General features: G+C 34.7%; 12 protein-coding genes across 19 annotated transcripts in view; 9 read left to right on the top strand and 3 right to left on the bottom strand.

Annotated features, from left to right (window-relative positions):
* Nucleotides 1-14,766, top strand: part of LOC116343355 (kinesin-like protein CG14535) — a 53,258-nt gene extending 38,492 nt beyond the window's left edge. For all 4 annotated transcript variants that reach the window (XM_031771372.1, XM_031771373.1, XM_031771375.1 and 1 more), the window contains exons 3-11: nucleotides 3,990-4,158; nucleotides 5,714-6,020; nucleotides 6,190-6,393; nucleotides 9,954-10,369; nucleotides 10,453-10,567; nucleotides 10,673-10,894; nucleotides 10,998-12,024; nucleotides 12,162-12,272; nucleotides 12,462-14,766. In XM_031771372.1, coding sequence (XP_031627232.1) covers nucleotides 3,990-4,158; nucleotides 5,714-6,020; nucleotides 6,190-6,393; nucleotides 9,954-10,369; nucleotides 10,453-10,567; nucleotides 10,673-10,894; nucleotides 10,998-12,024; nucleotides 12,162-12,272; nucleotides 12,462-13,254 — 3,364 coding nt within the window. In that variant the 3' untranslated portion in view covers nucleotides 13,255-14,766. The remainder of the gene's footprint in view (nucleotides 1-3,989; nucleotides 4,159-5,713; nucleotides 6,021-6,189; nucleotides 6,394-9,953; nucleotides 10,370-10,452; nucleotides 10,568-10,672; nucleotides 10,895-10,997; nucleotides 12,025-12,161; nucleotides 12,273-12,461) is intronic.
* A 28,728-nt stretch (nucleotides 14,767-43,494) lies between these two features.
* Nucleotides 43,495-44,552, bottom strand: LOC116343460 (odorant receptor 67d-like). The gene is made up of 5 exons (XM_031771510.1): nucleotides 44,194-44,552; nucleotides 43,996-44,095; nucleotides 43,848-43,937; nucleotides 43,609-43,764; nucleotides 43,495-43,548 (listed from the first exon to the last, which is right to left on the bottom strand). Exons 1-5 carry the CDS (start codon nucleotides 44,550-44,552, stop codon nucleotides 43,495-43,497), a joined length of 759 nt encoding a protein of 252 aa, XP_031627370.1.
* A 7,310-nt stretch (nucleotides 44,553-51,862) lies between these two features.
* On the top strand, nucleotides 51,863-54,027 carry LOC116343398. Its single transcript, XM_031771420.1, has 6 exons — nucleotides 51,863-51,998; nucleotides 52,063-52,730; nucleotides 52,805-52,885; nucleotides 52,950-53,455; nucleotides 53,524-53,685; nucleotides 53,741-54,027. The coding sequence occupies exons 1-6, from the start codon at nucleotides 51,948-51,950 to the stop codon at nucleotides 53,887-53,889; spliced, it is 1,617 nt and encodes a 538-aa protein (XP_031627280.1). The 5' UTR covers nucleotides 51,863-51,947; the 3' UTR covers nucleotides 53,890-54,027.
* A 1,676-nt stretch (nucleotides 54,028-55,703) lies between these two features.
* Nucleotides 55,704-59,936, top strand: LOC116343437. Its single transcript, XM_031771481.1, has 7 exons — nucleotides 55,704-55,839; nucleotides 55,908-55,966; nucleotides 56,032-56,282; nucleotides 57,892-58,282; nucleotides 58,350-58,981; nucleotides 59,046-59,164; nucleotides 59,751-59,936. The coding sequence occupies exons 1-7, from the start codon at nucleotides 55,789-55,791 to the stop codon at nucleotides 59,811-59,813; spliced, it is 1,566 nt and encodes a 521-aa protein (XP_031627341.1). The 5' UTR covers nucleotides 55,704-55,788; the 3' UTR covers nucleotides 59,814-59,936.
* A 273-nt stretch (nucleotides 59,937-60,209) lies between these two features.
* On the top strand, nucleotides 60,210-62,202 carry LOC116343261. 2 transcript variants are annotated; one of them, XM_031771236.1, is made up of 5 exons: nucleotides 60,210-60,326; nucleotides 60,385-60,443; nucleotides 60,527-61,129; nucleotides 61,189-61,464; nucleotides 61,531-62,202. In XM_031771236.1, exons 1-5 carry the CDS (start codon nucleotides 60,276-60,278, stop codon nucleotides 62,108-62,110), a joined length of 1,569 nt encoding a protein of 522 aa, XP_031627096.1. In that variant the 5' UTR covers nucleotides 60,210-60,275; the 3' UTR covers nucleotides 62,111-62,202. The 2 variants fall into 2 exon arrangements, with proteins under 2 accessions (XP_031627096.1, XP_031627095.1); XM_031771235.1 differs by having other exon boundaries at nucleotides 61,186-61,464.
* Nucleotides 62,203-65,601: 3,399 nt separating this feature from the next.
* LOC116343222 (laminin subunit alpha-1) lies at nucleotides 65,602-96,258 on the top strand. The gene is made up of 33 exons (XM_031771164.1): nucleotides 65,602-66,302; nucleotides 70,544-70,902; nucleotides 76,009-76,251; nucleotides 76,316-76,582; nucleotides 76,659-76,784; nucleotides 76,858-76,968; nucleotides 77,042-77,142; nucleotides 77,205-77,391; nucleotides 77,460-77,600; nucleotides 77,677-77,874; nucleotides 77,947-78,512; nucleotides 78,590-78,835; nucleotides 78,900-79,010; nucleotides 79,072-79,252; nucleotides 79,343-79,520; nucleotides 87,384-87,674; nucleotides 87,858-88,511; nucleotides 88,612-88,829; nucleotides 88,894-89,069; nucleotides 89,165-89,423; nucleotides 89,491-89,881; nucleotides 89,943-90,160; nucleotides 90,218-91,032; nucleotides 91,093-91,289; nucleotides 91,356-91,652; nucleotides 91,725-91,891; nucleotides 92,643-93,401; nucleotides 93,473-93,906; nucleotides 93,997-94,651; nucleotides 94,755-94,913; nucleotides 95,002-95,461; nucleotides 95,542-95,675; nucleotides 95,741-96,258. Exons 1-33 carry the CDS (start codon nucleotides 65,960-65,962, stop codon nucleotides 96,113-96,115), a joined length of 10,017 nt encoding a protein of 3,338 aa, XP_031627024.1. The 5' UTR covers nucleotides 65,602-65,959; the 3' UTR covers nucleotides 96,116-96,258.
* A 3,008-nt stretch (nucleotides 96,259-99,266) lies between these two features.
* LOC116343329 (protein C10) lies at nucleotides 99,267-100,052 on the top strand. Its single transcript, XM_031771328.1, has one exon. It carries the CDS (start codon nucleotides 99,348-99,350, stop codon nucleotides 99,696-99,698), a length of 351 nt encoding a protein of 116 aa, XP_031627188.1. The 5' UTR covers nucleotides 99,267-99,347; the 3' UTR covers nucleotides 99,699-100,052.
* Nucleotides 100,053-100,555: 503 nt separating this feature from the next.
* LOC116343359 (FAS-associated factor 2) lies at nucleotides 100,556-102,850 on the top strand. 2 transcript variants are annotated; one of them, XM_031771380.1, is made up of 6 exons: nucleotides 100,556-100,759; nucleotides 100,934-101,345; nucleotides 101,419-101,875; nucleotides 101,976-102,147; nucleotides 102,221-102,364; nucleotides 102,431-102,850. In XM_031771380.1, the coding sequence occupies exons 2-6, from the start codon at nucleotides 100,955-100,957 to the stop codon at nucleotides 102,593-102,595; spliced, it is 1,329 nt and encodes a 442-aa protein (XP_031627240.1). In that variant the 5' UTR covers nucleotides 100,556-100,759; nucleotides 100,934-100,954; the 3' UTR covers nucleotides 102,596-102,850. The 2 variants fall into 2 exon arrangements, with proteins under 2 accessions (XP_031627240.1, XP_031627239.1); XM_031771379.1 differs by having other exon boundaries at nucleotides 100,557-100,759; nucleotides 101,416-101,875.
* A 373-nt stretch (nucleotides 102,851-103,223) lies between these two features.
* Nucleotides 103,224-104,551, bottom strand: LOC116343360. The gene is made up of 4 exons (XM_031771381.1): nucleotides 104,396-104,551; nucleotides 104,147-104,314; nucleotides 103,911-104,078; nucleotides 103,224-103,503 (listed from the first exon to the last, which is right to left on the bottom strand). Exons 1-4 carry the CDS (start codon nucleotides 104,468-104,470, stop codon nucleotides 103,324-103,326), a joined length of 591 nt encoding a protein of 196 aa, XP_031627241.1. The 5' UTR covers nucleotides 104,471-104,551; the 3' UTR covers nucleotides 103,224-103,323.
* A 518-nt stretch (nucleotides 104,552-105,069) lies between these two features.
* LOC116343420 (probable chitinase 2) lies at nucleotides 105,070-107,861 on the top strand. Of its 2 annotated transcripts, none has more exons than XM_031771451.1 (5): nucleotides 105,070-105,142; nucleotides 106,265-106,381; nucleotides 106,576-106,661; nucleotides 106,723-106,853; nucleotides 107,081-107,861. In XM_031771451.1, the coding sequence occupies exons 2-5, from the start codon at nucleotides 106,288-106,290 to the stop codon at nucleotides 107,220-107,222; spliced, it is 453 nt and encodes a 150-aa protein (XP_031627311.1). In that variant the 5' UTR covers nucleotides 105,070-105,142; nucleotides 106,265-106,287; the 3' UTR covers nucleotides 107,223-107,861. The 2 variants fall into 2 exon arrangements, with proteins under 2 accessions (XP_031627311.1, XP_031627310.1); XM_031771450.1 differs by lacking the exon at nucleotides 105,070-105,142 and adding an exon at nucleotides 105,860-105,941.
* Nucleotides 107,862-108,112: 251 nt separating this feature from the next.
* LOC116343309 (dihydrolipoyllysine-residue acetyltransferase component of pyruvate dehydrogenase complex, mitochondrial) lies at nucleotides 108,113-111,558 on the bottom strand. Its single transcript, XM_031771300.1, has 7 exons — nucleotides 111,239-111,558; nucleotides 110,163-110,347; nucleotides 109,737-109,919; nucleotides 109,252-109,670; nucleotides 109,035-109,183; nucleotides 108,771-108,970; nucleotides 108,113-108,674 (listed from the first exon to the last, which is right to left on the bottom strand). Exons 1-7 carry the CDS (start codon nucleotides 111,358-111,360, stop codon nucleotides 108,442-108,444), a joined length of 1,491 nt encoding a protein of 496 aa, XP_031627160.1. The 5' UTR covers nucleotides 111,361-111,558; the 3' UTR covers nucleotides 108,113-108,441.
* Nucleotides 111,559-121,896: 10,338 nt separating this feature from the next.
* On the top strand, nucleotides 121,897-131,803 carry LOC116343169 (protein drumstick). 2 transcript variants are annotated; one of them, XM_031771089.1, is made up of 3 exons: nucleotides 121,897-122,536; nucleotides 128,008-128,527; nucleotides 131,132-131,803. In XM_031771089.1, the coding sequence occupies exons 2-3, from the start codon at nucleotides 128,319-128,321 to the stop codon at nucleotides 131,151-131,153; spliced, it is 231 nt and encodes a 76-aa protein (XP_031626949.1). In that variant the 5' UTR covers nucleotides 121,897-122,536; nucleotides 128,008-128,318; the 3' UTR covers nucleotides 131,154-131,803. The 2 variants fall into 2 exon arrangements, with proteins under 2 accessions (XP_031626949.1, XP_031626948.1); XM_031771088.1 differs by having other exon boundaries at nucleotides 121,926-122,536; nucleotides 130,070-131,803.
* The last annotated feature ends 12,376 nt before the right edge of the window (nucleotides 131,804-144,179 follow it).

Below are 144,179 nucleotides of genomic sequence, written 5' to 3'. Positions count from 1 at the left end.
ATAAATCATGGATAAACCAATTCATTTCTCGTTTCATAAAAAATATCGTTATGGCAGTCACTTGACAATCGAACGATTTTATATCGTTTAAATCCCTTTAAGTCTGAATTCCTTTATAAGCACATTATTAAAAAAGATACAAAGCTTCAAATGGAGGGAGCACATTTGAAACGGAAAAAGAGAAAACGAGATATCCACGGTACAAGTATAAGCAGATCAAGCGAGAACGAAAGATGTGCAGCCAATCTATATATATATGAGATGGATCTCGTTCTCGCACATTTCAAGAGATGTGTGCACCATTTATCTTAAGTGGCATTTTTATACGTGTACGTGGGGCCAGGTGCTGTAGTAGTGTTACGCACACACACACACCCATGATATTCTTACATTTCATAATACGTAATAATGGGAATGCTCTTCGGCAATCTATAAAGCGTGAAATGATGACGAAAAATAGAAAACGAAATACAAAAAGAAACAATAAAAACGACAATGGATAAAAAAAAACACGCAGCGAACTGCCACAAACCGATAGAAAACTAACTCCAACTTTGGCAACAGAAAACGAGTACGTGAATTGCTTGTGTTCGGTGGTTCATAGTTGATTATATATGTGGTGCGGGCGGTGTAGCCCGAAGCTGAGCAAAAACACGACTTTTCTGAACTATTCATCGCAAACACACTCACACAATCCGAAGAATGTGTACGACTGAAACTACATGAAAAGTTCACGAAGACGACACGGAGTGAGATAGAGAAAGATTTGAAGTAAGAATGAAAGAGAAATTATACGACAAGGACATAATGTTCAAGTTCGTAAAATCATGGGGGAGGATGCGTCGCAAACAATGAATTTTGCTCACGTTTAGTTTCTTGATGGATGGAAATTTCGATGCAGACAAAAGCCGAAATAAAGACCAAAGAAAAATATTGCAAAATGGCAGGAGCGAGCAGGAGCCAAAGAGAAATAAGCACGGAAGCATATAGAAAATATATCGAAAAGAAGAAACGAAAATATTTTTTTCTACACAAACACACATGCATACGCCTCGCACGACTTGCCGAACGACACATCAAATTGGATATATAAAATATTAAGAGACCGAGAGATATTCCAATGAAATTTTTACATTGCCACTGAGAGTTAAGCCGATATACGAACTTCCTCCTATACGAGTTGATTATGTGTGACATATCTCTCATTGTCTGGGCACAATTTTACTATTGCTTTTTTGGTTGGCTTTGAGTCTATGCGTTTTTACGCTGAACATTCGTTCGCGAACGAATATTTCCTTCTCGCTTGCTCTCCGTGCTTTCTCGTGTTTCCCATATTCGAATTGGCAGACATTGTTTTAATTTTAAATGCTTTCGGAGTTTTGTTCGTGTACAGTGTTTCGAGACTGCGGTATTTCACATGAATCCTCTGACACAAAACGTAAAACCCCGAATTAAAGATCGTGCATTGAGAAAGCCGGCTTTTTGTTTATTCAGTACTTTGACAGTGACACGTTCCGAATGGTTGAAACACACAAAATTAAATATTCATTATCTTTTCACTCACTTTGGCTATTCCCGTTAATTAAAAACGTTATTCACCCAAATATGAATTGGCATATGCAGACAACACCAGCCATTCCATTCGCTCTATTTTTATCTACAATACCGAATCACATTTCAACGTGATTTCCGTGCACTTTGTATTTGCATGTATTTTTAGCCGATGATAAATGACATCGCACTGGAACGAATTTCTTTCTATATCAAAGAATAATCATGGACATATTTCGATGATAAAAATAATCAAGATATTACCTATTTCAAAAATGAGAGGAAGATTTTTTTATTATTATTTTCACCAAGATGAAGTAGATTGCTCGAGTCCAATCGCCAGACACTCAAATGCCAAACGCATCATTGTTACAAATTTCGATTTGCTCTTTTTACGTCATCCTTCCGTCGTTATACCCATTGTTATTGGAGCGGAGTGGAGAAAAAAAATGTTCCGCATTAATTATACATCTCATTTAGGATCATTCTTATCTGTGTAGACGAAGATGGTTACGCATCTCGACATTCATTTTCTGCATTGTCAAACGGAAAAGACGAAGAATAATATCAATAATTGAGATCTTTCCAGTCAAATGGGCACGAAATTCAACCGAAAAAAGGTTTCTTTCATGCCATTTCGTTGCCGATTTTTCCCTCTATATCAACGAGAACAATTATAAAATCATTTTTCAACTGAAAAGAGAGATGAAAAAAACTGAAGTCCCAATGCTCGAAATCTTGTGCAAAGTGTGCCGCTCAAAATCTCTCAAGTGCAGCACAAGAAAATGTGATTATCGAAAAATCAAGATTCATCGCAATAGAAGAGATTCCACTCCATTTTCGTCTGTTGTTCAAAATAATTTGTGGAAATTGAAGTTGAAATTTTTGGCTCCGAAGGCAAACACGATAAATAATTCAACACAATTTATTTTAGGTTTTTGGTTTTATTTGTGAGAAAACTGTTGTGTTTTTGTTTGCCATTCGGATTTGTCAATTGGGTTGATATCACTGAATTTTGCAGACATACACACACAAAAAATGGACTTAAAAAAAGGCACAGGGCATATGTCACAAGTCAAATTAAGTCAATTCGCTCATGCCTGAAAGAGAAGTGAAAAAGCTCCTTTACTGGATTTTCCGACTTCATAAATACGTAATGCAAGGTCTAGAAATTAGAAGTAGGTCAAGCTATTGGCTTCTATCAATTGAACATGAATCGAAGAGGCGAACGTAATGGCAAAGTATAATCTATATACCAGCGATGGTATAACGTCGATGTGGTGCTAGCGCTTATGTATTTTTCATTTTCCTTATTGAAATATCCGATTCGGAAATAGAGAGTAAATTGATCAGAGTGGTCAGTGCTTTGGAGTGGTCATATGCGATTACACAGTGATGCTCTGCCATTAGCTTTCGTTGTGAATTTCACAGTTAAAGACGTGGAGCAAAAGTATTTTCACCAATTTGTTTCCGTTAAATTATTATCAATTATCATCATGTTCAATTATGTCTGAATGGTTTGGGCATTCTTTGTTACTGTTGTTTGCCTCCATTAATATTCTTGTGATGGTTTTCCGAATGTCGACAATCATTAGCATGAAAGGGATACAAACGAATAAACAAGAGAGTTGTTTGGTTCGAACGAACAAGCCGACAACACGGAATATACATTCGAATTTTTCACAATCGTGCAAATAAACTTTTTTGTTCCTGTTACGCTGAAAAAAAAACATAACAACTTTTTTTTAACGAGCACAAAGCATTTCACAAAAATTTGCATTCCGTTGCTTGTGCGGCATTCCATCAATGTCAAAAAAATGACATGAAACAAAAAAAATGCTCAAAAGTATTCTTTGAATTCCATGGGGAAACGGTTGTTGTAAATACAAACACATTTGTTGTATGTGCATGCACACTCACACTCTAGCTCTCTCTCTCTCTCTCTTTCCTTTCTCTTGTTTTCGCTTTTTTCGGCAGCATTAAAATGAAACTTTGAAACAATGGATATATTTTACCCCGCACACGTATACTTGCTCCCATATTCCATACGGTTTGTTGCAAAACGTATTGAAGTTAAAAATCGATTTTATTATGAGGATTTGTTGCGCCGTGAAAAACAACGCAAAAAATAGTCAACGCCGACCCTATTCAACCGATTATATTTTAAAGTAAAATGTGATTAATAATGCTTTTAAAAAAAATTTCATAAATTTTATAATTAACAAATGACGAGAGCAGAGATCCCTGTGTGAAAATGATTTGTGTGCTTGAGTTTGTTTGTTTTTTTTATATACCAGATCTATGCGGTGCTATTATTTCAAACGCAAAATCACATAAAATTATCATAACATTCATTTTCATTCTATTGAAATAGAAAACAATATGCATATTAATTAAACTAATTGTATGGTATTTTATGACACTTTTTTATTTTGAAGAGCTGCTCAACGAATGGCCAACAATAATGCGCCAGTTAGATCGCGAGTTCCAGACATACCAAATGCGGAGCGTGGCGGATTTTGTGGAGCACTCCAGCGAATTCAACCTTCAATGCCAGCTGTTCTGGCGAGACGGCTGGCAAATAAAGAGAACTATGGACTGGGAAAGGTGAGTGTTTGTTATTTTCGTACGTTTCCGTGTTTCGTGCATGTTTGACGTTATTTTATGAAAAATTTCGCACAATCATTATACAAAATACATTTTATGTACATGAATAAGCCCGTATGAGTACTCGAGTGAATTTTCATCAATGTTACATGCTATGTGCGTAAACAATATAAAAAATTAACACGAAAATTTATACAAACTATCAAATTAAATTATCGTTGCACCAATTTGCCAAAGCCCATGCAATTTATATCACACAAACACACACACACACACACACAGTCATACGTGGATGAACGGTTGGTCAGTTTCATGTTCACTTGAGGCGCCGAAATGGAAAAGAGCAACTTCTGTCACAATAATTTTATGTATTCGCTTGCCATCGAATCTATCAGCAAAACGACACAACAATGCACAACATATAAAACATTATATCCAACACAAAAAGTTTAATGCACACACAATGCTCAAAATCACACAACAGAAACATAAACTCAAAGTGACATAGTAGTATCATGGCAGTGGGGCACACAAGCCACTATGCAATGCACCATTGATAGCATAGAACATAACAACAAATACCATCGAAAAAATTGGCTACACATTTCCCAATAATAAACAACAATAGCAGACATTTGTTAATGCGAAATAACCGGACAACTAACAAATATTGACATTTATTTTGTCGATGTAACATACAACTATTCGATGCATTTATGCGGTTTATTTCTCATCCTTTCTCAAGTCTCAACCCAATACGGTTTTGTCTCTTGGTCGTTTTTTTTTGTTTCACTTTCAATGGGATCTTCGTTTCCGTTTATTTTGTGTGTTTGTGCTGTCCACTTTGTTTACAGTTCAATGAATCGAATGTTGCTTTATCGAAAAAGGAGAGAAAGATCCATGAATGAAGTAAACAAGTTGAAACGAACTTTTGCTTATTATTCGATTACTTTGAGTATGGCCAAAGAAAATGTGAAAAGAAAAGCGAAATAAAGTTTCCTGTTAACAAAACAATATAGCTTTTTCTTCAAATTAAATAAGCTTGCATTGCTTTCACATCAAATAATAATAATATTGCATTACCTTAACTTAATCAATAAAATTCACTTGAACAATCTTTGATTTATTATCAATTTCCAAGACGGAGTAAAAATTATCAACAAATTTTTTGATTAAAATTTGCCTCACTCCTTTCGAATGTACATATAAATCAATTAATTTTATCTAATGATGGAAAAAGTATATTTTTTTTCACACGACATCAATTTATAACATGCCAGCTCTCGCGTGCTCAGTCTGGTCGCCGACCGTTCACAGGGGACACACATATATAACATATACATTTTTATTAATTATATTTTGTAAATAATTTGCAGCTAATTTATTAATTTACTGTGATTACTTGCATGCATCACATTCGCCGTCGTCGTCGTCGTTATCGTCGCCTCTCCATCAATATTATTAGCAAATTTTGACACTTTGTCGAAAAATTTCGAAGAAAAAGGCACAAAATTAATTGATATATTCTCTGTGTCTCCCATTTTCCGTTGAATAGGTTAAAGTTATGCTTCGCATATCGGAGTCAGCTTTGACGGAAGATTCGCAAAAGCCTCATTACTTGTCTATTGACAAGAAGAAGCGACAAATTACATTAACCGATCCAACAACATCGGCACCAAGTTCGCAAGCATCACAAGAACGAGGCCCCAAAGTTGCCGCACCGAAAATCTTCGCATTCGATAATTTGTTTACCGACGAAGATGCTCAAAGTGATGTCACATCATCGGCTCTATCCGAAGTCATACCCGCTGTGCTTGAAGGCAACGACGGTTGCTTGCTCACGCTTGGCTATGCCGAATCAGGTATGTGGAAAATTAATATTTTTACACACCATCATTAATCAAAATGCGATGCAATGTTCATTTATATTTTTCGGTTGACAGACTCAAAAATCATCATATCACATGACATCGTAAAATATTGTCAGAGCATAAAGTTTATTCATTATTTTCTATTCTCTTATTTTTTCAGGTCAATCGAAAACAATGTTTGGATCACTGGCATCGGCAAAGGAACTGGGTGCAATACCATGTGCGATATCATGGTTGTACAAAGGAATTAATGAACGTCGACAAAAAACTGGCGCACGATTCTCAGTTCGGGTAAGCGCATTGGGTGTAAGTGCATCGAAGCCGGGCTCATCATCAAAAGATCTTCTCAGTGCACATGCAACAGGTAAATAAATGAGTACAATCATAAGCACTTTATTCATAATGATTTCTTCGCTTGCTGTCTCACTCACTTTCGTACACACACACACACCATATGGATGGTGGTTCCGTTATTCATATATTATTCTCAATCGCTCAAGATTTCGCTCTCTCTCCGTTTCTTTCCTTGGGTGCGATGACTGTTAAATGGAACGGTATGCCATCATTCCGCATAGTTGAAAAAGTACAATACCATACATGAAACACATATTTCACATTCAATACGACCATTTTTATCCGGTTAAATAAAAAGCACTTGAGTAACACAGTGAGTAGTTGAATGTAAATAGACGTAGATGAGTCACGATGGGAATTATGCCGTGCGGTATTTCAACGTTTTTTTCTTTCATTCATAAACTATTATGATGAATGCATTGTTCGAAGCAAAACATCCTCTTAATAGCGGCATGACACACAAATAAAGTACACGACTAATGGCTTTGGTCGACCCAATTTCTTTCGATTTTACTTTCAATCCATAATTTTCATTTTCAAACGACCAATATATTTTCCGTTACAAATATGTAGCAGACTTTTTGCTCTTGCTGGAATTAGGACGTTTTTGTTCGAAATGAATGTAATATTTATCCATCAGTGTAGGACCTTTAAGGGTTGTACCGTCTTTACATTTCGTCAGTTAAGTTTGTTTTAAGGAAATTCGTCTATTAAATTTATGGAAGCGCTGTGTCTCTCGCTTTAATTTTTCAAATGGATTCTAAATCGGGACATTGCAAACATTAACTTTGATGGGCCATAAGTTGATGGTGTGTATTTTTTTAAAATTTAATCGCTACAAATTGTAATTAGTTTATCCTTTTTCCGCGAGGCCACTTGGAAAATACAAATATACGGAGCGGCTATTAAAATGATGCAATAAAGCAAATGACTGCAAAGCAAACTGGATTCGAAGAAATTTTATGCATGCCGCGTGTAAAAAATGTTCTCACTTGAGTAATACAACGAATAGACATCACACGATGGATCACTTGGTATTGTAATTGAAAAACTCAAACAATAGAATTTAAATGTTTTCAAACACTTCGTAATGAATGCGGAATGAAGCGAAGACAGTTCTTTTTTTTGCCTCCGTTTGTCAAGAAATTTCAATAGATAAGAGTGCAAATTACTTCACATTGTTCGTTTCATTGGGCTCCAGAAGACGAAACAGAACAGAGAACTAGAGAAGAGAGAGAGGAAAGGGGGAGGGAAAGAAGGAGATATAGAGCAAGTGAGCTAGCAAGCCCACTTGTGCGGCAAATGAACAATTCGTTAAATTGCTCTCGATGAGATTTGGCCATTCCATCTTTCCGCATTCCAATGGAGTAATAAGATTTATTCTAAATTGTTTGCTAATGATAATGATAGTCTAGACATGAGTCGTAACCGACCAAAAAAGATTGAGCCGCATTCAATTTCAAATTGTGGAGATTGTACAGCGCTTTCCATTGTTTTGCCTTGTATGTACGTTTGTAAATGATGATTTTTTTTTATTCATCATTTCGGCGTAGAATCTCAATTGACAAATATTCGAAGCGTTGAGTAGTGAAGTGTTTGCTGCGTATACATAGGAGTTAAATAAACGGTAGTTCACAGCACAAACAACGACAACAAATCTGAAATGACAAAGCGGAACCCTCACTCGATATTTATAACGGCTTGGTTTTAATTAATTTTCACAATTACTGTAATGGGAAGGGAGTGGCGACGAATGGAATGTATGCATTTGATTCACTGAAATCAGTCAGCAAAGAGTGAAAAATAGTGGCAGAAACAGCAGCAATGTTTATATTTATGCGTAAAGCAATTCAATGTTTGCAACATCATTTCATCGTCACTACCGTAGTCGAATCGACTGTCTTTTCGAACGGAATCCCTTTTCATATGACAATTATTATTAGGAAATTGATTGCTGCCTGTAGCATATACGAAACAAGTGACATGCTCCGACGAATGACTTCAATGGAAGGAATGTGTCGCAAACTAGTCAGGAAAATTGATTACCGAGCACGAGAAAAACCATAAATTTTAAACGGTAAAATTGATTTGTCTCAGTTGTTGATATAATTTACTGATTTTCCACACACAAACAGTCGTTTGACGTGTGTACACTTGTGCCTGCGAAGCAGTTGGTAATTTTTTTCTTCTTTCATTGTCCCTCTAATAATAGCAAACCATCTTTCACATTCCTTAAAATTCGAATCGACTCAATTGTGAGTTGCTCTTTTTTTTCTCTTGTCGGGGCCCAAACGAGCATATTATGAAATCATCATTGATATGAAGGTGGTTCGGCCACTCATTTCCAACAAGCATAAACATTTTTATTCTTCTTTTTTTTCTATTCTTTTCCCGTCGTTTTTTATGTTTATAATACATTTAGAAAATCGAAAAAAAGGGGGATCAATTTCCTGACCCTTCTGATTCGATGACACCCGAATATATGTATTATAAGAAAAGAAATCGGCAGCAAAATACAAACATACACAATAAAAAGCGGAAAAAGAAGAAGGAAAATCGTAAATCCAAACGTAAATGCGTAACATAAATCTTGCAGGCTTTGATTTTATTTAACTTGCATTTTTTTCTCGTCTTCTTTCTAAATAAAGTGGCTCGGGGTGTTATTTGTGTGTTTGAGTTCCGTGTATATTTTGTGTGCAAACAATGAAAATGGTATGGGTTGGTGATTGCAAGTGCGACAAAATTAATGCTACTGTCGTTTTATGGTACGCTGCTGCTTCTTTAAGTATTGCCGCATTTACGTATATATATGTGTGTGTATTTTATTTTTATGTATATGTGCACACCACATTTTATACATTTGCACATTCCATAGGTATTTTTACGGCTGCTGCTAATGCTTTCTCGCTGAATACCGATTTTTCGACACAATGATTTCTCATGGCGGAAAAGTCTTTCATTCGCAATGGAAAGCGAAAAAAAAACAGCAACAAAAATATGCTGCCATGGATCGAATGCCAAAGAAATATTGATGTTTCTATTTTTTATTGAGGATAGATAAGTGGAAAATAGCTGAAAATGGAATTGTAAATATTTGCTTTGTCTGATACAGCTTTATTGATCCTTTCGATATTCCTGGATGTTCCGTGTGCCGAATATATTTGTCGCTTGATGCTGCAAATTGATGTCGTCACAAACATACACTTTTTTCCCACTCACTTACTCACTCTCTTAACTCAGTCGCTCGCTAAAAAATCTCCCCTTCGTATTAATACATCGAAAATCGTCGAGCTAAAGAAAATGTGTCTGCACATGTGAAAACAACATTTTCATTTGGATCTTATGCAAATCGATTTGCATTCGTTCTGTAACACAGAGAGAGAGATGAAAAAGCAAGCCAATGAAAATGCGACAAAATAAATGTCTGGCACTTATTTACCGAGTAAATTGTGTGTTAGTGAAGCTCTAAGCAAATGTGAGAATTGAACTATTTTCTACACGGCTTTGACTTAACGTTTTTTCCCATATTTTTTTCTCTTTCGTCTTTTTTTACTTTCGTCATCAACACAGATTCGGATGATTCGCCGAGCGTGTATTTGCGTGACGATTTTTTAGGTGGTCCAACTGAATTGAGAGCACCAACAGCCGAACGAGCTGCATTATTTTTAGATTCAGCACTAGCATCACGTCTTCCGGGCAATTCGGAAGCGGCAATCATTTTTACGTTGCACGTATATCAGTATAGTTTAGCCGGAAAAGGTGGTGTTGCTGGCGGTCGAAGTCGTTTGCATCTTATTAATTTGGGCGGTTGTGCTAATCGCTCCGGTGGATTTCCTTTGTCCGGCATTGGTACCACTTTGTTTGCCATTCTTGGTGGTCAAAAGCATACACCAAACCAAAATCATCCGCTGACACCTCTACTCAAAGACTGTTTAGCTCCAATTACTTGTCACGTTACGATTTTGGCACATATCATATGTTCACAGGTAAGGCGGTTTGAATTTCAAAGAGAAGTCAGATGACGAACTTAAATGGGATTTTATTTGTTCATTCCCCTCGCTCAATTCAGACACATGCAGATGTTCTCACTACAGTACAAGTTGCATCACGAATACATAGAATGCGACGACGAAAACATCGATTGCCTTTGTCAACGCAAAAAGCATTAGGCTTTGATATTACAGGTAACACAAAAAAAAATTGACTCGCATAAGCAATGACAAAAAAAATCTATATATGAAAAGACGATGATTGTAACAAATTCAATTGAATACAAAAAAAAATTATAGGAAACTTTTCAAGTTCGGATGGTCCAGATCCTTCGAGCTCCGACCTATCGGCCGATACGGTAATTTATTTGGGGCCAAGCGATGATGCCACCGACGGTGAACATCCACCAGTTTACATCCCATCTATGAACTCTGGCGATAACCGATGTTCAATGAACAAAGCGTTAAAGGGATCGAGTGCTGAAAAACCCAGTAAACTACCGCTGAAAAAAACCACAAAACGTAAAACAATCAATTTCATTTTATTACCTTTTTTTGTGTTGGTTAAATGGTTTTATTTCCCCCGTTTCGGAATGAATAACACATTTTCTTTCATTTGATATAGCACAAAGTCCGGTACCGAACCAACGAACTGATAGCCTTAAGCGTAGATTAGCAACAAATTCAAGTCCGATATCATGCGAAAAACCAACCAGCGATCAAATGCCATCGTATCAATACAATCCATCGATACCATCGCAATCTCAATCCGTTTCATTGCCAAATTCACCAAAAATCATCGCGTCACAGGTAAGACATACACCAGCGCACATATCATCACCGAAGGGTTCACCGTTACGACGACCGAGCAACAGTAATCACGGAAGTCCAAAGCGGCAAGTGGGGGTCGAAGAGCAATGGATCGATGGTCCGAGATTGTCTAAATTTAAAGTGGCCGAAGCACGACACTTGATGCGCGAAATAAATCACGTTAAAAAGTGTGAAACATGGATTGATGGTCCGAAAATGTCGCCCAGCAAATCGATAGCCGTAGGTGGTGCAGTGCCAGCGTCATGTTCGGCACAACAAACATACGGATATATGGACACACACAAAAAAATCATGATTCGACAATGGGTGGAGAATCAAACAAATCAAGTGTTTAACGCAAGCAATTCAAGTCCAAAGATAAACGCTCACTCGCGAATATTGCCAATGCCGGTCAATGCCAAATGTACATCAGACGATGAAGAAATTTGTATAGAAACAACATTGAATGAAATTACCGAAAGTTTATGCGGCGGCAGCAGCAGAGGACCCAATCGTACGATGGATATTTCGATTCGAATGAGCGGGACCAAATCAGCTCAAGAAGTTGAAACCGAACACTTTGATGTTCGATCCATGCAATCGGCCATATCGTCACATCGACAACACGATTCACAAGAAGACGAAGACCAAGATAGCGGCCCATCCGAAGTCCCGCCTGCGCTTCCATTGATTGAACCACTTAGCTCACGGGAAATATCACACGATAGCATACATTTGATGTGCTCACGGCATGTCTCACGCGAAAATTTGGGATTAAATATTCAAACAATTGACTGCGGTCTACAAGTCACAGAAGAGGAAATTGCCAGAGAAATGGGACGGTATGTATTTATTCGCTTTTATGTTCATATTTTTTGTGTGTTCACTTCAATTTGCTGACGATGAAGTGCTGTTCAATTGATTGTAACAAAATAAATGCATCCTATATTTTATATTTGTTTCATTTTTTCCACGTCAGTGATCATCCATTGAGCGCATTGAGTCATGCAAATATGTCAGTTATATCCAGTTTTCGTGCGGGCGGTTTTGGAGATGCATTCAGCGATTGCGTGATTGGTGAACATACGAGGTAATTTTTTTACAATAAAAATAAATTTCCATAATCCGGATGATATACAACAGAGTATTTTCAATTCGTTATATTTGTTCAATCATGTTAACGACTGAGTAGAACGATAATTTCAGCATAAAAACATTATCGATTTGAATTCACTTATATATTTGTTGATTTTTTTTTTTTCATTTTTTTTTTCGAAAGGAACCAATTTGATCAATTAGCACAGCTGCGAGATTTGTACACGTCACAATTGGCAATGGCAGAAGTAACGCCAAATTATAAAATAAATCATGCTGGAAGTGTGTATAGCGAGCCAGCGTTTAGACTCATGTCAGGATCAGGCAGTGTATGTAGTGAGCCGGTATATCGAGCGCCCAGCCCAAGATGTCGTGATTGTCGTCAATCGATGACACTATCACGAACGCCCAGTCAAAGTTCATTGCCAAGTTTAAATGGTTTAATGCAAATCGGTGGACTGGATCAATATGCATCGTTACGCCACCCCGACGGTGCTTCTGATCCGAATATAAGACAAAAAACCGAACAAATCTTAACGGTCGATAGTAAAATAGCTGAGATTTTAAATGAACCAACGATAGTCGAGTTGATCGATCACAAAGTGATAAGTACGCATTCAATTACGCCAATTGTATCACAAACGCAAGTTCCACAATTGCCTCCATTAAGTCTATCAACGCCCGAAGCTTATGACAGTGGTCATGATTCATCCACTCCGCGAACTTCAAAACATTCAGGCATATCACGACGAGCCGAAAGCGGTTATCATAGTGTGGCAACGTGTTCGGCAGCAACAGCTCGTGATGGTGACGATTCTAGTTTTGGATCTGGTCCTCATGATGGTCCACATCTTTCACATGCTCAAAAGATAACGCTTAAAAAGCGAAATCGTCAAGAGAAATCATTGTGCAATTGGCTGAAAAATCCATTCACATGCACACAACCGGACACCGAAGGTGAGATCAGCGACTTCTAGTCGAAATATTCGCTTGAGTTATCATTTTTTTTCGTTTAAAATCTAAAGATAAAATACATAGTTAAGAACGTGCCGATGGTTCGTTTATATGTTAAACGTTAAATTCGTTGAATGTCTTCTTTGTTAAAATCAAATCGTTGATTTGTGTTTGCATTGGCTTATTTAATAATAGCAGTTAAACCAATTTTTTTTTCTTTTCAATTTTTTTTTTATTGTTACGTCGCCTTTGATTATGATTATTATTATTGAAGTAAAAGAAATCCGTTAAGAAGATTTGATAAAAAAAAATTCAACGAAACACACCTGAAACGATGATGTCTTCGACAAATGATTTACTAATTGTATTGAGTAGCTTACTAAGACTGACATGACTTTTTCCGCAATGTTTTTTTGCACATTGAATGATCGATTTTTAATGAACCCACTGTCATCTGATGATTTATTGCAGATGACGATTCATTTAAAATCGATCCATCGACATCAACGAACCAATTTTGAAGGGTAAACGAATTATACTACCATCTAAATCCAATTGGATTCTTTTTTAAAGTCATACAATGGAACTGGCTAGCCGCCATTTATTGGAATTTTTTCCATACCGCTACGTGGATTAGCCAGTGCTATTGTATGATTTATCCATATAAGACAAAGAGGGATTGTGTATAAATGCAACATTTTTTCAAAATCCTAAAAGAATTTGGTCTCTCTTGAGACATTAACAAAATTATATTGGAATTTTACACCTTTTTTTGTGCGTGGCGAATTAGGTCATTTTATGTCATTCTTATGACTAGGTAAATTAGTAAATCTATAGCTATTTATCCAGATTCCATGTAAAATATCGGTGAAATGAATACCTTTGAATGAAAATCATGTCTTCGGAACACAATATGTCTTCAAAAATTCGACGGCATTTTATCGCAACAACAAACTCTACATGTATTATATGAAAATCAGTCGTAAATATTTTCACTTGGCATTTATAATCCGAACTGTTTTTAAACCATACATTTTTCCAAAGCAAAGAAGGAATGCTGGAATATTTCGCGAAAATCCTTCTTCCCGAACAAACTCTTAAAATTTTCTTTGAAAAATTCCTGATTTCTCAGGAGAACTTTCGTTCGGGAAAACTATTTTCGGGAAATGTTCCGGCATTCACAGAGAAGCAAAGCTGCTTCAAAATGTATGAAGAAATGCAAAGCTTCTCGAGAAAAAATGCATAAGATACAGCGAAGCACTTCATTATCATTCAATTTTCACACAAAAAAAAATTAAGTTCACAAAACCTTTCAGAATTTACAGTTCTTACAGCAAAGTATTTCGTCTTTGTTTTCAAAGATGTTTCATTTTCATTAAAAATGCTTCAAAGTAATTCAGTTTAAGCGGCTTTTGCATGAAAATACGCTTCAATGTACTCAATGTGAATAAATGCGTAAATGTCGTCCAATTGCCACCAGCAAACTTGTGTTAAGTAAATAAGCAAAAAAATGACCGTCGTACTAGTGCCAAGCATTGATGAATAAAAAAAGCTTCACTGTCATTGAAGATGAAAATAAATATACATACTTATCAAGAGAAACATTAAGAAATCCGATACACATAACATAAATTCAATAGCCAACATAAAAATATACATATTTTATAATAAAATAAGTGAAACGGATTGTAATTTATAGTTAAAATATGTGAAGAAATCGACCGAAGAGCAGAAGTAATTAAGATAACGTAGAACCGTAATACAATAGAACATGTTACATGTCTGTGGCAATAATTATAAGTGGAAGTGGAATAGTTTCTGGCGAATTTTATAGATTGTACATTGAGATTCGTCTGCTAATGGATCATTTTCTTTACTTCGATGAATTGAAGATGATTCAAGAATATACCTCCGATTTGTATAACTGAATTTGAAATGTAATTTATCGAGTGCAATGCACTCTCGTCTCGACACCTATTTGATACAGTATGCATGAGTCTCCATGGCATTTCATTTACACAAAACAAATAAGATTATTATTTTCAACTGAAAATCCATTATGAATGAACGATGACGAATCTGACAAGTTATTTGTATAGCTTATATCATCCCAAACAGTTTTTGTCTCGAAATTTGAAGAAAGTAAATAGGATTAACAAACATGGACAATCTCATGAGAAAAATGCTCGGTTCGACCGCATGTCGGTTGTTCCGGCTGAGAAAACATGCAACCATGACTAGTCGTATTTTTTAGTTTTGAATGTAAGCAAGCAAGCATAAGAAACTGCAATCGAGTATATCATTGTAGCATTTGTATCATTATTATTGAGAACAAACCACATTTGGAATCAACATAACATGGATAATCCTATTGTAACATAAAATAAAATAAAATTATGAAAATAAATAAATTTTTTAAGGAAAATACCATCGAATCGTTTCATTTGCAATCATGTGGCACGAATTCGAGTCTCGCTCACAACTTGGCAAATCGTTTTGTGGGCACTGGTTGATATAACCCAAGTGTCGGAAATTGAAACCATGTCATTTAATCGTTACGATGATTGTATCAACAAATATAAACGCGGCAAACATTGGTTGAAAGCAAACGGAAACAGTGCGGCATCGATTTCATATTCATATAACGGTAATGGTAAGTATTACAAAACAAAAGTTAACTCAAATCAAAAACCATATATACCCACACAAGACCATCTTACAATCGATTCTTGAATGCAACGCTGCTAATAAAATGTTCGCATAAATGTTAAAAGTGAACAAGAAAATGGCCGGAGATGAAATAAAAACATGTATTCACCATTAAATCTAGCATTAAATTCAATTACAATTTCATGTTAGAACATTGTCCCAAACTACCTTCGGTACGTAAACGTTTCAGCGAAAAATTGATAACATACGTATATCGTACTGGAACATACGTACATGAAAATGGAAGCGAAAAATAAAAGCGGCACACAGAGTCATGTAGCGTTTTAACAAAGAGAGCAGGAAAACTATTAGCACGGTTCACCAATAAATTATTGCAGTAAAGTTGCGTGTAACTTTTGGGCTAATATGCGTGTTTGGAAATGTTTCGTGTGCCACTTTTTTGTTATACTCACTATTCAACGTCAATACGAAACGCATATATGCAGCAATTGATTCTCTGCGCTGCCGCCAAACATAAAGATCTAATAGAAAATGTTTTGCTAACACGAAACCATTTCTGATAAAGACGGGGTTTTTACAGTTCTTCCGTTACGTAATTACAACACTTTTTCCTATGTTTTTCACTTAAGTTATAGTTTTTATTTGCAGACCACATTTTATAAGTACTCATTTCAAATGAAAACAAAAAAAAACAATGAAAAACATTCTTTAAAATTTCCCATAATGGCGGTTTCGATTGTGAGTTAGATAAAAATTAATGTGCCACACGACTAAAGTAATCAAGTTTTTAAAGGAGATTTCCTCTGTTTATTCTTTCCGTGCAGAGACGACTGCGAGAGCCCGAGAGTTATTATCAAACTTAAATGAACGGCAAAGTTTAGTGGTTAACAGTTCAAAGGACACAATCATTGGTTTTCATATTAAGTGCAGCCACGACTGGCGACAAGTGTCATCGGTTTCGTGTTTTATGCCGTTGCCGCCCCCTTTTCCATGCGAACATTCAAACCAAACATACAATTTGGAATAGATATGATTCAAGATCAAAATGTGGAACGAAATTAAATGACACACGGCATCTTGAAATGGTTTGAATCCATAAATTGTTAACGCCAATTAAACACTTTAAAATTGCGCTCAATTTGCGCATACCGAATATTCTAGTGAAATACGAGCAGCTCATACTGCGTCCATAAAACAGAATAATTTGATTTAAAAAATTAACTTTCACGTCTTTCTTTCGTCGGTTCTAGATGTTCTAGTGTACAGCAAACACGCGTCTTGCAAAACAGAAATATCACGATGACGCATTCATTCGGTTGAGACAGGAAAAAAAGTTTCCCTTGAATTCGTTCTCATAAAATCTACTCGAAACATTTAACGAAATAGAAAAACTTGCTTTTTGCTCTTTTTAATGCCATTTTCTTCAGCATCATAAGTTTTCGTTCGCATTGTTGAGTTGTTGTTTTGCCGCTATTTTTTTCGCTATCTTCGCTCTCCCTGTGCCACCGCCGCCGAATATCATTCGGCATTTTTTTTCGGTATCATCGTTCTTTAATTTAAGTTGAAACTTTTAAGTGAACTTGTTTCCCTATTTTCAAATTTATCGCATTTTCAAATGCGGCAGTTGTTTTTTTTCGGTTACTTATTCAGTACTATACAGAGACGGAAGGAATCGCATCATAAAAAATGTGCGTGTTAATCTCGTGCATAAACACAGGTAAACTCCAAGATAAATAGTCTGGGATAACTGTGATTTACATAAAATGTATTTGTGACTAGAGCGACTTCACTTTCATTTGAATCGATAAATTCGACGAAAAACCATATTGAGCGCACATTGAGTAGCGGTGAAACGTTCATTGACGATGAAATTACGATGCATAAACTGAAACTTCGTTGAAGTTTAAGAGTAATTTAATCATACAGCCTATAATCATTTAAACGTAACTAAGTATCCCTGTGGGGTATTTGAACACAATATTCGTTAATTTATTCGGGACTCTCTTCACCTTTTCCACTCCGTATCTACCAGCTCATTAAGTTTTATAATAATGATTTTGTAAATAATCTGGTTGCATCTCTTTTTTCTCTCTCCATAAAGGTGAACATGGATCGATTATGTCGAGAGGGTGGCAAACTTTGACGCGGCTAAACGTTTCGGGTTTTCAGTGTCATTTAATACACTGAATGTGATTTTTGATTATGATTTCCGACACTCATGGCCAAGATTCTTTTTTCGATAAAAGAAAACGAAACAAATGCGAGATATCTTCTCACGCAAAAGCTTCTAATATGTCACCGGATGCTTGTCTCTCATTTTTGGACGTGGATCAGATAAAAAGAAATTTTCTTCCGGCAAATATAAAGGATAAGAATGCACAGTAATTAAGATGACATCCAGACCTTTCTGCATGTTTCAGCCAATACAATGTAACATTTACATATTTGTCACATGCTAAAGGTTGCCATTTTCGAGGCGGTATAATTGAGACAACCATATGTGGCAATGGTGACATTTAGTCTATGATGAGTCATAATTAATTCTGAAAAATAATTAAAACGTACCAAACGGTCAACGAGGGGCATGTTTGCCATTATTATGGTTTTATTCAGTTTTTTTTCTCTTTTGTTACTTTTGTCAGCGATGACTTCATATGCAAACAAACATTTAATACATTAAATTCTCCGACTTTTTGCCGTAATGAAAACAAAAACCTTATTTAAATAAATAATTTAACAGTTGAAATGAGCTTTATTCAACTTAATTTACCGAAGAAAAAATGAAACGGTTTGGTAACAATTCGAGTATTTGCCAAGAAAGCCCACTCGAAATGATGTGGCAGTTAATAAAACGTCAAACTGATTATTTAAAATTTAAAATAAAAAACAAGAAGAAACAGTGAAAACACTTGTAAGTACACTTGAGGTGCTTGTTGAAAAACAACAAACTCGGTGGAAAACTTTTGCTCCGGCGAAGTTGTTGTTTATATTTCCGGAGAGTTTATGATGTAAAGCATAATTTTGCCCTCATCGAAATGCATGTTATTATGCTTCAAAATTCATGAGATGATAAAAATATCAAAATAAACACTTAACGAAGAATATTGTAATAATTTACAATAATCGACTTAAGCACGTTCAAACAACCGGTGGTAACAGAGAACAGGGGCGGTAGAGATGCATTTGCCTATCCACAAAAAAATAATAATAAATGTCGCATCTATCCACACAATGTGGATTCCACACAAAGTATGTGTGTGTTTTTCACAAGCCACATCTTCATTACTGTAGCAAAAACACAAAGTGCAAAGAGCATAGGCCAAAATCAAATATTTTTTTCACTCTCTCTCTCCATTCATCGAAGTTATTTTACCGAGAGTTCGATGTACATCGGCAGTTCCGAATCAACTTGGGTGCTACCATAAATTATTTATTCATAGATAAATTTTCGCACAAACATTTTACCCCCAAAATGTAAACAGTTTCGTTTATCTTTTAATATAAATTTAATATTTTCCGTTCTTATGTTTTATGTTTGGTGTGTATATGTATGCTGTACAAAGATTGTAATTTATGTAAATTTGTGTGGGACACACTGCTATCTTGTGTGTATGGAATTTATGGGCGAATCTCTGTGTGTGCATCGCATAGCAGGCATACGACTCTTTGTGTCTGTTTGTTGCTTTTCCATTCTCATTCCATCGGCTTGGTACAGCAGCCAGCATTCGAAGGGGGATCGTTTTAGAAAGATTCCATAGATTATGAATTCGACATTAACCGCATGTGAAAGACTATAGCAGGCAGATCCAACAGCTCAGAAAACTACAACAATCTAATAATTGTTTCTGAGGGCGTTTGTGATTTTTGTATGGTGAGCACACAGAATGCCATCGTACTTGTAGTCTCATTAAATGGTGTTTAAATAGACGGAAGGACTTTTGAATGCATGCTGTATCTGATGCAGATACACACATTTCGATACTTAAAACAGATTATGTTTACCTATGACACACACACAAACACACAAAATGAAGGGTCGACCGAAAATGCTTTGATTCTTTAAGCGAATTCCTTAAAACTTGCACATATACCTCAAATCACATTGCTCTCTGCCACAAAATTCATACGATTTGTTGGTATTGTAAAACTTTCACCTCACAATATAACAGTTGCCGTACATCTCATCGTTGTCGTTCATTTATATAAAAAAAGAATCACATCAAAAAGAAAAATCACAGGAGCAAAACATAAAAACGAAAAGATTGCCAAAGAAATATAACTCATATCGCATTTTTTCGGCTGAAATTGTTGCGACTTTTGAATTTTTGCCGTTGTCACACAGTGAAGACATAAAAAATAGACACACATACGTTCGGTTGTTATCTGTTGTATATGACAGCTTTTCATATGTTTTAATAATTTCGTTTGCATAGATTCAAGTTTTATTCTTATGGAAAAGAATATCGAAAGAGAGGGAGGGAGAGAGAGAGAGTGCAAGAAGAGATATGGAACTTATTGTGCATGTCTTCTTCCTCTCGTTTAATATCCCTTGCGGTGACGTCTTAATAGGATAAATTGCTTTAGACACCCTTAACAACTTTGAATGCGTGCTTAGTATTTTTCATTGTCACTTAGAATTCATGGAATAAAATGAAAAAAAAAAACGTAACGAAGCGAAGAAGAAGAAGAATGGGTGCATGTCGAAAATCAGGATGAATGAATTGTACACACATCGATATAATATGTGTACGTTGTTGAATCTACACATTGTTGTAACTTTAAGGCAGTTTATCATCGGCAAATGGGAATGAGTGAAGCACTCTCACTAAAACTTTTCAGTATATGAGACCGATGTGAAATCGTTTGTTTTAACCCACCACCAGCGCGCATACACACACAAACTCACATCTAAACACACGCACATATAATGCTCGTTAGTCAAAACTTCACTTGTGGCGCTTGCACCTGTGTTTTTCGAAACCGCATGGCGTGAAAGAAGCAACGACCGCACGAACGAAAAAGAGACTCAAACAACAAGGAAGATTTGAAAGCATTAACCGTGTGCGTGCGTCTCTATCATATTTTTGGATTTATTTATTAGATGGTTTCGCTAATGATTGCCGTGATGATAATATTGATCATTTGCTAATACGTGCGTTGGCTTGTTCCATTGTATTTATTCTTTGTCATAATATCAAAGCATTAATCATTTCCAATATGCTTTGGCATACACCAATAAACGAAACGCAAAAGAAAAATGTAGCGAAAAATGGTAATACATGAATGGTATACAAATTTCATATTCCGAGATAAACAACAATAATAATAATTTCTTTTATAAATGAATTCAGTAAGTAAATATGAACGACAATGTCGAAGACAAATGAACCCATGACACTGAACCGCACTGAACGCAAGAGAAGCGAGACGACAACGTTGCAACTGCTCCTGCACTCAACTTTATATGCTCTTCAATATTCCCATGTTTCACTTTGCCAGACACAAGTAAGACCTTTTGAGTCGGACCACTTTAATCCCAGTGAACTGAATTATTACATAAAATATTCAACATCATAAAATAATAATTTCTGGATCAACTTCGATTCGAAGGTGAAAATTAATTATACTCATTGGAATTGTTTTTGCTAGGTTTTGCTGCAGTGCAGAATGAAGAGCGTGCACACACACACAAAGTGTCTGGCCACTTGTATCTTGTCCGAAATAAATAAACGAAATGAATACGCAATGATAAAAATAAAAGAAGAAATGAACCCTGAAATGAAATAAGTTTTTATTGTTTTGATATGCAAATGGAAATCTTCATTTCGATAGAACTTGTGTATTTCTCACTGGTCTTTTGCACTTTTATGGATTTTGAACGGGCTATTTAATTTAAGGCACCCCGAAAAATACCAAAGCAATTCTCGAAACGTAATGAATGGAATATGAAAATATTCCAAGTGAAAAGAGAAGAAGAATAAAAAAGAACCAGCAGCAATATACACACAACACGGTGTATAGTAAAAATTATTTATTGCATGTGGGAGTCTATTTTAAGAAATGAATGTTGTGCTTTTTCCCTTGGTTTGACCGAACAAGAGAGGTTTTTGTATTGTTGTTTTCAGCGTGTTTTGTGTTGAATGGCTGCCAAAAAGAGAGCGAAACAAGAAACAAAAAAAATGTACATTTTATTCCACACATATACACAAGCACAATGCAATGGACTTTGGCATGAAAAGCGTGTATCAAAAACGTTTTGAGTGGTGCGGCCTTTGAGTGTGTCGAGCTTAAACATGTAATGTTATTCACGTTATTCATTATTTTTGTTCAAGTGTTTTCCATTCAACTAATTACAAAACAAAGCGAAATGTTACCGGATTTTTTTGTTGTTTTTTCTGGTATAAATTCATTCATACCATCGCTTTCATCCAAAATACTGACATGTGAACAATGTGCCATCGGCTGCACACAGAAACAATATATACTTTTTTCTGTTATTTTGTACACATATTGTTCGGTTTAACTGGCAAGCCAGTCTTTTGACATTCCAATATGCGAACGGTTTTTGATATTTTTCGCTTATTATTGTTGTTTGTCAGGTCCTTTATTTCAATCCAGTTATTTGTTCTTTCGGTCGGTATTGTTGCGGTCCTTTTTTTTCTCATCACCTCTTTCCCTTGTTCTCTCTCTCTCTTTTCGGTCTGCAATTCATTTTTTCGTTTGATTCGTTATTTGTGAATGGTCGTTTCAATGCTGTCATTTCATGTTTTATTACAGATAAAATATTACATCTCACATTGACTAATAACATGCCATTGCGATGCAGGTGCCTCTCTCCCTTTAGCAACCAGCCGGTGTATATTTGTATGAGATTGGAGACTTTTTTTTGCGAATCTCGCTAATGAGCGCCATCTGATTTTAGTGTGAATTAGATGCAAAAACTGAATTTAATTCTGTAGCATTGAAATGAAAAAGTGAAAAAACAACAACAATAGCACGGCCACACAGAGCTGTACATCTATGCGTGCTGATGCATACATACACATATACGCTTTCTTCATTCTTTCATTCCATTGCTATACGTATCTCACTGGTCAACAGATCTATGTAGCCATGTTACTGTTGTTGTTTTTTTTCTCTTTTTCGATTCAATTCATTGTAATTGAGTTCAACTATGGAATACAAGATGGCACAGATGAGGGGAATTCGCATTTTGTCTCTTCATAGGCTTAGCCGGTTGTTAGCAACTGCACAAAATCGACCACAAAATTGAACGAAAAAACACACACATTCACGTTAAAATGATCATACCGACGTCGCACAGAGAAATGAAAGATATAGAGACACGAAACAGGAGCATCAACACCATCAGCACCAGCGGTGGCCGTGGCATTGGCAAATATAGAGTCAAATTTTTATGGTATAGCTACCAAAGAGGGGTTTAAAAAATTGAAAAACCCACAACCAAGCACAACAATATAAATTTACAAAACGTGTTGGGAATATGGTATTGTAACCGTGCTGCCATTTCCTCTTCATATTTTGCTACATCTATTCGACTCATTTTGACTTGAGTACGTGTGTTTTTTTTTTTCGGGTTACGCAATTCCACTTGCTCTCTATTTTACAATATTAATACTTGCTGCGTGAACAACACCAAACGTATGATGCTCAAACACTCACGTGCATTACAAATTCAAAAAATTTCATTTTATTTTATTGTTTTTTTTTTTCTTCTTTGCTGCGGTCGGATTTTTCACTTTTCCCACTAAACCGAATGCGAAATGTCGATTTACTTCAATCGACAGAGCTTCAGAGCATCCAATATTGGTTTATTGAATTATGCAAAATGATATACAAACGAGTGCCAGCATTGCAATAAATTTTGAATAATTGCTCCAATTTCACATTCTTCTCATGAAAGCGAAACGTCAAACGATGATTAAACTGATGAGGTATTTCAAGTGAAATAGAAATGCTAGACATTCCATTGGCGAAGTGCTTTGCTAAATTGATGCATGCCAACACGCAACAATCATATATAACTCGAACCCTCGATGAAAGCTTCAAGTCACCCGAACGACGACCATAAGGTCAACAGAATCTTCTTTTAAGAACTATAGTTCATTCCACATCAAACCTAATTAAAACAAACGTGCTTTATGAAGCACATATCTGACATGGCCCGACGATGGAAGACCATGGCACGATTTCAATGAACACTCTATTTGAATTGATTAACAGTGGACATTTGAAATGCCGAGCTCCTCTGAGCTGGCTGCAAATGCTTTTAGTTTTGAATTCGTTTATGACGCTTGAACAATTTTCAATATTGATTCCTTCCATACCGACCAAACTAAAAATAAATAAAAAAAAACAAAACAAAACAACATGAGCATAAAATTCTCTTATTATAACTATTTTTTTTGCTAAGGGCGCCATCACGATCAATCAACTTTATTTACATGTTGTTTTATCGAACCAATAAATAAAGTATGTTTATTATTGCACCCAAACGAGGAAAAAACTATGCGATATGATATGCCAATCATAAAACATATCACAAAGTCCCCGTTATAATGGGTTGAAATGGTTTCATAATGAATGAAAATGGTAGCAAACATATTCCACATGCTAGAAAGCGGCTGAATTCTATTTTAAATTTATGTAACTCTCATGACCCGCCAAATGCAATAAAAAATACGATTTTAGTGGTTTTATCACCGCCATAATCTTCAAATAAATTGATAATTAACTACCATTTTTACGATTACATGCTCTAAACACGAACTACAACACCGAAAAACGTAAAACTTTATTAATGAACGAAACATGAATACAATATGAATCACTATATAAACAAAAAATAAAATAAAAATGCCAAAAAACGTCGAACAAAAGGTGCGAGATTTACTACATTTCTTGGCATAAAATGACACTCGCTGCGCAAGTTAAATTCTACTTACGCCAAGCATAGTGTGCCCAACATTTTCACAGAAAATGAAATAATAAACAAGTTATTGTTTTTCAATCATTTTTGGCATGTTTTTTTTATCTATCTTATTGTCAGCCGAGAAATTTAATTCAATCAGTTTTGCTATTAACGTATTTTCATAAAATTGAAAAGTTCCAAAAATTATACCAAAATTATTTTCATTTAGTGAAAAAGGATAAAATAGAAAGAAAACTCATATTGTGATGAACATCCAAGGAAGGTGCCCAGAGCGAAATATCACATTAGAAATATATTTGGGGTGGCAAATTTGCATCTTTCCTAGGGCGGCACCGTTCAAGGTTTTACAATTACAAAAAAAATAATATCTATCTAAACAGTTATTGAACATCAATGTGTCAAGAAAAATTTCTGGTGTAAAATTGGGAAAGTTAAAAGTTATTTCAAGAAACATATTTGCTAAATCAACAATTTTAATCGTTTATAATCGTACCAAACTCAAAGTTCGAGCTATTACTCTATAATATCTATGCGTTGTATTTACTTGCAACCACTCATGCCTGTCTACCAACAGCCCATACGTTCGAAAAATACTGTTGGTAACACATTGCATATTCTTCCTAGCTCCAAAAAAACTTTACGCAACACCAAGTAGATTTGTGCATTTTCATGAATATTTGATTGATCAAAAGCCTTCGTAAAATTGCAAACGGCGGCAAAATCATTTTGATTGTCATTGTGACAAGAAGATCTGGCACTGTTTCTGTAAAATGACATTTAGTGAATTTGATTTGTTAAATCATGGAAAAACAAAATCAATTTACCATTCACCGCATTCAAAGTCATCTATAGCGAGGGGTTCTATTTTGAATGATGTTGAATAATTTTGTGCTGTGTTGGTTTCGATGAAAAATTCATTAATTTTAACCCTCACTTCATTAAAAACCGGCCGTATGCGACTATTTGCCAGAGAAAATGTGAATTATAACTTTGGGCAATATTTGATTGATAACTTGAGCACAAAATGCAAACAAATAATCCGAGAGATTTAACTTCAATTAAAAGTTAATACGACATCATACACTCTCTCAGTGTATGAGTAAAAAGTCAAATGTTGTCTGTTTAATCTCTCTTACCAACTTGATTTATGTGCAAGCATTGGAATCGGACGCACCTAGTTTTTGCCCGAAATGCGAAATAGATACTTTCGGTCGTAATAATTTAATATGATTTTTATGAAAGACGAGGGGAATGCGTGTGTGTTTGTGCAAGGATTTTGATACTACTGTGCGTAAATTGTAGTACATGAGTGCGTATTTCAAGTGGAATTTCATTGAGAAGGGTTGGTTAGCCTACAAAGACTTTGATGCAACCAATGTGTCCCGTTATTTTAGATCGGCTATAATAAAGACACACGCACAATGCCAAACACTGTATGATGTGGAAGAAATTCATTTAAGCAAAACATATCGCCCATTCATTTTCCATATCATACGTATACGACATAGATTTATTTCCCAACAATATAAAACGATAGCAGCGTATTTTATATTATAAATGGAGAGACAGAAAAATTGAAAGAAGGAAAGAAAAAAAAAATTGAAATTTTAATCAAGATACAGCAGCTCATCTTCAAACATATTAATTCCCGCAGGATACTGTCATGAAGTCGATTTCAACCAAAGAAAATTCGCATTTCTTCATGGATTTCGTATCGTTTTCGCAAACGGCATGCGATGAAAATCAAATGTATTTATATATGTATAGATTTTTAAGACCGGCATCGATATGCAGAAATTGATTCAATCGAGAGAGCACAAGGGAATGCTAATTTTATATTCATGAAAATCTGCCATTTTAGAATATTAAATAAAAATCAATTCATTGCCAACCGGATCGAAATGCGTATGTGAAGAACATTATATATATCTTCAACCGAAATAGAAATCATTCCATTTGAAAATTCTCGATGCTTACAAAATTCACTCACATCCATTGATTAGGAGTTTATCCATTCAATCGAAATGTTCTTTTTTTCGTCTCATATTTTTTTTATCCATTAAACTTTCAGTGTTGAACAGTGTAATTCGAAAACGACAATAGAGTTAGTTTCAAAAGTCAAGAAGTTCATTGACTTGACACCGTTTGAATTGAAATGTATTCCTTTATTCTCGTTCAAATGCGCACAAAGCCAGTAATCAGATAATGAAAACGATGAGAAATTTTGTGATTAAAAACAAGAACAATCGCATATAATTCATCTTTTGCACTTTGTTCGGATGTTTAGTTTTTAGGACAATTCGTAATTTAATTTTTCTTTCGCTTTCGTTCTCTTCGTGGAAACAAAGGAAAAAAAAGTGAAAAGAAGGAAATCCTCTTGTTTTATGTTCCATTAAAAACAGCAACTCAACACATGAATGCATTGCGCATAGTGTGTAATTGCAACTGACTATATATGTGAAGAGAGTGTTAAATAGACTTTCCATGGAAACGCAAAAACCGAATGAAGATAAAAGCATCAACGAAAATGAAAGAGTAAATGAAAAACCGCAGACATTGAATATGTGCATGTGTGTGTGTGTGTGTGCATTTGCGTTTGTGGAATTGCGGTAACAATAAAACACAATACGTAAAATTGTATCAAAGAGAGAAAGTCTTATGTGTATGTGTTTTTTTAATTATTTCCATCATTCTCACCGTCTTTTGAGTATTATAAATTATTGTAACTCATTCACACTGCTTTAAAATAAAAAATGAGTGAAGTGAAAGGCGATTCGACCAAATGTATGTGAATGTGATGACATCAAAGGATTCGGTGCATATGAATGAATATGCTCTTTTCTGTCGCACACAAGCTTTTGCTCCCTTTGAAATCCAATTGAATCGGATAAAATCTCTAATCTGTGTCAACTTACTTGAGCAAACAAACGAAAACAATGTCAACTACATACGAGTTGTAAATCAGTGTTTCTTAACACCAATAAACACTGTGAATTATTTGAAAATCCCATATTTGCCCCAATTCCTATTGAAAATTCACTGCTTATAAAAATTGCTGCGATCCCTCGTTTCAGCAATGCAGTGGCTGTAAGAACATTTTCAATGGAAAAAATCCATCAGATTTCGTATTTTATACATCACACCACAAAGAGAAAGCATGTGCTTTTTTTATATTGCAGCTAAATATACATATATGCAACAAGGGAAGCCCCTATACATCACCCATACGCTCACAATTCATGGTAAAGTAGTGATTCTATCCGGAAAATCGTATAAAATCACAATGAAAACTTTTCCAATTTTTATCCGAGAATCGAATAATCACATGAATGATTTGCGTCTTTTCATTCCTTTTTTCACTTGCATTGAATTGCTTGACAGCGCCCTTCCATCGTCACTTCTCTTTTAAAAAAAGAGACTAGAATATGTGCAATAGTGAGACAAATGCGTGACAGCGACAAAAAACGGGATCAGGCACCAATATGCATGTATGCTTTCCATGCGTGTGCTCATATTGGAAACAAATTTGCAATCTGATGTGCTCTTATTATGCGGTCATAAACATTTTACGATGGCAACGATTTGTAATAGACTAAATAGAGCGTTGAGTTGGGTTGCTCTTTTTGGTTGCTCAACTGGTATCATGACGGTTTCAGAGCTGGTTTCAAACGAAAGTGAATGCGGTTGAACAGTGACTGTCCCCATCTCGTTGAAATTTGATGAGATTCGATTCGATGTTATCAGAAATAAATCTCATTTCCAGAAAACATCCCGAATCACATTGTTACTGATGCGCTCACAGACTAATAACAAAAATGTTATCCATCTTTATTTCATTTTTTTTTTAGCCGCTTTCTATTTTGTAACAAAAACTATATATGCTGAACCACTCTGCCAACAAGCAATGCAAACAATTCAAATATAATAGACTTATGAAGCAGAAAAGAAAGAGAGAAAAAAAGGGGTACATAACTCATATATTGCTTTTAAACTCCTATTTATTTTGCATTTGACCCACATTACAGATTATCATAATCGCCGATATATTGGATGCATAAAAACATGGGAAAACAATTTTCATCGAATAATCGGCGAGACGATGGATACACTATGACGCAAACATATTACACAGAATGAACACACAGGAACAAAAAAGTATCCAATGAGATTGAATACGAGCTCAAACATAGTAAATTTTGTTTGAGCATATTTGTGCTGTGTTTACTTTCGGGCAAAATGACGGTTTATTGTACAAAACAACATCAACCTGCATACAATGAATCATTTCAGTCATTTGATTTGATCCTCTGAATGGGTTGTATCGCTTCAAATCCCTTTCACAATCAACTTTTTACATGTCACTGCCCATTCTGCCACTCTCTTTCTCCCCCCGCACATCGCACATAATCTCCGTTCCGTTTTCGCAACCGAATTGCCATCTGCCTTGCGACGGATTCATAAAAATTTATTTTGAGCATTTGATTCGAATGGAAAATGGTCTTTAAATTTTTGCACTTTTGTATTTGTGTGTATCAAAACAGTGTTAAAATGCAATGATTCTAAAGTTATCAAACATTTTACTATCATAATTTGAATTTGTGGTAACTTTATACGGCAGTGTTAAAATGCATTGTCTCGCAATATTCAAACTGAATGCTTATTGAATGCCATAAAAATGGTAGTTTAATTTTTGTTTGGAATTTTATTGTTTTCTTTCGAATTTAATTAAATTTTTGTCATGAGTTGAGGTGATATTTATTTTTTGCTGCAAAAATTGCAATTGAAACGTTTTCATATCAACTTGGCGAATAAAATTAAAGTTTTCGTTTGAGTTATTACGTTCTCTCGTTCACCGTGTTTTTGCTATTTGAGTTTGTCTTTCGGCAAAAATGGAAAAGTTTTTCATGGTTGCGTGATTTAAAATGGCATACGTCGTGTTAGTTTGCTGTTTGCAACACTATCATTGTTATGCAAATATTTTGAAATTGTCGTGGTTGATGTTTGTTAGATTTTAAATAAGAAAAATGCCTCCGTTTTTTTTGTGCGTCCAACACAATGAAAGTTGGTAAAGTTCATGAAATGCAATATGATAACGGCGATACAGTGGTGGAATGTTCACAAATGGAATTAAGTGATTATTATGTGACTAATGTCCATTTACGGGTTTTTTGAGACCGATAAATTTTCACATAATTTTGGATTTGGCTAGATCTGGCTAATCTAATTGTAAGCGCATGGTAAGAATATCCGATGTATCATTGAGTTGGTGAAATATAATTGCCTTGTGCGGAGAGATAATGGGGTGAACCCATATAGAGAGAGAGAGAAGAGAGAAAGTGGTGTGAGGCAGTGAGCGTGAGTGAGTGAGGGAAGCTAAGAGTCATTGCATATAGATAATGGCCATTTACACTTTGTCAATACGATAACATGGGGATTGCAACTGTGATTTATATGCGTCAAAATAAATATGTGCGCTGGTGTATCGCATCACGCTATGAGAATGGCACACACACACATACACGAGTCGTCCACACTTTCTTTAACGGCACTGAATGCGGTCAGCATATGCAAAATGCATGTTCAACTTCAAATTATACAGATTCGATACCAATATCTGACGAAAAGGGGTACATTTAACAAAGTTACGCACAGTTCCGATTTGCTGGTGAATTTATCACTATCACAACTTACTAAATGTGATTGATTAATTCAGATTATCCGTACCGAGCATACAAATGGACGCGTTGTCGTCCATTGGACGTGCCATTCAAAGTGCACAGTGGGTGAACGAACGTGTTGTGCGTGCTGTGTCACGTCTTCAACGAACCGAACATTATCCCTCAACACACACCATTGCGATACACGAAATTTCCTGATCGATTTTTTCAAATTTATTATGTTAATCGGATCCGATCGATGACCATTTTTTCTTTAAATTCCCAAACAGTTAATTCAAAATGTGTCGAAATGTGCAAATAAATGCAGCGTCATTTTGCAAGTGAATTGAGTGGATTTTGGGAGCAAATCGAATATCAAACTGTTTGCATTATTACATGAAGTCAACATAAACAATGCTTTATTCTCCGTTGTCCCGGTTCACATTGGGTGTGACTGCTTTTGGTCGAACGATTTATTTGATTTTTATTTATGACCATAACGTGAGTTAAAGCATTGCTCAAGGAAATGTGAATGAAAAGTGTCATTCAAAACGAAAATGAATAAAACAGTAGCCAAAATGGGCGAATCAACGAGCAAATTTTATCTCTTTACATGCAATAAAATCATTGTATATGAACGAAATGGATTTTGAATGGGTGATTTGAACAAAAGGATCATGCTGTGACAATGTTTTTAAAAATCGAAACGCTTACATTTCAACGATCACGCTCAAACCATCCGATTGCGTGGCTGATAGCGGATTTTTATGAACCGTGAAAATTATAATTAACTAGACAGTCCCACAGACGATTCAGCATACTTTTAATCAGACGTCTGTTTTTGGGTTCTTTTTTATCCTTAATTGTTTATCACAGCGGGACTGCCAACTGAACACACTCACATGTGACATGACACACATAAGCGACTTTTATTTTGAAATATTGCCATTGGAATAGACTACAGAAGCATACAAATTAGATAAGAAATGAATAATAAGCATTTACATTGTACACGCATTCAATTTAATTTGTAATGTACTATATTGGGTCAGTTGAAATAGTTGAATTTGTGCTTGTAAAAAAAAGGTTTTTGAACTCAAGAGATTATTGTGTACAGAAATCATGAAGACTAGAATGAAGAAAGATCGATTTTGTTGCCTAATGACTTTTTTAAGTATGGGACACATTGTTTTTTCAAATAGAGAATTCAAGTACGCTTCCGTCCATTCAAGTACGTTTGCAGGGAAAACGTTTTGAATATACAGCAAATAATCTGACTCTTTTTTCTTTTGTTTTCCTCATCTCACCCTCTTTCTTCCTGCCACTCTCTTTAACTCGCTCTCTCTTTCTCTCTTCTCCTTTTTGCCACTTTGGTAACGTTTGTTTGGGTTTTTGTGATTATTATGAATATTTTCACTGTCGGATTAATCCTACTTCCATGATACAAAACACGCATATTATTCCATATCCCATATTATTTTTGGAGCGCCTTTTGCCGCGCCAAATAAAACCAAATTAGGCTCATTTCAGAATAAAGGCGACTTGCCTCTGTTTAGTTTTCAACGATGTGTGGATTAAAAAATAGTTCAATTCTAATGGCATGGTTGGCATTCTTCATCATTCTAATTGCCATTTAGTGTGCCAAAAAACCATAATATATCCAATTTATTGACTTATCTCCATATTAATATCAATTTTCGTTCCATAAAAATATTTGTTTTTCATCTTTAATGTTAACACAATCGAATAAAACAAAATAAATTATTTGTGGAACAAGCAAAATAATCCGTTGGAGAGCGAGAGAGAAAATCGTATATAAAAATACGCATTTTATTAAATATGCTTATTTTGCATGCGGAGCCAAAACAAAATGAATTTCATGAAAATGAACCGAACTTTCCGAAATTATATGAAAACATTTATATTGACGAGGAAAAAAAAACTACTGTGACGAAGAAATTGCGATGTGAGTTATGGCGGCAAATAACGAAAAGGGACTTTGCGTTCACTATGACATGTTTATTATATTCGTAAAACTTTCAAACTAGCATAAATTCTCGCAAAACAATCACCTCTCCGGCAGAAATGTTTGAACTTGAGTTATATTGAATTGTAACGAACACTCATTTCGGGGCAAAATCTAGAACAAACTATTCGGAAATTATGACAAAATGAAGGGCAATTGAAACCACAAAACACTTTCAATTTTAAAGGAATCATGTGTTTTATTTTAAATGACGAAAGTCAAAGCAAAAACTATTACATCAAAAGCAGTTTTTATTTTAATATAAAGTTAATTTAAAATAACATTTTTTCTTTTAAATAAATTTCAAACGTGGCAAATCAACAATACACCAAAAATCCAATGAAAAAAAGAAGTTCCACGCAAATCGTTTGATTCATTTTGAAGAGTAATGTTTGTTATTCACGGTTTCCGTAAAGATATATGATTGCCTTTCTCCCCTCTAACTGTCGATTTGATTTATGGCAATAAACCTTAAATTGGCAACTTACTTATAGTGTGAACATGAAAACAAAAGTTTTAAAATATTCACAATGTTTGGTTTTTTTCCGTCTTGTATGTGTACAAAATCTACGTTAGCTAGTCTTGTTAAAAAAACGCAGATTTGAAACTTTTCATTGGATTTGGTGTGTGTATGCTTACCACGCAAAGACATTTCGAATAAGATATATCAGAGGATATCAGAGTCGAACGGATCCGGCAACCGTTCGCCTTTCTCTTTTGTTTATTTCGGTATTAGCATTAGAGCGATTCAAATCTTTTCGTACATTGTTAAATCAGCTCCTTCCACACGAATCGTATACTGTGTGTGTGTGTTTTTTCTTCTTTTGTTGGAAACATTTAACAGAAGCGAAAATCTTTACGCTTTTTTGCTTTAGCGAAACGGGAGAAAAAAAAATATATATATGGTTGTTTTTGAACAAAGTTTCGAAATCAAATGCGCAGTGAATATCGCCCAATGGTTGATCTCTCACACATTTGCTTGCACGCTCATTCGCACTCGCCGAACTGATTCGTAACGCGTAAATCTTACGTTCATCGTAAACGTAACCGTCAGCCCGATTTTGGCTTTTTATGCCATCCACCCACAATCCTATTATATAATGTGCAAATACGAAGTTAACGCGGATTTAGTTAAATCTGTTCTTTCAACCACATTCTTCTTTCTCTCATCGCCGGTTGCCGATTTGCCGTTATTTTTTCCATTTAGTTATTCGATTGTTTCATGCCATCGAAGGAAATAAGTTTGGGCACAACATTTTACGACATACTTAAATTCGAAAAGTGCGAAGCGATTTCTTTTCAACATTTAAGTTGAGTCACGATTCGCTTGCGTCCTTTCTCTCACGCAAAATAGGGATTTTCATTTGAAGACGAACAAAAAAAAACAAGCACGAAGAAAATCTCATTTTCTCTATCAAAATCTCATTCATTAATTTGCTATTTCGATTTCGAATTGAAACATTGTTTCATTCGATGGAAATGTTTAATTTAAACAGGTAACTTTTATTCATTCGTTCGATTTGCCAAAATTCGAATGTTGTAAATCTCTATGCGACTATCTTTCCGTGAAACGAGGAAGAAAATTCACGCTTAACTTTTTACCGTGCGTTTTACTCATATATGCGCCGTTTTAAGCAAAACTAACGTTAAAAGTTTCTCAAAAAAAAAAAAAAATCTCGTCGAAAATGGCATCGTTCCAAAAAAAAGATCGGAAACAAAGTTGAAACTTTAAAGCGAAACCTGAGATTGAGTGATACAAAAAGTGTTTCATGGAGGAATTCTATTGCAGCTCAAACAATTCAAAAGTGTTCACTTTCCCGCATGGAACATCCCTCGAGTGCAAATAAACAATGAACACCCTTAAAAATCAAGTGAAACAAACCGTTTATGATAATCATTTAATAGTTTGATGGCGGTTGTTACTGTTATCAGAAAAATTTATTTATTTATTTGGTTAATTTTTTGTGTCTCTTTCTCTCTTTTTTTTTGCCCGTCGTTCGTGGTTGGTCGTCAGTTTTTCTCACTCCAGCATTTCATACATGTGTCCCAGTGTGTATTATTGTTTGAAGTATTCATGTTGCCGTTGAACGTAAGAGGTGATGAACGTATAATTTTCACATTCGTTGTTGTTTTCGTCGTCGTCTTTGTCGCCATTATTGCTTTGCTTTACTGCCAAAACATTTCGCATAATGTGAATAAACTGCAACAAGATGTATTCAAGACGTGAACACACACCGTTTTTGCCTATTGTACCGAGGGGGAGTCTGTACGCGCAGCATAAACACTTGCACAGGAAAAAAAAGGGAAATAATGTGCTTTCAGTGATTTAGTCGTAAAATTTGATTGCTCCTTTTCCCAGCTGTCGCCTGTAGCGTTTATAGCCGCATTAAAGTGAACCGCGTGTATCTTCATGATATTTTGCTTACTATCTTCAAATGTGTGTCACACACACTTTTCATATACGACCAACGATGAATAAAAGTTCCGACTTGCTATTTGGATGCAACATTTGATATCAATGAAAAGGAATTTATGGAGATTCATTATAGAATATCCCTTCAAAATACTTGAATTAAAGTGGATTTCATAAAGAAGTAGTTGTTTTCAACAAATAACCACTTGCACTTTGAATTTCTTTTACCTTTTTCCAGTATTGTAATGTTCACAAATGTATTTTTTTACTGATTAAATTGTATATAGCTCTGGAAATTGCAGACTGGAATATCGTAAAATGGCTTATCTTTAAACTTTGTTGAAGTTCGATGAAAGTCTACCAATTCAGAAAAATTGAACAGTCCTCCAAAGGAATATTATGCCATAAATCAGAACAGAATTTTGCTGATTAAAAATGAGCCAATTCGAACGATTCTCAATATTTTTCGATGAGAACTGGGAATTTCCTGGTTGGAAATACTATTTTTTAAAACATGTTTTATGATATTCAAATGTTTTAAAAATCATTCTTTAGCAAGATAAATAACTGAATTATGGCCAAAACCTATAAAAACGGTTTTCTGCTTATTAAGTTCTGTATGTTGGCAGAAATCCAGGATATGCCAAAGCATGGCAGTAGTGACAGTTGGGCAGCGCAGCATTGAATAATGGCACAAATTTATACCAGCAACCAATTGGGTTGCTATAGTTCATCTGGCAACCGATGCGAGCGCTTCGGTCGTTTCTTGTCACTGCCTTTGGGATATGCAACATTCAAATTGAATAAAATTGTAAAACTTGCACAAACATAACTAATGTACTACATTTTAGTTTATTAAGTAATTTGACACGACAATTTGAGAGAAAAATTGCATGAAATCTGGTTCTTACTTCAAAGGAACAAAACTTTTTAATGCACTAAAGTAATATAATACTGCCAGTGTAAATTGTTTAATATAAAATTCATCAACCAAATCACAATTTGTCATTTAATATTTATAATGATATAATGTATTCAAAGGGGACGTTTACTTGTATCCATGCATTCATACGAAACAATAAGATACTTCCAGTAATATGAGCCAGGTGAACTTAACTACTCAACCAAAGTGGTTGTATTCTAAGTCCGGCCTAAGCGGAGGTCGAGTATTTTGTTACCATGGTCAACATGATACAATATATGTTGAGTCAACATTGTTGACGAATCCTTAATAATACACTAAACAGAACCATGAAATGTTATTCAATAAAAACTTTGTTATTTTCACATTTCAAGATGACAGCCAACTATTTTTGCAAAGATAAATTCAACACGACTTAGTGTGCCCGAGAAATGTGTCGTCCAAATGCAACTAAACCAATCTCTTGGAGTCTTAGATATTTTGTGGTCGAAATGTTTATTATAAATTGAATAAAAAAACTTTACATTTAAAAAGAATTTGCGTAAAATGTTCAAAGAAAAGATTCGGTCAGATGGTATAGCTTGAAAGTTGTTTAAATTTATTTGCGCCAAAGATTTATTATTTGAAAATAAAAAAAAAATTGAATGATAAATGTATTCTAGTCTTGAATGTAAGAAAATACTTAGAAATGGCATGGCATTGTTGTCCCATATGAAAAAAGTATAAAACGATTGCCATTGTAATAAAGTACACACATATTTTATTGTGTTTACCATAAAATTTGGGATAGAATATACTTTGATAGTCAATACACGTACACATAAATGGCGATTTTCATGCAACATTGTATATATAGTGTGTGCGTGTGTGTGTGTGTGTGTGTGTGAGCGCGTCCGTCGAGCGCTGTTCACAGAGTTGCCATGATGGATTGACGTGTCCGTGTGGTTGCGAGGGAGTTGGCGATAAGATGCTTGCATTCAAAAAAAATCACACAAAAGCCAGTCAGTGAATTTCACTTAGATTTTATTGTTTCGACATGAGATGCAACAGAATACCCTCATAAAATGTTTTACGATTGTTTTAACAAGCTTTGCTTTAACAATTTCGGCCCGTTCCCACTGTTTAACAGTTGTTCATACGAGAGCATTTTTATGCGATAAATTGAATGGAATTTTTGGCATTCTCTTAAATGCCACATCATGAGAGAGGGGGGGGAGTGGGGGAAAAAAAGAAAAACAACAACAACAACATCCGAATAGTCGAAGCATTTCGGTGAGGTGTATCATGGTTTGGGTCAAAACAAACTTGAGTATATTTGAGTCGACAGTGCATGTTTCACATGCCAGCCGAAGATGCAGTGGAATGCATTTCGCTTCTTCACAGAAACATTCGGTTAGTTAATCATTTAAATAAAGCAAAAGTTTATAATTAAATCACAAATATCGTAAACATATGTTCGAATGGTATTACCGACTCGCCAAAAAAGAGAAAGCTATAGAGAGAGGATGAGAAAGAGTGCGATTTTACCAAAGTGGCTCAACACATTTGCCATGCGAAGAGTGAACAATATAAACTGCAGTTTCGGAATCTTCTACGCCATTGCGAAAATTACTGAATTAGTTCAATTTCGGATATTTAGCCTCAACCATTCTCGTACTTAATATCTGCATAATTTTCTTTAGTCAGCGAGAATACGATTGTAAAATCGGATTTGCCAGTAAGTATGCATACGAGAACAATTTGAAGTTGTGTTGTCTGCCGAGTCACACAATTTAAACTATATGTGCCGCCTTTTTGTGCTGCCTAATTCATTCGCTCTCCGTCTATCTCTCACACGCTATCTCTCTCTCAATTCGAAAAACCACACCACTGGCGTACTTATCCGTATATTGTATTAATGAACATACATGTATGAAATGTTTCGGTGTTGCCAAATCCATTGAAAACTTATTTTAATGGAGTCTCGGGCTTGGTAGAAAAACTTTTGTCGGTTTCGAGCCGTACGCAGCCGTAAATAATTAAAGAATGAAAAGTTAAGAATTTATGGTGAAATTTTCGTACGATTTAAGTTTTCGTACGTGATGCAACTGCCATTGTTAAAATTTGTCGTGCCGTGTGATTGAGATTCACTTTGGGAATGTTCCTGCTTCAAAACCAGAACAGAGCACATTTTTGGCCTGACAATCAAAAACAATAAACAATATTTTAAACAATCAACATATTATTTACTCGGCTTATGAGCCTATGCACAGACATTTTGCATGGGTTTTTGTGTTAAGGCAATTGTGCCACTTCACAAACTTTAATCGGAAAACATTCTTATTATTTTGCCGTAAAAATAATAAACTATAATTACTTTTTACAATCTTGATTATTTAACTTAAGACATTTGAGTGACAGTACCGCCCCCTCCCTATATTTCTTTATTTGCTTTTACTGAATGCACTTTTCGAAACTAAAAAGTAGCACAGTTTTGGATCGAGGAAATAGAAGCAACGCCATCAAAAATTTAAAAGAAAAATTGATTCAAACTTTTCAGTTCTGTTCGAATATGTTTGTTATTTCAAAACAATTGATGGATTGAACACTCTTATATTTGCAGCAATCGCATTATATCGAAATACCTTCTGTTCAGTGCAGTTATTCGCATTTGGAATCATTTTTTCGAGTGAAATGTTTAAAAATTTACGAAAAGGGTCACATGGACAGCTGTGTGAAGAGAAGCGGCACGGCACATCTAAGTGCATTTTCTTATAGTTGCATAAAAAACGCCAAGAAGTTGAATCTATTTGTGCAAAGCGAAAAAAATCCTAAAAGGAAACAGAATCCAACAAAGTTTATTTAAAAATTAAATTTATTTTTGTCCATTGCATTTTTGACAAATAAACTTTTTTTTCGCCGGCGCTAGATACATAAAATTGTTGAAAAGAGCAAGTATAAAGCTGAAAATTCATCATTACACATTTACAAAGAATCATCGCAACTGGTCATTTTCACATGCCCCACACTTGGATTGCTTGGATTGTAGCTGTGCGGCGCGCATAAGCAGAAAAACAACGAAAATTAATTTAATTCTTCTCTGTGTTTTATGGATTTGTGTGTTTTGAAATGTGTGTGCTCCGCAACAACTTAATGGATTCGAAATAATACTTGTGAAATGCACGGAGCATTGTATCATTGCACAGATTAGTGTTGTTCATTCCCCTTGTTGAGCCAAGTTTTTACCGATGCTGTTCTCAATCTTTTTAACAAAAAAAAAATGAAATGGGCTTTGAAAGATGAGACAAAAAATTTGTTGCAAAAGTTTAAAATGTTTTTGTTTGGCTTGAGTTTGTGAAAGCAAACTTTAAAACATTCGAATGGAGAAATTGCGTCGGCCGAGTAAAAAAACGGCAACGGAAAATTGACAGCCGTTTTTTAACAATTCATCAAAAAAGACTTGCAGCTGTTTTTGCTTTTAACTGAATGATATACACTTTTTTTAGTTTCTTTCATCACATGAAAAACGGCTTGCTTTAAAAAAGAATTAATGTATTTGGTCGGTTTATTCCATTTTTTTACTTCTCAAAAGTTTGTTGAAGTTGCATCTTTTGTTTGTTTTTAAAACATCCGAAATAACATTTTCAGATTTGACACTACTCTATGCTTTTTTATGATGCCGTTGAATTGAGCTGCATTCACCATTAATTAAAATGTAATAAAATTGCAAGAATTACATGTAGAATTGTAATTGTAAACAGTCGTGCAATTACCACACAGAAACGGGAACTCGGCAACGTCCAGAATCAGCCGCATGTCATGTAATTAAGTTTATATCATTTCTTTAGTTTCTACGACATCTTATTACGTACAGATATTAAGCCCACGTGCTTACGGCTTCTTTTGTTTTGTTTTCCTTTTTTTCTGCAATTTTTCTGTATTACACATAGCCGTATGTTCCATTTTATATTTAAAGTTCAATTTCACGCTTGTCCGACTCTGAACAAGAAATACGCTTTATAAAAAAAAAGAAATGTGCACACAGTAGTGCAATGGTTTTTGCTCGAGATTTTTGTTTTTCTTGTCAAGAAAAAAACGGCGTGCGTGTAATCTATACATTGTGTGTATGGGAAGAGACAAGCTTATTTTCAGCGAAAGCGATGTCGACTAACTTTTGTTGACATTTGGCGTTAGTATTATTCGAAATGAACCTGGTCGAATGACTGAAATCCTTAATTTTATGCCAGTTTACGTTTTGCCGTGTCGCCTCAACATTTTCTTAAATCAGTCAACGGTGCTCTGGTTTTTTCCCTCCCTCCATTTCTGTTCTTCATTTCTGAATATTGTAAGTGAGTGTATCTTTGCAAAACCATCCCCATTTTTCTGTATTTGTCTCTCGATAATTGCAGTGCACGAAATAAGCATCATCATCACACAGTTTTTGTTGTTGGTGAATGGTTCTTTGCGATGTTTTGTATTTTGCTCTTTTTTTATTTGGCCGCTTTATAGCATGTCTTCAAGCAATTTATATAAATACTTGATACATGAAGATAAAATTATGTAATAAAATTTGTCGCTGTAGCACTGTGGCACTTTGGATCTTGTTTTCGATATGCAGCATCTGCTGTTGATGCTGCTACCGATGCTCTGAAGCCATTGTTGTATGTGTAAAAGCGTATCTGTATCGGCATGTTGTTCACATTGCTTCGAATTGTTGCGATATCAACGATTTTCATATCTCTTTCATTTTATCTAACAGCTACTTTTCGGAAATGTACACGTGCGATAAGTCCACTTTTAGTGTATAGCTACCAAATTGTATTTGTTCCGGAAGCATTTGTGATCCGCATTCAAATAGATGTATCTCTCTGGCCCTTGTATGTGTATTTGTACATTTTTGCTTATGCCTGTTTGATTCTGATTTTCTTATTCCCATTTTTGCATTTGTGGCAGTCGTTGTCTCGATTGTTGTTGGTGTTCGGGAATTCTTGTTTGAGCTTCGGCCATAAAATGTACAAAATGAATATATGGTGCGTTTTATGTAAAACGAAATGACATTTGCGAATATTTTAAGAGCCTGCGGTGAACTGATGTAAAATGCGTCCTTTGCGACAACGCATCAAACTGAACAATTCACTCTATCTATCTCATTCACTTTCGCTCAGTCTGAGACGGAACTATATGTGCACCACTACATAATTCACTGTGACAATGAACAGGCAACGAGCTCCAGCAACAAAAGTCGACCGTGATTAAACTCTATGTACAGGAAACATCTTCGGGCGATTTCTGATTTACTCACCCGATACCGTATACATGATAATGCAATTTCGACAATTTTTTGGCACTCTATCGGTATCGCCGCCTCGTCGTGTGGCAACGACGAAACACCTTCAGCTCATGAATTATGCACTATCATGCTAACAAGCAAGCTATCGCACAAAATAATCATCGGATTTTGGAATTTCTTTCATTTTGTTCACATTTTCTGAAGGTATCAATTATGGGATGGGGCATCTAATGTTCAAAGTATTTCGTACAATGATTTCGTTCGAATATATATGCAAACCACATGAACATCATTCACATTTTGTCGGACAGCAGTCGAAAATTGGGAAAAAAATGGAAGTTAAATTGTTGGATGCGTGCGTGTGTGTCTGTTTAAACAAAACGAGCAATAGTGAGTTTGATTGAGTCTTCGGAGATTTGATTTTCAACAAATGATTTTTCATTGAAAAGAAGACATCTGATTGCATGTTAAATTTTCAACGGTGCTATGAAAGCGTGATTTGGCTGGAGAATTTATTATTGAAAACTGCACCGGTATTTTGAACGAAATTCAGAAAATATATGTCTTATCTCAATAGTTTCCAGTCAATATATTCGATATACTGTACGCGTCTGTCTATCAGTACCGCAGACGCGCATCCACATTTATGATGTAAACTGAAGATTGACGGAATTCATTGAAATTTACATTGATGAGCATTATGTCATCTTTTGACTGACATTTTCTTTTGAAATTGTGGAAATTACAATCATCAATGCCTTGAAAGGATTCAGACGTGAGTAGTTTTACCAAAAAAAATGGAAGATCATAAAGTGAAATCATTTAAACGAATAGAAGTGTATATTAAATCGGCAATCAGTGGCGGTTTATTTGGATCATTTTTGGGCATCTCTATTGATCAGTAGCCGCATTATGCGTGCCGCATTTGAATACCATCCAAGGACCACAACAATTTTTAGCTTCAAATGTTGCAATAAATTTGTATTGCAAGTTGCAATCTGGAAATAAGAATTAAAATAAAAGCACTGTAACGGACTTTTTCACAAACAAAGCGTTTTTCCAAAAAAAAAAAAGTTTCACTTATAGATGCGAAGGCGATCGAATTTTTGAATGAAAATGATTTTGAATGTTGCTCAGAATACAAACACCGATTCTACACTAAAAGTCGTAAATAACGGAATCGCATGTCAAAAAAAGTTTTTCGCCATTCCCACGAATTCCGCTAAATAAAGGTTCCATTATTCATGTATTTTACTGTATATTCTGTTGTAAATTGGAATTCATTTTAGAGCATAAACTAACGGTGCTAAAATAGTTTATTGCCATTGAAAAATGAATATAAAACTGCAGGTAGCCTTAAACATTTCAACTGAACCAGACATGAATAATCGGAGCATATCAATAGTATTGATTCAATACACTGCCAGTGTACTTGGAAGTAATGCTAGATGTATCGATGTATAAACTGGTGAAATTCAAATAATATTTCTAAATTTAATCAAAATCGGAGAACTTGAATTCGAGTTTAGTGACGTATGCTTGAAAATTCATGAAAATACAGAAAATGTGGTAGTTTTCTGTACTTGAGCTATTATTCACAAGGTCGATCGAGTATTCTGGGTATGTTTTTTTTCGAAAGGGCGTCCAAAGAGCCAATGTTCTATCTTGATCTATTTCCAACCTTAGATCACATTTTTGAGATGATATCTTGCAGAAATGAAATAGGATCCATTCTAATATGCCATACAGACACATTTGGAAGCGAATTACACATAAAAAGCCTATGGACAAAATGCTGCCAATAAACATTTCACAATTTTTTATACACACGGCGTTCAAGTGTATGTTATTTTGCTTATGAAAATTTTCAAATGGTTTTCATTGAACATATGTTTTTAATTCAATTCCACAGCGAGCCATACAATTCCAGACTAATGTAAAACTAATACAATTGACAACTAATGATGTGATACACTAGGGGAAAATATCGAATAAAATAAGTTACGAATATGCTGCGTATAAGAATATAAACCGCATATACGAAAGAATATTTGCAAATAATATTTGCAAATAACTCCGTATATATGTGGTTTATACGCAAATATGCAGCGTATATGCGGCATACTTGCGATGTCTTCATCTATTTGTAGTATATTCAGTAAAAAATACTTGCGTATAAACCGTATAAACATATAGATAATTCCCCTTAGGTGATACAATTCTTCATACGTTACAATTAAAAATATTGATTATATTGTTAGTATATTGATTAAATTCATTTTCCACCTGAGGCGAATTAAAATTGAAAGCAACGTAAAGGCTTTTTTTCAGCAACAACAGCTGTTTCTCTATTTTACGACTTAAACTTGATCAAAAACATCAAAAACGAGTAGACCCTTCGACTAAGCTGAAAATTCAAATAAGAATTAATACATAAATTGATATAGAACTGGAGTAAAAGTCTTACAATTTTTAAGGTTTCAAAATTTAGTTCTTCAAATGGTCCCATTGTGAAGGAGACCTCATTCTGAAGTCGGAGAATCATATGTCGCACATCCTTTTGATCTTCTATTGGTAAAAGATACCATTTAAAGTCGTATAACGCTCTGACTAAACGGTCGTTCTATATGCCATTTAAAAGACAGAATAAAATTATAGATTTTGATACAATTTGTATTAAACAACAATGAATTATTTTTCACATACTCTATCGGCAATACTCTGTCCTATATAACACATGACAGCCATTTGAACGTAAGAAACAACCGCCAATCCATATCCAGCCGGGAAGTCCATCTAACGAAAAAATGAATATTCTGCAGAAAAAATTCTATCTAATTAACATTTCGCATACCACTTTTTGACAATAAATCGATATGGCTATGGAAAATGTAAATGACGGTGGGGCCAAAAAGTGTCTCCAATAATTGATATTGCTACAAGTTACGATGTACCTGATTTTTTGCAAAAGGTGTTTTAAAAAATAATATTGTTATAATCATTTGAAACAATTCAATACGATTCGCTGAGAATAAAAGTGAAATGATCTTACTCATCAAAGTATGCAATTTTCATGTAGATATTCTTTAGTTTTTCACGTGTTTTATGAATGGTTTCTGATTTATTTTCGAGACAGCCTGATAGTTCTTCGAATTCCAATTGACACAGACTCGAAGAAATGGTAACGGTGGTATTGATAAAAGTGAGTACACCTTCCACAAGAGACAGCCCAAAAAAGCCCACTATGGTGACAATCGTTTGCCCTATTGCATTTATCATGAATTCCGTGTGTAAATCATTGTGAAAGTATGGCAATTTCAGAGAATAAAGCGTAACCAATGTTCCATCGTCAAGATATCGATAGAATGGTCCAATAACTGCTCCAATGAATGAAATCATCATCACAATCATCCTTATGGCGTATGCTTTAATAGAATATTCAATGCTTTCATCACAAATTCGATTATAATTTGTTGGCCGCCGATTGTCACGATAAATATATATTCTGGGAATATTAAGCAATCTGTGCCATTTGTAAATTTTATCCCACAAAGTTGTAAAATAAGCAAAATATCCCTGACAAAAAGAGGAAAAAAATCACTTAACTTGACTTTGGACATTTAATTTTTATAAAAATTATTGAATCTCATTATATCACATACTGAAATGATAAATCCAAAAACACAAAAGCTTAGCAGACACTCCAAAAAACGGCCACGGCTTATGTAATAGTATATGGTATAAACCAGTAAACAGTAGTGCATAATTGCTGCCAAAAGCGGAACATATCCAATAATTCCGTGTTTTTTATCGCTAAACAAACCGATTTGCAAACAATCTCCCAAAACCTTGTAGAAATTGTGCAAGGAACCCCATTTTTGTAGAGGTGTTTTGTTTTTCCATGAAATTTTTATGTTTTCAAATGAAAAAGAAAACATGACAATTTTTATTTGTTAAAAGCGGGTGTACGCAAGAGAGAACTGAAATCAACTGAACGATTAGAAACTTTGAAAAAAATCACAATTTTGTTGCTAAGGTTGTACGGAGATTAAAAAGGCCGGGTAAAACAAGGTCAATTTGTTGCTGAGCACGGAAAATTTGTCTGTATTTAAAAGAATATATGAATGGGGTAGAATAAAAACTACTTCTCGAAAAATGTTTAAACACGAAACCTAAAAAAAACTTTCAATGAAAAGTGAATCAATTTTTTTTTGTCCAATTGAAGTGAACCAAAAAAAATTTGTTCGATAAAAGTGAACCTAAAAAAAAATTTCATTTTAGTGTATTTTACACTGAAAAAACCGAGTGAAATTTTTTTTTTGGTTCACTTTTATTGAACAAAATTTTCTTGATTCACTTCAATTGGACAAAAAAAAATTGATTCACTTTTTATTGAAATTTTTTTTAGGTTTCGTTTTAAAATACCAATTTTTTGAGAAGTAGTTTTTATTCTACCCCATTCATATGTAGAAAATTAATCAACTATGATGTATTATAATGTATTTTCAAATACTATTTACTGTCACTGTAATTTTGTTCGCATGTTTAAAAAAAATTATTTAGAACCTTGAAATCATCAAATATATATTAAGTAGCAATTAAGCAACCTCTATCAAGGATGCGATGACACCAAAATTTGAAACAAAAAATGTTGTGAATAAATACATGGTGGTTTGGTCACTCACGAGAACTCCGGTTTGATAAATTACACCGAGTATGTATCTAGATATGTATACACCAATGGGAGGATGTAGAGACTTCAAGTCTCTTTGAGTCGACGGTTGAAGCTTTAAAATCGTTTTCGATTTTTTTGTTTATGGCATAACTCAATCATGGTTGATTGCTGATAAACATGAAATCATTTTTTTCGGATTCCTGAGTCCATTCCACAGATTTGATATTTTTCTTTTTGGAAAATTCGTCCAGGAAAATTATTTTCCTGTCAAATGAGATTTTTCCAAAGATTTCTAAAGAATTCGTATGGTAGTCTGAAAACATTTTGATTTGTACATTATAATGCGAGTTCAAGTTTTACGATATTGATTAATTCAAGTTCTGCGATTTTGATTAAAATTAAAAATATCATTTAAATTCCACCAGTTTATACATCGATACATCAAGCATTACTTCCAAGTACACTGGCAGTGTATTTTTTTTAATATCACATAAAAAAATTTATTATACCGCTTTTTATGGTTATTGGTCATTTGAAAAGAAGAATGAAAATGAAGTTAAACACTGAAAAACGTAAAACCACCAAAGAGTTTTTGTTCTCTTTTCTTGTATGCTCATTGGGAAATCAATCAAGCAATTCCCTTTTGTAACGAACGCTTCAAGTAGTTTTTCCCATGATTTTTTTTGTTCGTTGTTCAGAGTGATAATAAAAAGAAAGTTTTTTTGTTGTTCTCTCTTACCTTCTGGTATAAGTTCCTGACAAATAAAAAGAATTACCCAACTGAAGAATGCACAAAACATTCATTACACTTATTTAAAGACGAGTAACGGGGGTTGATTTCAATGCAGTGGCATGGAAAACGAGCATGTGTGCTTGTGTGCGCGCGTGGAAATGGACACATTTAGGGAACAAGTGTTCGGTATTTTCGAAGTAAATTCGTCTTAAGTTCATTGTGTGTGTGAGTGGTATTTTTTTTTTGTTCGACTTGGCTCTTGACGCTTTTTTTTTATTCTGTGTTCGAAAGTGGCAATAAAAGTTTTCTTGAGTCCTGATTTCAACCCTTGTTAAACAAAAGCTTAAGTGGAAAAATAAGGGATAATGGCCGAGAAAATCTCTCTTGGGGTGCATTTAAAATGTAATGATATCTTGATAAAGAGACCCAGTCACATGGCCTGTTACGGAGTCCGAACGCATGAGGAAGAGGAAGAGAAACAAATATCGCACATAACAAGTGACAGTTGAAAGATACCTTTCGCTCGAAATAGAAGTATTTAATGAGCCTATACCATCGACATATACGTATGCATACGAAACGAGAAAGAGAGAGTGCCACTAATGCCGAATTACTTATTGTAACGATTTGTTTTGTTGTGGAATGGAAAATTGTTATTCAACCATTCCCTTTTTTGGATTGATTATCTATCGCCTCGGTTACTGTTTTTTGGGGAAAGAAATTTGCGAAAGAGGATGAGGATAAGAAAGAACCATGCAATGCAACCAATAAATATTTATAATATTGAAAATGAAATGACGATCATTACAATTTACAAGAAACATTTCCGAACATATTCCATTCAACGCACCGGATTTGAGACATTGAATTGTTCTCCAGAGTCATCGTTTGCATCAATTCAAAATTGTGTTACGCTTTTTTTTATTTTGAAGACGTGACATTGTTTAAATGCAAATAACCAACGAAAAAAAATCAAAGCATACAAATCGAGTGGAATAAAAATCCAGAGCACATATGCGCGTTGCATAAAAATGTCTCTTATCAACATCAACAATCCATATGAATGCCTTTGTTTACTACATTCAATTCAGATGAATTGGCTGATTCTTAAGAATTCCCCTATCAATATTTCCATCAGTGATTTCGGCGAGCGAGCGAGCGAGAGAGAGAAGAGACAAAAACAGTAATAAATTATTGTACGTGAAATCATTGAAACTATTACGGTGCACTTGACTCCGGTCGAATCATGTTATCAAAAATGTTAAATAAAATTGAATTTTCAAGAAATGGTTGCCAATTTAAAATAAACGAGGAGTAATCATGATGATTTGAAACCCGTCATTCTGCCAATTTTTGTATTGAGTATTTCAAGATGCCATTCTTACCCTTCTCGGCAGACTCGGCTCTGCCGAAAAGTTTCGGATAAAATCGGCACATATTCAGTTACCACCATGCAGAAGAGTATATGATACTTAAAACACTGAAAATTCTGAAATGGAACATTAGCCGAGAGGAGAAAAGCAGAAGAATGAAACCCACATACAAAACAGAGAGCGAAAGAGACTGCACTGGGAAAATCGTAACACCGCAATCGAACCGAACGATACTCTCACATTTCAAATAAACAATAAAAAAAAGAAATACATTTATTACTGTCGTTTCATTTCTATTTAAGATTTATTACATCTGCAATATTTCCATTCCAATGTAGTTTAGTATCTATGCAAAAAAGGAAACTTTTTAAAATGCGAACAAGAGTGGCGGAACGACAAAATGCAATCAGCAACAGCTGAACCAAAAATATATACACACGCTCATCCACTCACACGGCACCGAACGAAGAATCGACAAAAGAATGAGTACGCGCGCAGAACAACAACAACAAAAAAAACACCCTCGCTACGATTTTTGTTCAATTTACTGTAAAAGTATTTGAACGTGAGTGGAAAATAGCCTATGATAATCGCTGTATAAAACTGTCGATGAAAGCAAAACCCAAACAGTAACCCGAATAATCTATATAGTTCAATTGCGATTTTAAAAGTAAATCGAAATACATTGTCCTCAGCACTGTTGCAAAGTACAAAGTGCTACATGGGTGAACGGAATAGCACCGATAATGTAATGGTATGCAATTTATGGCATTCGCTTCGATTAACTCTTGAATAAAAAAAACCGCCACTCATTTAAGCGTATTTTTTCTTCTTCGCCGGATTCTTACTTCAGTTGCTTAAATTAAGGAATTTGAAAAAAAAGAAAGTGGCTATAGGACAAAAAACGTCAAAGCCATTGCTCTTATTCAGCACAGAATTACAACGTGGAGAAGCAGAGAAACAAAAAAAATATAATATGCATTGAAATGAGCTTTCAAGTGGATAACCGTTTAAAACACGAGTTTTCTTTTTCGATTACAACGAACCGCAGCTTATTATTAAGCAATAAGTATTAAAATTTCCTTTGGGCCATTCGATTCTGTGTGCGTCTCTGTATGTGTCGTGAATATTAAAACGACAGAAGATCAATATATGCAAATTTCATTTTAGTTGGCGCTGTATCAACGGTGTAAACGCTGTTGCAATTCCCAAAACGAAAAACGAAAATCAACGTTTTCATCGATGGAAAAAGGCGATCGACTCGAGAGAGTGAACTCAATACAGTTTGAGATTAAGTTATTATTGAAAAGAAATGATACATCAATATTTGGTGTAAACGGAATTGGTTTTTCGTTGTTACTTCGTTGCAAATTTGCAAAATTACGCAATTAAAGCGAACACACACAAACGGAGCCTCATCACAATCGATCGAAGATGGAAAAGTTTTGAGATTAGAAAATACATTGTATATGAACAATGGCAAATTCAATTTAGTTTCTCATTCGTTTTAGCAATTTAGTTGGATGCCAAGAAATTGATTGTGTAAATTTTCACATTTGGCAAAAAATACAAGAAAAGAAAGTAGTGAGTGGAGTGGGAGAAATTGGTTTCTTTTGTTCGTAAAGTTTGAGTAATGCAAATAGCAAGCAAAACAAGTAGCAGGTGTGAACATTTGTTCTGTCAATTTCTGGAGCGTTTTTTTTTCTTCTTTCTTTCATTTTCTTTGGAGTTGCAATTTTATGACATTTCATTCCATATGCTGGCTGCTTTTTTATTCTTCTAAGAAAAAAAAAAAACAATTCAATCCCCCTTTCGCATAAACTACGATTGTGATTCAGCTTGGCTCCTCCACATATACACATTCTCTTTCTCTAACCATATGTGTCACACGGTGAACGAAGGAGAAGACAATCCCATGCACGAATAAAAAAAAACAACGAACGATCCAGGGACATTTTGCACACGATTCTTGCTTGTTCGTTTATCACACACATACAGAGAGAGAGAGAGTGAGTGTATTCCATCGTTCTTCTTTCACATCCATCTCATTTGCATTATACGTACATAAAATCACGGCGCACAATAACAAAAGTGGATGCGTTCTACGTTTTTCGTTTGTTGAATGCCTCTCTCGCTCTCTCTCTCTGTCTCTTCATTGTAAAATCGATAACGTTTTCTCATTTCGCACTTATCACACCGAAGATTGCATGAATATATATATATATATATTGTACGCGTAGTTTTCGTCTTCCAAGTGTCTGCATATTTTATACAGCAATCTAATAACATCTCTTGTCTAGTGAAAAGCGAAATGTATTTGATTCAAGGAAAACACAATAAAATAAACAAAATGCAGAAGCGTTCGAATGCAATTGTTTTTGCCGCTATGTTTTTTCTTCCTGCTCTCTCTCTCCCTCTCTTGCCCTCTTCCATTGTTGTCGCTTTTGGTGATGGTAGAGAGCGGGTGACAAAAGCGGCTCGAAAATACCAGAGCAGTCATAAAATAGAAGCGACAAGATATATTCTCCATGATAAACACATTATTTTCGTTTAGAATCGCTGGATTGGGCATATGCTAAATCACAACGCCATGCTCCATGTGCACGCACAGCTCAACCACCGACAGTCGATAACGTTCAACTGTTTTGCATATAAATGTTGGCATTTATACGATCAACATTTTTAGCAGTAAATTTACGCAGTACACATTTGGTTGAAAGTGAAGTACTCAATTTTTTCGATTGCATCATTTGAATTTTAATGTGACCGCAACTTCGATCGAATCGACTTCATCGCGTACATTCGTTCATATTTCCATTCCTTGCACTTCGGATCGATACTGTTTTACGAGTTGCGAAAAACAAAGAACACACCATATCGCTTTCGATCGACTTCCTCTGTCGAATACACAATGCCAGACACGGATCCAATGCTGAATTATGGGTTTTTTCTAACTTCATGTAAAAGCGAACCCTTTTTCCATTTCGAGATATATTTTTTTTATGAATTCAAATTTTATCGTTCATCAGAGAATGATGAGGTTGACACACATTACACGTATTCATCATTATTTCAAATGGAATTTTGTTATTGAAATTCTTCTAATTGTCATAAAGACTGAATATTTATCGACACATGTGTTTTTCTGCTCTTCCTAACTGAGAATTTTCTACTCACGTAATTTTTCAGAAGTAAATGACATAGACTAGTATTTTTTCATAATATAAATATTATTATTTTTTAAAATTATATCAAAGTTATTGAATGAAATTCAAAATCTCCATTTCAAAGACAATACGGATAAATTGTTCAAAGGCAGAAAAGCAAGTATTTAGTAGAGGCATAATAAGTTTACTTGATAAAATGTTCTCTATTTGTATTTAATTCAATGTCTCTCATTTCAACAACATCAAAGTTGAGACGATCCATTTCATTCGTTAACATGAGTTTACGAAGCTGTTTTGAGCTCAAATAGATGTACGAAAGTTAACCAAAGAAGTCTTTTATCTAGTTATTTTTTTGAACTTTTAATATTTTGCTTGTCGCTGAAAGCAAAAACAATTCTTTCTGTTCTCATTTTATTTATTTAGGAAATGTGTGAACGAATGTAATTTCATTTTGGCGAAATTCCGATTCTTGTAAATTTTCGAATTAAATACACAAAACAAACAAAAATATGACGCACAAGGACATGTAATATGTATTTATTGGAGGAAAAACCAATATTATATCGTCTGTTGAGCGAATGGCTCTCGTGTTTTTCAGACCGAACATTTATCCATTGAATAACTTTTGAAAACTCTAAATGTGTTTTAGCTATTACTTATTAATCGAATGACACATTTATCTTAAATAAACACAATTGTTTTTCAACTCATTTTAAATAAAAAATATTCCAAAAAATTCTTACATTTTTCTTGAATTTCTTTATAAAAACCTCCTATATAAATAGGGATTGGTATGAATGCAAACTGAATTGAGTTGAAACTTCAAGTGTCAGTATAGTGTCTCTCGTAGTTAGAAAAATGATGAAGTTTAATATTTTAAAACATGCGTGGAAATTTCTCTTTTTTATTGTGAGTATGCTTGTATGCGAGTTTGTTATTTCGCATTAATCGATTAATTTCCTCAAATATTCAGTTGTGGATTGGAGATATTGAGAAAAATGCCAGTTTTGCTATGCACACAGACGAACAATTAAGAAACATAATGACCGAGATTATAACACCCTTTACTGTGCTTGGCGATGAAGCAATTCAATATTTTATTCAGTTTGCAAATCAGAGAATGTCAGAAATTGGAAAAAACTATAATTTAATTCCTGTTGCCGTGACACAAATACCAGAGGAGTGTAACGATTATGCAAAATTCGATGAAGATGATGTACAAATAATGTATGGTGGATCTGGAGGAGATGTTGGAGGGGAACACATAGTCGGTCACTATATCTGTGTTCATTACTTACATGAACTAAAAAGAGTTCACATCTATGATAGCTTGCAATCCAAGTTCAACACGTATCGTAGACTAATGAAAGTTTTACCGGTTTTATATCCATTGGTCAACTTTACAAAACTAAGTTCATTGAAACGTATAACACCGGAAACAAGACAAAAAGATGTAAGTTCATGTGGGCTGTTTTCCATAGCCTACGCAACAACACTTATATTTGGAGAGGATCCAGCAACTTATAAACTTCAATTAAGTGTTGGAAAAGGTGTTGACCAATCAACAGCGTTAAGGGCCCACCTTTCTAATATGCTTACAACTGGGAATTTTTCAATATTCCCTTCAGCTGACGCCCCAATGTAAGGCTTTCTAGTTGCAAAATATCTTTTCAGTTTCTTTAAAATGAATCAAATTTTTTAAATTTTATCACAAGGTCAACCCCAGTGTCGGTGGTCCAAAAACCAAACAAAACGATCGAAACCACAACTTCAAAACCGGTCAAAAGCTCAAAAACGTAAGATTTACCACATAAAAATAAACAATTTGGAATTAAAATGGGAACATTTTCATTTTATCAGAGGATCAAGCAGCAGATCGACGGTCAAGAAAACAAAAAAAAAGGTGGAAGCTACTTCTTCATGGTCTGGGTCACAACCCAGTGAAAGTAACACGGAAAGCGAAGCCACGCATACAACTTTTGGTTTGGTTAATGATATTGATTCACATAAATACATGTCAGTCTTATTGTACAAGAATCATGGTGATGACTCTTTATACATGACCAGCGCAACTATCGTATCGCCTAATCGTATCGTAACGGCGGCTCAAAATGTGGTCAATAGGGACTCGGTGACATTGGCATTTAATACTTTAGACACAGATGAAACTATAGATTTTAGTAGTAATCAGAAGATTGACGTTTCTGAGTCAGAAATTTATATTCATCCTGGATACGATGCAAATTCTTCTCATGCAAATGATTTAGCCGTTATTGTTCTTAAAAAACCATTGTCAAACGTAAGCGAAATCGAAATTGTCGCCAGCAACTACACAGCAAAGCAAAATGACATGGTCACCATGCTTGGTATACTAATTCATAAATATATATTACATAATATTTTATGAAGAGCACCTTTGCGGTTTTTTCTATAGGTTTTTCGAATAGTCGCTTGAGTTATATTAATACGAAGGTTGCTGATTTTGTGACTTGCCGATATTCATACTGGGAAAGGAATAACTATAGAGTGTTAGAAGAAGGAAAACAAATTTGTGTCAGTACAGGAAACAATTATATAGGCACAGGATGGATTGGAGGTTGAGAATATTTATCCTGAATTGAAACAACGATTTTAATATGAATTCTTTGCAGGAGCGGTTGTTACAAGCGACAATAAATTACTTGGCATAATGAGCTACGATTATGATGGCCTCCCAGAAGTGTGTACTTTAATCACAGGATCAAATTCTGAGTTCATTAAGACTCCAAAGGGTTTCATACGGAAATATAACAAGAAATGAAGCACACCACAGAAACACTCTCAACATATGAGGTGAAAGTATAACCACTTTGAAAAGTAAAAGAAAGTGGAAGTTTGTCATGTAATGAGCTACATAAATTTTAATTTTAATAAAAATGAAGTTTGTGTTGAACTAAAACCGTAAAAGTTATTTTTTTAAGCAAAAAAATCGAGTAAAGAGTCTCTCGATTTGATTAATAATTAATTGTAAATATATCTTTAAAACAGATGTTGTTTTTCGTCTCAGTATCTATCAGTTAAAATTATTCAAGAAATTATTATATCAAATTCATAAATATTTCTAGATAATAATGTTTATAAAACGTCATACATTCCGTTCATTTGTTGATACGCATGAAAGCTAAATGGAGTTTAACTGAAAGTTTAAGTCGAAAGAGGTCGTTCAAAAACATCGCTAGAGTTTCGATTTGTTCAAAAGTTCAAAAATGATACTGTTTAATATCTTTAAATATGGATTGATGTTTCTTCTCTTCATTGTGGGTATTGCGTATGTGTTTCATTCCATTTTTTTTAAATTAGTCGATTTTTTTAAAATATTCAGCTGTGGATTTGAGTAGATGTTGAGAAAATGTCACAAATGTCGAATACACAGAAACCCAAAAAATAAATATATTGCATGAAATTCTGATGCCAAAAAGGGTTCGCAAACGAAGCACAGGAGCGAATGTCCGAAATTAAGAAAAAGTACAAATTGCTCGAAATAACTGTTTTACAATTTCCCGATGAGTGCAAGAATCATTCAAAAGTTGATGATGATGATGTCCAGATAATGTATGGTGGCGCAGGCGGAGATGTCGGAGGGGCACTACGTGTGTATTTATTATCTACATAAGCTTCTGTAAACATTTCTATTCACATCTGTACAAAAAAAATTATCATTTCAAGTGATGTCAGTGTGAATGTAAACGTGGCCCCTTCTGTTACAAATGAAACGAACACATTTTTTTCATTTGCCGTTTTCCAAAATTTTAAATATGGTACTTGACATAAGAGTACTATGAATGTGTGTTTTCATAAATATTTTAGTTTGGAATCCATTATTATTCATATACACACTGACATTACTTTTTTTACTCAATAATTAGTGTACACGTCTAAAACGTTTTTTGCTCATTAATTCTAATTTCAAAAATTGTCCAGTATTTTATAGCGAAATATAAAGAAAATCAAATTTGATTCTTTAATAATTAATAAAAATTGAATAGTGAATTAAAAATCGATATAAACACAAAACAAATCTGTTGGAATAGAATGATCCTTTTTATGGCAGTACCTGATAAAATTATGACGCCACATACACAGTTTGCATGACGTTGACAGATTCATAGTATAAGCTTACTTCTGTGTGAGTAATTCTTCGCCACGTCAGAAAAATATAGGGGAATTGGTCTTGCAGTGGCCCTGTTTCATTGAAAAAAATACACCTCTAAAATATATCGAAAAGTTTTATAACCCGTATCAAAAGTAATGACAATACTGAAATATTGCCAAAGGAACTTATATGATTCCCTTTCAAACAAAAATATTTTTGACGATTTTAGGGAGATATGATTTTTTGCCAAACATTTTTTTTGTCCAGCAGTGGCACTTGGATAATCTAGTAATGAGTCTGCTATACCAATTGCTTTATATCATCGCGTTAATATTGAAAACAATAAACAGCATCTTTTTAATTTGTTCAACAATTGCCCAAAAACACATTTTCATATCTATTTACCTATTAAAATAACTACAAACATGTCATGAATATTTCTGTAGTATAGACTACAGTGAGTCTGTGTATAAAAACCGTAGATTCGATTCTGTAGTTAACACGTATAAAAGCAAGTCTAGGTTAAACTTTTGCTACGTGGAATAGTGTCTTTTGAAGTTCAGGAAAATGATAAAGTTTCATGTTATTGAACACGGATGGAAGTTTCTCTTTTTTATCGTGAGTGTAGACATACGAGTATTTTATTGCATTTACCACAAAATAATTATTTTTTTTACCATACTTAGCTGTGGATTGGAATTGATGTCGAACAAAATGTTAGTTTGGCCGCCAGTAGCTCAAAACCGTAAGACATTCCAGTTGAACATTTGATTCGATTTCACCAAAATGATCATATTTAAATTTTATCAGAGGCCCAAGTAATAAATTAACAGAGATAACCAGCGAAATTTTAACACCTTGGCGATTATTGAGTGATGATGCAATCAACTATTTTATAAATTTTGTAAACGAAGCACAGATGAAAATGCCTTCAATTAAGAAAAAATACCATTTGCTGGAAGTAACTGTTTCACAATTTCCCGATGAGTGCAAGCATTTTGCAAAAACTGACCAAGACGATGTTCAGATAATGTATGGTGGCGCAGGTGGAGTTGTTGGAGGTGAAAATATAGATGTGCCAAACCCGATTCTTAATCAGGGCTTTCAAAAGTGGATTTTAAATCAAAATCGAAAATAAAATCATTTGATTTGATGTACACTATTCAAATCAATTAAATCATTTGATTTTATTTGGATGGACGTGTATATTTTAAATCAAATCAAATGATTTGATTTATTTGAATAGTGTACATCAAATCAAATGATTTCAATTTTTATATTTATTTGATAAACAAATCAAATCAATCAGAATATACTTTAAAACATTTTTTCCATGTACAATTCATTTTGGTCACGCTTTACAGTCTTTTAGAATTAGTAATTTTTCGAACATATCGTCATTCATAGACTGCCGCTGTGGTCGTAAAATCATCTCTGAAAAAAAAAAAAAGATTTGTTATGGATTTTACGACCACAGTGGCAGTCTATGAATGACGATATGTTCGAAAAATTATTAATTCTAAAAGACTGTAAAGTGTGACAAAAATGAATTGTACATGGAAAAAATGTTTTAAAGTATATTCTGATTGATTTGATTTGTTTATCAAATAAATATAAAAATTGAAATCATTTGATTTGATGTACACTATTCAAATAAATCAAATCATTTGATGTGATTTAAAATATAATCAATATCCAAATAAAATCAAATGATTTAATTGATTTGAATTGTTTATTTCAAATCATGATTTTTTCCATGATTTGTTGATTTTACAAATCATTTGATTTCAAATCTGAAAGCCCTGATCTTAATACATTTTGTATCATGATGATATTCTATTAAGACGCTATTAAATATTAAAACCAATCTTGATACGAGTATTAATATGAGTATCAAGTATCAAGATCGATTATGATACGGAGAAACTCTCGGAGACTCGGTATAGAGCACAAAAAGTGAAAAAAATACAATTTTTTTCTCAACTCTCGAACACAACTAAGTGGTCTACATCATCTGGTGTGATCAGAACGTAAAAATTTGTCATCTCTGTCACCCAAATCGTGCTTGATAAATCTTTTTTTTTTTTGCTGTCTCACTCACCCTTGTATGAATGTTTATAATCGACATTCTATTAACAAACAATCAAACTAAAAACCAGAGTATTTCTCAGCGCTGCTGCCATCCACAGCATATTAAAATATCTTGCTGAGAATGCGTCGTCCGTCGCATGCGAATTTGCGTGGCAGTTTATACATCACAGCGAACAAGAATGCATGCATTGTCCTCTTCACGCTTATGTGACTCAAAACATTCAAACGATTGTATAGAGAACAATCCATGTATTGTTGTTCGCTGTGATGTAAAAACTGTCACGTACATTCGCATGCGACGGACAACGCATTCTCAGCAAGATATTTTAATATGCTGTGGATGGCAGCAGCGCTGAGCAAAACTCTGCTAAAAACCCATGCAAAATTGCAAATGGCGCGTATTCACTTCGGTATCATGATACTTGATACTCATTGTGATACGCCGAATCATAATCGATCTTGATACATGCTACTCAGGTTGATACTCGTATTAAGATTTGTTTTAATAGTTAATGAAGCATTCGTCAGTAGTAACTTTTAAGATATCATGATATTTTATTAATACTCGGACATCTATAGGTGAAAACGCCATTGGTCACTATGTTTGCGTTCATTATCTACATGAAAAACAAGAAGTCCACGTTTATGATAGCTTATTGAGAACCAATTTGAATAGTAGGCAAACGGAAGTTTTAAAAGTTTTATATCCAAAGGTTGACCTCACCAATTCATTGCATTTTATACGACCCAAGACAACTCAATATGATGCAAGTTCGTGCGGAGTCTTTTCCATAGCATATGCAACAACAGTCATATTTGGAAAGGACCCACACACCTATATCCTCCAATTGAGTACAACAAAACCGTTTTTTGAGTCGAGTGTTGATTACTCTGTGTCTTTAAGGAAACACCTTATCCGTATGCTAGAAACTGAGAATTTTTCAATATTCCCTGAAGGAGACCCCGCAACGTAAGACTTAGTAGTTGCTAAATAAAATTTTATTTCAGTTTTATTAAAACGTTTGAATATTTTTCAGAGAACCAATTATCCCAGTACCACAACCAAGTACCATGTCGGTCTATCGTGAAAATTACACCGAAAACGAACCGATCGTTGATACCATAACTGTTGGTAAAATTGATGAAACTACTCACGAATCACATAAGTTCGTGGCAAAATTATTCTACAAGATTAAGGGTGATGATTCTTTTTGCATTTCCACTGCGACTGTGCTATCCCCTACAAAAATCGTAACGGCCGCTCAAAACTTGGCTAATAGTGAAAAAGCTTTTTTGTCCTTCAATACTTTGTCGACCAAAGACAATAAGTTCAAGGTTGATATTAACATGAAGTCGGAAGTCTTCATACATCCTCAATACGATGAGAGTGATGCTCATGCGAATGACGTGGCGGTAATTCTACTAAAAAAGCCATTCGCAGCAGCTAAGGGAATTAAAATGGTGGCAAGCAGTTATACAATTTTTCAAAATACTCCGGTCACCATGTTAGGTTTTTCATGTCAAGAATTGGGTTATATTAATACGACGGTTTCCAACTTTGTTTCTTGCCGCCATCAGTATTATAAAAAAAATCAAAAATTCTTAGAAGATGGAAAGCAATTTTGTGTGCAAACTGGAAACAATCGCATCAGTACAGGCTGGATTGGAGGTTGGAAATATTTTGTACCATTGTGAAATCAAACATTAAATCGTTGTAAATGTCAATTTAATAGGACCGATTGTAACAAGCCAGAATGAATTTGCTGGAATTATGTCGTATGATTACAAAGGCTTGCCCAAAGTCTGTACTTGTCTGTCGCAATCCATTCATGATTTTATTTCCAAACCCAAGGTAATCATTTCTATATATCACATCTGTACAAAAATTATTGTATCATTTCAAGTTATGTCAGTGTGAATGTAAACGTGGCTTTCACAGCAAAGCAGGGACCGGTTCGCGCATATTTCTATGCAAGATAGCTATGCTGAGCATAGCGGAGACTCAAGCCGCAACGCATCCGTCGCCATTCGATTCGAGCTATATCTTATGCGTACGTCTCTCAAAGCACGGCCGCCTGCATACACGAACATGTGTATGTTCATACAGAGTGGACGGTGATGCGTCGGTTGCATTTGCCGCTATGCTTGGCATATCTATGCTACCTAGCGTATCTAGGCAAGCATGGAAATATGCACGAACCGGTCCTTGCAGCAAAGTAAAAATATCAACAGTTTCTCATGGAAATTTTTTTATCAGACATTAATCGAACGCGACATTTGTACGTCATTTTTGTTTGTCATTTTTTTCCTTTGCCGTTATCCAAAATTGTAAACATTATTATGAATGTTAGACTGACATTTCTTTTTTTTATTCAATTTGTACACGAGTCTAAAACGTTTTTTTCTATCATTAATTCCTAATTTTCATATATTTCCAGTATTTTACAGCGAAAAATAAAAAAGTTGGCTTTCCTTGGATTTCCATGAAAATGATGTTGTAACCAATACAAGGTGTATGTGAAAATGAGAATTTATTGCCATAAAATGCAAGATAATATTCCAAAGTTCTTCAATAAATAAAGAAAAAAGAGTAATAAAGTGGAAATTGATCCAAATGAATAGAATTAGAAGAATTCATTTTATTTAGTTCGAAAAAATCGAGAAAAGAAAGAAGCTAAATACATGTCTTTGCGTGCATTGATCTTGTACTTATTGAATATTTGGTAAATGTATCTCTAAAGAACATTTTTTCAGATCAGCACCTAACAATTAAAATTGTTATAACGAATTTATGAATATTTCTTGATAATATATCGAGTCTGTTTATAAAATGTCATAAATTCTGTTCATTTATTGACACGTATAAAAGCTAAACTGAATTTATCTGAAACTTTTAGTAGCAAGACGTCTTTTAAAAACATCACTAGAATTTCGCTTTGTTCAAAAGTTCAAAATAAAACAAAATGATACTGTTTAATATCTTAAAACATGGATTGACGTTTCTTTTTTTCACTGTGAGTGTTGCGTATGTGTTTCATTCCATTTTTGTTTAAATTAATCATAAATATTCAGTTGTTAATTGGAATAGGCATCGAAAATAATATCAGTTTGGCTGCTGAAAACTCTGAAGTGTAAGGCTTATTAAACTATCCATTCGATTTCATCAAAATAATTTTGAATAAAAAAAAAATTAATCATACTTGAATTTTGTCAGAGGGTCAAGTGATGAAATATTGAAAGAAATTATGACTCCTTGGCGGATATTAGGTGACGAAACCATTCAATATTTCATTAATTTTGCTAACAAGAAAATGCGAGAAATTGGAAAAAAATATAATTTAATTCCTGTTACCGTGACACAAATACCAAGTGAGTGTAACGATTATGCAAAATTCTATGAAGATGATGTACAAATAATGTATGGTGGATCTGGCGGAGATGTTGGAGGGGAACAGATAATTGGGCACTATATCTGTGTTCATTACTCACATGAACTAAAAAGAGTTCACGTCTATGATAGCTTGCAATCCAAGTTGTATCTTAGACAAAAGCGAGTTTTACAGGTTTTATATCCATTGGTAAACTTTACAAAAACAAGTTCAGTGAAATATATAAAACCGAAGACAAGACAAAACGATGCAAGTTCATGTGGGCTGTTTTCCATAGCCTACGCAACAACAGTTATATTCGGACAGGATCCAGCAACTTATAAACTTCAATTGAGTACGGGTGATCAATCTATGACTTTAAGAAATCACCTTTTTGAAATGCTTACAACGGGAAAGTTTTCATTATTCCCTTCTGGAGGCGCCCCAATGTAAGTCTTTATACTTGCAAAATAAAATCAATTTTCAAATCACATTTTAATTTTAGCACAAGATTAACAACTCTAGAAACGAAACCAATTGCAACACCACCAAACAAGCCTACCCAAACGCCGCAGAAGAAGCCCACTCAAATGACACAAAAGAAGCCTACCACAACCCCACAAAAGAAACCCACTACAACGCCAAAAAAGAAGCCTACCACAACGCCAGAAACGGATCCTTCTACTCCGGAGATGGTACATAGTGAAATTTCGGAAACGCTCCCTATCACAACTCCCGAAATAGTTCCAAGTGAAAATCCATCTGAGACCGAAAGCTCAGTAGCGTAAGACATATTAAAAACAAAATATTAATTTAATGTGATTAAAAAGAAAAAAAAAATATTTTAAAGGCCAATTGGAGGAGGAGGAAAAAGAAGAAACATAATGAACGAAATTATGACTCCACGAGCGTATTTGGGTGATGAAGCCATTAACCATTTTGTTGAATTTGTTAACGAAGCACAGTCAAAGTTCAAAATGCTCAATATTAATATATTGAGAGTGCCGGAAGAGTGTAAAATCCACGCTGTATCAAAAAAAGATGATGTTCAAATATTTATTAATGGCGCCGGTCACTATGTTTGTACTCATTACAAACATGTCATAAACAGGATACAAGTTTACGATAGCTTGGCAGGAGACACCTTATATGATGATCAGCAGGAAACCTTGAAAGTTTTATATCCATCGCTTGATTTTAGTAAACCATTTACTATTAAATTTACAAAACCATTGACAACTTCTAAAGATAAAAGATTATCTGGCATCTTTGCCATAGCCTATGCAACAACAGTCATACTTGGTAAAAATCCTCAATATTATAAACTCAAATTGAATACGGAAGAAGGTAGTGATCGGTCCAAAAACTTAAGGGGTCATCTTTTCCATATGCTGGTTAGCCGGAATTTTACACTTTTTCCACAAAAATGACAACGTTTCTCTATCAATAATCGAAATTCTGTCTAAATATTTTTATTAAACAATAAAATACATATCATCAATAATATTAATTCTTTAAAGAATGACTGTGCATCCGAAAACTTTCTTTTCAAAAACAAACCAAACAGAAACTGTTTCTTTCCATTATTCCAAACTCATTCTATGCCAAATATAGTCTGTTTAAGTATTGTAATTTTCCATAATTCAATATTTGGATTTAAAGAAAACTGTATCATTGAAATGTGAAAGACTCTTTTCAAGGTTATGACGTATTTTGAATAGAAGAAATATTCGATATGGTAAGGATTTTCATAAAATAGTCATTGTGAAACATCTCGCGGCTTTGCACATTTTTTAACTTTCTTTTGAATTTTGATAGCGGATTACAAATAACTTATTAATTTGAAATAAGCAGCAGAGATGAAAGTTGACATTTTCTTTCAGGTGGAAACTGTTGCAAAATATATTTGTAATAGCAATGAAATGTGAATAAATCATTTTTATTCACATTTTATAATCATTTTTTTATATTGCATTTTTAAATGCAAATTCAGTATGTCACATTATATTTTTTAATCATTATCTGTTATGTAAATGAAAGCGTCTATCGCCAACAAATTAAGCAACTTCATCTATTTCGAGAGGTATAAAAGCAAATCAATTAAATGGATTTGGCAGCGATATCCTTCGCATAACTGTATTTGAAAGAAACTGAAATGGCAAAGTTAAATTTGTTCAAAGAACTGACTCTACACTTTTTTTTTGTGAGTTCTTTTCCATTTCTTAGAAAATTTAATAAATAAAAAAAAAGAAAATTTAAAATAACAAATAAATTTATTAATTTAACGTTTATTCAGTTGTGGGTTGGAATAGAAAACGAAAAAACCGCTTTCTATGCAACAGTGGAAATTATGTTAGACCAATCATGCCTAAAAACATTTTTAAATTTACCTTTTAAACTCCACTCCATTTCAGAGATCAGAATGATGCAACCACATTCAATGAAATCATGACTGCAAAGACATTTCTTTCCGACGACGCTATAAATTATTTCGTTGCCTTTGCAAATCGTGCACAAAAACTTTTGTAAACAAAAAAATACACATTACTTAGTGTGAATTTCGTTCAAATACCCGAAAACTACAACATTCATGCAAAATTCAGTGAAGATGATGTAAAAATAATGTACGGCGGTCAACTGAATGATGAAAATGCCATTGGCCACTACATTTGTGTTCACTATAAACACAAAGAGAAGAAAGTATACGTTTATAATAATTTACCCGAACGTATTTGCATGACAATCAAAAGAAGTCACTTCGTATTTTATGTCCCGATCACAAAAGTGTTCAATTTGTCAAACCGAAAACAATGAAAAATGATGGTGTTTCATGTGGTCTATTTGCAATCGCATATGCAACAACCGTCATACTTGGAAAGAATACGAGGGTTACACCATTAAAATTGTACAAAAAGGCGGGCGCCGACCAATCGCTGTTCCTACGAGAACATATTATAAAAATGTTGACTGAAAATGAACTATCATTATTCCCAGCAAAATAAAGAAGTTGACAGAATTTAACGCGAGCTATATGAAATAGATCTTATCATCACATTTTTTACTTTTTAAATAGCCGAGTAGATCATTTTCCAACAGATTTCGCATTCGCCTTCGTCTACTTATTTCAGAAACATATTATAAAATGAATAAATATATTCACTAGCTATATAAACAAATGGTAAAGCACAGCGTTTATACAAACATTTGATCGTTTTTATTCAATGATTTGAAATAACAGCAGCACTTTTGACAAATTATGTCTAGCCAGTCATTTTAATTAGGCTTTTCTTTGTTCAAAAATTACATTTTCTATGTTTTACATCCTCCGCTGATGGGGAGATAACGATCAGTTGCATTCGAATTCATTTCTCTCTTGATTAAAGAGAAAATATTTTGTTCGAAAAGTTAAATAAATATTTGCCTAAAAAAAGAGAGAAATAAAAACGATCGTCTGCTGCAAAATGTGATATCCGATTGGATTTATTTATTGTTTATAACGTGCCAAATGCATTCCAATGTCAGTCGCAAATGTTTCACGATCGTATAAAATACACGAACAAGAGTTTATGATTTTCATGACAATAACTTGATGAATGCTTCCGCTTTTCATAGATTTTTTGTTTGAATGTCACGGCGATGCGGCGGCAAATCGAAATAGATTATATATTTGTACAAAATGTAAATAATGTTTGTGTCTGCGGTGCTTTCAACAAGGTGTGGAGTTCAATCACAGATTTCTGACTAAAATTAGAAATAAATTTGTTCAAGTTAAAGAAAATGTCTGTGTAAGGCATTCCAACTCTTTTCTTTAACTCCTCTAAACACCATGAAATATGTTCTTCAAAGGAGTGTGACAGAATAATAATGGAATACAATTGAAGAATGTTCTGTGATGTGTCTGACATTCAGTGCATTTGCGTTGAGTCTATTTTTCACTTGAAACTTGTAATGTACAAGTGATTTTTCAAACGAAAAAAAAAAAAACGAAACACTAACACACTAAAGAAAACAATCTTCTAGCATTTGTGAGTGAAGAACCGTTTTGTAAACAAAACCTCGGCTTATGTATGTTACTAAAAGTGTATATAAATAATGACTGGTAGTTGTAATCGTAATTCATGGTGTAGAAGTTCAACGGTAGAAATAAAAAAAAAGTGTACGCATTCGAAGGGCATTTGAGTTTGAATTTCACATCGGCCAAGAACATTAGATTCATAAAAGTCTCTCATTCACTCAACAAGTCAACGGTAGCGGTTTCTGCTCAGCCGGTCTTTCTCTATTTTCTCTCTGTCGCTCTCCTCTTTTCTTTTCTTTTTTTGATAAACATAACGCACTTTAAAAACACATATCAGCACCAGCACATTATTTAAGTTTATAGAAAAAAAGGCGAGCGAAATGCTTTAATAGTCTATGTTATGGGCGCGCGCGAAAATGTACACAAATCGAACAACGCAAGCTATACAGTATAAGTATTCATAATGGTGCTGTGAGTCAGTTGTGAGCGAGAGAATGATGTGAAATAGCGGTGAGAAGAAAATCAATGTATAAATAAGAGGCGACGAACAAACGCAAATAGACTCGAGAAACGAGTAAAGACTCTTTTTTTTTTCACCAACGAAAAATGCGAAAAACAGAATACACAGAAACAAACAGTACAGCAACAACAACAACATTTATCCTGATCTAGCTAAAAAATCACGCGTATTCTCTTTTCAAACTCTTTTCGTCTTGCACACACATCGGATTTTGCCACTGCGTGCACAACGATCGCAAGCATCCGACATGCACACAGATACACACAAACACAAGCGGTCGCATTGTGCATCCACAACATGCGAGCCTATGGTCGTACATTCGATCATATTTTAAATCAGTCTTCAGAGAGTTGCGGTCGGTACCGGTTGCGTTTGCGCATTTGTTCTTTTATTCGATATTTGCATCGATTTTCGGTAGTGTACGAAAACATGTGTCCTTTTCGAATCGTGATCGATTTTAACAGTGTTTTGTGTGTTGTGTTGTGGTTTATTTCATTTAAATAAATGATAATCTCACAAAATAAGCCGTCAACATTTAAAGTATTAACACAAAAATATAGAAAAGGATGGCATCGATTTATATACCAGTGAATCCTTCAATCATACAATTTAATACAAAGTGATCACCTGTCACTTTTGACACACAAAAAAAAATGGTGAGATAAAAATGGTTTGAATAGTGATATAAAAATTGAGAGATTCTTTAAAGTGAAAAATACGTTGAGCAAAAAAAAGGTGGTAAAAATGCTGGGTGTAAAAGAAAACATGTATTGGCAGTATTTTTTTGTGTTTGTTAGTTTGCATGCAATCGTTTATTGTGAAAATTTACAGTCCGATGATGAGTTTGAAAATGATCAAGTGATGTTAGAAGGTCGCAAAGTGAATAACCATTATCAGCAAAGCAATGTGCAACAAAATTATTACCGATTTTTATCCGATGAACCATCGAATGCGGAGTCAATCCCATTCGATGCGGTCGATCGAAAATATGTGCGTCGAACAAACTTTCGACGTCGTAAAATGGGTAGCAGTACCAATAAAAAAACCATATTTCTCCGAGGTCAACGTCGTCGTCATAACAAAAATGGTAAGTCATTCGTCAAGACAACAAATCAATTCTTTTTTTTCCTCAGCTCATTACACAATCGAGGCAATAATGAACCGTTTTAATCTGCGCGAAATGAGTTTTTATCCTTGTCTATAGCACTTGGCTTGTATGTGTGGTGTTTTGTGGTGTGTTTGGTGTAGGTTTTGTGTGTGACGACCAAAATTGATGGTGATGTGTTCAATTTCACATGGGAGAAAATAAAACTCGTAGCCTCGATGACGAGAGCGTGTGGAGCCAATCCTCGCACTTATGCGTTTTTCGTTTTGGCATATACAGTGTGTACACATTTGGGCATACGCGCGATGTTTGTGCACTGCACATTTAGTGGTTAGTACAAATTAAGAAAGCGTATGTTATGTACTCGCCAATGCGATGTATGTGCATATTACGTGTGCTGAGTATGAACTGAATACATTTTATATGGACATAAGCAGAACAGAGAGCAACAAGAAAGTACAAGTTCATCATGCCGGCTCCATAATCATAAATTCTCGGAACGTAGAAAAACCAAGTTGATTGTGAATTTGTTGTCCAACCGAGAGTCGATTTTCCTCATTTAAGGCATTTCTCTGTCTCCCTCTCTCGCTTACTCACTCTATTGCTTGTTCAATGTATTCGTTTTGTGCACTTTTGGTTTGTGTTGCTTCTGCAATCGGACACAGCCTCACTCTAATCGCTGTGTTTTGCTGCAATGTAATAAATAAATTGCCATAGAAAATCTTTGTCGATTAAACTCGAGACTTTTGCGTTTATGATTCTTCACAATAAACATTCAAAGCACTAATTTGTGTTTCGGCCAATATGTATGCACCTCTCTCTGTTCGATTCTCGATTCAATTTTATCATTTTCAATGCAGTTTCTTGTTTTTTTTTTCGAGCGCCTTTAATCTAACAGAACTAACTGAATCGAAGCGGCCAACCAATCGACCAGCTCTTTACAAAATTCTTGTTCAGCTGAACTTTCAATGTGCACGATCCAGTTTCAATTAAGAACATTTTCGACTTTACCATTTTTGTATGTTTATCAAGATTGCTCTTTGCGAGCAAATATTTACATATTAGATAGAAAAAAAGACGGTTGGCTTAGAAATGGTAGAGAGACGCAAAGAGAAAAAGAGATGCAATTCACGAGAATTTGAAGCAAACAGAAAAACACACACACACACACAGCCCAAATGTATACTGAACTCAATAAATGATTTAAAGACAATTCATTTTTACATATTTCTCGCATATGTATTCAAGGAGATTGGCAGAGCCGAAGAGAAAAGAAAAATATGAAAATTATACATGCTTAGAACATTTCACAGTGTGTGCATTAACTATTGTTTGAATTGGTTGTCAGTTGCATTGTATTTCGGAATCTCTCTGTTTGCCTTCGCATCAACGAAACACATGGGCAAAAATGCATTGAACAAATATCTTCCGATAGGTAGATGAAGTATGTTTTGAAGCCATAAAAGCGTTGTTAACAAAAAGGTAGTGGCAGCATGTTTGTTTCGTCTCTTCTGTCCTTTGCTATTTTCTTAACACCAATTACACAGCGATAAGACATCAAACGTTCAAACACAAAAAAAGTGTGTCAAAAACAGGAGATACAACATTCCTCGAGTGTTTTGTTGTTTTTTGTTCTTTTCTCTCTCTCTCTCTCTCTGCATCTCACTTCGCCAAACATGGGAAAATTTCATTAGAAACTTTAGTTTTGTCGTCTTACATTCGACATAGCATCGCAAAACTATCGAATTTTACACAATTAGCCGAGTGGCTCATCTTATATTAAATAGTTTGATCCCTTTTTTTCGTTCGCTCGAAATGGAGTCGCCGATAACGAAAGGAGTTTTAAACCATTCTTTTGAATGTTCGAGGTAATCGAGTTAGACGCAAACCTGTAACGAAAGTGGCGATGTGCATCTCAAATTTCATTGAAACTTCGGGCAACATTAAATAAACTGCGTAGCGAGTGAAATGATCAGCACCGTGCACTGTATCATACAACGGAGAAGACAGTTTGAACCTCATTTCATCTTTCTCTTTCTTAATTCTTGTTTTATGTTCCTTATTCGGTGTTCGGTTTATTCAATGGCTTTTTATGCGCTCGGGTTTTTTTTTTGTTCTTTGTTACGCCATATCACCGAATGAACGTATTCGGTCATTCTTATTATTTTTTATTTTTTTCTTCAAGGCAATAAAAATTTCTATAGAATGTCTTGTTCGGGCCGATATAAAAGTGACGAGCTCAGTAGGTTTTCGTTGAAATTCTATGGATACACATTACGCACATATGATCCTCCATTGAGAGTTTGTGCCACACAAACCGAAAATGAGCTCTTTTCATCCTCTCTCTTTCTCGCACACCCTCTTCAAAAAAGTGAGAGAGAAAAAAAAGAATAAATAAAATTGTCGGAGATCGAAGAATGAGATGAGTGCTGTGAACATGTTTAAAGCAAACCGGCAAAATTATAACAATAAATTGAAGAGGCCCAAAAAGAAGCGCCAACCTCTTAAAACGAGACGTATGTCTAATTGATATTTATTACAATTACTTCTATCTAATTCGACATCTATCGATTTTTCTATGTGAACACACGCACACACACACACATTCCTACCTTTGCCGTGTTGAGCGATGATGCTGCGGCACGAAATAGATGTTTAATATTTTATCTATTTTTTGCCCCGGAAACGATTGAATCATTGAATTTTGTAGGGATTCAACATCATCCAAAGTGATTCAATGGAATTTCATGTTAAAAGAGTTATGTACACAGTATTTGTGTTGTATTCCAATAACAGGATGTTTTTTTTTCATTCTCTGAAAATGATCTATCTCGTGTTTACATCGTGTCTCAATGGCATTTGATTTGCTTGTATTCAATAAAATCGTGTGTATCATAGAGACTTGCAGGATATATATTTTCGAATGTAAAACTTTCCATGTTTTTCCGTAGATATTGAAATATAATTATAGAACACAAGGTGTTCACGTTGCGTCCAATCATTTCATATTTATTATATTGAATGTTCATCGTGATGAACAAAACCTCGCTGATTCTGCGAAGCCCTTCGGCCTCTGGCCATTGAATACTCTCAAAGTTGTGATCAATTCAAGAGTGTTCAAAGTAATAATATTTGTTGGCGTTCGTTATTCGTTGTGGCTGGCTCTTCTCCCGATTTCGTTTAATTGCGTTAAATTACATGATTGCGTGTGAAATTCGATTATTTAGCTTCAATCCATCATCAAAACTTTTTCAGTTCGTTTCTACGGTAGTTGTTGTGTGCCTCATAATCGAGTTGAGTGAAACAAAAATGAGTTATTTTTCATTCGCCTTTTGAAGTGCTAATGCGGCATATCGAAATCACATAAACAACATGGACAAAAAGAAGAAAAAAATGAAAAGAGAAAAAGCACAGCAGATGCCAATCAATTTAAGAATGAAGTCAATTTGCATATCGGTAACATTTGGTCCATTGATCTATAAGCAAGCATTTATATATTCAAAACATTACGACGCAACATTTCAAAGAAATGCAAGCCAAACCGAATGGACCGGCTCGACATTGGTTTTCCTTTCAAAATTGACCGCCGACAATACAGATTCACCGAAAACCACAACACACAACATTTTCTCAATCTCTTTGTCGTTTGATAAGAAGCAAAACTCGAAAACAGTAAGTGTTACCTCAATGAATATTTTGTATTCATGTATCTCTTATTACCAATTATCAATTCAACTTAATAACTTGAGAAGTGCATGGTCAACGTTGGTTGGCATTGCGTTGTGCGCCTTTAAACAGTGATTTGTTAGCGCCGAGGTTACAACACTTAATGTTCTTATCGACAATACTATTTACGGATTCCATTACATTCGCTGGAATTGTACGAACGCTTCATTTAAGAATCACAATTATGCTCATTTCCCGCAGTCTCTCTTTGCTTTTTGCGTGTACTGTAATTTTAGCTACGACTATCTGGTGTGTGTGTGTGTTACTACTTGATCTCAGATTGCGATTCAATTATGCAGACATTTCAAGCAATTTACTTTAATCACACAGGCATTCGCCGTTCATGTTTTAGTCTCTTTCTCTTTTTTTTGCAGTTCCACAATTACTTTTATCTAAAATGAGCAGAAAAGAAAAGAGGAGCTAAAGAAAAAGAGAAACCAATTCACGACTACAACTAATCTATTGAAATAACGAAGGGATTCAATTAATTTTTACAGGATTTCAAGCGGTGTCTGACATGGATTACATGCCATCCGATGCTGATAATAATAAAGACAATGATGAGGAGAGCACCGATGTTGGCCTATGGCCGCCCGTTTTGAATGTTGCACCAAGAGCCATTCTGCATGCCAATGGAACGTGTGGTCAATATCATCGTGAAGAATTTTGTCACACAATCGATGCCCATCCCCAACGGCAACGTAAACCAAAATGCAGTGTATGCGATTCACATGATGGTGATCGACGACATCCGATCGAGTACGTAATTGATGGATCACAAAAATGGTGGCAAAGTCCAACTCTAAATAGCGGCGCAGAAAATGAATACATTACCATTACGGTGGACTTGAAACAGGTTTGTAGGGATACGATTTTTTTCATAGATAATATTGGATTGAATTTGAACAGCGATTAACTGTATACACCGTGTTACACGGCTGTGTGGCAGCGGAAGGTGAAAATAAAATAAATGACTGCATCGAAAAAAAATCAAAAAAAGGAAATAAAGTAGTTCAGAACCGGGAAGAAACAACAACAAAAACCATTCCATTTCAACTTGGATACACATCACACTGAAATCACACGGCAAAGCGATTTCTGGTTCCATTACTCTTTCCCTCTCTATCCCATTCTAGTTCGTGAAATGCTTGCTTCGATGTCAATGTGCAGTATCTGTGCGTACATTTTGATGTTTTCGGTTCGGTGTGCGCTGTGTTTTTTCTCTGTCTTCATTTCATGCCCATTTCGTTGATGTTATTTTCGTCTACGTTTTTCGTTGCTGATTCGCATTTGATTTCGCCAAAGAAAAATAACTTAAAATTTGCATGTGTATTTTTTGTAAAGTAATTTGAATTTTTGCAGAGATTTCTATACGGAATGGGAAAAAACTATACACCGACGGCCAGATGTTAGACTTCGCATACGAAAAAAGCCTACAATTTCCTTTTACACCTCTTTTCTCTCCCTGCCGTGCACAAAAGGCACGCGCTTGCCGTGTGTGTGTGTAGCTGTAGATATAAAAAAGAAATATCAAATTGCGTGATTTCGAAATGTAGATTCTCATTCATTACTGCTTCTATATGTGCCGGTTTAAACGGCCTATCGCAAATAAAATTACTCGTCACAAATAAACAAAACGAATGAAGCAAAAAAAAAAAATCGGCGAAGAAAACATCTGTGGCATTAAGTGTAGTGAAGCAACTGATTGAACTACTACTGAATAGTCTCGTCATTAAAATTATCAGTCGTCGCATTGAATCATTCCCATAACTGCTCTTTTGCTGATAGCATTTCAGTCGACTGTGCGATTGCATGAACATCAATTGCTCTTAAAATGAGAAGGGTTTATTCGTTTTCTTTTCACATGAATGCCAATGCAATTTTATATTATAAAAACGGAAGTCGAAATATTTACGAACAATCATATGTCACTCATTTTATTTCATTCCATTCGGATGCCTTTGTTTGTACGCGAGCGTAAAGAGAGAGAGAGAATTATGATTATTTCATATACAAAGGAAACAAGCAAAATTCCCTGCTGATTTTAAATTTCAATAAACATTAAGACAGCCGAAATGATCCTCACATCATCAATGCAAACGGTATTGGATTCACGTGAATTTTTGTGAATTTTCATAAAAAATGTAAAGTTGAATATATTCTTTTAAAATAAAAATTGATCAGATTAAATCTACATCACCCAAAATTGCTGGCGAAAATCCACCAAAACTGACCAATTCTGAATGTACGCTGCAAAGGCGTAGAGAGAGAGGTAACAGATTTTAAGCATCGATACGATGTTGTTACTGCATAAAAGAAGAGGAACACATTTCAAATGTCCATACAATGTTTATAAATACTAATTGCAAAAATTTTACGGTTTTTGATCATATTCGTGAAACATACATTCACACAAAGCAGGCATTCGGTCGTAAAATCAGTTTCGAATTGATTACTGGCAATATTCCGACGAATATTAAATATGCTTTCCTTCTGTATTGAACATGCAACGATGATTGTATGTGTGTGTGTGCGTATGACGCGCCAGCGATCTGATCGGCCGCAGACTTTGAAACTAAAAACCGTGTTAGAATCGAATGCAATTTCCCAGAATATATTTAGCAGTTTTTGTAATATGCCCATTTAGGTGATAACGTACATAACATAAACGTCAAATGACACTGAATACATTGGTTTTATGTGTTTTTACATTAATTATATCCATGTAAATTGACGTTTTTTGTTCAAATAGGCAATTTTTCAAATAATTTAGGTAGAAACATTGGAAATTAAAATAAAATTGAACGATGCAAATGGATCGCATCTGATCTGTTTGCTCTGTTCATAGGAGCGTATTGTTTGTTTCTGCGAATGTGGGGAAAATGTTCACATTCGAAAACTGCTCATAAAAAAGGAAAATAATTTTAATGGACATTTGTGAAAAATAAAATATTTCTTGGCAATTTGCTATTGGCAAAACCACATGCCGACAACAACAAAATGAACGACGTTCGCTTGTCGCAAGCCGCGAAAACATTTGTCGCATTCCGTAGATTCGTTTTTATGCTTGTCAATTGTGAATCGGATTGCAATTGATATGTGTGTTTGGTTTCGTTTCGGTTTTTTGTTCCCTTCTCATCTCTGAGTGTAATTCTCTCATTTTTACCACATGTTACATCCATGGGCAATCAAAACAATTCGAACAATGAATAAAGATATCAGTCAGACTCATATAAAATGATTGTTTGTATCTGTGACTAAGATGCGCGCATACTCCATTCAACATAGAGCATAGAGAGTACAGAGAGAAAAAGCCGCATATTCTTTCCTGTTTTCTCGCTGTTTTTTTTTATTCAGCCGTACAGTACAAATGGGAATGTCCCATCTATTGTATGAATTAGGTTGTCATCATAAAAACTATGTGTACTTAAGTCGTAAATTATTTTGTTTCATATGAAAATCAGGCCTGAAAATAATTTATTGCCCTTGTAAACGTATGCGAAGCGAAAGAGATTATGCTGACGTCTATTTAAATGAGTTAATGATCTTATTCGATATTGTAAAATATTCCGTGTTCCGTTGTGGTACTCTCAAGAAACTAGAACTAACAAGCATCTTCAATCCATTTTATCTTATCTTTCACCTTTCGTCGCTTCAATTCAACGCAAACATATGGGAAGATTGAATTATCTGTTTATATTCGTTCGGTTGCCCAATATGGGCTACGAGAAGTAAAAATGAAACCACTTTTTTTGTGTGATCTCTTATTCAGGCTCTTTTCTCTCTCGTTGATTGCGTGAGTATGTGTCTGTTGTTCTTCGGAATTCGTGTAATGTATCAAATAAGAGACCGCGAACCAAATAACAATGCGGCGACCGTAAACGCCATATATGCACTTTTTGTCATTTCCCATTCACGGTACGTGGTGTGTGTGTGTGTGCGTGTTTGTATGTGCCTTATTGAACTTTAAAATTACATGAATAAATACGATTGATGTGCTAAACGAAAAGCAAGCAGCACAAAAATCAACAAAACTAATGAACATAAGACGATGGCTTGGCATCAAAAGACAGACGAATGAACAATAATAATAACAACAACGACGAACAAAACAAAAATCTCTTTTCTTCTGGCTGAATATCAAGCAAATGAAATGCGATGAATACAAATTTTCTCTCGCGCACGCTACAAAACGTTTCGCATACAATGTGCGAGCGAGTGAGCGGGAGAGAGAGAGAGAGAGATACAGAGATATTTTCATGTGTCCAATACATCAATTGCATGTCGTACAGTAAGAGAAATAAACGTGGACAATAACACAAGCGCAAATAAAAATAATGAGGAGAAATATATCACTGGCTTTATTTCATAAGAAAAATACTCGTGCACCGTACTGCGTATATAGAGTCACTTCACTTTTTTTTCGCTCGGGTTTTGAATCTTTTACGATTTTTTTTTCTCTCTCGTTCAGTTTTGTTTTATGCGTCAACGACAATAACTTCTTTTTAAAATCACATTGATTATGCTCGTTACATGCTGAATGTGTTCAGACTTTGACTTCGGCCAACGGACACACGAACCAAATAAATAAACAAAAAGTTCAATGGTTTATATTTGGTAATGTAACCAAAAATGGTACCGTTCGAGACAAATAGGTTTGAGCGTTTCATCGTTTGGCGACTGCCACTCTCAAGGCGCGCGCATTGACAATGCCGAAGAACAATTTTTTTACAGTTGTGAAGTCCTATGTCTCGAATGGGATTTGCTCTTTCGCTAATGGTAACCGCTTGCGTGTTTTGATAATTGCACAACTTTATCGACCGATCCCGTGTATTCCAAAATAGGATATGCAATTTAATCTACTGCACACGGCTGAAGATCGATCGACTATCTTGGTAGCTCTTTTTTTAAATCACCAACGAAACAGATGCAATAGACTTTTCGTATAGTCATTCTTTATATTGTTTAACTTAAAACAACAACAACGTCCACAGCAGAAGCAGAAGCAGCAATACGAATCAAAACCATAAGAAGCGAATCCCTTTATTAAAATCGCCAACCCAAATAAAATTATAGATGAACTAATAATACACACGCTGCTGGAGAGTTTACTCTAGTTACTCCGCTTCGAATCACAGTATGATAAAAACCAATCAAGGCATGCATGGCGTTTCGTCGCCGCCTGGTTTTAATAGTGTATGCATAACACATTAAGGTGAATAACAATGCATTTTGGTCGATCCTCTTCTTCATTCCTTCCACATCGACCATTTAAAACCATTTGTTAAACTATTGACTTTATTCATAGACCATAAAGATAAGAGTGCAAGTCGAAGTCGAAGAATTTGTGTTACACGGTCAATTCATTAATGTCGGCGACTTAACAAAGCGGAAAATTAAAGAGTCACGTTCGATTATTATCTCAGTATAACAAAATTAATTGAGCCAGCCGTACATTATTTCACCAATTTCATTTCAACAAGCCAGACGAGTATCGTTTTGATTTGAAAATCGAAAAAATGAACCTTATCTCTCGCCTATTTATACAAACGATCCAAATAAATGACCATCTGATCTCGATTGATTTGTTAAACAAAAAAAAAGTAAGAGAAAAAAAGGATTTTATATGGCTCGATAAAAATAAATTGATTCGATGAAGATTTCATCGGAAATTGGCCACGTACAGACAGATCTATAAAATAGAGCGTATGTATTACACACCTTTAAATTGTTGCAATAGAAATAGATTTATTGGTGTTTGAGAGTGGATATGGTATTTTTGAGCCCAAAACGAGTTCAATATAATTTTATTGACAAATATATATGTTTATTTTCATGGTGTCATCGGAAATGTAGATGAAGTTTTCGTGTTCATAGTAAAAGATCTAAAAATCTATTTGTATTTATTTATTTCGATTTTTTATCTAAATTGCATCAAAATCGGCAATACTTTCATTTTCAGAACTATCAAGTGATATTTGTATCATTCAAAGCGGCTGTATCTCCGCGACCTGCATCATGGATACTGGAACGTTCATTTGATGGTGTTGAATTCTTTCCATGGCAATACTTTGGTGTGAATGATGACGATTGTCGCAAGCGATACAATTTACCCGGTCAAAATGAACCTTACCAAATTGATAGTGACGATCAAATCATCTGTTCAACGCAATTCTCCAAAGCGGTTCCCTTGGAAAACGGCGAAGTAAGATAAATCGATTATTTTTTTCTTAGCGATATTTTTATCGTCACAATTTTGAAATCTTCAGATTCATGTGAAATTATTGGAAGGGCGACCGGGAATTAAGTCAAAAGTAACGCCAACCAATTTATTGGACTTTACATTGGCACGGTATTTGCGATTGCGATTCCAAGGAATGCATACAACACTTCAGTCACCAAATAGCATTCAGTGGCTCGTCGATCGTGATCAGCTGAACAAACGGAGCTTTTACTCGTTGCGTTATATTAAAATTGGTGCACGTCTCGATTGCAGTGGGCATGCGCTACGCGCTAAACAATATAACGATGATGAGGTTTGTATTTAAAAATGAGTGGTTAATTTAAATGAACAAAAAATGTGTCTCGAATGTAAAAAAAATTGCTTTCCAGATAACTGAATGTGATTGTGCTCACAATACATGCGGAATAAATTGCGAAAAATGTTGCCCGTTGTACAATCAAAAACCGTACAAACAAGGCACAGCAACTGATAGCAATAAGTGCGAAAAATGTGAGGTTTGTAATTCAATCTCAATACGTTTTTTTTTCATTCAAAATTATAATTGGAAATTGTGCATTAACTTTGCAGTGCTATGGACATTCCAGTGAATGCTATTACAATCCAGAGGTCGATCAGCGAGGCTTGAGTATTAACACAGATGGCGTTTATAGTGGTGGCGGTGTTTGTCTCAACTGTACAGTATGTTTAAATGATTTATTGTAAAGCTTACGATCACTGGCTTTCACAAGTTTTCGTTGCAATTTTTCTGTAGGATTTAACCACTGGAATTAATTGTGAGAAATGCATCAACAACTATTATCGACCGTATGGTGTGTCGCCAAATGTTAAACAACCGTGTATTCCATGTGAATGGTAATTTTTTTTTGAAAATTGATCAATAATTTGATTTAATTTTTGTTTATTTTTCGAATCAGTAATCCCATCGGTACGATTGGAACTTGTGCAGGTATCGGCGGGACTTGTACGTGTAAGCCCGGCTTTGCTGGTCCCAAGTGCGATGAATGTTTACCGGGATATAGTGGAATAAATTGCACACAATGTCCATGTGATACGCGCGGCACTATGCCTGGAGGTGTATGTGAAACACACTGCCAATGCAAAGTAATTTTACAACTATCTAAATGAGTTTATTGAAATTATCTATAATTGTTTTATTTCCTTTGAATCAGCTCTATGCTGAAGGAGAGCTCTGCGATAGATGTACACCTGGTTACTTTGGATTATCGCAGTCAAATCCAGAAGGATGTACAAAGTGCTACTGTTCCGGAGTGGGAAATATATGTGAAAGCAGTAACATTGTAACCAATACGGTAATTTAAAATAATTAAAGCAATTAAACACAAGGAAAATTAAATTTTGTTGCTATTTTCAAATGGTCTTTTTCAGTATGAAACGCTTGAAGATTGGAAAATAACGGATATTTCACGATCATACTTATTGCACCCATCCAAAGATAACGAAACCGGATTTTTGGTATTCAACATGTATGAAATGTATGAATCGATTTATTGGCTTGCGCCTGATTTGTATTGCGGCAATAAACTACAGAGTTATGGATCCAGTTTTGTTTTTACAATTTCATGGGTGAGTTGATCTTTGAATCGCATCCCTAAAATTATGGTTAGTTTTCAATGTTATGTGTGTTTTCATTCACAGATTGTTGTTCGTGGTGACACAAGTGGCAAACCGACATTCTGTCCCACAATGATTATAATCGGTGCGAATGGTATGAAAATTGCCTACGGTGACACAATATTTTCGGAAACAAATTCGACCATGTCAATCCAATTAACCGAACATGAATGGTATCAAATACCACAAACAATGGATAACACAGGACGACTTCAACAAAATGAATACCGCGGTGATTATGTGTCTCGATCGCAATTTCTGTCGGTTTTGAGTAATATTGAAAGTGTTATGCTGCGAGGATCATTCCACACAGATCAAGCGGAAAGTGTTTTGATTCGTGCTTCACTGGAGTTTGGTAAAGGCAGCAAAAACGAAGTGCCCTCAAATTTGGTGGAACAATGTGTGTGTCCACAGGGATACATCGGTTTATCGTGTGAAACGTGTGATTTCGGCTATGTCAGAGCCTATGAAAATACAACTTCGGAACACCTGGGCATTTGTCTGCCATGCTCTTGCAATGGACATGCTGAATCATGTGATTTAACGTCTAATAAATGTAGCCAATGTACACATAACACTACCGGATCAAGGTAATTCAAAATATTGAAAAGTAAACATGCATTCAGAAGGGAAATATCTAATGTTGGCATGTTTTTTTTTGTAATAGATGTGAATCTTGTGCGGTGGGCTATTATGGAAATGCCAAATTGGGTACACCACACGATTGTAAACGATGCGCTTGTCCATTAATCAACGACGAAAATAATTTCTCACCAACGTGCCAATTTAGAGACTCTAGTTATGAACAACAAAACGAAGTCATTAGCGATTATAGTTTGATTTCATATCAAAATAATGATAATTATATTTGCACCAAATGCCCGGAAGGATATGTTGGAGATCATTGCGAAAGGTATGGTTTTTATTAAGATTAATTTAAACTGTCAGTCTTCATGTAAATGTTCATACTTTTGTAGCTGTGCCGATGGATACTACGGTATTCCAACGAAAGTATCATCGAAATGCTTGAAATGCCCATGCAATGGGGGACCGTGTGATCCGATCACAGGCAAATGCATCACTTGCCAGTGAGTATTTCTCATGTTTTTTTGAAAAGGAACCAATTTTCAATGAAAAAATTTTTTTCAGAGGAAACACCGAAGGATGGCGATGCGAACAATGTAAATCGGGCTACTTTGGAAATCCAGCAAAAGGCTGTGAACTGTGCCGGTGCCAAAGTGATGGATCCGAAAACACCGATTGCGACAGAGAAAGTGGCCAATGTAAATGCAAAGCGAATTATGATGGATATCAGTGCGATGGATGTGCGGTACGTTTCGTGCCACGTTTCTATTTTTGACCAATTTTAAATGATAATCATTAATCATATGTTTATTCTCTTTATTTGCATCATTCGCAGTTTGGATACGCAAACATTAGTCTTGGTTGTCCGTCATGCAGTTGCAATGGTAGCGGTGCGATTGAAAATTTCTGCGATACCCATACTGGCCAATGTCCGTGTAAAATGGGTGTCGAAGGATTGCAGTGTGATGAATGTATGGATGGTTTCTACGGTCTTTCAACGGACGGATGTCAAGGTAAATTGAATATGTATTCCGAATCACACATAAATCAAATCGAAAGGAGTCATACTCTTGATCTTCCATATTAAGATTATATGGAGCTTATAAAACTGACAAATTTATTTTATTACATTTGTGCACACACAAAAAAGAGACAGTACGTGATTTTATAGCCCGAGAGAAAATGAGTCACGATACTGAATTTCGATGCTCTATTCGAAAATAGCGAAAACGATGCAAAGATGCGTTGTGGTAAATAAATTAATGTAAATGCAACAGACGTACGATTTCATATAGTCAAAGACTGTCTAGAGACACAAAATCGTTGATGCGTAATTCTATGCATCGTGAAAATTGTATGAATGTATTTGCAAACTCGCTGCGTTGTACATGTAGGCGTTGTGATTTATTCTGGTATTCATAGTAATGTACATCAGATGAACCACGATCGGTACATTCACAAAAAATTGAAATCCGATCTTTGAATTGCTTTTCAGAAACAAATAATTTGTCGTCTACGAATGAACAAAATATTATGAATTAATCGCCGAGAAATAGTGAAGACACAAAACAACATGGGGTTTAAAAACAATTATTTTCATTCATACCTTCTCATGAGCTTATGCACGAATGAAACAGCTGTGACTGTGATTACTTTAGACAGAGAAAAAAATTGAAAGAAAAACAGAGAGACGGAGGGAGATAGAGAGTTGACATATGTTAGCTAGATCAATCGATGACAAAAATAATTGTTCTGCATGCATAATTAGATATTTTAAAACGGCAGAAGCACATCGCAATTTATAAAATTGGATTCCTCATTTGAATGAATGCATTTGTCATTGCAAAAGTAAAAAAAGACAACTCCAGAAAATTACCACGAGACTTAGTGAATTTGTTATGCATCATACAGTTCGTGTGTATAAAATCTGATGTTTAAAACGTCTGTGTCAGCGCGACACGCAAAAAAACAACAACAACAACACAATCTTTAGAAATATTCTAAAATCAACCAAAAATTCCTGTATGAGAGCAAGAGTATGGGAATAATGTAACAAGAGAGAAAATAAATACTCATGAGTCCGTCGTGTATGAGCCGCGCTGATTCAACTGAACACATTTGTGCATGAATCTTACTCAGACACATATTTAAGCCGAGACCGATCGCCTAAAAACAACTACACTGAAACGCAGCAAAAATGTTTTTTTCAAGCCTGGAAACATAGGAAATGAGTGCAACATAATGCGCAAACATACTATTGAAATAGTTCGTGCTTGGATTTTGCCGAACGCGCATCGCATTTCGCTTTGCACTCGTTCGCCTTCAATAAATAAAATGTATTTCGAGTTGGTTTCGTGCGTTTTTTAATACGTCGACCGATTCTCACAGTTTTTGACAATAGAAATTGCTTCTGGTTGCTTTTTTCGCTTCGTTCTTCATATATGTGCGATAAACGAGAAAATATTCGATTGGAATGCCATAAAGCAGCCAACCGACTACTGCATGAAGAAAACTAAAAAAAAACAACGAAGTAAATAGAGAATCATTTTAAAGTGATTGCGAGACAAATAACACAATAAAAAGAAAAATAAGAAGAAGCAGGAAAATAAATAAATACGCGTTCAAAGTGTGCAGTTATTGAATTTCAGAACAAAGGTTATTGCCTTTAATAGTCATTTAAAGTGAAGCATAATATTTCGCGATACTGCAACCGTGTGATTTGTAATAAGAATCTAAGTGCGCCTGCCAATCCCAACTGAGAAAAACATCAAAGTGAAAAAGATTGTAAAATAAGCGTGTTGTCCGTGTCTAGACCAAATAAAAATCGACAAAAGATCAATCAGATTAATGATTTTCTGGCAAAAATGTAAAACAAATGTATGCCGTGGAATTAGTGTGAATTTTCTGATTTTGTTAAATATTCGTACAAAACCACCAATTTAACCGGGATCGGCAGTTTTTTTGATCGTAATTGTTTTTCAACTGAACACTGAACAAAACCAAATTCGAACAATTGTCGCTTGACAACGTTTTTCGGCGTTTATTTGCCCGCTTTTTTTCTCTTTCTCGCTCTGCCAAAATTTTGATGAACAATCGCAAACGTTTTGCTGCAAGCGATTAATCTGTTTTTTATTGTTATATATTCTATACAATGCAGCACCGTGATTTATTTAAATACGAAATTTATTTTTGTAATTTTTTTGACTGCATGCATGGGGCTATTGTTATCAATTACAATACATCTTCGCCTTAACAGTTCTTTGCGAACGAGTCAAACGTGATTGGATCGTGTGAGAGGCAAAATTGGCGAAAAAAAAAAAAAAAAAAGAAATTTGCATTTTCGAACGAAGAAAATTGAGGTGTACTTTAAAACGCATGCTTACACGTGGCTCAATCAGTAAAATGGTTTAAATAATGATCGATTGATCGTTTACACAAATCCAATGTAAACAAAGCCATAAGAATAAGCCTGAAACGCGTACCACAATTCATTGCGACCATAAAATTGATTTATTACTTAAAATGGTGGATCGTCTCTTTCTCTCTTTTGAATAACCGCATTTCGAATGATTTTATTTATTATTATGGTTTCGAACGTACAAACAAAATAAATCAGAACAAGTTCATGTTCACGTTCAATTTGACCGAAGAACTACCGGATCACAATGACGATCGTGTCCCATCAGCATCGAGTGCCGTTTTTACTTCAAATCATGAATTATTGCCGTCAATTTTTATTAGTATTGCCTATCTATTGATGCGGCCAGACATTGAATTAGAATGATCGCCTGTTCGAATCGCTGTCTGGTCAAAACGAGCGCGCGCGACGAGAGATGAGAGAGAGAAAGAAAAAATAATGTCTTGTTCGATGTGTGACGCGCGTTGATACGTTTGCACAAGTGAAAAGAAAATGCAATTGCTTTTTTCAATTGTTCCACCGGCAAAATGCTCTATAATTTATTTATGCAAACATCATGTTAATGAAAGAGTGCGTGGTAAACATAAACAAATATCTCTGAGCTTCGTCATGACTCTTTCCAAAGATGAAGATTTTTTATTCCATTGCATATCCGATCTTTTGCGAGTTTGCTCTTCAATGCACACACACTGTAGTGACAGTAAATACAGTGAAGTGTAAGCGCAAAAAAGAGAACATTTTTCGCTCGTATTGAACAGTTGTGGAAGGAAGACATCCCACATTAATATTTATATGAGATGTTGTTGTTTATGTTGTGAGTTTTTTTCTCTTCTTCTCTTACTCTCTGCCACACACAGTGTAATATGGTATTGCGCTTGCATTTTATGCAGACGAATCTGCACTCGATACCGTGGTTGCATATGATTTAGGCTCTGTTTATCTTGACTCTTTTTTTGTTCATCTATATTTCTATGGACATGCAACTTATTACCAGAGGTAATGCTTGTGCTGATTCACTACATTCTTACAGTGCAACCAACTCAATCCTCAATTTTGGTTAGAAAAAAAGCCATTGCTCGAAAAAAAACACTCCAGAAGATACAAGAAAAGAAAGACGAAGATTAAGATAGAAGCATCTATTTGGAATCAAAATGTAGTGAAGTCATTTTACATTTTGTTTAAATCACTCAAGATTTTCGCTGATTTATCAATGCGAACTCCGCCTTTGACCGAACATTAAGCGTGTGCGAAAATGAATACGCTGGTTAAAGTAAATATTTAAATGAGCCATTTTGGCACGAAATGTGCGCATAGAGCTGTGTGAATTGAATGGTGTTTTGGTTCGCATTAAAAAAATCCGTATTGCTGCGACTAAAGACACTTTCCATGTTTACCAATGTATTTATTATAAAATCTTAAATGTTTATCCTATTTCAAAAGTGGTCTCGCAATTACAGTAAATATTATTATTGAAAGCGTAATTGCATCGGGCGTAAACAGAGACTTTAAGGCCCATGGAGTAGCCAATCTCAAATGGTTTCTCGTTTAATTCAGAATGACATGAAAGTGTTAAGAAATCTTCATTATTGAACATATTCGAATCGGTCGGCCTGGAAACGGGCGACAGAGTGAGAGAGAGAAAAAAAAACAACAAACAACATTCGAAGCGTTGTAGCACAAAATAAATTGTAAAATAACACCGCACAAACTACTACGTAAATCGTAACTCAAACCAGAGAGTTCCGATTTGCATGAGAACTTTTGTGCTTGTTTCTACGAATTGACCCCGGAGAAGAAGAAAAAAAAAAACTTATATACACACAAACTGGCATACATTTATTATACACGTATTACGATACACATATTGAGAGTTATCACTGAGACTTTTCGCTCACAGGAAACACTTTGGCGAAAATTAAACATCGTAGAATAAATGGCAATCGATTGAAAATAAACAGACATTTTAAATGAACCAATCCATATAATATATAATAAAATCAAAGAGTGTTAAAAGCATAAACAACAACGAACAACCGAAGAAGAAAAAAATTAGATCTTATCGCTGAATGAACTAAACACAAAACGCCTTACTCTAAGTGTTTTTCTACAATCGATAATAAAATATTTGCTGTGCTTGGTGTTTTTCACAGTTGAAATGTATAATTTATTTTTCGTGTGTTCGCAAAGTGAATTTCTTTGAATTTTATAAAATTCTTGAGAAAGTGCTGTTATTATAATAAATACTAAATTGAATAACAATGTTTTGCACTTATTTCATTGTTAGCATGTGCAAACGATACCAAATAATAATCAAAGTTCCACGTCGATCGACACAATGATGGAATAATGGTGAAATGGAAGAATTAAGTAAACAAAAGCCGCAAAAAATTTGGCATCATTTGTGTGCAATGCAATGCCATTGTCGTCGTTACATTTTAACGACATTGATGGCAATTCTATTCGTTGCAAACGGTTGTTATGGTCACCAAATTGAAAGAGATCGAATTGATATAAATACTGGCACAAGTCAAGTTCAATTTAAAAATCAACGTCAAATATTCAACAATACCTTGACGTTGCACGACACATCGCTACCGCGTGATGAAACTATTAAAAGTGACGATGAATTAACCGCCTCACCAACAACAACAGCAGCAGCATTGTTATCACCGACGCTGTCACCGATTGAAAGAAGTGCGCATGTTTTAATGAACAAGTCAGTTCGACGCGTCGAAAGAAACGGTCGCACAAGAACATCGAACATTTTCAAAACAACGTCGAAAAATCGATTCACTCCGAAACGTGATCAACATCGCAAAGTACATCAATCACATAATTCAAATGGAAATGTGCTGGCACTAGATGTTAAGCGTATCACAGACACTCAATACCGGCACGAATTTAAAAATACAACTGACATTGGTGATAGTAATCGTGGCGGCCAACATACATTCAACAGTCAAACCCATGAAAGAGTTCCTAACTCTAAACCAAAGATAACTTCCAAACTTTTCAACGCCCCATCGTATGACCGTACAACAACTTATTTATCTTATAATTTAGTTGGGAATAATGTGCAAAAAACCGAAAGATTTATGCCAACTTCCTACAAACAACCGTTTCTTGCAACGCAAATTAAACAAACGAACAAAAACTATGTGCATAAAAGCTATTATCGACCAATACAACGTAACAACTGCAACAAATGCCGAATCATACCCGGCGCACCGATACGCCATAAACCATACTTTCCAACACGAACAAGATATCACTACGGTATGTATTTAAGACTTATAGTCTAGCACCACAGAGACGCATTGACGCAGAAAATTATAATTTAAGTTTAACGATAGTGTTTTTCTTGTTGTTATTGATGATATGTTGTTTGTGCTGGTGTGTATGTGTTGTTGATCAAACGAATCGAATAAAGGCAATTGCTTCGTGTCTTTCAACAGTTTTGAAAGCGTTAAAAGTTTTGATGGATCGGTAAATCAAAAATCGAAAAATGAATTGCACGTATGCGATAACTCAACTCGCGCAATACATTCAACATCTGCCTTTGATCTTTTGATTGTTTAATTAACATGCGTTAAACAACTGTTTCAGGACGATATTCAATTTTAAGAGCGATGTAATTCGAAACGCATTCCAAATCTGCGTTCAAGTGGCCTGTAATGTAATGTTGATATAAGGTCGGTACTCTAAGTATTGGGTGTATAAATTAATTTTGATCGTTTTTTTGGTGAAAGGAAACATTTATTTAAAAATAATAAGAATGAGTACATTAACCAATGTATTGCCCATCGTTAGCTTTGACTTCCGCCCATCTTCTTATTAACTTGTCGATTTCGCGTCGAAAGAATTCCTCATCTTTTGACGCTATCCATTCATCGATCCATTTTCGCACTCCTTCAGGATTTCGAAACGATATCTCAGACAAGCCCATTTGCATTGATCGAAACAAGTGATAATCAGAAGGGGCAAGGTCTGGAGAGTACGGGGGGTGATCAAGCTCACCCCGACCAGAGTCCATTATCTTTTTTTGCGATGTTTGAAATATGTCAAATTTTGAAAAAATCCTTCGACTATTTCTTGTCGCAGTTTTTTTCAATTTTTCTCTCAGTACTCTGCTCAAACGTATTGGTTGTAGTCGATACCGATCCCCCGTGACTGTTTCACCCGGTTTCAGCAGCTCATTATACACCACACCACTTTAATCCCACCAAATAATGAGCATTACCGAGAAATCATCAAAATCCTGCTATGCTGTCGATTTTGACGATTGTGTGGGATTGATACCTTATTTTTATGCCTGGGGTTATCGTAGCAGATGCCCTCTTCACTTCCAGTTACAATACGATACAAAAATTCCTTTCTTTCCTATTTTTGGAACATTGTGCCAAAATGTGAAAAAACGTCTTACAACTAGTTTTGGATTCAGCTGGTGTGGCACACAATTTCTTTGGTCTTACCTCATTATAAATGTCTTAAAACGATTGATTCGCATATAATTTAATGCTTTTGATGTTTCCTGATGCATTTTCATGCATATTTATCGAATAAAAAACGCCAATCATTCAATTTTTTTGGTGAGTTCGCAGTTTTTCAACAAATTCACCACTTCTTTTTCACCAAATTCAACATTCTCTGTGGCGATTGAGAGGTCTCGTCTCCTGCAACATTTCATAACCTTCAGATCTATTTTCACTTTGATTAAAGTGAAAAAATTGAACCAAAGGAGGGCCAGACAGAAAAACACTTCTTCATCACTCATTTTGAATCGATACAAAAATAATGACGCTGCGTGGAAAATAAACCTTCCTGCTCTGAATTAGATTGGCAAATGTCACATGTACAAAATGCAATTGGATTCACCTGTCAAACTTCATACAAGTTTAAGTGGCGACATCTAATTGTCAGCGATCAAAATTAATTTATACACCCAATAACTCTTGAAAATTTGTATGAAAGAGTTTCGTCATCAAAGAAAAATCACGGAAGTTCTATTGAAAGATTGATCTATTGAATCGCTTTGAATCGATGCATATAATGAATCTCATCAAATGCACTCAATTTATATGAGTTTATTAACTCGAAAATTTACTACTAAAAAATACGATAAAGTTTTTTTTAATGCATCTCCAGCGATTCGATCGTATCGAATGTGCATGATTTTATTGGAAAATTTCAAAAAAAATGAACCGACAACGTTCTACACAAAACGAAAATTAATAAAATTGTAAAATTGATTATCGATCGATAAATTTCAGGCCAATTGTTGTTGTTTCAAAATATTTCATTTTCTTATTATCTTTGTTCGCATCTTTTACAAGATGTTCATTAAATCAATTGATAATATAATTATGCAATTAAAGTTAATGATGTTTAAATTATAAGCTATGTATTTCATATTTATAACAAAGCCACTTCGTTTTTTTTTCTTCTGCTTTCATTACAGAATGCCACTGCAATCCGCTGGGCTCTGTTGCGCAAAATTGTAATAAACATAATGGACAATGCTTCTGTCGAGAGAATGTAACAGGTCGAACATGTGATAAATGCTCGGAAGGATTTTGGAATCTTGAATCGGGTAAAGGCTGTCAAAGTTGTGCCTGCAATGCCATCGGTAGCGTCAATTTCAGTTGTAATGCATATACCGGTCAATGTGTTTGCAAAGTCGGCGTTGGTGGTCCAATGTGTGACTCTTGCCTCGAAGGTTTTTATGGACTCTCAGCGACTGGATGTAAACGTATGTATTAACATGTTAACATATTTAATCATTTATTTAATGAATAATCTAACGGAATATGGTTGATAGCAATGGAGATAGCGATTAGATTGAGCTGTTTTCATATTAAAATCAGAATTGAACTTTTTTCAAATTCCATTTAGCTTACGGACATAATATTATTTTCATTCTTTTTTTGTTTAGATTGCGATGAATGTTCAAATTCAGCATACAATTGCGATCCAGAATCGGGTCGATGCATTTGTCCACCGCACAGTAAAGGAATCGATTGCAATCAGTGTATGCCAAATTCATATGGATGGGAGCACAAGAAAGGATGCAAATTATGTGAATGTGATCACACCGGATCGATTGGACAATCGTGTGATGTGTACACCGGCCAGTGTATGTGTCGTGAAGGGTTCACTGGACGTGAATGCAATCGATGCTCGATTGGATACTTTGGCTATCCGAACTGTGAAAGATGTGGATGCAACCATGACGGTTCATTAACGACGAACTATTCCGAACCAATTCCATGCAATGACGAAGGACAGTGTTCATGTAAATCATTGGTAACCGGTAAAAAATGTGACCAATGTATCGAATCAACATTTGGATTGTCAAAATACAATGCAGATGGATGCACTAAATGCTTCTGTTTTGACCGATCAAAGAAATGTATACAGAGTGATTTTAGTTGGGGATTGATACGAGCTAATGATGCACGATGTTTGACCGTTGAATACCAAAATATTGAATATGTGGCACTTCAAACACAAGATAACAGCACGGAAATTAGCTATGAAACGAATTTACAAATTTTGGACGGTTTGTCTGTCATTCCTGGCACAAGTGGTAAGACACACTTTTTTCTTGTCTTTTTTTAACTGTTTTCAACGAAATTTTGGAAAAAAAAAATTATTAATAAAATGAACAAAAAATAATTTTTTCAAAGGTAATATTTCTATGAAATCATCTCGTGGATTTGAAACACCACTTTACTTTGAAATGTCCAAGCAATTCCTCGGAGATCAACTGCTGAGCTATGGTGGTTTATTCAAGTTTAACATTGAAATGATGGAATGCAAAACGGAACTGGATCAAATAACGCTACAACACTTCCCATTGATTCGAATGCGTTCACATAATTCGCTTACATTGGACTATTTTGGAGTAAGAATTCATTTTCACACATTTTTTTAGAGAAAAATAACCGACGAATATAATTTCTTTGAAGCCGGAGTCATTCCATACCAGTTCAAATGTCACTGAAACCATTCGTATGATTGAAGAACATTGGCGATTGCATCCCAGCGGTGAAGTGGCATCACGTGGCATATTTATGACCGCCTTACAAAATATCACATATATTTTGATACGTGGAGCATCATCAGTTGCATTTACAAGTCTAACGTAGGTGTTTAATACAATTCAAAATGAAAAACTTTCACTCAAAGAAATCGGGCGACGTCATTGCTTTAAAAAAACATTTTTTTAAATTTTTTCAGATTATCGAATGTGACATTGGAGACGGCAATTTTCATATCGGGATCGAAAAGTAATTTGGCGATCGGTGTTGAAGTGTGTCAATGTCCAGAGATGTATGAAGGATCATCATGTCAAAATCCATCTGATGGATACTATCGCCACAAAGAAAGTCATGTTGAAACATCTCATCAGCACTACGAGAACTTCGTTGGAAAGTCGGTACCGTGTGAGTGCCACAGTCGAAGCAATCAATGCGACAAAGAGACTGGATATTGTAAGGTAAGGAAGCTATTTGACAAATTCTACCTTTTTTCAAATTATGTTCAATATTTTCGATTCATTAAAGATGTGTGTCAATAACACGGGCGGTGCCCAGTGCGAACTCTGTGCCGAAGGGTATTATGGTGATCCAATCGTATATGGTTGTCAGTCGTGTCCATGTCCAGAAACGCATCGTAATTTCGCCAAAGGTTGTACATTCTATAATGGTCGAGTTAGTTGCAGTTGTCGTTCGGGCTATATTGGTGATTTATGCGACTTCTGCGCGCCCGGTTTTTATGGTTCACCAGAACAAGAGGGTGGAGGTTGTATTGATTGCCAATGTAATGAACACGGCTCGGTTTCAATTGAATGTGATGCATTCACTGGTGACTGCATGTGTAAAGATGGCATTATCGGTACAAAATGCGATAAATGTGCTCAACCTACATCTATTTTGGAACCAAATGGTTGTCAAGGTACTTTTTTGTGATTTTTTTTAACCGATCCCAAATCTATTTTCATATCATATAATTTTAGTTTGTGATAATTGTACGCTGATACTGCTCGAAAATTCCAACGACTTGGCTTACTACATACAAAGTGAAAGTCAGCACATTGACTTAGACTCAATACCGGCTCCATGGTCTCGATTATTGTCGTACGAAAATACAACCGAGCATTTGGTGATGAGATGTAATGACATTGAGAAATCTACAGAAAAACTCGAAAACTACAACGATCTTCAAATCGACAAGGTAAGAGTGGAGAAGGAAAATGTCGAAGAAAATAATTAATTTTTTATTCATTTTCAGTTGAGTTCAAAAGGATCAAATTTGAATACGCGTTGGAAAAATATGTTGGCGAAAGCGGTGAAACGCAGTCAAATGTCGGAAAAATTGAATATAATGTCAGCCACATTCTGGAATGAAATGGAATACGTTCAAAATGAAACACAAGCCCATATTAATACGCTCAATGTTTTCGGAATTGGCAGCAGTCATCATGTGAATCTTCCAATTGCACTGGCTGAATCCGAAGAACTATTGAAAAGTATTTTGGGTGTCGTTGACAGCCATAACGTTGCCAATCGTGCCCATCAATGTGCCATTAATTTGATTGACCAGTGGTCCAATACGTCATCAATTCTCACCGATCAAATGGCTGAAGCAACGCAAATGAAATACGATTTAATTAACGCCAAGAATCGATTGTACGATTTAATTCAAAATGTCTATAAAACTTCCGATACTACAACAATGTCGAAGAGTATTCATGCGGCCAACGAGAGGAACCTGATCAAATTGATTCATCAACATCAGAAAATTGCACAACTTCATACCGACATCAACGATATTTTTAAAACGAATGTTATTCCAGAAACAGACACCGTGTTTAATATGATTGTCGATAATTATCAGAAACTGCGTCAGGATCTCGGCACCATTATTCAATTGAAAACAATTGTTGGCGAAACAAGCTCACAGTCGGCCCAACAACTCAATGAGATACGTCAAGAAATGCTACCGATGGCCAAGAATCATTCGAATAATTTGATGAATGCCGCACGTGAATACGTTGGTTTGTTTCAAAATACGAAAAATAGTGCAGAAGTTGCAATGCTTGCAAGGTAATTTCATCACTTTTGGTTTATCCATTTCAATATTTACTAATTTCATCCCAATTGCAGTACGGCTTATAAAAATATCACCGACTCGGTATTAATGGCGCGTGATTTAACTGCACGAGCAAAACAAACAGTCATCGAATGTGAGAATGAACTCTATCCCAAAGAGGGCGAATCAATAATTGAAAAGAGCACAAAATCGTTGAAAAAATCGCAAAAAATTCACCAACACTCATTGAAAGAAATGGAAAAATTGGAAGGTAACAACCGAGTGTTTGTGTTTTTCTCGTGTCTTCATATAAAAAATGAATTTAAAACTTTTACAGATCTGGACTTCTCATTGAAATCACAATGGCGTAAAGTTGACTCAATCAAAAATACAATTTGGCAAACGGGACTGAGAAACAATAATCTTTCGCTCACTCTAAATTCATTTTCAAAGAATGACACACAGGAATTCCTGAAGCGCACAATTGAGGCGGCCAAAAGAGTGTCAGAACAAATGCGTGAAGTACGACGCAGTGCGATTGCAATTACAGGCAGCGATATTTACAAATTGAAATTGAAATTGGCTTCGTTGGAACCACAATGGGCTGTTAAGTACGGATTAGCTGAAGAAAACGGTGAGTTTTATCTACATTTGGATTTGAACTGCAAGAGAGGATTTAGGTTCACATATTGGGATTTTTTTACAGTATCACAATCGATGAGGAACATCAAAGATATCAAAAATGTGCTAAGTACTATTGAGACGACTTCAAGGCGAAACGATGAAAAATTCCAAAAATGGAACCAAACTATGTCGGTGCTGATGCAGGATTTGAAAAATAAAATTGCCAAAGCAAGACACATCGCTGATGGTGTAAGTATATTTCAGATTAATTTCCATAAAAAAACACATTTTCGCCATTCTACAGTTGGGATATTTTTATTAATCGCAAATCACATACAAGTTTATCAACACATTGTTCCGTTGGAAATATAATTCAAAATCGCTACACAATTATTCAAGTTGTTTGGAGTTGAAAGAGAAAATGTCAATGGGTGTGATTGAAAACCAAAAGAAACGGGAGATATCGCAATGCTATGCAAAATGGTTTTATTTTCGATTTCGTGTTGAAACATGTTTCATCATGTGTTACACAGATTCGAAGAACTTATCGACAATATATCAATGAAATGAGCAAAAACGGTAGTTTGAAATCAGAGTCACATTGTTTCCGAGAAACAAATCGGCAAACAAGTGGTGGCATTGTACACACAAATGAAATTATTGCATGTTTCTAGCTGATGAATTTGAAACGAAACGATTGTTTACTCAAAATTCGTGTCTTTGTTGCTCCAGAAAAAGTCTCTATATGGAAATGTGCAAAATAAATGAATATTCTATGGAATTTCTTTAGAAAAAAGTTAGCACGAAACATTTTAAAATACATAAAATAGAAAAAAAACTTTGCCTGTCACACTATCATAAATTGATTTGACACAACTTTATTTTCCAATTCAAAACAATTCTCTTACTTATATTATTTCGTAGTAGTAATAGTTCGATTAAATATTGGAAAAAATTTAGAAAAAACATACTAAAGTTCATTAACCTTCTTCTTCCATAGATTCGTGTTTCATTGGAATCAAAATCGGTGAAATGTGTTCGATCATATACGCTACCAACGTTGGGTCTGTCGACTGCCAACAATATAAAGCTATCAGTGGCATTGAATACAAAATTAGCAACAACACCCATTCTGTTTATGCAAGGAGAGGATAATCGCTTCTTAGCCATTGAAATGGTGAAACGAAAAATACGTTTTCTTTGGAATTTGGGTGGCGACACTGTATCAATAACACATCCCATGGAATTGCATAAAAAAGATTTGAATTATGATGAGGCATGGTATCAAATCGAGGCCAATCGTACAATGAACGTTGGCAATTTGATTGTGCGTCAAATGGGTACGGGATGGAATAAAGCATCAACCGTACAAAGTACATCGTCTCAACCAGAATCAACACGAATTTTATTCACTCCAAATAAGCGTTTATGGATTGGTGGCGTACCAGATGAAATTCGACCGCAAGAGCTATTGGCACAAGATGCTGGCTTGAATGCTGTGCTCAGCAATGTATATATCGATGAAAAACGAATTGGTTTGTGGAATTTCATGCATACCGAAGGTGAATGTGATGGTGCAACATTGGGTGCGCGTGAAATAACCGCCATCGATGGTGCACGACATTTCAATGGCCAAGGTTATTCGGTTGTGAGAAAAGAGCGCTCAAAACCGTATAAGAAAAACTTTTTCGCCCTGCAGCTTACATTTAAAACTTTGGACGAGAATGCGCTACTTTTCTTGGCAATTGACGAAAAAAATGTGAGTATCATTTTGCTAATTATTCCATGTTCAGTTGAACGAAAACTTTTCTTTCTTATTTGAATGCACAGAATCGGTCCATATCGCTTACACTTTATGATGGAAAAATTATGTTCCGCATTGATTATGGTGGCACATCGAAGCTGGAGATTAGCACGGGCAAAAAATACAATACGGGACAATGGACAAGTGTAGAAGTGGCGCGTGAATTTACATCAAAACGAAGTACCGAAAATGGACAAATGAAAGTGAACAACGAAGAACCGTTGACTGGCGCACCAACAACACCAATTACATCGGCTTTGTTGCCGGACTTGTCACGAGCCGTTTATTATTTGGGCGGAATTCCGCCTGATTTTAAATCGGCAATAACAAAAGCACCGGGAGCCGATTTTGCTTTTCTGGGATGCATGAAAGATATTCAAATCAATGGCGAAACGTACGATCCACTTGAAACATCGCTTCGGAATGGCGTTGAAGCATCATGCAGAGAAAGCATAACACGGTACACTTTATATCATAAAATGGAAAACTTATTTGTTCTTTTTATTCTAATCATGTTTCATATGATTTTCATTTATTACCTTTGACACAGAGCTGGATTTTATGGCAATGGTTTTCTCGAGCTACCAAATCATTCGTTACGCAAGCGAGCAAATGTTGGATTCGTATTTAAGACGTTACGGAGCGATGCATTAATTTTGTTGTCGGTGGTGCCACACCAGGAACTGGCCAATAACTATTACGACGAAAAAGATTTGCGCTCAAATTATTCATTTGCATTGGTGAACGGTCGCATTATATTTTGGGCCGATGCTGGTCGTGGCCGAATCGAACTTATCTCGAATAATACATTAAACGATGGTGAATATCATACGGTGAATGTGCTGAAGTTGGGCCGGAAGTTTGAGTTACGTGTTGATGATGAATATCAAATGAGCAAATCTTTATCATCACAACCATTTGTAATAAGTATGATTGAAGGTTCCGGTGGCTTTTACGTCGGTGGCATTCCAAATATACCGGAATATTTGAATTTACTCGAGCGTGTCGACGCTTTTCATGGAACGCTCAAAGATTTCGTTGTGAATAATCAAACGATATCATTTGGTGATTTGGTTAATGCAACAAATGTTGATGTTGGACGCGATGGACCGAAAATGGGAAATCATGAAATCTACAATGAAATTTTAATGAAAACAGAACCGATTAGTAAAAGTTTCACTGCTTCGCCAGAGGGTTGCCATCGGGTAGATATACATATTTAGTTTTTTTTAAACATACTTTTGAATTTCAATTAGAAGCGAATTTTTTTGTATGTTGAAATGTTTGTGGTTGTTGTTTTTTTTTCAGGTCGGCTCTTATTCATACGAACCGAATGCTTTTAAGTTTGGCGATACATCACAGAGTCATTCTGTCATAAACATTGGCAAACATTTGTGGCAGACAAACTTTGATATTCAATTCGAGTTTCGAACATTCTATCCGAATGGACTGCTATTTTTCGTACCGGTAAATTAACACACCGCATTTTGTCAGCCAAATAGTTATGGATTATAGGCTAACAGCATTTTTTTTGTCTGTGATTTTTCTTGTACAGGGAGCAAAAGAGAAGCAAAAACACTTTTTTACGTTGACTTTGCGAAATGGACAGCTTAATATTGTGGCACGGGGTAGAAAACGGATGGAAAAGATTATGTCACGTAAGCTAAATGACGGACACTGGCATCGAATCACATTAAAATGTGTGAATAAACTTCTGACAATCCGGATCCAAAGCGACGGCAACACGAATGCCATCGACGAAGAAGATTTTAAAATGCCACGACGTATCAGCGCATCGAATATGATGTATATCGGTGGCATTGTAGACAGCATGCTATCATTCTCGGCCGAATTATCATCAAAATTGGAACAATTCAAGGGTTGTATTAGGCGCTTCCTCGTGAATAATATATCACAGGATTTGGCTAAACCCGGACGACACTTTGGCATTGGTCAATGCTTTCCACAAGTTGAAAAAGGTTCATTTTTTGCCGGCGATGCGTATGCTATTTACAGTAAGTGCTTTTGTGATTCATCAAAACATTTTAAAATACTTATTTCGTGTGGACCTAAATTTTGAATCTTTTTTCTATAGAACGAATCTTCCACGTGGGAAAATACTTGGAAATCAACTTTGAGTTCCGAACATCCGAAATGCAAGGCATGATATTGAGTGTGGCCGAGCCAGTTGGATTTCCAGCCATATCAATTGAGCTGCACAAAGGAAAGGTAAATGTAAAAATGTCATTTGAAATGATGATTTGCTCATTGAAAACTGTCATTTTCTCAAATAGATCATCATGTCTTGTGACTTGGGAGACGGCCATCCATTCCGTGTTGAAAGCAATGTTCCATCGAAATACACACTCTGCAATAATTATTGGCACAATGTATCTGCAATCTATGATTCAAATCAAATTGCAATCCGTGTCGATAATTTACCATCCGTAAATAAGCTGAAGCAACATGAAACATTGGGCAAAGTGCACACAAAGAGTCCCCTATATATTGGCGGAATGCCGGAGACGGCACCGAGCGGCACACTTTTAAATCGTGACAACTTCAAAGGCTGCATACGAAATGTGGTCATTCGAAACGAGCTCAAAGATTGGACCGATATGGACGAATTGCAAAATGTATTACTCAGCGAATGCTTAATCATGTCATAGAATGAAAATTGCATGTGTTAAATTTTGCCATAATAATATTACGATTAGAGGTTTACATTATTTATCTGCATTTAGGCCATAATATTAAATAAGTTAATAATTTAAATAGGTAATATATCAAATATACGAAGAAAATAGCACTATTTTCAATTCTTTTTCTTGAGCCACAGCATAATTCAAGAGTGAAGAGAGATTGATTCAAAATCAGATTGAGTCGCAATGTGAAGTAACAGTTCATTTGAATTTTTCAGCACAATCCAAACTCACACAAACATAAAGGCAACAAATTATTGTAAGTATAGCGCTGAATTTGAATATGTTCGCAATACAAATTTCGTATCAATAAAAGGCGATTCGCATGTTTGTATACTCTGTTTAATATGCATTATTCACACATAACAATACAATTATTGTTTGTTTTCAGAATAACATTTATTGTTTATAATATTTGTAAATAGTCAAATTTATTTCTTCCTTTGTCACAGATTCTCATTTGTGAATATAATTTTAAAAGAAAATCAACGAATGTTCAAATGTTTATCGTTGGATTTCTAATGTTCATGCGGTTTCTTGGAAAAACTGCTTACTTTTCGTTTGAATATGATTGTGTGTTGTATTCTGCAAACATATCGGGATGAAAGGCATGAAAGTGCGGATATTTCTTTTATTTTCACATGAAAAACGAAAAATCCGACAATAGCGTGTGTTATCTTTCCGTTTGCTTTCGTTCTTCTATTCAAACTGTAAAATCTGCTTTTGTCCTGTCACATCCCACATGAATAATTTTTCCATTTATCAAACCAACGCCGCAAAATGGAATTTCGATTTTTTTTTTCGATAGGAAAGAGTTGAATGGCTATTGTAATGCTGGTGTTATTGCTGCGGCGACTATGTGTTGTTCCGTTATTTTTGCATAGTGTCAATATTATTGTAAACAACCGAAACCCATTTTTCGAGTCGAAGGTCTGAGTGGTGGAATTTTCGGTGTGCATTTCTAAAGAATAAACGGAACTATGTAAAATCATCCACTTCATTTCTCATGCAAAGTATTGATCGATATCCGAATCCGTATCGCTTTAGTTTGTGTGTATGTCGCATTGTTTTGGTCATATAGAAAATCTGAGCGCACGATAAATAAAACCGAAAAAAACTTCTTCCGTAAAAGACTGAAATCAATTCAAACGAATTGACGCTGCACTTTGCACGAATAAAATGTAATGTTATTCTCTTTCTTACTTTGCATTTTGTTGCAAAATATTTGCGATAGTTTGTTTATTCAGTGCTTGTTTCTGGCGACAGCATGAGCCAAACTTATTTGGAATATATTCAAGATTATGTTTGAAATGCAAACAGACAGATTTAGTTGAGTAAAATTGAAAATTCAATACGCAATTTGAATGAGATAGTTTTCGTGGTAGCGAGAAAGAGATTTGAAACAGCTTTGCCGGAGTATTTGTTTATTAGTTTCTAAAAACCTCAACTTAGAACTTACGAAATGACGAGTAAATATGGGTAAAGTTTTTTTTCTTGTTTGGAGCGGGTAAAATTATACTTGTGAAATGCGGCTTGTAGGCTGTGAATTATTTCAAAATTGTCGGCTCAAAATATGTATTTCCGTTCACAAGGACCGTATGTGTGTGTGTATTATAATAAATATTTATGTGAGTTTGTAGATGAAAATTATCTTTGACTCTTTGTTAATTAATACACTTTCCTATGGTGTTCGCCAACCATTTCATATGTGCATCGCCTTAATAATAATAATAGCAATAAAATGAACACACCATGCTGAATCGTTCATCTTTTATAATGATAAATATGAGGCTTTAAGATTCACTTCATGTATTTGTATGTGTTTTTATACGGTTATTTGTTTCAACGCATACACACACACACAAAAAATATAATAATAATACGGAAAATACGACGAGCGACGTCGGTATAGCATATTATATATGCCATAATCCATCCTAATTAAATGAAAAGACAAGTTTATAGAAACTGAACGAATGAAGGTTATGAAAACTTGGCTAATGAAAAACGTGACTATAATGTCGAATGTTTTCATTAAAGTTCTACTACGGCGAATTGTTGTAACGCGTTTGCAAACACATTGTATGCAATTCAAATACGGAATATATGGAGTATCGGTGCTGTAACGTTGCAAACATAGATTTTCTTTGGCGTATGGTTTCTCGTATTCGGTATTTTTGCCGGTGAAATTTTTTTTTCTTTCTTGTCTGTTTGTTCAATGCAACTCACTGCTCGGCATGCACATAGCCAGTGTGTCTCGTTGTCATCATACTCAGGCTCCAGCAGACAAAAGCACTTTATTTTTATGCTTTGTGCTTGTTTTTTCTCATAAGCTCGATACAAAGGTGCAAATGAAACTGACAAATAAACGTAATGCGATACTTATCACAACGACGAAAGATTATCACATTACCATTCCCCCCGCGCACGCCCCATCAACATTCTGAGACAATCGTTCATTACATTGAAAGCAGCATAAAATGATGATTAATGAAATCATCATGAACTCATGAAGAGAAACATATCTTAATCAAAAATCTCTCACAGTCTCCCCTCCTCCACACCAAAATGACAACAAAAACTGTCCCATAGAGCGTTCAGAATAGTAAAGACGGGGTTTTTGTGCGTTTATAATAATAATGCAGCGAAATAACGGCAGTGTGTTTGAAAGAAACAAGAAATTGCTTAATAAACAGATTTTTTTGATATATATGAAATAAATGTAGGTGATTAGACGATCCTTTGATGTCTTCCGCACTCATTTCGATGAGTTTCCGTTCAATTTAAAACCTTTTAATGACAACTCATTTAGAATATTTTTGAATTATTCTAGAAAAACATTAACTTTGATTGGGATTAACGGTAATTTTCGATTGAATCAAATGTAAAAAGTCACGATTGTGACTTTTGGCAGTTGGAATTGGTTTCAAAAAACAACAAAATTACATATTTGCTCATATGAGATTATTATTATTACTTCTCCCTTTCCCACCCTCCAAAAAAACAAAATAAATACGCATTTGCAATAATTTATAGCAAATTTAATATCATTCACAATAAAAATCCATTGTGGAGATTTTACACATGAAACCAATTTGACATTTCAAGTTGACAGTGTTCGGTCTGTAAACAGTGTGAAATACAACAGCATCGAAAACAAATAAAATTTGGTGAAAATTTTCAAAATTTCTCGGTGAAAATGTCGTATTTTGCTAATTTTAACAACGAAGCGGGTAAAACGATTCTCGGTGACATCATAAAAACGTGTAATCATCCGGATAATTCGAAGCGTTTGTCTGAAGCAAAAGCGGCAGCCGGAAAGGAAATGTTGCAAATGATGCATTTAGTCTTTCCGATTTTGATGCAAATTCAAATGGATATTATTAAAAACTACGGTTTCCCAGCCACTCGAGAGGGTTTAATTCAGTTCGAACAATTGATTCGGGATTTAGAGAAAGACGACGCTGAAATTGCCAGACTACGTTCGCAAATCCGTGCCATTTACCTTCCACCGATTAATATCAGCGCAGCAAAGGATATTTTAATATGAAGCAAAAACATACTAATTTGTTCGGCGGATTAGGATGTTTAGTTTTAAACAACGACTGATTAACGTTATAGTTTATTTTAGTTAAATTTTCAATGCAGAGATTTGTTCTTCATCGCTCAACTGTCTTGATTCAGTTGATAAAACTTGAAATTCTAGTCATATTACATTGTATCAACATGTCAGTGTCCATCGAAATTTTAAGTAATCTGAAGATTCTCTGTAACATTGTGACATTTTCCATTTGAAACCAATCGGTAGCGCTTAAATATTTGTATTTATATGGAACATAATTTATTAACATGAAGATCAAGTAATAAAGGAAGGCATACATAGAAAACATATAAAATGATCGAAGTTTTCTGTTTTTTAATCAAAATTATTGTGAAATTTTCATACATTTTTGTACTTTGGTCGTGAAAATCTGTTGCTGGACTTTGTTCATAAACATTAGAACATTGAAGTCATTAAGAACATATTTATTTATTTTTTGTTGTTGTTTTGTTTATGTTCATGTCTGTCACATCATCAATGATATCGTTAGCAGCAATGTCTCCACTTTTGATATCACTGCCGTATGCAAAAATCTCCGCCAGATGTCTCTTGCGAACGTCAATTGTATTTCACAAATAGAATTATATTCCATAAAAAAACACCAAATAGAAAACCCTTTGAATTAATTTCACCACATCGAATTTTGGCATTTGAAATATGATACCACAATATTTTGCGTCTTATTTTATTTCGTAAAAAATGTATACGCAATTCATATCAAAATTGTATTTGTAATCGCGCTTTCATCACACTGCAGTGTGACCAACTGAAAGTGTTTAATTTGTGGAAACATCTGACAGTAGATGGGCAATAATAGATTGACTTCAGCAACACATCATTAGTCTTCGCCTTTTTAGATACAAAGAAGAACCAAATTTCTCTAAGACAAAACGCTAATTTACAGAAATTGTTCGAAGTTACCCTCCTTACATCCAGTACAGTAAAATTTGTGTGACGAACAGGTTGGAAAACAAAAACTGTTCAGCTCTCTGTAAATACATTTGGCCAAAGTAAGTATGAATTTTGAGTTAAAAAGAGAATTAAATAGAAACTCCATTCGGTATGTGACGTCACATTTTGAAGACAATTACATACAATGTGTCACATTTGACGGGAATTTTCATTTATTTTATCGGATTTATTGCGTTCGGCATTAATTTGTGAATTGATTTTGTTTTTGATAGGGAATTTTTTGTGATTTAAACATGGATAATGATGGTCTCGACGGCCTGTCACAGAACCAAACAGAAAAAGTGTTACAATTCCAGGATTTGATTGGTATTGATGACATTATAGCGTGTCGTGAAATATTGAATCGACATCAATGGGATCTCGAAGTGGCAATACAAGAGCAGCTAAATTTGCGAGAGGGACGACCGTCAATTTATGCATCGTCAATAGATAATAGAGAACCACAAGTAATTAACGATCGTTATTTACAACGAGTGTTTGTTAACAATCGTGCACCAGTACCACCGCACGGATTCACTGGCTTCATAGGTTTTTTCTTTAATTATGTATTTAGCTTTTGCTATAATACATTATCGTCGATTTTGTCAGTACTACGTGATTTAGTTGTACGCGGAAATGATCGAAGTAAGTTTCATTGACGTGCTGCCATTGACATTTATATATTTATAATTTTTACTTTTTTCTAAATTTACAGCAGTTGTTACAGATCCATTAGCAGACGTATTAAATTTTATTCGAGACTATAATGAAAAATATCCAAACCATCCAGTGTTTTATCAAGGAACCTATTCGCAGGTGTTGAACGATGCAAAACACGAATTGAAATTTTTGGCCGTTTACTTACATTCCGAAAGTAGCTCCGAAACGGCTAATTTCTGCCGTAATACTCTGGCAGATCCAGAGGTACTTGAATTCATTAACACCAATGGCATGCTATTTTGGGCATGCGACATCTCAACCCCAGAAGGTTATCGGGTATCACATTCGATTAGTGTACGATCGTGTCCAGCTGTTACTATTATTGGTGTGCGAGAGCATAAAATGGTCATCATGGGACGTATGGAAGGCCATTGCTCAGCAACCGAATTTGTTAGACGACTTCAATCTGTTGTGAATGATAACAAAATTTGGATGACACAGGAACGGAATGAACGGTAAGAAAACTTTCAATGTTTTATCATTTTTACGGTGTTTGCATCTTTATTTAGATGATGTGATTTAAATTAAATTGGTTTTTTTCATCTCAATTCACAGTTTCGAAAGAAAATTCGTGCAAGATCTCAGACAACAGCAAGATGAAGCTTACGAATTGTCACTCCGAGCTGATCAAGAAAAAGAACGTTTAAAACAATTGGAAAAGGAACGATTGTTGCAGCAACAATTGCAAGAAGAAGCTGAACGTTTGGAAAAACAACGTCAGAAAGAGGTAACATTCAATCGGACATTTTTTTTTCGAATATTTTGTAAAATATTTTTGTTTTTTGTTAAATATTCAATAGGACATCGCTCGACAAAAGATTGACCGAGCATTAGAAGTGCCAGCTGAACCGGATTCAAATGATTCTGACGCCATATTGTTGTTATTCATTTTACCAAATGGAACACGACTTGAACGACGATTCCGTCGCTCCGATATGTTAAAAGTATGTAAATCATTTGGCTGATTGTTCATTCACATTCATTTAATTCTATGTTTCTTCTTTATACAGGATTTGCATACATATGTCTTTTGTCATCCGCAGTCACCGGATCAGTTTGCGATAGCGACCAACTTCCCCAAACGAACACTTGAAACCGAATCATCTGAGGTTCAAATCAATACGGCTGGCATTAACAACCGTGAAGTCCTTTACGTGTATGATTTGGACGCATAAAAAATGACAAAAATCAAGTGGCCTACGTAATATACATCTCAAACATGCACGAATCGTATAAATTTGGACACAAAGTGATTGCCCCGATTTAAATCCACCTCACTTTATAAATGGCTTTTTTGCTTTCCCTATTGAATTAATTTAATTTACTTGTCATTCACCGCTATTAGTTTTTGGGCAAAATACGACGTATCACTTTGTGTCCAAAGTTTCATCACCAAAACAAAAAAAAAAAACGAAAGTTCACCACATAAATGGAAAACGTTAAAACTTGTTGTATTTAAACATAAAAACAAACTGACATCATCTATCTATCTTTATCGTTCTGTTGATTAGAGCGAACCAATTCTAAGCAACCTACTTTTTTCAACATTTTCGTTCATTTGGCATCAACGTAGTGAAAGAAACGTTGAATCGAATGCGATAATTACTTTAAGTCGAGTACTTAGTCCATTATTTAATTATTACATCCGAAACTATAACAGCAACAACAACAACAAAAATACAACTAAAAGCAAATTTAAATAACGTTGATCTATATAACAAAATGTTTTTTACATATCTTTTCTAAGATAGAGATTGAAAAGTGACAAGGACATGAAATGAAATGAAATATAAATAAAACAAATTGAAACAAATAACATTGAAGTGCTTTATTTCACATGAAACTATTTGGCTTTTCAATGCGATTACCTTGATTGCAACCCATTGACACATTGAGTGCCAAGTCATTGGAATATGATATTAAATTCCATGTCAATGCAAGCCCGAATAGGTACCTCATCACTTCCTTCGATAGCTTTACGAACCATATGGATCATTCGGTGGCGCGGGAAATCAACATCATGAACCATATAATTTGTCAGATATTCCGGCTTTAGTTTTGCATTTTTCAATTCAAAAGTCCCCTGTATTATATTTAATTATTATGTAAAAGTGTAATATGTTCATTTTGAATGTAAAAAAGACTAGGGGGTAGACACGTGGAATCAAAACTCACAGAAATCACAAAAATCATTAAAATCACAGAAATCTCAGAATTCAATTTTTGTGATTTCTTTGATTTCTGTCAAATGTTGTGTATATTGTACCGCACACACACTATGTGTGCGACTTCTACTATAGGCGCACACTACCACAGTGAAATTAGCTTTGTATATAAGTGTATTTTATGTCCAATATTGAGGTTTGGAATCGAGAAATCACCGAAATCGCAAGAGTCAAAGATTTCATAGAAATCAAATAATTCACACTGGATTCATAGGTGTCTACCCCCTAGAAAAAAGAAGCATTTTTTAGTATTCAAAGTTATTACCGTCATTTCGCCGCATTTGGCCGCTTGCATACCATCTGAAATCATGAACCATGGACCGCTTTCGTCTTTATGAAACCGTTCGCAATGCAAAATTTCATAAAAATGTTCGGGATTTTCATCACACGGCTCACTGCCACTCGCTTTGCATCTCATCATGGTAATGTTCATCTTAAAATATTGGAGATCTTCTGTTAAACAGCGATATCGACATTTTATAATTTAATATAATATTTTACTAATTTATCCGCAGTGTTAATCGTTGGTATATTATATTTAGCATGTATAGTGTCACAATAGCCATCGGCATCGCATTCATAAGAAATATCACTCATGCGTACGAAATGTGCCATATTTTCGCTTGGATCCAGCATATCACAATTTCCAAATTTGGTAATATTCACTTTCTGAAACAAAAATTATTGTTCATCGTTTTTTCAAGACAAATTTATTATTTGATATTCAATTCGAATAAATCGCAAACTAACGATAGATTGAACGGGTGCTGTTATTGCGAGTAAAACGACGATAAAACTTATTCGAACAAATTCCTTTGCAATCATGATGGAATTTTGTGATCTTTATTATTTTTTAGACACTCTATTTCACTTTCAACGTTTGAAATTGGAACTACTTATGAAGCAAATTCGTTTGTCAGGCTTTATATAGCAGATATAATTTGAACACTTAAATAGAATGATCGTTTATTGTTGTCCCTTTGCTCGATAATTATAATCATTTTCGAAAATATATAAAAAGAATTTGAAATCGAGATTTTTCCACGATTTTTTGTGCATGATTAATTTTAAGTGGAGATACGATTTTAATATCTAAACCAAATAATATAAAGCTCAAAGGAAAAAAATATTTCATATTTTATTATATGCATTTTCTGTGAATGACATTTTCAGTTTGAAATATCATTTCTAATTTACGTAATTGCGTTACGTTCACGGTAGTTAATAAATATCTAATTTTGCTCAAAATCATGAACCATTACATTCAGTATATTTACTGCAATATTTCTTACTTTTTGACTCTGTTTTTATCTATTTCATTTGGCATGGGATAATAAAGAAAAAAGTGAAGATTATACACAAAAAATCTAGTAGAAAAAAAATTTCGAAGTCCGAAAGAATGGAAAAAATACAGAAATTTCAACATTGTGAGCAAAATATGTAAGATGTTCACACTGGTTTTCATTGTTTTTATTCATCTTTAAGCAATATATATAGGTAAGGTTAAGTTCGATACAAAATACAAAACACAGTCCACTGTTGCTATTTTATTTTCGTTTTATTGTCTTATTCTACTGCGTTCTGCTGCTGGCATCTGCATTATTTCCATTATTATTTGCCCAAATGATCGCCCAGTCGTAAATGTTTTTTGTAACTATATTGAATTACAAAGGAAATGTAAGACAAACTACCTCACACAAAAAAGAACTTGGTATTCTATATATTGGTCCTTTTCTAATATATTTCAACCTCGTAAAGATTTGCTATCATCCATTTTGGCTGGATATTTGGAATTTAGTTACATTTTAGAGCTTGTGTGCGAACTATCGAGAGTGAAAATATTTGTGAATTGAAATTAAATTATGCAAGCACTCAAATTGCACTGTTCGTCCCAGGTTTTGACACCGTACTTCAGTTACGAAAACACGATCCTGCTTTGCATCTTATTCTTTATTCCCCTTTCCATCAATTTGCATACATTTTGGCAAAGGCTGCTATGCCAGCTACATAGCAGAAAGATGAAAAAGGGAAATTATGAATAAGACGCAAAGCAAGAAGAGTATACAAAGTACAGACATGCATGTGCTTGTATTTTGTGTTTTTGTGTCAAAACCCCGGTCTAACAGTAAGATGTGAGTGCTTGAGCAGCTTTTGAAAGCCAATCAAAATATTTTTTTTTTAAAGAGTAAATCAATTAAATATTCCAGCTCTTCTAATCTTTTCACAAATGCAATAATGATGCGTTTGATTTTACTGCTGTCCGTTACAAGTATTATGGCAGCCGCCACGACCACTGGTATTCGTTTTTTTTTTAAATCTTACAATGGAATGTGATTTTGTACATTAGTGCAAAAATATTTACGCAACGCCGTACTAAAATTTAGTTTTATTTCCAATAATTCAGTATTTAAATTAACTGAATTGATAAATCGAACGAAGGATTAACGTGAAACAAAATAAAAATGTTTAATTATCTTACAACATTTAATATTTTAGCAGATGAATTGAATGCATTAATGAATTGAAAACTTGCATGAAGTGTATGTCTGCGAAAAGACACCCCCTTAATCTGTTAAAGTATCGGAGTGGATTAATTAGTATAATTATAATTGATATTAGGTCCATACCATGGCAAAGTGGTCATGTGTCTCGCCGATCCATGGGATGCTAGAGAAGCAGGAGATAGGACAGAATTAAGTCTATGCACGCACCTCATTTTATCATACGATAGTTTGGGTATGTTTTATTTCACGAGAAGCAATTTTCAATAATGTCGCATTGTTTTTACTATGCTTATGGTATTCGAAATTAATCAAACAAAAATATTAAAAAATCTTTCTTTTATTTATTATGTTTATCGCTGTCAGCTTTATACACTTTATTTATGTAAACAAATATTAATAGAACTGTCTTTCTTTCAATGCGTGTAGTTCCTTGGGATAATGAAACCGGCAGATATGAACCAACACTATATATGAATGCTACAGAGTTGCAACAAATGTATCCACATTTGAAGGTAAAGTGAGACTATTTAAAAGTTATTTTAAATCAATTTAACTCCAATTTTCAATGGATAGATCTCGTTGGGAATCCAGCAATTTGACGACTACTATTTCAAACTAGACCAAGAAAAACGTACTATTTTTATTCAAAAAGCCTTCGATTTTCTCGTGCAGCATAAATTTGATGGATTGCACATGAAATATATGTAAGTTAGCTTTATTTTGACCATATAATCAAACTAGATAAATATATATCCCAGATATTTCACAAAAAAGCACTTAAATAAGCACTTAATAATACAACAATTAAAATCTGAGATATTTTTTTGCTTTTTACTTTCAAACCACTGAATAATTTTTAAAATATCTCACATATCCAATTCCATTGATTTCGCTGCGAGTGATTCTAGTTTCATTTTCAATAAATTTATAGTTTTCATTGCACTTACTTGGCCTGTGTTAATTGGCACACTGCGTTTTTGAAGGAGCTCAAAGAAAAACTTGATGAATGGCAGCTATTATTGACCTTGACAGTGTTGTCATCCAAAGAATCCAGTCCCACCACATTTGATTAATAGAAGAAGGCCATAGAAGAATATTTTAATTTTATACATTTCCAATTGCCGGCCAATAAGCAGCCGAATAGTTTCCAAGATGCGTTGAAATATCGTAACATCCATGATCTTGAGTACGTCATTGATAAGTCAATCGAATTGGGAGTGCCACCAACAAAAATTCTAATTGAAACACGTTTTGAAGGTCTTGAAATGCACTTCGATCAGAATTTAGAACTTGTCCATTCCTCTGAATGCGATAGCAATTATATTTGTAGCAAAATACTATATAAGCATTACAAGATTACCTATAATTCTGAATTTGGTGTAGGAGTTGCAATGAATATGAAACAAGATCATGGTTTTTTAATCGAAAGTAGCCGTGTGATTGCAAACAAGATGAGATTTGCAATGAGAAGAAATTTAGCTGGTGCTTTCATCAATGGAATAGATTTGGACGATCATCACAATCGATGTGCATTTGCATTTGATATGTACAGTGACTTCAATTCACCATTGGTTACTGGTGTACCATTAGCCATACCAACGCGAACGAATAGAGAACATTTTTTCGCAAACATTTTGAACGAAGCAATTATCGTTGCTTTATATGAAATTGAACAGGACAATATTATATACAATTATGGACAGATTTATTTAAACTAGCCAGTTAGTCAGTCAGTTTAATTTTACACATCCTTCACCTGTACTTTTATCAATTTAAACAATAATAAAAAATTCAAAGCAAAACCCATTTGTACATAGTTCGTATTTTATTATATGCATTTTCAGTGAATGACATTTATTTTGAAATATAATTCCTAGTTCATTTTAAAGATGGCATTGGGATTTTATTCGATTCATTTTACAAATGAAGAAAACAAATATGAAAAACAAAAAAAAAAAAGATCTTGTACAACAAACAATAAATATAATTCTTGAATTTTGCGACAGCGAAACATCGATGTCAAAACAAAAAAATGTTTTCGTTGTTAATATACATCAATTACGTAATTGCCTATTTCTTTTTATTTACACAAGATATATTGAAGCGATGCTCAAAGATTCGGTAACAGATGAATTATACCATATGCGTCTGGTTTTAATTTAATTGGCTAATTGACCGTGATCAAAAATTAAATACAATAAATATTTATTTTTCGAACGATCAGTTTGGTTTTGTGTTTATTTTTTTCGTGTATTTATTTTACATTAAAATGTCAATATTTACGTCGCGCATTTATAAAAGCATCGAGTGTGGGTTTTCCAAGAATTTTTGGAACCATTGCAACCAACGAGCACCGACAGCACCATCGACTGTGCGATGATCACAGCTTAATGTAACTGAAATAAAGTCGTTTTGTTTGAATCCTTTCTCCGAATCTTTGTCTGGTACAATTCTTTGTTGTGTTCCACCAACGGCCAAAATACACGATTGTGGTGGATTGATGACAGCGCAGAAGTGTGTAACGCCTAACAAAAAAGAAACAATTTAAAAAAAATTGTGTTATTGATTGAAGGCCATCAAACACTAATTACCAAACGAAATGAACAAAAAAAAAAACTTACCGAACATTCCGAGGTTTGATACCGTGATGGTACCGCCTTGGAACTCATGAGGTTGCAATTTTCCTTCACGGGCTCTGGCAGCCAAATCTTTTATCGATTTGTTAATATCAACTAATCCCTTGCGATCGGCTTGAGCAATAATTGGTGTAATCAAACCCTTATCAGTTGCAACAGCAACTGAACAATCGACGGAATCGTATCTATAAATAGAAGAGATTTGCGTTAATAATTTATGAAAACCGGTTTTCGATTTCAAATGCTTACTGTCGAATGAAGCTTCCGTGCCATGATGAGTTGGCTTCTGGCACTTTCTTTGATGCCAAAGCGGTAGCCTTAATAACAAAGTCATTGAATGACAATTTAACACCTTCCTTTTCCAATTGTTTGTTGAATTCTGCGCGAAGTTTTGATAGCTAAACATTTTAAATTGAAAATTAGTTTAACATAAGTCCTCAATATAAAAGAAATTAAAATAACTTACTTTGTCCACATTAACATCAACGGTCAAGTAGTAATGTGGAATTGTGACTTTCGATTCCAACAAACGTTTGGCAATGATAGCGCGTGTATTTGATACTGGGATATCGACATAGGCAGCACCCGCTGGCATTGAAACCGGTGCTGGTGCAGCCGCTCCGCTTGACAATGAGTCAAGATCTTTGCTTGTAATTGATCCGTAAGCGCCGCTTCCTTGGCCTTCCAATCGCAATTGTTGTGCTTCGGCCAGACGTTTTGCCATTGGACTAGCATAGACTCGTGGGCCACGTTGTTCGACAGCGGTCATTGGTCGTGGGGCTTGTGGTGTTGGTGGTGCAGCCGCAACTGGTGGTGGAGTTGGTGTTGGTGGAGCAGCAGCGGCCGGTGGTGGGGTGGCAGCGGCTGGTTTTGCAGCAGGGGCACCTAAAATACACAATTATCTTTGTAAATAAAATTCTCTCACGCGATAGATATTTATTGAATGCATACCGGTGTCTTTGAAGTCTTTGAATGCAGCGACATCGTCTTCGTTTTCAACAATGATGCACACCAGTTTACCAATTGGTACATCCTTTTCGCCGGCTTGTATTATAATTTTGGCCAAGTATCCTTCTTCCGGTGTTTCAAATCCCATGGTCGCTTTGTCCGTTTCGATTTCCGCCAACAAATCACCTGTTTTGCGCACCCATATCGAAAAAAACACGTATTTTGATTACATAACAACATGAATGATGTTCAATGAGAGTGTTGATTCGATCGTACAAATATCGCACAACGACTTCATGTGGTGATAAGAATACATACAGGCACGCATCACTTCACTCACGTCTTATCACACGCTTCGGTCATATGCATTCATAGCGTTATTGAATGGATGTCAAGGACATTTTGTTGTCAAACACAATTCACACGTACCTTCGTTCAATTTGTCGCCTTCTTTTTTCTCCCAGCTCACAATTGTGCCTGCTTCCATGGTTGGTGACAATGCTGGCAATGTAACTCTGGTATGTGATGGAAGATTGCTGCAATAGCCACGGCAAAAATCGACCTTCCATACTGATGGCTGCAGATTTCGACTTTGACTTATCCCTGAAGCAGTTCTATATGGAACAAAATTGGAACGAAATAAAAAAAAATCACGTCATTCGCTTTTCCTCATCACAAATTCTAAACTGATAAGAATATATACGGCATAATGTTTTACATAATCACTTATAGTTGCCAAGGTGAAATATAAATGACTCGCATACGAATCGTTCGACAAAGTTAATGACTGCGTTGCATTGAACGATTCAATGGGAAATTAATGTTCAGTAAAATTTAAAAGGCAATCGCTTGTTTAATTATATAGTTTTCATTTAAACTGAAGATTGATTTTACGTTATGTGGCTTCTGATACATAAAATTCAATTCAGTATCTGTCGTATTATGAATGGTATATACAATGTCATAGTCATTTTTTAAATCATAGTTCACAATTTACGACGAGTTCAATAAGAGTTCAAAAAACTGAGATTTTTTTTTCATTTGCACCATCTCCACCCGATAGATATATTGCAAAACGATTCTGACAATTCAATCGATCAATTGAGAGAATCACATGTGTTTGAACGTCAACGTTTCACAGGCGCCTTAACATGATTTACGTCATCAACTAGATAAACAACTACGATTGCCATAGAGTTGTACGAGAGAGAAAGAGAAAGAGAGAGAGCCCAATACAGTGCATGAATTTTTTAAACCCCATACAATCATCATTTGGAACGTCATTTTCGATTCTCTCGTATGTACATATGCAATATATATAAAGCGAAAAAAGCACGACAAATTTCTGACGTTTACACACTGCACTGTACTTCTGATTTTGATTACACAATCACTCATAACCTCAAAGCTATGCAATTTTCATTTTCTCAGTGAAATTTTAATTCCCTTCAACTGAACTGAACCGAATCACCAGAACTGTGTTGATTGCAAAAAATGCCTCTCACCTGTGTGCTGAAAGTCGTTCGACACATCGGTAGCTTAGACCACGAACCGTATTCAATTTGATGGCCTTTTTCACTGAGCCACGGAGAAGATTTTCGTTTCGTGCAACAATCGTTCGCAACATTTTTCTTCGGAATTCGTTTTACAATCGACGGAAATCAAATTGAATTTGGTAAACTTTTTATAGTGTATATTTAATTAAATACACGGACTATGTTGGAATTCAAAGTTTGAATCGTGTGAAGCGAAAATAAAATACAAAACTTGACGAGCTGCCTGCCAAAAGCAGTGTGTTGTAGCGACCTTACGACTGTCTTCTTAGGTCAAACAAATGCAAAATTTCGCTCTAATTCGACTTTTTTTTTCTCTTTCTCAGCCACTTGTCATTGTCGTACAGTGTGCCCCGATGTGGACTCTTGTCATATGCTTTGACACTTCGTCCCATGTAACATATTCACAACGCAACGACCGGGAAATTTTGAATTGTTCAACACATATTGTGAATGGTTCACATTCGAACGTGAATTCACAAGATTTTTTCACGTCATACCACGGAGATTACGATCAAAAAGCTTGTTGTTTTAATTTGAATTGACGGCAATTCAATATTTTTTTCCTTATCATGCGAGGTAGCATTTTTTTGGTTTCTTCCCACGAAAGTATAATCTTTATTTGCTTGGGATCATTTGAGAATTTAGGCAAAGGATTGTTTGGAATTCGGTGGAATGCAACGGCTCATCGGTATGATAAAAATGATACACATTTTCATTTTTGTCTGAAATTAATGGCAGGAATAGATAAGAATCAAAGTCGCCGAAATACTTAACATTTTATCAGCAATATTATTATTTTTGGAACGTCAAGTGGTCTCATTCATAAAAATCTTTTATTAGCAGACAACAAACACTATTTTCATTCGCCTATACCGAAACGAAATGTATCTTTTGAAATGAAAGAAACCGTTTTCGGTCAATCAATTTTCAAAATAAAACGAGTCAAAACACACCTTCGAACGTGTTTTTCTTTCTATTGGCTTAAAGAGAAGAAGAAAAAATCGAGCGCCGCAAAATATTATCATAAATTGAATTGCGGTAGGTTTAATAAGTAAACAGAAACATTTTTATATTGACTTTGGCGTTTATCTTTCTTATTCTTTTCAATAATTGTAATGTTTTTTGGTTTTGTGTTCATAGGACAGTCCCAAAACCAACCATAAACACCAACTATAATCAATGTGTTAAAACTTTTTAGTTATATAACAAGTGGTTAGACGATTTCACCGTCAACACCAAACGCCGAGAAAAAAAAAACAACAAAATGTGCAATTTTATGGTTGTTACTACATAAATAAAACAATACAATGTCTGAGAGGAAGTCATCGTGTTCTTATTTTTCGGGGCTGTTAAACGCACGAAAACGCATTACAAATGGTTTTGAGAAAATATAAAATATCATTAAAAAAACAAAAAGAAACCCAAACAAAAAAAAGACTAAATTAAAACATAGGCGCTAAAACTGGCCATATCAACTGCCGACTTGCGAAAAGTTCAAAGTGAATTCTGCTTCTGCACATTAGCTCATTTCAAATCGGCATTTCATCTTTTGGTATAATTTTTTGTTTCGTGTAATTTTTTTTTGTTTTGTTTCATTTGCCTTAAAGGATAATTATGATGATAACTCATATGCTTTTGAAATCGTACGTTTTGCGACCGGCCCACTTTGGTGTGCCCGTACGATTTAAACAACAAAACGTTGAAACTGAGGAAGCAATTCAGTTGTCTTAACATTTATCTTAACATTCGGTTCGCACAGCACACCCAACAAAAAAAATGACCGCAGTGAGAAAAACGGATCTCAACACCCAGCAGAGCAGCAGAAAAAAAAATGAAACATTCCCCTAATTACAAATGGATTTATGCAGTTTTATTCAATGCAAACAACCAGGAAGAATGATGTTATGAATGTCGAAAAAAAAAAATAATTCCGAAAACGACATGTTTTTTATGAGCCGTGGATGCTATTAAGACTGCATAAATTTTGAGAGCAAAAAAGACAAGAGTCTTTGAAGATTTTTTCAATAAGTTTGTCGTTTTTAGAGATGCACAAGCGTTGATTAGCTCAAAAACAAGAAGCCTGTAGCGAAATTCCCATGCCACAGATAGAGAGTGTGAGAGAGAGAGAGACGGACGGAGACAGAAAGCCAAATGAATGATTTGCCTTAAACTTGATTGCCGCACCAACATCGTCGATAGATTTTTCATTGCCATTATATTATGTTCGATCGATTGACTAATTTATTTTCAATAAAATAATAGCTACGAAGAGAGGTGAACGAAAATGATAGAGTGCTATTCGCTAACAAGTTTGTGTGAAATGGTCTGAAGAAGAACTTTTTGAAGATCTCTCTATTTTAATACGGCGTTCACTGCATTTGATTTGTACAAAACCGATGGGATTGTGTGATACATGTAATTCTTTTTTTTATCATTTATGTGCCGTCGTCATCGTCTATCGGACGTTATGTCTCTCTCTCATTTTTTCGGGGCAAGTCTGTGTGTGGTGTGATGAGTCTATCTCGGGATTGTGTCGATGCGCGCACATACTTTCGGCAAACGTTCAATACACGAAATAAATTACATACGAATTCGGTGTGTTTGTGTGTGCTGTATGCGCACGTCACACAGGCGGTGACATCAAGAAAAGCAACGATGAATGGAAAACCGAAACGAACAACAACAAATTGATGATTGAGAATGAATTGTTCAGACCGCGTCATCGCTGACACAAATACACATACACACAAAAACGCACACATAAAATGACTAACTGACTTGAAGTATTGGAAAATTTAATTTTATCACATTTTATCTCTAGTTGTTGTTATTGTATTGCGTTCATTGTTGATCATGTTTTTCTTGCTTGTCTTCGAGTTCGTGAGAAGGGAACAACGCATGGATTGAGCGTTTGATTTTTCTTTTATTTCGTTTCTTTAGCTTTCATTGATTCACGATCATTGATAAGTTTACCGCATATTATTGGAAGGTAATATTCAATACTTGAATAATTAAGGTGGGGTTTTGTACACATTGAACACCGAACGATTGAAGCACGAATCTGTATGACTTTTTTTTCTTCTTTTCTCTCTCTCTTCATGCCTCTTCTTATTCATCGGGGCTTCATCGGTTTTCCATCTACCTAAAAGCCATGACAAAAGGCTGAAGAAAACAATAGCAAGCAATATTGCACGTGAAAAATCACAAGAATGCCCATATTTATTTTATATCTTAATATATATATTCTTTTGTAAATACTTACTCGCTAATAAATATTCATTGTTGCCATTTCGGTCTCATTGCACGCAATCCAACCAATGGAATGAATAAATTAATGAATACCATCTCAGCAGAAAGAACAAGTACATCAAAGGAGAGCATCTTGCGAGTGAAGACGAGCGAACGGGCGAGAGAGAGAGAGGGAGATATTCGTTTCAGCAATTTTCGAGTGCAAAGACTTTGCAACAACAAACAAAGCACCGGGTAGAAAAGAAATCTTTGCATAAGCACACCAAAAATTTACTCAAAAATTGTGAAGAACGGAATGAAATTTCCGAATGCAAAGGCAATAAGTTCATAACTCCGCCTTGCCACAGCAATTTAACGTTAAACAACTACTGTTCAATTCCCACGGTTACGGTTGATATTTCGCCGATGGAACGCAACAAGCGTACAACAACCGAACCATACAAATATACATGAACAATAATAAGTAATATCTCACGCTAGTTCGCTTTAAAATCACATTCCAACAAACAAGAGCGTACGTGAATTCATGCAATATGTGTGTATGTGCTGTGGTTGTGTGTACCGACTTCTTTAATCCGTAAGATCGATCTTTTCACATTTTGACTTTACATTATTTGCCGCAGGCGCTGTGTAATTCTCATATTCATTTTTTTCGGTTTATTTTTTCTTTATGTATCTCTTGTTTTCGTTTCTCTCGTGCTTGCTGCCTCTTTCGGCCAATATCTCTCGCTCGCTTTTCCAGTGCTGTTTACATGCGCTTTGTGACCAAAAAAAAAAATGCGCTATTTTCTTTTGTGATTCTTTGGAAATACGATTTTCGACTATTACATTATTATTGTGTCGATATACAGATATGCGCCGTCAAGCCCACAAACACACATTCAATCGTTCATGCAATGTTCAATATAATTTTTGTCGTATTCATTACACACATATTACATTTTTTTTTCTCTCGTGCTGTTACACCACTTTTCATCTTATTTATTTTTCCCTTTGTTCTCCATTTCATTTCATATCGTTATTTTCATATTTTCTCATTTTAAAATGATTAAAATAATAATCAAAAGTAATGGACTTGGTGGATGGAAGGGCTTGCTCTCCGCATCATGTAGATATGTGAAGAGACAAAATCTGTGCGCTAGGACTGATTTTAATTTCGTTGATTACGACTTAGTTTTGTGAGAAAGTAGCTGTCTAAGAGCTTTACGGCAAATTGATGATTATTATTGTTTGTCTTCGCATTATGTATTCATGATGATTTTCTTGTTGTTGCTGCCACTCTCGCGAACACAAAGTTACACTTAAATAAATATTTTGATCTTCAAGTAAGTCAATAAATGGTACTATACCACCGACTTTCTCCCACGGAAATTTGTATCAATCTAATAAGATTATGAGATCAACTACTTCTCCGATGATGAGAGTTTGACTTGAACATTTTATGATAATTGTGCTGTCATAATAAAAAATAAAGAGTCTTACGGGAGTAAGACGAACTTTTCCGCACGGTGGTAGTTGCGTATTTTATTAAGAAAGTTCAAAATAATATTTTTTCGATTTTTCAAGCCTTTCAAGCGGCGTAAAGTTCGAGACCAAAAAATATGTTTCAACTTTGGCAACAAAATATTCTTTAATTTAATAGCAGAAGTACCCGAGAAAAGATTTTTCACACTTTCATGATGAAACCATTTGAAAGTATTCTATTTTCTAACAAAATACTATAAAAATATATCTGATGTTAATTTTGCCATAAAAATTATTTTTGAAACACTTTTCATAACTAAAGTCACAAAAAATTTGGATTTTTGTATGGGAGCCATGTCTGTATACTACCTTAATGGCGTTAAACTTTGCGCAGGTTATTTTTTTTACAAATAACATTCGGAGGGTTTGGAGAAATTTCAACTAAAATTAAGAGTACCTCCCATACAAAATATTCGTTTTTGAGCCAATTGAAAATGTTGTATGGGAGGTACCCCTAATTTTAATTGAAATCTCTTCAAATTTTCAGAATGTTATATTTTTGTGTAAAAAATAGTCTGTGCAAAGTTTCACGTCATTAAGGTAGCATACAGGCATGGCTCCCATATAAAAATCCAAATTCTTTGTGATTTTTTTGAGGAAACTGCATCAAAAATTGATTGTATCTCAAAAATAACCTCGGATTCGGTTTTCTCGTGCCAAAAAACCCCCCAATACATATTTTTTAGTGTTTAAGTCTACATTAAGTATGACTTTTGGACGAAAATTGGACTCTTTTTCATAGGTATCACTCCAGGCATGGAATTTTTTTCCATCAACCAAAGTCGCTCAAAATCTGATGATTTCTATTCCTCGGGACCCCCAATCATCCCGTGAAGTCAGATTTCAAATAACTTTTCTGGGGGGTGAGATAATCGATGGACAAATTTTGCGTACGGCGGACAACGTACGACGTACGACGTACGACGTACGACGTACGACGTACGACGTACGACGTGGAAGCGACCCACAACAACCATGCTCAAAACGGCCTGATTCGGGTTCTCTGACCTCAGAAACGTCCAGAAAACATGTTTTTGAGGTTTCGTAAATTTTGACCTATTGCAATACTTTCCCCTTTCACACTAGGTGTGTGCGGAAAAGTAAAACCGAACATTGAAGTGCAGTACAAAGTTTTCCTCGCTTCTTTTTTTTTCATCTTATCAACAGAAGACGAACACGAAGAAAAAAATTGTATGCGAAAAGTATTTTCGTTTGAGTTTTACGACATATCCATGGTTTTAATCAAAAGACGTGCGATTGCTTCACGGTGCGAACGCATTCGATAAAAGTTTTATTGCACGATGGAATGGAAAACAGCTAAATTGATGTCAATTAAGTGAGAAAAATTTTGAAAATTCCGTCATAAATTTTATTGCAGTAGCCAAGTTTGTGTTTGAACAGCCAATTTTTCTTTTTTTCGAAATGGAGAAAATAAACTATGCCATGGCTTGTATTTGAGCAAATGAGTAGACGTTTTGTTTTTAATTAGTCCTCATTAGGTTGGCGCTTTTTTGGAAACTGTGTAGCTCATTTATGACTCTAAGATATCAGTCATTTTGCACTTCAAATGTGGCATTTTTTCTGCCTTCTTGCTTCTTACTACACATTTATCTTTTTAGATTACTATCTATAAATTGCTCTGAATACTGTTTCATACAGATCCTCAAATATTTTCTCTCTTTATTGGTTCAACTTGTGAAAGATTATGCATAAAAAAATTATTATCATTAAGCATCGAACAAACTTCTGCACCGACGTTTTTGTGAAGCAAAAAAAAACGTTTGATTTCGAGAGAGTCATACAATTCGAACAAGTTTATTATCCGTGCTGTTGTTCGTGTTTGTTTGAATTTATCCATCTACAACCGAGGTATCACAAACACTTGCCGCTTATCGTTGTTTTAACCATTACTTTATACTAAAGCGGCGATCCGAAGACTGGTCATCATCAATCTTCCATTTATGATTAAATAGCTTTTTGTTTCTATCAAAAGATGTGGCTACTTCATCTGCGGTTCGATTTTATCTACATCGATCTATCTACTGGATCAACAACAACAATAACCAGAGAGAAAAAATGTCCACGCCTTGCTACGAGCAATAATCATAAAATCGTAAAAGAATAAAACTGGTCATTATAAATGATTGTAGCCAAATAAATAATTTTTTTTTGTTTTGTTTTGTTTTCGGTGTATATGTGCTGGTGTCTATATCTCTTTCTCTCTGCCTCACTCTGTCGTGCCTTTTTCATGTGTTTCAGTTTGGCGTTACAGTAAAAATGCCGACACTAAAAAGCTGACGAACATGTGTATTAATGATTAAATCAAATGGAAGCGAGCTGCATAAGCATTATGAATGTGACCAAGTTGGGATGGCACATCGTATTCCAACGCACCATCAGCGAAACATTGTTTTTACCACAAAAACCTTTAAAATTTGTAAAAATTGAGTGTGTGCGTGCGTGCGTGTGGGACACACAATCGAAATAAATACATATGAGATTGGAGATTTTTTTTTGTTTTATACAAAATGCGATACAACATTGAAAAACCACTAAATTTTCATGTTATTATTTATGTATTTTGTGTTTTGACTCTTTTACGGAAGACATTAATCAAAAACAATTCCAAAAACTGTCATCGGTTTCAGAATATCAAGTTCATCATGCACGGCGACGCTATTTTTTTTATTGTTTCGTTCATGCCACATCATGGTAGAGCATGATTTTTGGGCACGCCGATGCTTCCTACCACAGCAATGGCGCGCACAATCAATTTAATACGTCAAACGATCGGTTCGGTTTGCTTACCCTCTTTTGCAAATGTGTCGAACATGATTGTAAAGGATTCGATGCCAATTTTGGACATCGATACACATGAAGAATGATCATTGTCATTAAATAGATATAATATTACCTTTAATTTGATGTATATGTTCTATGGATGAAAAAAATTCACAGCACGCTTTAATCTACAAAAAGCGAAATGTGTCTTATTTATGTCTATAATATGCAGTGTTTTTTTTGTGTTTGAATAATGCGGTGTGCTTGAAGAATCCAAAACTGTATGAATTAAAAAAAAACGACTCAACACATAATCTGTTAATAAGAACGCAGAGAGGCAGAGAGAAAGAGAGAGAGAGAGAGATGAAATGCAAACAAAGAATTGTGTCTCATGATCGCGCACTTTTGGCTGAATGGCATCCATGAGAACGATACGACAAATGAAATAAAAAAAATTAACATGCTGATCATCGTTATTCGATAATTTCATTTCGTTCTGGTCGCTTGTTTGATATTTCTGATTTGGAGCTTATTAAAAATATTATGAATGTAGATATTGTTAATTTGTTAATAATTTATTTCGATATTCTTGGTTAAATTCGTAATTAATTATTCAGCTCCTTTTTTGTGTTGTTCCTTCTTCTTCTTCGCTTTTGCCGCCGCTTGATTGTTCAGTCAACGCCACGAAACCCTTGTTTCGACGACTTTTTTCTCTCTTTTCTGAATCCACCAAGAAAAAACCAATATATTTTGCTCAACTTCTGTTTGTGATTGAAAATCGAATGGAAAAAAGGCATTTGAAAGTTTAATTACTTGTGTTAAACGTGATGTATTTTATATAATTCGAAATGAAAAATAAACGAAACAAAAAAAATCGATGGACTTTTCTTCAACATCGCGATGATCATATTGTGAAAGAGCAAATTATATTCATCGTCGTTGGCTCATTTTTTTCTCTTCTCTTCACTGAATGAATGTTGTTTAATCAAAAGCGTTGGTTAATTTCAGCAGGGGATCTTTTTGGAAAAGCCGCCTCTTAAACATATAGTTCCATACGCGTTGTTGGTTTTTTTTTTTTTCTTGTTCTTCGTCTTATTTTGCTCTGACCATGTGTATCATTGCTATATTATCCGGTACGGTGAGTGTTTTGAGCTTAATTTGCCTTTTCTCTCCACATCTCACATTTTTCGTTCGCCTCGAAAAATGCGCAAAACGTATTTATTGCGATTGTCGATTGGATTCGTTACCTTTTTTCCGCTTTTTACCACTTTTTGCACTGCGTCAAGTGAAATTTGACCACAGTTTTCAAGCTCATTTATACAAATCTTTCAAAGATATTCGTATTTATTTTTATTTCATCTGCATTCCGTTTCGTATCAGAGAGTGAAAATTAATGGAAACAACAAATGCAGCAGAGCACGAATGAAAAAAAAAAACTGTATGCTAAAACAAAATGTGCATGAATCATAATTTACAGAAATTGGAAGCTAAGAACAAGTCAATCTAAACATAAAACATGGTGTAATACATACGTTTTTTTCCTGCTGTAATCATTTCAATTTCACTCATTTATCTCGTACATTGATTGAGCTTTAAATTAAATTATGATTTAGGTTTGTTTGAAAAGGCCACGAATGAAAAATGGAAAAAAATAAAAAAATACTTTATATATAGAATTCATGCTTAATTACATATCATGTATAAATTGAAATGTTCTATTCTGATGCGAGTGGAAATTTCATTACAAAATAGAATTTGAAAAAAATCGATCGTCTTAATGAAGGTAGGTACGGTTTATGTCAGTTTCTCTTCGTTTTTTTCTCCATCTCGTCTAATAAAATAAATAGAATCGTATGAAATTGGACGGCATGCGTTCGCACAATGTTCATTCACGAAAACGTGCTGGAAAGCACACACAAATGGGTTGTACGTAATTTAGTAGTCAACAGAGCCCAGGAATTCCATATATATGATCATACACAAGTGATCAATAAGAGAGATGAGTATATAAAAGCCAAATATACAAATACATTGAAAACAAACGGTCAAAATGCGCCAGTAAAGCACCAAAGATAAACCATAAAGTTAAATAGATATTTTCATCGTGTGTTTTGTAGCCCGTTGCTTTTTATTGTCGTCGTTGTCGTGGTGGTATGTGTGTGTGTATGTTTTTTTTTGTTGGTTGCAGCTCGGCAATTTATTTAGGTGGAGTCAAGCCGCATGCAGACAACACTGATCACACGTTATCTAAACGCATGGATCAATCGATTCATTTAGGTGTTTTGGCTCGCTGTGCTGTGTGCGGATGCATGAAGCGAATGGGGCGGAGTTTGTCGCTAGCGCATTCGCTGCTCTCAAACTACCAAAACTACTTCATTCGGCAGCTGAGCTACACGTCACAAATGTTACCATTAATCCATTGAGATGCATGCTATAAATGGTTAAAAAAAAAAAACAACTCATACACAGTCGAATGCATTCCGTTTCGTATCTATGTGAACTTGTTCTGGCTAAAATAAATTCTTCTGTCGCTTGCAAATAAACAACGGACCCCGAAAAAAAGGCAATCAATACACACTGAAGGAAGAGAAGAAAAACAACGAGAGAATACGAAGACTACAACTACACAACAAAAAAACTGAAACAATTGAACGAACGAAAACCGAATAAAACAAATAAAAAAAAAACAAAACTCCAATGTGTGTTTTTTTTTGGTGGGGGTATTTTCAAATACACATATATTTCAAAGCGACATCGTATAAAGTGAAACAAATGAAATAGACAACGACAACACGCACACAAGATGAAAGAGAAAAAATCGTCAGGGGTCTTCGGGCTACGAGAAGCTCACATTTCACATAGTGCGCTACTTGTGATCGCTTTTTATTCATATTTCGTTTACGAACCATAATCGTCTCTTTTTATATATCTATATATATACACCAACGACAAAGAACAACGGACAACAACAACAACAACAATAACGACAACGACGAAGACGGTCGACTGCGAGATAGATATATACATGCATGAGTTTTATATGCGTGGAAAGTGCTCTCTTACCGTTGTCGCTGCCGCACAGCTATATGCTACGGCTGCTGTTGTTTAAAACACAGTAGAACGTTCAGCAGTTTCCAGTTCGGCTACTTGCCAAGTCTTGACTTCTGTTACTCACCATTCATTCATTCCACATCTAGCGCGCAGTCCAATAATCTCTCTGTCCGTGTTGTAATCATTGTTGTTGTTATTATTGGCGTTTATATAGAGAGATATACGCATATATATATAGATTTTTATTAAATTATATTTTATATGTTGTGTACTCTTTTACATTGATTAATTCAGTATCATTTTTGTCGAGTCGAAAGTTAAAGACAGAGGCAACACAGAGTTATTAGCAGTTATAGCAAAGCAGTAGTTAATTGTGCACAGAAGCGTGCAGAAGTTTATTCGAGTGTGGTTTTTTAAATAAAGTTTATTCGAGTGTATTATTAAATAATAAATTTCGATTATACATTTTTGAACTTTTTCACCAAAAAATAAATAAAAATAAAACAACACAACGCGATTTATTTTCGAAATTTCAACGGATTTTTTTATCATCCCGACCCGAATTATTCAGCTGCGTTATTACATTTTCGCCGTATTTTCCGAAAATTGATTTCATCATTTAAAAAAAAATCACAGTGATATGTAAGTACCAATTTCCTTAAATTTAGTACACACTTTTTAAATTAACATTTTGTACGAAAGAAAAGAGATCAACAAAAAAATATATTGAAATAGTTTATTCGTTATGATTTTGCATGAATAATCACACACGCTGCATGTTTTTATAGCTTTTAGTTTTGCCTTTCACAAAATCTGAATCTTGTTATATATCAAACGACGGAATGGTGAGATCGTTTGACTAATAAATTTAAGTGAGTCATCAACTCATTTTATGAAAGTAAATTTTGGAAATGTGAAAACCGCATGATGAAACTCAAGATGATTATCGTTAACCGCATCGATTGAAATTGTTTCGATTGATGCAAAAAAAAAAACATGCGAATTATTTTTTATTATGTTAATTCGTGGCTAAACGTGGCGAAATAATTGAGCACACCGATTGGATTTCGGTTTGAAACGACGTTCATTTATCGAACAGAAAATCATTCATCGCTACTGTAAATATTTAAGCCAATCAAATGTTAATTTGATATCAACAATGGAGTTGCTTTTCGTTTTTTTTCACCTTTTTTTCGTGCATTTTTCCATCTTAATACCGAGCTACTGTTGTTTGCGCCGCCCTTGATACTTGAGCTTTGAGTCAATAGCGCGTATTGAAATATGCCGTCGCAATGCGCAACTCATGCATGAATCGTTCTTAACTCCTTTTGTTTGCGTTGTAATAACACGTACACACGTCATTCTTCGTGAAACAAAACGAAACATCACATTCGGCTTTTCTTCACCGCAAAAAGTTTTCTCGGAATTTCAATGTAATTTCCCTTGAAATAAAGGCTGGTTTTCCTCTAAAAGCATGTTTTCGGCGCCTTTTTTTATTATTCTAATTAGAAAATTACATTTAATTTTCTCTTTCGTGAAGCGATCGCTTAGTCTGCATTAAGTCTGTTTCTCGTCGGGTCTTTTTTCGCTCTCAATTTAGAACAATGTAACACAAATTATAATGAAATTCATCGGCGGTGTGCTGTTCACTTTACCTTATGCTGTACAACATAATCTAATGTTTCGTGTCGTTGATTGGTGGCACGTTCCCGTAGCCTCTCCATTCCATTGGATAGAGTGTGTGTGTGTATGCTCGTGGTTCCGTCGTGTAATTTAAACCAGTGAATGTCTGATACACCGGAACATATTCAAGCACAGAAGCATTACGTTGCAGTAATTGAGGCGATAACGTGCTTGTAATAAAATCCATTATGAAGTTTTCAGTATGTGGTAATTGTTTGGACGGTGGGTTTCGGATCGTTGTTGCTTTTTTTTTATTCTTGTTGCCTGTTCGTTTGTATGCCACACACAAATGTGAAGGAAAAAAAATTGCCGATGCTTGAAGCCACCAAAACGGAGCACACACACACACATGATCAATACGACGAATGAATGAACAAGCGAACGAGCATACGTTTCGATGAAGTGTGCCCGAACAACGAGTGTGTGTAACGTTTAATTTATGTTTACACACACAAAACATAGCCACATTTCATTCGAAAAGTTTTCAAATACACACAGTTGGCTACCAGTCTTACATCGATCAACTTGACGGCATGATCAAGGGCAACATATTGTTTGCTTGCTCGTGCGAATGATCGGAAACTGAACAAACAACGTCATCGTCAGATCGATCGGTAAAAGGAACATTCGTATAAAATTGCGCATGCCAACACCAATGTTGATCTGCAAAAAACAAGAAGAACCCAAAAAAAAATGTAGTAAAACATACAGAAAATGTCCAGTTTATTGTTTGATTTCCAATGTTTCGATTTGGTGTCATATTTCTATGAAATTCTATGATGATGATATGCATCCCACACAATTATTCACGTCATACCGAGACACATCTTCCGTTGTTTGTAGTTATTATTTAAAATTTATTGATAAACAACGGTGCGCATGACTATTTTGAATAGCAAAACACATTCAAAATACACCGTTGAACAATGACCGAAACCGATCAGTGTGACACACTTGAAGAAAATGCCGATCATTTGACGATCTGTGTGCTTTATGTTGTAAAATTATGGCGGCGCATAACACATCCAATTCATCGAGTCACACAGTGGTACATACTTAATTACTGATTGTGTCCCTGTATTATTCTTTTATTTGCTCTCCTCTCTCTCTCACTCTCTCGCTCCGTTTCCATTTTATTTGACCAAAAACAATATTTTATTTTTGATTTTGTGCTTCCCATCGCGTTAAAACAACGAAAAAAGAACCCGGAGAGAATAAAGCAGCGACCGTATATTCAAATTGGGAAGCGTATTGGTTGTTCTTCATATTCTCTGAATATCATAAATATTTATTGCTCCCAAAACAACATCCACATATAAATACGAATATATATGTATCCACTTTTATTAGCAATAAAATTTGATTTATTAATCGTTGTTGTTATTTTTTTCATTCAAATTTGAATGAATTTTGGTGAATTGATTTCGTCTACTCTCGACATAATCGAGAACAACGACAACAACAACAAAAAAAGAAAACAGTGTTTCCCGTCTTTGTTTTGTCATTCACGAAATGAGGCGCTAGTTACATAGATTATTCGATTTGGTCTGTTGTTCTTTTATTGTATACCGATTATGTTGTTGAAAAACGATGATGTTGCTGTGACAATAAATACACACGTTTGCTCCTTTGGTCGTGTCGATTCAAAAATCGTTTGGATCGCGGTGAGGCCATCGAGACAGAGATAAAAATGGTACAGTGACATTGGAATGCGCCGAAGTGAATAGTGCGGTCAACAAATAACAATATATGCCGTGTAATTCGATACAAGTGATCGTGTGTGTCTGCGCCTTAACAGATAGAGAGCCTAGCGCAGCCGCACAGTACCAATAATAATGTACAAACGACAGAGAAAGAGCATTACAGTTTTGGGACATTTTCGAATCAGTGGGTAACCACATTCTTTGATTTCGTGATATTATATCATTTTGTCAAAGGCACGGCCAATTCAATATATGCAACCTCAGCGCGCGCACGCACACGCCTCAACTTATTTCGATATGTTATGGTGTCGTATTCAAATTTACTGGCCGAGATCAATGTTATAGATAGCATAAATATGATTGGTATTTTCGTTATAGTTCTTCATATTCACCCGATGTATATGTATACCATTGCAAATTCTACTGGATTTTTATTCCATTTTTGTTGCCATTTGACTCATTGGCGACCAGGATCCAGAACATTTCTAAAATAAAACAAAGAATTCCACAATCGAAACGAATTGATTTGGAAATTAATGTGAAAAAGGGTGGATCGATGAGCCAAATTCTTGGAAACTTTCCGACGATTTGAAGTACGAATATGATTTGTCGCTATCGTAATGCGCATCCAATGATTGAACGATTTTAGTTGGAATATATCGTTTTCGCACGAATTGGTTGCATTTTTTGAATTCCAATGCATACACAGGCAGATAGAACGCATTTTGAACGTGGAAAAATAGCGAAAGTAAAACACAAGACGGGAGAAAAGATTCAACTGCATCGTCAAATGTTTCTTTTCTTTACGTCTCGTATCTATTACTATAATCAATGTGTCAAAATCCGGCTGGATCGCTAATTTTAAAACATTCCATACGGGTCCGAAATGGCGAAGAAACAAATATCCAAAAAAAAAAAAACGAACAGAGAGAGAAGGAGAGAGATCGGATGGAAAATCCAACAATATCTACAATATCTATCATTAATGTGATTATCAAAGGAAGAGATGAAAACGAAATATTGAGAATTAAAGCGATCGCTTTTAAAGAATCGGACACACAGCGTTTCACCTCAATCGCATTCGGCCAAAAAAAAAGAGACTGTTGTGTGCAACATTTTAGTTCGAAGGATTATGTCTTACAGTTTGGCAGTTCTTTTGTTTCGTCAACGCTTTCTATCCCAAAATACCTACACGGACAATTATATGAATTTCCTTTTGAAAAAACGAAGTAAAATAGCGCACATCCAAACACTTTGTTTCAACGCAGAATATACCTTTCTCTGTAGATTGACGAATGTTGTGCATTTGTTTGCCAATTCATGTGTTGTTGTTGCTTGGCTCTTATTGATACGAAAAATCAAGAGTCTTAAAGAGCTCCCGTTGACACGGCAAACAATTAGGCGTGAACGTGATGTAGGTTCATAAATGTGTCTTGTTTATCTCTTATTCTCCGAGCCTCTTTGTTCGGGGCCGAATGCAAAATGCGAAGAAGATGTAATTGCCGGACAAGCAATACTCTTGTACACAACATCCCCCTGTGCTTCTCCACTCTCATTCAACAATTGAATGTTTGTTTTGCAATGGTCAATTTGAGGAGAATAAAAGGGAAGATAGATAGAAAAAGACAATGTCGGCTTCAATTGCACGCACAATTGCCATTGTTTCATATTTCCGTTTTTTTTTTGCAGCAATATGAAGCCAAAAACATTTTAATGATTGCCTATCCGAATTTCGAAAGGTGTGATCGGAATGGATTCGTCAAAGAATTTCAAACCAACACCAGTCGAAATTGAACGAGGTATCAAGTATCAAAGAAGAAAGTGCCGAAAAATTATAGCCTTTGAAGATTTTACTGATATTGTAATAATTGTGTCTAAATCGATTTCGTTGCAAACCACAAACTGTCGTTTGATCTTCAGGTAGAGAAATGGATTTTATTTTTACGATGTGTCGGCGTCTAGTGCATGTTTTGGTTTATATTTTTTCCGTTCCTTGTTTCTCCCGAATCAATATAGTCAATGAGGCAGATGCAAGTGATTGAGACCGATAAAATCTGATTATATTGGATTGACTTCAAAGCGCCATTACAAAGGCATTATGCGTTGTTAGGCGAGCGATACCATGTGTGTGTGTGTGTTTGTACTTTTCACAATTTTTCGAAACGAACGAAAAATACCGTCACCGCTGTCACATAATTCAAAGCATAGATAAAATTCGAAAAAATTGTGATAAAAAAAGCAAATGAATAAACACTATTCAAGTTGTTTCGAATGGGAAACAATCATTTCATCCATATCACGTGCGAGTGTGTGCCAGAACAAACGATAAATTTTTCCAAATGACTAATACACGTTCGCACAATGCGCTCGCAACGGTCCCTATTCGAAACGATCACGATAAGTGTCAATATTTTTATTGCTAGTCATTAAATATTTACATGAGCTCAAATGGTATGAGTTCATTCTCGACATAAATCTCGTTATCTGGTCAAAATTTGATTTACTCAACGCTTATACTTGACATCGCATACAAAATGACACGAAAAATACTACACACAATCCAAACCAAAATCATGTAATTTCGTTTATTTAAAGCCCATTGATGGTTTGAACGAAAACCGAAAAACAGAACATAGAATTTGATTAAAAAAAATTTTTTTTACAAATTTTCTTAAATGTTTTGTCAGTTTTATGGACTTTTTAAAATTTATTCGTTTTTTTTTTCAGACTGCGAAACAATTGTCAAACGTCGCGTCAATTCCATTTAGCCAAAAAGAAAGAAAAAACAACATCATATTAAAACATCATCGTTTTGTTTATTGAGGAACCCAGAAAGCGGACGGAATACATAAAGAACATTACATTACGGCTTAATTCAACTCTTCATTTTCGTTGATTTCGAGCGATTCACACACAGCCGCCCAATATTTGTGGTAATAAGCACAACAAATTCGGAAGAAAGAGTACCGAAAATACTGGAACAGTCATCAACTGTTGAGTCAGCGAGTTTGAAAAAAAGGAAACAATAGTTATTCAAAATGTTCACCGTATTGAAAATTGAGAGTGACGATTTTCGTCGCAAAATGCGCCCAAAATGCGAATATGTTTGCAAATATTGCCAACGAAGATTCACAAAATCATACAATCTAATGATCCATGAGCGCACTCATAAAAGTCCAGAGATTTCCTTCTCATGCGAAGTGTGCGGCAAACATTTTAAACGTCCGGATAATTTCCGCCAGCACAGGTAAATATCAAAAAACATTGATCACTTCATTTATATCACTTATTCAAACCATTTTCAATCACCAAAAAAAAAAAAATAATTTCAACGAATTTCGATAACACACCAACACATGCGCACACCCAAAAAAATAAAATAAGACAAAACAATGTTTAAAAAAAGAATGGAATGAGACATCGAGACGTGGTTTCGTGTGGTTCGAAAGTTTATAATGTGCAATACACACATTGTTATTCATTTGTAATACTGATTGTTTTATGTCAACGCGACCATTTATTTGCAATTTTATGATTGGCAATAACTTATTCATCGGCAAACCGCTAAAGACCTCATGATGCAAGTCGTGTGCAAAGAGACCAAAAAATGCGGTTTTTTTCGCTTCGAGAGATGTGCACAGTGTGTCTGGTACAAAAGTCATTATCATATGTTCAATTGACTTTAATAAAAGTGCGTGTTTTTTTTGCGTTTGCGCCTTTTTTTCGGTCATCTCCATTTGAGATCCGAGAGAAAGAAGACATGTCGCCAAAAAAAGATCAGACGATTCAATTCATTTCAAATTTTTCATTTTCATGAAGAAAAAAAAAAACATATAAAATGCATGCGGTTTACTCTTCACCAAAACTATACATGATGACCACATTTGTTATTGTTTATTTGCATGATGTGTATGAAATAAAATCTGTACCGGCCACAATAAACAATAATTCGCTGTTGAAAAACATTTGAAGTTTGTACTGTTTTCTCTCACCTCTCTTTTTATGTGTTCATATCTTCTTTCGTTTGAATAATATTAAATGAATATACGGCACACCAAAACAAAGGCACACACACACACATTTTTTGCATATCATTCGGTTGATCACAACCAGCTTCCTATGGAGTTCCGTTTAATTAAAAATTAAAAATTAATTCTGTTGTAAACAATGAAAATGAAATGAACGAAGATGAGATAAAGTCCTCACGATAGGCGCCATAGTACTTGCTCGTGTCGCTTGTATCCATAATTTACATTGTGCACTTTTTTCGCCGTTCGTTTTTCTTTCACTCGGTCTGTTTTTTTCCCTTTTTCCGTTGGTCTGAAAATTATTGTAATTTTTATTCAGTCGCGCCGCAAGCTTCTCCCTCGTTCACAAATTGTAAACCATAAAACGTGTCAAATGATGTCCATTCACATTATTTTATATTCTTGAAATCATTGTGTGGTGAGATCATATTGATATCATTAGATGTTAACCGAGTTTTGTTTTTGTTTTTTACTAATAAAACCGACGAAAAAAAACACACACACCAATGAGAAACTGAAGAGATACCAGGAAAGAGAGGAAAAAAACTATGCATGTGAAGAAGCGGGTGCATGAACGTGGCGTAATAAAAATGCGAATCTGTTTCTTGCACCAGCGGTACATCTTCCTACATACACACGACTTTTTTTTCTCTTCTCTTGGCTTCATCTTCACACAAATCGGTATTTTGAAGTACATTTTATACTTAAGTGGATTTAAGGTAAACATCACCAAACAAGCTTTCTTTCTCTCTTCTTTGTAGATGTAGTCAGTGTGTTTGGCGATAAACTCATTAATAGATAGACACACACACACAAAATAGAAAAAAAAATCGCAAACAAATTCACAAAAATCAATAAACATGCAAGCGCAATGCAATACACTGATGGTGAGGGGACAAAATCAAAGGCAGCAGCGATTTGTATTTTAGATGTCCATATTATTGCGGCTGTTGTCTTCGTATTTAAACCTAATTAATCAACACAGTTTTCACTTTAAACCACAACAAAAAAACAAACACACACACACAAAAATAAAATTTCCAATAAAAACCAATAATTTATCAATTGAAGAACGTTAGTTAGTGTTGCCACAATTTATGAAAATAGAACTTTCATGTACCAAGACAACAAAAATATTAATAATCGGAACCTTATACGTTGTAATTAAGGTGATGAATAAATAGATATTTTATAACGTATACACACAACATGCAGAAATGATAACAATAGTAGCACTTAAGCGCACTCTGAATATACAGTTAGTCAACTAATTCCATACAATTTATCTCTTTTTTTATTCTCTTTTTTTTAATATGATTAAGAAACCGTATTTTACTCTCAAGATATTAAGCCGTAATAATCAATCTAAACAAAAACACTACTAATAATGAAATGCATTAACCAAGCAATCTCAGCAAACGAAAACAGGGTATAACAAGGGAGCTCACAACAAAATTTTTGCACCAACATTTGCACTTTTGATATGATCTTGATTTGATTTCAATTCAAAACATCATCGTTTTGTTCTTTTTGGTATTCTCACACAAATTTTCTAATAATCACTTCTAATTCTCACAAATCCAACCAAATTCATTCACAATTCACTACTTTTTTTGGGTAAAAATTACTAACCAACAAAAATTTGTGAAATAAACTGGATCTCACATTTTCTAATGAAATTAATTAGTGTTCACGTCTCTTGAAAAAGAAAATGACAGAAAAAAAAAAACAAACAAAAAATTCTCATATCAAAATTCGGCGATTCATTATGACTTTTTCTTTTCTTTTCTTTTCTTTTTGGATTTGTTGTTTTCTTTTTACAGAGCATCACACCTCTACTGTTAGATGAGCTTATTAAAACGCGCAAATTACGAAGAGCCAACATATTTATTCGCTTCACCTCAAATATACAAAACATTTTTTTTTATTATTTTTCCTCGGCATAAATAATCATATAAAAAAAAACCGCTTCAATTTCTGTACGTACGAATGTATTCTTGAATTGGTTCCACTTCGAAAGGTTCTGCTAATGACTATTATAATAAATACACAACCAGTTATGTCTACTGCACACCGCATATTCTTAAATTATCGTGAATGAAAAAAAAAACGCTATCGAAGGGAGTCTCGTCAAAATCCAAAAAATCAGTTCTATTCAGGAAACTATTCAATACTCTATATCACACCTCCGGATATATCAAAATAGTCTACACAATGTGCAAATCATCAAATTCTATTCGAAATGATCTTCAGCTTCGTTATATCAAAATTTGGATTGCTTAAACAAATGAAAATGCAATAAATTGATTGATTTAAGTTTTATAGGCCAGGACGTTATGCATTTAATGCGTGCATAAATCAATTTGCTTCTCAATCCAAAAACCTGATGTAATATCACGCAAAAGTTAAATTTATTCATCTAAATCTAACTTTTCAACCAATTTTTTTTTATTCAATTTGAATAGAAAAAAATCTCATTGACCAATCGATGCATTCAATTGATTTAATTAAATGAAATTAAATGAAAATTGAATGAGGATTTGGAAGCAATTGATTTTGAAACGCACAATGAAAATTTTCCATAAAATATCCCAGTTTCGTATGTGTGTGTATACCTAAGATTCATTTATAATTAACTTTTAAAACAAAATAGCTTGACAAATTGATCCCAGTTCTGAGTTCCGAGGTTTTTCACATCATTTTTTTAAATCTCTTCAGTTTTATCACTTTGCAGTTTAAGAAAACGACGAAAATTGTTAAACCACCATAATTGTTTGTGTTTAACAAAAAGAAAGAACATTCCATTCTCTGAACACTATATTAATGATAGCGATAGCTGTGCTTATGAAAACATTTCTTCTTTCAAATTTCATACACATAAGTCGTACTTAGGATAGATTCTAGTCTACCGCAGAAACGATTCGGAGAAATTCAAGTAACAAAAAGACAAATATATTGAAACGCAACGCTAAAAAAAATACGAACATGAAATCGAAATTTAAATCATAATTTATGTACTAAGATTTAGATAATCTTATTTGAATATTTAATTACAAGCGATCTTAGTGTATGTAGCATAAACGAATTTAATTTTAAGCTTCCGCGATTTGATTAGAATATAGCGAAATTATCCGCTCAAAATTTTATACATTCAAAATGTTTTTGGACAACAATTTATTGAATTTTTTTTCTCTTTATTCACTATTAAGACCATAATAACATTGTAACATGTCGATTATTATCAAATGAATTCAATCTTAACCCATTTTATAAGAATATATGTATTCAAATAAATATCCAGAAAATTAATTAATTTAAATAAAAATAAAAAAAAAACACAAGTTTCTCTTTGGAAAATACCCTTTCTTCTCGGATGAAATGTATGTAAGCAAAAAATCACTCAAAGTTGTCTTCAACGAAAGGTTAGTATAATGTATGCTCACAGAAAAAAATCCGGATATTTTGAACCCAGAAATCGGTTTAAATCACAGCGGAATGATTTCTGGGTTTAAATTAACCGAAAAACCGAAAAATCGGATAAGACTTAAATTTGAGACTTTCAGTGAGACTTGAATCTGTATTTCAGCGTTCACTAAACATGAAAACTGGAAAAATCTTCAAATCGATTTTTCTCGCTTTTCCGATGGGAAATCGAGAAAAATAACGGAAATTTGGTACCCCCATTGGGGCCCTATAAAGAGAATGGACCACGAGTGCTCAACTTCTAGAACTTTTTGGGTCAGGTCGGATCCACCTATTCCACAAGATTCATGTCCAGATCATTTCTCCTCGCTCACTCTCATACGATATCATATGGGAATATTATGAGAAGTAAACGGGATGACATGAGCTGGAAGTCGGTCTTGACCCATTTTGGGTCAGGTCGGATCCACCTACTCCACAAGATCCACTACTCATAATATCATCCCGTTCACTTCTCATAATATTCCCATATGATATCGTATGATAGTGAGCGAGGAGAAATTATCTGGACATGAATCTTGTGGAATAGGTGGATCTGACCTGACCCAAAATGTTCTAGAAGTTGAGCACTCGTGGTCCATTCTCTTTATAGGGCCCCAATGGGGGTACCAAATTTTCGTTATTTTTCTCGATTTCCCATCGGAAAAGCGAGAAAAATCGATTTGAAGATTTTTCCAGTTTTCTTTATATAAATAAACTGTGAGAGAAATGCGTAAAATGATAGTTGAACGTTGAAATACAGATTCAAGTCTCATTGAAAGTCTCAAATTTAAGTGTTATCCGGTTTTTCGGATTTTCGGATCTTTTGAACCCAGAAATCATTCCGCTGTGATTTAAACCGATTTCTGGGTTTGAAATATCCGGAAATTTTTCTGTGAGTGGTAAAGTTATAATGTCGAAGAAACTGTTAAAAAATGGAGCGCGAAATTAATCGTTGATGAAACATTACAGAAACGCCATCTCTCTCAAAAGTGGCACTGAATTGTTTCACTGTATTTCCCACCAAAAGGTAAACCTAGGGGGTAGACACGCAATCCAAAAGAACAAATCTATACGAAAAAAAATAAATCTCTTTAAATTATTGCGAGTAAATTATAAATATTTTTAATCATTTTGAATTTTTTCGAATCATTTCAAATCACCGCTTGACAGTTGGTGTGACACTTTACAGTGAAGTTGACTATCGATGTTTGCATACATATTAAATAAAAAAAAATATCAAGTTAAAGTCAATAAAAATACAAAGAGATTTAATATTTTCGAAATGTGTTTTAACTATAAACGAAATATACTTGATTTTTTTAATAAAAAAAGGTTTTTGCTTGCTTAAAAAAAAACAAATATTGATATAGAATTTTATGCTTTGTTTTAGTATTGTAAAGTCACTTGTCAAATAGATTCAAATCGTTCAAATCACAAATGAATTACAACGAATCATTTGAATCATGTCTACCCCCTTGAGGTAAACACATCAAAACTCAACGCGATACGAATGAGAAATATTTTCGCTCAATCAGAAGGAACTTTATCGAATACCCAGAAATATCAGTTGTTGTATGTTAAGAAACTTTTATCTCGGCCATTTCTCGTTCATTGTTTAAATTATTGTATAAGCATACACGATAATGTGTACATATAATTTACAAACGTGTTCATTATCGCATGTGTCATGATACTCGGTATTTTTCTCATTGTAGTTGCTTCTCATTCCTCACCAAGCCAAATTTCATGTTTTAAAGATCATCGAATTAGCTTAACTGCTAAAATGTTATTTTTAGCCAACGTACCGTTGATATTTTCGTATAATTGCAATTATTATTCAACGAATCGTGTAGCTACTTTGGACATGATATGGGTCATTGGAGTGAGTAAGCCGAATAATATGGGGAAATAATAAATTTGTTGAAAATAAAATAAAATGCCACACGCGCCGAAGACAATGAACGGGTTCTGTGAAAATTGTCACCCACATCGATCGTTGTCAACGAATCGTTGAAAGAAGCTTTCGAAACTTAATACCACTGCATATATCATAGCACATGTCATACACCGATACCTTGGGTAAGTCAACGAACAATCGTGTAACTAATTAAGTTGTTCCACTCGATATGCAATCCGAGCTATAGAGTACAGTTGCATGAAATCTGATTATTCTGCTATTGATCCGCCTTGTAATTAAAATGAGAAACAAATGCATAAGATCTATTTTTAAAATCAACCATCATGACTTTTTCTGCTTCTTTGACTCTGAGCTTGTTTGTTGTTTCAGTATCAAAACAAAAAGTTTAGTGGTTTTTATCAGTCGAAATACACCCAAGGGAATTGATTCCGGTAGATCAAACTTGAAATGAATTGTCACATAGCAATGTCATGTTCTGTTTGAATTGATTGTTTTGTGATGTTGATTCGATGTGATTATTTCGGTTGGTACACGAGAGCGCCAGTGTTACTGCGCATTTATTGTAGAGCCATTCAATTAGATTTAGTGAATTTGAGACAAGATTAGAAGCCACATGAAGGTAAATAAAGACAAAACTATCTGGATCTAATATAAAAAAAGGTGTCGTTACAGCAATAACACATGTTGTTATTATTTGTTCAGTTTTTTTTTTGATTCATCAGAAAATGTATTTCGTTCGTCTTTTATTGAAGCAAAACTAAACCATATTATTGCACCTAATTCGAATTCCTTATCGCGTGATAAAAAACCAATAAACACTGTTCGCTCGTTAACACTATTTCTTTTTTTCGAAATGACAAATTAATGAGCGATTTCTCAAACATTTCCACACTCTCAGGTCTCTGTTGATATGGCATTTCTGGGAAGTCAATTTTTTTTCTCTCACCATCAACTTTGAACCTAGTTTTACCGACACACTTGAATCTCATTGGACGAAATCATAACAAACAATCCAATGAATCATAACAAATCAACGCACATCGGCAGTTCAAAACAGTGCGCGCACTGTTCATTCCTGAGAACGAACTAAAATAAGAACAACAACACAGAGATCAATTGCGATAACGTTTAAGGCCTTTTCTAAACAAATAATGAGCAAGCATTGTTGTTATGGAATCCGCCGTGAAAATATGCATTCATTTCAACCGAAGCGGCAATTTATTATTTCCACCAATGACATTCATTATTGGGGCGGAATGAACGAAATGATTTGTAAGGAAATATATTTAATTCAATAATTTGTTAAGTCATTGTTTGGGCAATGACAAAGACAGTGACAATTGAGGTGCAACATTAACGATTAAAGTCGAAGAGAAAAACAGACAATGCGTACAATGGTAATCATTACCATGTTCGACCAATAATAATAAAATGACGATAAAAAAGAATGAAATGAATTATTTATGAAGTGCTTTAGTTACACTGAGCTTGTGCTTGTGCTGGAAGAGTGTTTTTAAAACGAGTCAATCACAAATTTGATGGACAGAAACAGAAAGCGCGCGCGAGACAGAGAAAGAGAAAACAAAACACCTTAAACAAAACAAACAATATCGAAAACATTTGATCTTTAAGCGATTATAATTTCATTTGGTTATATTCCATGGAAAATGATTACATGTGATTTTGAGGCGGACCAAAAACGTGAGATGGATATGTGCAATGAATGCAGTAATTCATTCAAGTGATTTTTTGTTGTTATTGTCAGCAAACGTCGATTGCATTGACTCGTTCAACCTGGTTATAGTCGACCGTGCGACGGCAAAGTCGCTTTGTTGTCAGCACACATCTTTCCATATTTTGTTGCCTCTTTGAGTGGAATCATTGCGCCACAATGATATTCATTATGCGCAAGCATGTCAAGTATTTTCAATAGCATGAAAATATGATTGGAAATCGATCAATTTTTCACTGATTTGATTTTTGGACAAAACGTCTACAAATGACGCGATTGACGGAAAAAAGGTAATGCCGCCACCTTTTCATTTCATCTTAGCATCATATGAAAACAAAACAGCGAGAGAGAGAGAGAGAGAGAGAGAATAAAAATCGAATGACACCAAATCACGATTTATATACTCTCAAATAAGCATTGTTGTCAAAAAAAGAGCGGTTCATCATCAAATTATTGTATTGCCACACAACAAAAGTGAAATATGAAGTGGATTTATTGACCATAATTTCCACTACACCATATTGATATGATTAGTTTTTGAAAATTGAAATAGTTGGAATGTTTAAGAAACTTATTCTATCATTAACTAGTCAATAGAATCGATTGTTGCGGCAAAGCGTGGGTAATATCTTCTCTGTGGCAGCTATTCAATACTAAATTCCAACGACAACGAGTCGGTCAATTTTTTTTTTGTGTATTCTTCTTCTCCATTTTTGATAAATGTTTTAATAATGGAATTTATGTTATCGATTCGAAATGGGAAGAAAAGCGTTTGGTTGATGATTTGCAGATGCAGTGGTGACGACGACGATTCGATTACATCTTTTATTTTCAAACATTTAGATATAAGCTTCCAAGTATGACTTGGCAAATTTCGCTGCTATTTTTTTTCATTTCGAACATTTTTTTCTGTCTCTCGATGTGATTCGCTTGGGAACTGAATATTGAGAAAAAGAAGAATATTGAAAATGGTTGGAATACTTTAAATACCATGACATAAACAGAATTTATTTTTTTCATCTTTACATTTGCCCACAATTTGCTATTCTAATCAATCGACACTTGGTGAAATCAACAACAATTTGGTCGAACAACAAGAAGGCCTATGTTCCACTTATTGATAATCATCTGACATCTGATCAAGACAGAATAAAAAAACATATATGTTTATGGCATTTTTGTCTTATGAAATTATGATTTATCATTTTTACTGGGAATGTGAAATATTAGAGATCGGCTAAGTTCAGAGACTGTCGTCATCGTCATTGTCGTAGTCGTCATCATTTTCGACGTCGTCCGTACTTAGCCATTGTTCGGTGTAATACACAAAAGTTTTGTATGTTTGTCGACCGACAAATGACTCCAATAATAAACAAATTGAAAGTGTCCAAACCCGGCACTGGAAAGAAGCCAATTCATAGCCTTCGCGCAAATCTCTCAATCTATCTACTAGCTGTTTTGTTCAAACAATTAACAACAGTCATGTCAAATCTTTTGCGATTGCAAGTGAGCGAGTGATAGAGAGAACTAATGAGATAATGGGAGAGAGGGAGAAAATAGAGAAGAAAAATAGTAACCAAACAGTTATATGTTAATGTAAATCGAAATTACCGGTGCGAACATCTCAGGATTGTACGTTGTTTCGTCAAATCTCAATGCGACCCAAGACCTTCTCTCATTCATTGCGGTGTATAGTCATACGTTTTTTTTTTTCGTGTGTCCATCATTCGAGACGTCACGCATTATGAGTGATTTATTAAAATGTGTTTTCTTTTTGCTGTGTGTCGATTCATTCATGAATAGGTTTTTTTTTTGGTGACAAAACAACAGCCATCGTTCACAAAATCCACAATTGTATTACTCACTTTTTTCCCATTCTCGTATGTGAACGAAATGAAACGGGCAAAAAAATGAGGCACGAATGAATGTAGTTTATGTGCGGACATTACGCGTTGAACTATGATCAAAAACTGGTTTTCCTCACAATCTCAGATAACCTAATTATTTTTCCACAAAAATTTGAATAAAGAAGCTCATTATAACCGTTTCATTTTCGTTTGAAGCCAATTCATTCATAAACCTCATCGCATACACACGGCTACGGTCACTTCATGCGACAAATTTGACACTATTTTTTTCGGCTTTTCGTTTTACTATGGTGTGATAAAAGTGCGCGATAAGATCTACGTACGGTTGACCGTCACTGCGTCATCGTATGTATCGCGTAAGTGGTTGCAACGCTTTCGGACAAGAGAAGAAGAAAAATACAAAATACAGCTTTTGATTATGTTTACAGTTAATTTTCTGTTTCACCTCTAATGTGTTTTTTTGTTTGTGGTTTCCTCTTAGTTTTGTTTTTTTTTACTCAGAAAGATGATTAACTTTGATATATATATACATATAAATAGTGAACGTTCATTCATTAACGCTAAAACCCTGCGATGAGTAAACTTTGTTGCTGCTTACGAAATGCTATGTGTGCACAATGAAAATAGACACAACCGAATGTACGTCAGATCCGTATCGCACCATGATTCATTTCATAATATATGTTTATTGCTAAAATTACGACGACTATTATCATTACTATAGGAATTCGAATATCTTTTTCCTTTTTGTTTGCATGCATTGGCATGGTGTATGTGTGTGCGACACGACAAAAGTGCATTTAAAGAACAGCAATCTTTTTAAAAAAATGACAGAAACTTCTATATAGAGTTGGGCGCTGCCTGAATTCGGTGTGTTATTGGTAATAATAACCTTATAATTTTGTTGCCACTTTATTTTGTGCCAATCGAACACACAGACCGCACAAACATTGTTGATTGGTACACACACAGGCACAGTAGATGGTGTTGTTGAAATGAAAAAAAAAATCAAGCCTGTAGGTAATACAAATTGAAGGATGGATATATGGGATTGTGAAATCGATGTGGTTGGTCTGGTCACAGCAGTAATGTTTCAATTTCGAGGAAAATCCATTGCTTACTGTCTCCGTTGCTTTTTTTATCAATTCGCAGCTTGTGAGTAGCTAAATGTTTGAAATTGACGCAAAGTTGACATTTATGTACCTCATTGTTGTCTAAATACAGGCATTCCCTTTTCTTTATCTCCCACCTTTTCGGTCCATTTTGTTGTCATTGTTGATGGGGTTTTGATGGTTTCTTTCAATGTCTCATCCTTTTTTGTTTCATTGATATCGGATCACATTTGTGTATCTTCGCATTGTCTCGACCACTTTGTTTCGATTGATTTTGTAGTTTTTTTGGAAAATAAAAACCATTGTCCGCACACACACACACACTGCAGCATAATATATTTCCATTGATTTCCGATAACTATATTGTCTATATAAAAAAAAACTAAATAAGAAGAAGAATACATATTTTCATTAAGTCCAGCAATGAGAGTTTTATTCTTTTGAAATGTTGAAGTGAATCAAAGTCACACTCAGGAGCTAACAGCAAGACATTTTCACATTGTTTCGTTTTTATGCTGGCACCGGTGCTGTACGATCGGTCTGATCTTTCTCTTTCTCACTTGGTCGCAGCTCAATCTCTCTTCTGTATTGCCTCTTCATACCTGACACCCAGGCCATCAACAGCAATTCCAATCATTTACAAACAATAACACGTATCGATCGTATATTGTAACATTATTATTATTACAATGAAAAACAGCTTATACAGAGACTGATAGACATCAATTTAGTTTTTTTTTATTGTTTGCAAACACTCTCATTCAATATAACACCAGTAACTATTTTTAATTTGTTCCGGCACATATAAGCTGCAGCAGAAAAAGTGCGATAACAAGAAGAAGCCTCATTTTATATACACCCGCACACATACACACTCACACTCATCAAATGTTCGAATCATTTTTCTGGCTTAAATTCGCCGATACAAGTCGTCTGATTGCAATTGAAGAAACGTGCAATGTACTTGGCCAATGCAACGATAAACTCGATTCTTTTCTTTATTCTCCGATCATACTTCATAGTCTGATGTCTTTTGTCTCGTTCTTAGCTTTGTGTCGTTGTTTTTTTTTTTTTTTTCGAATAGAATTGATGGTTATTTAAAGGAAAAAAAATTCCGGAAAACTGGCCAAAACACCCAGGCCGATGTGTAATGCGATTTTTCATGTTTGAAACATGTTGCAAATGAAACGTTAGATAGTGCGCAAAAAATCGGGGAAGTGTAAAGGTAAAGAAAAAAGTCGCAGCATGACTTTTCAAACATTATTTCAAATATGCTCAGCAAGTATTCGCAACAAATTTTTTGCTTTTTTTGTGCGGTAATTATACGTTGGAACAAAGACACTGAAAGAGGAAATATATAATCCAATGAAATATTGGCACAAGAAAGAAAAAGGACAACGACGTAAATCCATTGAAATGAACAAAAACAAACCTCGTTTATTTGTAAATATTTGCGTCGAAAATTATACGAAACACTTTTTTTTTTGCAATGACCAAAATTTCGAATACTTTTCATTTTTCTCCTTTCTCTTCATTCCATCTGATACGCTTGACCACACAGCATTTGTCTGGTTGGTGTCAGGATTAGACACATACTATGTGTTTGGCTTTGGTCCTTTTCCGAGTAGACCACAGATAATCGATAATGGGCTTTTGCCAATTAACAAATAATCCGTGAAAAAAAGTCAAACAAACAATTTTTGTGTTTTTCGGATTTTGTTTTTATTTTGAAATGTTTTCGGTTTTAGCCGTTTTTGTTACCACCTATCGCCCAGACTATCGCTATAATTGAATGTAATACCATTGAAAAGTTAAAAAGATGAAAACCCACTTCCGTGAAGGATGCTAAATCGCACAGTTTGAGTGTAAACAAATTGCAAACAAGAAACATTGTTCAAACATCAAAAAAAAAGTCAAATGGATTTTCGTCATTTTCAATTTTCATGCATTCGTTACGACATTCATGTTTCGCATTTTAAACGTCAAATTCTCAAAGCTTATTAAATATAATTCTTTCCTAAGAAGCGAAAAAAAACATCGTTACCCACGTCGAACTCTTCCATAAATTGGAAATAATTTTAATTTCAATGCATTGAGCGTAAGCTCCAATACAAAAGAGCAAGAAAGAAAAAAAAAATGGGCCCGCAAATGTAATATTTCATTGCGATTCGGTTAATTGCGTTTGATATTCTCGTAACGAGACATAGTAGTTCATTTAAAATGTAATCAATTTTATTTCTTGTTCTGCATTGCTAACGGTGCACGATTTCAGTGAGCTAACTGTTTAGTAATGTGTATAAATTTATTATTGAGAATATCAAATAAAGAAGTGTTGATATGCACATTTGCATCTACTTGAAAAGTTCACAATCGACGTTTTGTACTTTACACAGCAAATGCTGCAGCAATTGTGTGACTTGAAAAGCACAAACACTCTCTCTCTCTATCTCTCGCTCGAATCGCAATAAACAACAACCGTTCAAATCAATAATATTTATGTTGCATTGAAGCAATTGAAATTCTCTTCGTCTCTGCGTTACCACACGCGGTCCGGCATGTGTGTGATTGAAATGCGAGAATAAAAAGAAGAAGAAGAAGAAAAATCGACATAAAAATAAACAAATTCAACTGAATGTTAACGCTCGTAATTATGCATTGTTGTTAGTTCTTTAATACAAGAAAATATGTGTATGTTTTCATTCGCGGCAAATAAACACCACAGTTTGGGAAGCAGTCACAAATGAGTCAAGAAATTCAGCGAACACTACTCGTCAACTTTCAGAATCTTTTTTTTTCGTGAACATACTTGTGCTTGTTGTGCTGTGGCCATTTCTTCGCCAACGAAAAATGAGAAAAATCTTTCTTTTTTTTCTTCACAATTTTAATTCAGCGGTAATAAATCCGAGACCTGTTTAGTCATTTTGTGCTCATCAAATTTCGTTTTTAATGTGATTAATAAATTTCCGCCACTAAACAGATTCCAAGCGTCACTGTTTCGGGCAACGGCAGCAACGATCTCCATGTTTTGCAATTATATATATATGTATATAGTGAAATATATGTTTGGCTCATATTCTCTATCGTCCAAAAAAAGAACCGATTGACAAAATAAAATAAAATAATGAGCTCCCGTGGACATTTCGGTTTATGTTTAATTTGTCTGATGCTGTTCTCATTTTCATTTTTATGACTTCTTTTTGCATCTCTCTTCATTCGATGTGATTCTCTCAATTCGTTCATTTTGTTTTCGACCAAAAGTTTGTGTCGAACATCCAAATTCAGAGAGCGAGCGAGCGCGCGCGAGAACAAACGTAACTATACAACCCACATATTCGATTTCACCAGAATATGTAAGTATATATAGATTCACTTTGGGATCGCCTCCAAATTGAAAGTTCGATGCTGAAATAGAATATTCGTTCCCATGACCGAACGGTGAGCATCATCCTTATTTTTATTCGGCACTAAGTGGTCGTAAGCATAAATCATATTCAAATTCACCTTAAAATATATCGTTTGAAATAAAATGAATCGAGAGATGAAAAAAAGAAACGGTGTGCGCTTTTTTTGTTTCTGTCTCTTCATTCGTCTATCATCAAACAGATTGAAAACCGCACACAAAACCAAAATGTCAGTTCAGTCAATATGCGTCATATGGTTACCTAAGTTCATTACAAATAAAAATTATTTGCATCTATTACCATTGCCATGGATGAACTTGAAATCGATTCACTTTATTCATTCGATCGAATTAACGAAGCAACAACAATAAAAATCCAGTTCCAAAATCACACACACGAAATTCCATTTGAATTCGCCCAATTTGGCATGGTTTGATGCTTTTGTTTGCATTTTTGGCCGGGCTAATTGGTGAAAATTTGGTTTTAACTGAAAAGCAGCGGGATTTCTTTCAGTAAAGAAAAGACGAAGAACACAACTACACATGGAGATGACAAGTTGAGCCGATTATTTCTGCGGGATATTTATCGATAAAATGTGTCATTTAATCCGTTAGCATGTTTAAACAAACACACAAACTATGGGGCTAAAGACGTAAAATTTATTTGCTTTTCGGTTTGTTTGTCGTGCGCTTTTTTTCATCTTCATTTATTCTTTTGATTATTTTTTTTTTTTGCATACACTAAACAAAACACAAAATTTGAGTGACGTTTTGAACAAAAGCCAAATTAGATTAAAACAATTTTGCGGCTACTCTGGATTATGGACACTAGGGTGGCCCAAAAAAAAAAAAGTATTTAATTTTTAACATTCCAGGCCGGTTTTAGCATATTTAAGGCCTAAAAACACGATGTGGACCATTGGTTTGTTCAAGTAGGGAACCATGGCGCTACAAATTCATTGGGAAAATACCTCGATGGACCCCTTTTGGTGTATTTTGAACGATTTCTATTTTCTAAAAAAATTATGAAAAAATTATGAAAAAAATACGTAGTGGGGGGTTTTTTGGTGCGAGAAAACCGATTCTGGCGTTATTTTTGCGATACGATCAATGGTTAACACATTTTTCCTACAAAAATGTGAAAAAATCACCAAAAATATGAACTTTTGTATGGGAGCTAAGCCTGTATGACATCGTAATAACGTGAAACTTTGCACAGGCTATTATTTTCATTAGAAAATAACATTCTGAGAGTTTGAATAGATTTGAGCAAAGAACAAGGGTACCTTCCATACAATTTAAAAAAAAAAACGAAAATTTTGCAAGGGAAGTGTGCCTAGTTTTCATTCAAGTTTCTTCAAACTCTCAGAATATCA

The sequence above is a fragment of the Contarinia nasturtii genome, unplaced genomic scaffold (genome assembly GCF_009176525.2).
Source record: "Contarinia nasturtii isolate CC-2019 unplaced genomic scaffold, AAFC_CNas_1.1 Cnas_scaffold_993, whole genome shotgun sequence".
Taxonomy (NCBI): domain Eukaryota; kingdom Metazoa; phylum Arthropoda; class Insecta; order Diptera; family Cecidomyiidae; genus Contarinia; species Contarinia nasturtii.
This window is presented reverse-complemented; position numbering and strand designations above follow the sequence as displayed.

Excerpts from the sequence above, each read along its gene's own strand:
- LOC116343437 (XM_031771481.1), top strand. The coding sequence starts at position 55,789 with ATGATAAAGTTTCATGTTATTGAACACGGATGGAAGTTTCTCTTTTTT. Across the intron at positions 55,967-56,031 it reads GCCGCCAGTAGCTCAAAACC|AGGCCCAAGTAATAAATTAA; the intron begins GTAAGACATTCC and ends AAATTTTATCAG. Across the intron at positions 59,165-59,750 it reads ATTTTATTTCCAAACCCAAG|TATTTTACAGCGAAAAATAA; the intron begins GTAATCATTTCT and ends ATATATTTCCAG.
- LOC116343359 (XM_031771379.1), top strand. The coding sequence starts at position 100,955 with ATGGATAATGATGGTCTCGACGGCCTGTCACAGAACCAAACAGAAAAA. Across the intron at positions 101,346-101,415 it reads TGTACGCGGAAATGATCGAA|CAGTTGTTACAGATCCATTA; the intron begins GTAAGTTTCATT and ends CTAAATTTACAG. Across the intron at positions 102,148-102,220 it reads AAAAACAACGTCAGAAAGAG|GACATCGCTCGACAAAAGAT; the intron begins GTAACATTCAAT and ends AATATTCAATAG.
- LOC116343329 (XM_031771328.1), top strand. The coding sequence starts at position 99,348 with ATGTCGTATTTTGCTAATTTTAACAACGAAGCGGGTAAAACGATTCTC.
- LOC116343222 (XM_031771164.1), top strand. The coding sequence starts at position 65,960 with ATGCTGGGTGTAAAAGAAAACATGTATTGGCAGTATTTTTTTGTGTTT. Across the intron at positions 79,253-79,342 it reads ATCAGTGCGATGGATGTGCG|TTTGGATACGCAAACATTAG; the intron begins GTACGTTTCGTG and ends CATCATTCGCAG. Across the intron at positions 89,882-89,942 it reads GGAACCAAATGGTTGTCAAG|TTTGTGATAATTGTACGCTG; the intron begins GTACTTTTTTGT and ends ATATAATTTTAG.
- LOC116343460 (XM_031771510.1), bottom strand. The coding sequence starts at position 44,552 with ATGATTGTGATGATGATTTCATTCATTGGAGCAGTTATTGGACCATTC. Across the intron at positions 43,938-43,995 it reads CGATTTATTGTCAAAAAGTG|ATGGACTTCCCGGCTGGATA; the intron begins GTATGCGAAATG and ends TTTTTTCGTTAG. Across the intron at positions 43,765-43,847 it reads GACAGAGTATTGCCGATAGA|AACGACCGTTTAGTCAGAGC; the intron begins GTATGTGAAAAA and ends AATGGCATATAG.
- LOC116343169 (XM_031771088.1), top strand. The coding sequence starts at position 128,319 with ATGTTCACCGTATTGAAAATTGAGAGTGACGATTTTCGTCGCAAAATG. Across the intron at positions 128,528-130,069 it reads GATAATTTCCGCCAGCACAG|ATGTAGTCAGTGTGTTTGGC; the intron begins GTAAATATCAAA and ends TCTTCTTTGTAG.
- LOC116343360 (XM_031771381.1), bottom strand. The coding sequence starts at position 104,470 with ATGATTGCAAAGGAATTTGTTCGAATAAGTTTTATCGTCGTTTTACTC. Across the intron at positions 104,315-104,395 it reads CAGCACCCGTTCAATCTATC|AAAGTGAATATTACCAAATT; the intron begins GTTAGTTTGCGA and ends TTTTTGTTTCAG. Across the intron at positions 104,079-104,146 it reads TTAACACTGCGGATAAATTA|ATGAACATTACCATGATGAG; the intron begins GTAAAATATTAT and ends CAATATTTTAAG.
- LOC116343309 (XM_031771300.1), bottom strand. The coding sequence starts at position 111,360 with ATGTTGCGAACGATTGTTGCACGAAACGAAAATCTTCTCCGTGGCTCA. Across the intron at positions 109,920-110,162 it reads AGGCGACAAATTGAACGAAG|GTGATTTGTTGGCGGAAATC; the intron begins GTACGTGTGAAT and ends TGCGCAAAACAG. Across the intron at positions 108,971-109,034 it reads CACGGAAGCTTCATTCGACA|ATACGATTCCGTCGATTGTT; the intron begins GTAAGCATTTGA and ends TTCTATTTATAG.
- LOC116343398 (XM_031771420.1), top strand. The coding sequence starts at position 51,948 with ATGATGAAGTTTAATATTTTAAAACATGCGTGGAAATTTCTCTTTTTT. Across the intron at positions 51,999-52,062 it reads GGAAATTTCTCTTTTTTATT|TTGTGGATTGGAGATATTGA; the intron begins GTGAGTATGCTT and ends TCAAATATTCAG. Across the intron at positions 52,731-52,804 it reads CCTTCAGCTGACGCCCCAAT|GTCAACCCCAGTGTCGGTGG; the intron begins GTAAGGCTTTCT and ends TTTTATCACAAG.
- LOC116343420 (XM_031771450.1), top strand. The coding sequence starts at position 105,881 with ATGATGCGTTTGATTTTACTGCTGTCCGTTACAAGTATTATGGCAGCC. Across the intron at positions 105,942-106,264 it reads GGCAGCCGCCACGACCACTG|GTCCATACCATGGCAAAGTG; the intron begins GTATTCGTTTTT and ends AATTGATATTAG. Across the intron at positions 106,662-106,722 it reads AAATGTATCCACATTTGAAG|ATCTCGTTGGGAATCCAGCA; the intron begins GTAAAGTGAGAC and ends TTCAATGGATAG.
- LOC116343261 (XM_031771235.1), top strand. The coding sequence starts at position 60,276 with ATGATACTGTTTAATATCTTAAAACATGGATTGACGTTTCTTTTTTTC. Across the intron at positions 60,327-60,384 it reads TGACGTTTCTTTTTTTCACT|TTGTTAATTGGAATAGGCAT; the intron begins GTGAGTGTTGCG and ends ATAAATATTCAG. Across the intron at positions 61,465-61,530 it reads GAGACCGAAAGCTCAGTAGC|GCCAATTGGAGGAGGAGGAA; the intron begins GTAAGACATATT and ends AATATTTTAAAG.